General features: G+C 39.4%; 1 long non-coding RNA gene across 2 annotated transcripts; it reads left to right on the top strand.

The window, feature by feature from the left end:
- The first annotated feature begins 25,849 nt into the window (after positions 1 to 25,849).
- On the top strand, positions 25,850 to 134,415 carry LOC116444674. 2 transcript variants are annotated; one of them, XR_004240439.1, is made up of 5 exons: positions 25,850 to 26,107; positions 30,244 to 30,335; positions 34,529 to 34,683; positions 112,340 to 112,488; positions 133,745 to 134,415. It is a non-coding gene; the product is annotated as an uncharacterized LOC116444674 (long non-coding RNA). The 2 variants fall into 2 exon arrangements; XR_004240440.1 differs by lacking the exons at positions 112,340 to 112,488; positions 133,745 to 134,415 and adding exons at positions 98,548 to 98,616; positions 99,213 to 99,478.
- The last annotated feature ends 9,764 nt before the right edge of the window (positions 134,416 to 144,179 follow it).

Here is a 144,179-nt window from a genome sequence, read left to right as displayed (position 1 = left end):
TATTTGAGAATACTATACCACCTTTGAATTAAAGGTTTAGGATGTCATTTTTCCTCGGAGAATCCTGTACGCAAGCCAAGGTAAACTAAAGATCAGAAGTTGAGCTGCTACCTCAGTTTCTTTCTTAACTTCCCCACTGTGTTTTGCTGGGAACACACATCGTGGCTGGCAAGGAGCACAGCCTGTCACAGGCTGCTCATCACCACCTTGTTGAAAACAAGTTGCCTAATAAGATGACCTGAGGCTGTTTTTGGGGGGTGTATCCAGGTATCCTTTCAATGGCCTCAGCAACAGGACAGTCAGAGCCATGCCTGGGTCTTGATTTAACGCAGGGTCCAGACACAGCTGAGGTGTGCCCCAAGCCAGGAATTCAGAGCTTTTGTGCTTTGAGAGGCTAGGGGTACCGCAACATCCAATCACAAGAAAGTGATACAAGTGATGTGTTCTGCTACTCTGCTTCCATGGAGCCCTTGCCTGGTCTCCCAGTTATCTTTGTCCCTGCCACAGCTGAAGAGTTAAAACTTCAGTGCAGTGCCACAATGTTCTTGTGTTAATGGGAACATCAATCCAGCCACTGATCTTGAGTTACTCTCTTCTACCTATGAGAATGACATCTTGTTAAGTTTTAGTCTTAAATTATATTTCCCTCTTTTGCTGGTCTTTCCTCCACTCTATAACCTTTTCCACCCTTACGGCCCTTTCCCATGCTCTTCCTTGATATCTGCTATTGAACAGAAGACTTATGTGAGTCTATCATCCCCAACAGCATCTTTATGTCTAATTGACTCATGACTCTTTTTGGATCCCATCTTTTTCTCTGACCCATGACTGCCAACACCTTCTGTAATCAAAATATCTAATTCTGGAGCACAGATGATTTAAGAGTTGATTATGAAACAGAGCTTTTTAATCAAAATTATTACTTCAGACCCACTCCTTGTTACACAGGGCTGGAGTCCATCTGGAGGAATCATATTGTCACAGGTTTAAGGGAATAAACTGTCTTTGCTCCATGGTGGGAAAGTGTTTCCATGTATACGAGCTCTAAGGCATCCACAGCAATATTTATATCAGATTAGATGTGTTGCTGGGAAAAAAAAAATCAAATCAAGCCACCCAGAAAAATTCTCCACACTCTGTACTAGCTTAATATAGCGGCACTGGAGTTAGACATCATGTTAGGGGGTGCGTGGTTCTCACTTAACTCAGGTAAAACAGCTTCCTGCTGAACTCAAGCTTACTTAAGCAGTTATCAGAGTCTCATCTAGACCTGTCCCCTAAGGAAGGTGTGGCTTTACTTCTAACCTAAAGTGTGAAGTTCTGATACATATTGAATTCCACTTATGATCTCAGCCATTAAAATTTTGTTCAGCTCAATGAAAATCAATTCTACTCTTCATTTTCTGAAAATCCGTCATTTCTGTGTATACTCTCTAATGTGCTCAGAAACACCATAGCACTTCCCTGTGTATAAAGCTGTAAGATAATATAATCTCTTATAATCATGACCAATATGGCTTTTATGTTCTTGACACAATATATCAAAGAAGGAATAGAAGATAGAACATGATCCCTTTGAAAAGAAAGGTCTAAACTACATTTTGAATATTTCTTTCATAAAACTAGGAACAGGCTGATTCATATTCTGCTTCAGTAACTTCTCGTGAAGAAAATACATTTAAAAACTGATTAGTCTTTTTTCCTTCTCATATTTGTTTTTTCTGTCTGAGAAGCTTTAAAAATGAAATCCATAATGAAATTATTTTCTCTGTAAAGCTAAGAATTTTAAGCTAATTTTATCTTACCTACATGATCATTTCATCATAAGTATCTACCTGTTATGTTGTAATGGCCAGTCAGATTTAGTATATAAATTTTAATTCATGATTGCCTTTAGTAGACTTTTAAATAGCAATTATGTCAAAAGAATTTGTAAAATAGCTGTTTTTACAAATGTTAAAGCTATATCAGGGTTTTTTTGTTTGGTTGGTTGGTTGGTTTTTTTATTTTATTTTATTGTTAACCATGCTGCAGGGATTAAAAGTAATTTTGCATTCTAAAAAAGGCACAGCATTGGGTTTAAGTATGAAATGTTTTATTGCCTTCTGGTAGCAATAGGGGACTGCAACACCTGGGAGAACCTTGTAATGGGTTTTTAACATTTGTTAGCATTTCGCCCCTATTTTACCCCAGTGCTTGTGAAAAAAAGAAAATTAGGAGAAAAAAAAAGTCTCTGTTTCTGGGGGTAAATCAAGTCACATAGGGCCTAAAAGTGTTTAAAGTAAGGATTCAAGATTCAAACTGGTCACAGGAAAGTCATTGATTTGAAGTGGTTTGCAGGGTTTTACCAGTGTCTACCACACCAGGGACTACAGAAACCAAAGTGGCTTCTCCAAAGACTGTCCTTTCCCTGAGAAAAGTAAACACCAAATGTTTAGTTGCCAGTATTTCTGTATTGCCTGGGACACCAGCTTCTACAAATATGTTTATATTTAACTCTAGCAAGGGCTGCAGCAAGGGTAGCCCCATTCAGGGGAGATGACAGGGGCATGCAGCCAAGGGAGTGTAATTCCTCTCCCTAAAAGAGCCTTCGAGCCTCACAAGATGGGTTTCTTCTTTTATAGTGCCATCATTTTAATTAGCGTAAGCACTGAAATTATCTGATAGCAGTATTGTAATGACCTCAGCTAATGCACTGGTTTTAGCACTGCGTTTTAAATGAGACAATGAATCTAGATGTGGCATGAAAATATTCCAATAGGCATTTTTAAGTATTTCTGTATAGATGGAACTACAGCTATAGTAATTAAAATGTTCTTGTGAGCCACTAACATTCCACTCCTCCTACCCCTTACAAGACTATTTGGATTAGTGTTAGGTTTTACCACGGGGATTCTCGAGCATGTATTTCTGTCCAGACCAGAGCATGATCCACTTTTGTCTAGTTTAATCAGTCTCACAGGAGACCCCCGACCTGCTTGCCCAGAAAAGTGAGAAAATAGAAATTCACTTGATAGTCTTGTGACCTGGAGTCAGAAATCAAATAGCAGGATCTCTCAGGAGCACTAAAATTCACTTTCAAGAAGCCATGTATTTAGAGGCACCAGCCTAAGTTCCTATTAGAAGGTGAGACCTGAGACGAGTAACTCGTAAATAAAACAAATAAGGCTACTAGTATGCTGCCACTCCAAATTAATTGACTTCAGCTGTTGAAGGTATTTAATGGAGTTGCTTAGATTTGGGTTTGGAAGAGGGCAGAATTGTGCAGGCTGCTTATTGAGTACTGTGCTTTCTGTTTGTGTTACAGATGATCAGTAAATAGTGTGGCCACTTGCAGGCAGGTTGCAATATTCTCCTTTGATTTTCACCTCTCCCATTTAGTGGAAAAGACATATGACTTTTTAGCTTAATCATAAAATACTGCTTTTCAGGTAAGTGATACATGTCCAAAGTGTGTCTACTCATTGAATCAGCTATGTATCTAAAGAGACATCTGCTAACCAAAAGAAGAATAAGAAATATTTTGTCTTTTTCCCTGTGGGACAGCAAACATCAATCAGTAGATCTGCTCCAGAATAAACTGCAGTGATTTTTTTCTTGCAGAATTTAAAAGTAAAATTCCCATCCTCTTGATTTTATGGCAGTAAAGACATAGCACTGTTGAAACTAGGTAAGGTATTTATGGAGTAAGGCAATAATCTGAATAGGGGTGTCAGACTCTTACCATTGAAGACTAAATAATTAGAAGTGAGATCATAATGAAATTTTGTTCTGCCTACAGGTGGCTATTTTTTTCTGTAACCTTTTTGTTACATCTTAAGAATCAGATGTAAATAAAACAGGCAAAGGCATTAAGTTGCATTACAACTGCTTTTAACTTAAATGGTGTTCCCTGAATCTGAAATAACCACTGTTACTTACAACTTGACCTCTTTGATCTGGCAATAACCTAGCCCCTTAAGCTGGAAGGTAACATGGCCAATTATACTTCAGCACTGTTTTTACATGAGACTTGTCCTCCCTAATGCAGATTCAGTGAAACTGATAATGTTTGCTGTATTTTTTCTTTTGCAGAAGTAGACTTGCAAGGGATTCCATTTATGCTTTTTAAATCAAAGATGAAACATTATTCCTGATTCATTGACTAAACTTCCAGGACTTATCTCCAACTATTCTTCTCTTACCCGAGTTTTGCTCTTTGCTCTCCCATATGTGCAAAAATATACAGAAAAAAAGCTACACAATGAATTCAAATATTGCCTAAAGCAATCCGGGGCATGTTGAAAATGTGTGAGTGTGGTGCATTTATATTACAGTAAGTACAGATAAGTGCTTGTGATTTGAGTTCTACAGCAGATTTTTCCTTGCAGCCTGATGTGGTTATGTGCATTATGACAAGAAACCTTTCAGAAACTCAATCTTTCAATCACATTTCCTACCTCTTCCTACTTATCTGGGGCTTTCCTTTTTCTCCCACTTCTCATGGGACCATGGGACATTATTTCCCTAAGTTACTGCCTGTAAAAAAACCCAGAGATCTCCTTCCATTCTCTTTGCTGCAGCTCAGCTTCAGGGAATTTTCTCTCTCAAGGCTGTGTGAGCTGCCAGGTAGCTATTTTTTAGTTTTATCTTTGTTAAAAAGCTGACAAATAGGGCCGCCCAGCACCTTCTTTCCCCATACCCTGTTGAATGTCTGTGTCCCTTGATGCAGAGCATCGTATGAGGTAGTGCCAGAAGGTGCCCAGTTTGCATCTGCCTTCTGCTAGGATAAAATGTAGAAGTGGATGAAGACCCTCAAAACTACCAGTGGTAGCTGGGGGACCTCAGCAACCTTACCATTACCAAGTATGATCAGAGAGTTGCCGGGGTATCACTGGATGTGGTGCTTGCCTGTAGGCAACTTGGTTCTGCAGATGGGGACAGGAATGCTTCACTCTGCCAGTCCTCTGTGAAACACAGATGGAACCCAGGGAACAGGAAGGAAACCCTCCTGTTGTTCCGATCGTCTCCAAGGAGGCAAGATTTGTGTGGGAAGCATGCAGGACTCATTAGAGACAGCAAGGTAGTTTACCACTGAGAGCAGGAGAAAACTGGTGGCAGAAGAGAGCATTTTTGTGAGGAAGGGCACCAACACTCACTGTGGGAGGAATGTAAGTGGGAGTCCAGGCATGTTTGCTTTTTGCAGATTCTTGTTTTTGTTTGTGGAAGATATTAGGCTTTAAATAGAGATTAAATGAGGGGAAGACCCAAAAGGGTCTACAGATCAAGGAGTAAACAAAACACTTTCAGAAAGCTGCTTCTTTTTAGAAAGAGGAAGCAACAGTCAGTCTTCAAATACAGAGACTTTCTGTTTCTAAGGACAAGAATTTTGAATGCTATTGAACACTGGCCAGATCCCAAGATTTCAAAATTAAATATGGGGATTTGACACTTTCGAAAGTTGGTTTGTTTACAAAAGGAACCTGTGTTTTGTCTCCTACTCTTGAAAAGGAGAGAAAGGCTTCAATGAACTATTGTGACCAGCCACGCTTCAGAAAAAAATACACAATTCACGTCAGTGTTGACTGCTTCTTCATGTCTGTCTTTGGAGTGATTTCAACTGTGATTAAGATTTCCAATTATATTACAGCTGGAAGGATAAAACAGATCAATGAAAGCAGAATAAAACTGCAGAGCAACCTGAGGACAATAAAATAGCCAAGCCACAGGGAATGAGAAAGAAATTCACTAATAAAAATCTAAGCTGTTATGAAGTGCCTTTCAGTCCAGCTTCTCAGAGCAAAATGCACATTTCTATTGCTTTTAATCTGGAAGGAACTGAGGCACAAGGCACTGAAATGACAAAGTGAAAGGGCAAATGCAGAGAAACGTCTTGTAAACATGGAATATAAAGAGATGTCATTTGCCATGGAAAACTGTCAGAAGCCTCTTGGAAGGCAGTTTTCAGTGGTCAAATTGTATTTCGTAGTGGCTTTCATTTTTGACAGGAAAAAAATCTATGCTTTTCTGTATTTCTCTAGGAAGTAAAATTCTAGAGGGAAGAACAATAAATTTGGGCTAAATTGGAAACATTTAGCATTTATTTTGATTTCTGCTTCAGAATGTAGTATAAAAATAGGATAAATAAAAATTTCATTTTAAAAAAATGAAATTCTTTATTCAGAGAATACTTCAATATGACATTTTGACGTTATAATTCCTCCACTTTTTATTTCTTTTTTTCAAAATACTCACCAACATTCACACAGTTTAGCAAAGTATTTTTAGTTTTGTCAGAACTGCATCTTCTGATGGAAAATGGTTCCCTTAAAATTTTTTTCTGACTGTCTCAATTTCAGTCATGTGCCTATACTATCCTTCTGCTAATGCAGAGTTGTCCCCTGAAGTATATTTTACCAATGCTTTGTCCAGTCTTGCTATAAATGTCTCAGACAATGAGACTCCCACTGAAAGATTAGTCTACAGTCTAATAGATCTGTCAGAAAGATTTTCCTGAAACTCAGAGTATATTTTCCTTGTCTTAATTTGGGATGTCGTGGAGCAGCTCATGAAATGCAAGCATAGTAAATCACTTGAACCAGATGGTATTCATCGGGGGGTTCTGAAAGAAATAAAGTGCAAAAGAGGGAAGATACTGGCAATAAATCATTAAAAATAGCAGCTGTTCCTTTTATGAGGAAAAATCCAGCCTGTACTTAGAATAAAAAATTATTATTCTTTTTTAACTGAATAAAAGATCAATTTCAAGAATGGCAGCCTGATGAGGTTAATCTCAGCTTCAAGGAAATCTAGTAACAGTCAAACTACAGTCCAAGTATTAGATGATTATAATTTTAGACCAAACCATGGCACCTCCCACAGGGGTAAAAATGGATTCTCTGGTGTGAGAGAAATCTTTGAAAGAAAAACAGCCATAATTGTGTAGGAAATTTCATTCTAGAAAAAAAATTAATAACTAAATGGCTTTAACATTCTTGGGTTTTTAAAAAAGTTTCTGGAAAGGAGTCTCTAGAAGAGGGGTTCATTGGAGGGGGGAGTTTGCTATTACTGAGCTGGATAATGTAAATGAAGGCTCCCAATGCTAACATCTCGGGAGGCAGCAGGGAAGGAGTTTATCACACCAGGTGTCCAAACCTGCAGTAGTAATGTCTGTCATGATAAGATATTTATTTCACTTTAAAATGCAATGTGCTTGCATTACAATAGGCAGGGTGAAGGAAATGCACCGAGCAAATGGAGCACAAGCAAGTTAAGATTTGTGATGGTCCCTAGGACTGATGGCAACCCTTTTTTTTCTCCACAGCCTCCAAAAGAATCCTTTATCTCAGTCAGTAACCACAGGAAATTCAGTGCTCTACTTCGGATAAATTTTCCATCAGTGGAATTTAAATAACAAATAAACCTCTCCCTGTGAAGTTTATGTCAATTATCTCATAGGTAACTCAAAATGTTGCACAAGAAGGGCATATTTCTGTTTTCTTAAGAAGCATGTATTTGTATTAAAAAGCAGAAGCAAGACAAATTGGTATTTCCATACAGAGATGAGGAATTACATTTATTATTATTCAGATCTTATCTCCAATTATGTTAGAAATTTAGCAGGTATTCCTGTGGCTTGAATCACCTGTTAGGAAAATCTCCCTGATTAGTGTTGCATGAGCAAGTTATAGGAACAGAATTGTGAACAGAGATAGCAAAAGTGGTCAAATAAAGAGAAGCACAGAGAGCAAAAAGCTGCTGGGAGCCATGTAAAAAGGCAAGAAGGACTGACTGTTTTAAAAGAATTATTCTTTCATCTGAATGCCTTAGGCAAGGAAAAGTAAATTATTTCTTTTCTGCTGTGTCATTGTGGTGTCTACTTGGTTTGTTTGGATTTTCTCTCTGTAGCTCTCATTCATGGCAGCCCCATAATTCTGTCCTGCTAGATCCATGCCAGCAGGACCAGCCATCAAAGGTATCTGCAGAACTTCCTTCCTAACATTCACTTTGTCAATTGTAGGCATCACACATTCAGCCCTGACTCTGGCTGCTTACATTTCCCATCTGCATTTCCACTAGATAAAGTCTAAGTCCCCATAGAAAGTGCACTGGAACCCCTGTGTGGAAAGACTGATCTACAGTCTTCAGATATGTCTAGGAGGATATATCTGAAGGCCTGCTTTGCTCCTACTGAAAGGGCTTGGGGGAAAGGGATTCTTGCAAATACTGACTCCACCAAAGCTTTTCCTCAAGCAAACCTGGAAGGCTGCCCCAGAGCCAGTACCAGCACTGTTCCTATAGCACAAATTTTACTTGTGGTTATTTTGACTTCAAAACTGTCAGCAGAAAGAGTGGAGAACTCTGTCTAAGCATGTGAGGATTGCTACTGAAGCCTTTGGAAAAAATTTCATATCTGCTTAACTAGAAATGTATCTAAAGGTTTTTCTCACTACAAGCTCTGTATTGTACAACAGTGCTTTTTACTGTTCAAAACAATCATTAAAAGACAGATTCTTAAAACGTCACAAGTACTTTGGCACAGCACTGCAGTGTTTTACACCTGCCTGCCATTCCACAAAGTGACAGAGCTGCAGTCTTAAAGCGAAATGTAGTCAAGATCCTGTCCCTGCATTACCTTGGTTAAGGATTCCTCCACAAAGTAGCAATTTTAGGCAGCTCGCTGAGACACTCTTCCCTTCCCACTACTAGCTGATGCCCAAATGCAAATCTCTGTAAGTAAGAAATCCAAATTCCGGGCCATTTTCCACACAAATCTAAGTGTATTCTGCTTGGATTTAGTATTATTAGCACTGAAATCCATATGCAAGGGAACTGGACATGACAAAGAAGAGAATGTGTTCCATTTTTGTGATATCTCAACAAGATGGCTACATTTTAAGAACAAACAAAACAAGAAAAGGAAAAGGTCCCCAAGCAATGACAGTTTCTTTTGCTAAGTGTAACAATTCATGTGAATCACCTCAGACAGATGTGCTCTGTGGTCTTCCTGCAGCCCTAGTGCCATGATAATCCCAAGTGAGAGATGCACTGGGGTGCTCCTCATGCCACTCACATGCAGGTTTCTCTGTGGTCTGCAAGGGGATGCAGCCCCTACAAGGTTGGGAGGCAGTTATGGTTCACTCCTATTGCCAAGGCTGCAAAGTGCACTACAAAACAAGGATACAACCATTGCCATCCAGTTTGATCCTTACTTTTTTTCTCATAGCCTTCCAGCATTATGATTATGTGGCCTTCAGCAGAATCTGTTTGATATGCAATGGGCTCCCAGAATATCACCAAATTCCAAAGTAGCCTCTTTGAAAGAAAGCTATTTTTGGAAGACTATGAAACCACTCACTCAAAACCTTTGAGATTTCTCAAAATATATTTGTTTTGCTTTGAATTCCTCTCCTTTTGAGGTTTGCATTTTTACAGGATAATCCCTATACTGTGAGTGCTGCAGAAACCTCTGCTTTGCACTGTTGTAGGAGCTTAGGTTGTAAGAACTGCTATAGATATTCAGAATCTACCATAAAATTGCTTTTGTTTCATCTAATGATTTTTGGCATTAATTATGCTCTACTTGTCAGAGACGTTATCTGGAATTTCTACCAAGCTATCATAGAAAGTGGTAGACACATCAAACAATTGATAATCCGTGTTTTGGGGCATAAGATGGGTTCTTCCTGGTGTCTAGAGCCATGGTAGGCCATTGAAAATGATAGACCATCATGCTGCCAATTTTCATTTAGAGCTAAGTTGCTCATATTAGACTGTGTCACTGTCTTAGTAATTAGCGTAATTTTATTCTACTATTTTGCGAACATATTTCTACCATGATACAAAACCTGGTTAGTTCATATCTCTTTGAAGATTGCTCCCAGAGCTGTCCCATCATTTCCTTCCAGGAAAGAAAGCGTTGCCTTGCTCTGGGTGGCTTGGAGTACTGTGGTAATGAGGTCCCACCAGGGTGTGGTTCTTTCCCACTTAAAACAGGTTCTCAGACCAGAATTCTGCAGAGTTAAACGTACAATACACAAATGTGGTGAAGATATCACCACTTTCAAAGACACAGAAAAAAATCTTTCATTGGAAAAAAAAAATATAGACTTCCAATATAGGGATTATATCTTGTGAAAGGAAAACATTGTGCTTTTTTTGCCCCTTTTTGTAGATAAAACATTAGTGGATAAAATAGGGGATCGTATTCCTCTTTTGAAAAACTTACGACTTAGAGATTTGAAGAAAAATCAATGTGACATTTGAATACACTTTGAAGTTCTTTCACAGCTTGAAATTTCACAACTTTTGTCTCTCCCTTTTTTTATCAACCGTATTCATTACATTTCCATATAAAGCAGCTTCCTTGTTAAATACCACCTCTCTTCCTCTTGCTCTTTTCCTCTTGCTCACTCTCTCTTTTCCCATATTCCCCCCTCCTGCCACTTGCCCTCCAGGAGTACTGAACACTTTCTCTCAAAGGTAGCAACACACCATTCAATTAAAGCTCCAGCCTTTGTAAGGACAGATAATAACTTTGATCGCTGCATTTGTATAATTAAGGGAATCGCTGCATTTGTATAATTAAGGGACAGGCCTCTGGTTTAAAGGGGCTCCTCTCTCGCCTTTGAAACAGCGAGAGCGTGATGAGCTTGCTGCGGCAGCAGCGCGGTAGGAAAGTCCCCGTCTCCTTTGGTGTCACATCTATCTGCGTCCCCAGCCTGCTCGTCCCTGTCCCAGGGCCGGCGATTAGGCAGCCCCCCGCTGGCTGCAGATGGAGTGGAGCGGAGCGATAAGGGAAGCTGCCTTTCTGCCCCGCCTCAGATCGGCACAGGGAGAGCTCCTCTTCACAGGCAGCCCAAGTGTAAGCCGTTTAAACAAGCGTGCAGGAAATATTGGGGTAATTACCAAGCACAGGGAGGGGGTCTCCGGCTGTCAGCGGCATTGAGAATGGATTCGAAAACTCGCTCAGCAGATTAATCGATCCTTTTTCTGCAGCCCGTCTTTTGAATAATTCTCGCAGCAGCAGCACATAGCCAAAAGTTGGGAGAGTGCAGTGTGCCGAGGAGCGGCATCCTCATCCACAGACGTGCATATTTACTGGCATCTGCATCAGGCTTTCTTCTCCGCCAGAGCATTAAGAATTTTAGCGATAATTCATGCTTGGTAAATTTGTTTTCTGTAATAAGATCAAGCACACAAAGGGAGAACGAAGAGCAGTGCCGCCTGCGCTTCCTTATCAGCAGTGATGCCAGCTAAGTGCTCTGATCGCAGGAAGCTGCTCCGAGGTGCTCTCGCCTGCTACTTAATTCAGTTTACTTAGAGAAGAGTTCGCCGCAGTTTTAATTTTCAGTTTCGCACCAGCGAAGCGGCCGCCAGTTCAGTGGAGCAGTGGTGACCAGCGGGCCCCCACGGAGAGCGGCCAGGCTCCTCTCCATCCCGGCAGGCCACTCAAGTGGAACATCGGCCAAGTAGCAGCTTTGTTGCTGGGGAGATGAATACCAGCCTCTCGGTTCCGTCTGCCCTTGCCCTCACTCTTCCCAGCTGGTGGAGGAGGGAAACTGGCAGCGAAAATCTTGATGCTGTACCCACTTCTCACATTTGCCTGGCAGAGGATGCGCCAACAGGAGGGCAATGGTGCGCGGCGCATTTGGAGAGGTGCACGTGTGTCTCCTCTGTAGCTGCATTAGTACATCAGCAGGTATTCTGTGCCTGAAGCAGAGAGGGATGGGGCAGCAAGGAGAGCTTGCAAGAGTTGCTCTCCTGGGTGGCTAATATTACCTGCTCATTTAAGGAAAATAAATAACGTTCTGTGATTTAGATGCTGTGCTGCAGAGAGGATTTTAAAACTCTTCATTAGCACTGGCTTAGCAAGCTGAGATAGAGCAAGTGTCAAAAATGTCCTGACCTAATTTTGAATCCCGATATTTGCACAGAATGATCTAGTACCTTGGCAGTTTCTGTCAAGGCACTGTTCAATTCTGATTGCATTTAGTTGGCACACAGATTTCTATCATACTAAAATACAGTGAACAGAGCAATTAAAGTCCATTTCTATGATGGTTGTCAGCTTCTTCATACAGGACTTTTCTAGTATTGTAGAAGCTCTCTTAAAGCCCAAAACTGACAGGTTGCTGTGTGTTTTCCCTGTCTCCATTTTTTCCTGCCTTCACCAATGTTACTGGTACATCTGTGAGTGTCATATCCCTCACTCACAAAATACCAAGGGCCAGACTTTCGCAATTAAATTGCAAACATTTGTGCAAGGGAAATCGTGTGCTGAAATTATGTGGGTTTGAGAGACCAAAGATTCCCGTGACTCGCAGCCGGGCAGATGTCTGATCTGCCACCAATGTGTGCACTTCTCTTTTGCAGGCACAGGCACAGACATCCACATGGAAAGTCTGCAAGTGCTGGCTTACTCAGGGTCACACTACAAGGCCCTGTGATCTACATAATGCCCTCAGCAGCCCTCATTTCTTGTTTGGTGTTAAGTTTTCAAATGGAAAATTCCATATCATGTAAGCAGATAAGAAAATTGCTGGGACTTCTGTGACTACGTACTTGTACACCTCCATCCTTCTGTCCTATAAAATGGTGAGAAGCATATCTGGCTGATTTCACAGGGTCTCCCTCAAGTATTCTTACATGTTTTGATCCACAGGTCTTACATTCCTTCAGCCTTGGATGTCATGACAGAGTAGAATGAATCACAAATCTCATTTGACACTACAAATTTCACCTGTGTTTGCACTACAGTGCAAAACAGAAGGGTCCAGCTTCATCCCATTTAATTGCACTCCATTTTACATCCAGGTTTACCCTTATACCTCAGGGGCTGGGGTGCCTACAGAGCTAGAAATGACAGGTTATCTCTTTCCCTGCCCGTTTTTGGCCATACTTTGGTTGTTGATGAGTAGTAAAAGTAAGTATCTCCTCAGGCAGAAGGCTGAGGACCTGTCAGCCACTCCAGCTAGCTCTGGGGGTAGTGACAGTCACAGGACTTCACTTCCTAAGGCTGCCACAGACCAGGAAAGCACAGAGAAGTACTCTTAAATACACTAACCACTAACCTTATGGAGACATTTACAACAGGCCAGTGGAGAAAATTCCTTTAGCTGTGCGTTGTTAAAAATCCACTTGTATCCACACATTCCTAAACCCCAGAAAAGGGGCTGTAGTGTTGCTGTGCTGAGGGTCTGGATGCACCTGTACTGACGATGTTGCACGTGTGGGAGCCAATTTTGTTTTGAAAAGAACAGTGTATCTGCAGCTTGCACTCTGTCATAACATATGTGAAAATAATATCCTACTGCAAGTGTATGCAGCATAAAGGAAACCTTTGCTACAGTTCACATTCTTGAAATTACTCTCTAGCTCCTGAAACTCCTCCTTCTGAAGAGAAGAAACAAGGCTTGAAAGCACTCCAAAGAACCATGTTGACACCACAGCTGCTGTTGTTAATACCCTACTGTGCAGGGTAGCATCCTGAAAGAGACTGAAAGCCTCTGTCCATCTACTCATGCCAGATCCAAAGCAGGTGGCTGTTAGAGCTGTCTTTTTCTGGTTGCCAGGCTTTCTTTTGGGGATCCATCTTAGAGTCAAAGGTACTGTCCAGTGGGGCTTGCACCAAGTATTTACTCTATTTATATGTAGCTAATTAAGTGATAATCCTAAAGTATCAGGATACATGTGAAATAATAATTCTTGCTCACAAAGCACAAACTGAGCAAATTATTTGTTTGTTTCTTTTGTTTATGCCCATATGCTGTAAAACTGATGATTGAAAGTTTCTTAGTTCACCTTGGGATGTAACTCTGCTGTAAAAACTGGAGTTAAAGACAGAATAAGTTTGGTTGATGTGGGAAAAGCCCAGAGTTTTGGCTTCAGGGAAGCTGTCAAGCAAAAAATCTGTGTGTTGGACCCAGCTGTGACATCAGAAATATTTTTGAATTTCCTATCGATCGTAAATGCTGGAATGACCTCCCTGGTCAGAGGAGAGGTTCAGAGATTAGTGGTACACTTCGAATGGCACAGCATCTCTGCAGATGTGTGATGGTCTCCTGGTGCAGCTGCTTCAGAGCCCATTTTAGGAAGTGAACCAGGAGGATGTGCCCCACCATGGACTTTTCCCCAAACTGTTCTATGATGAGGAAGGAATACTGAACTGGGCTCCTGCATGCAAACATGTTTTGTTACAATGGTGTCTGCATGGAGAGGGTTGGTCTTTGTGCTCAAGCCATTAATATTGTCAGACCAGGTTAAATAAAATGAGGTTCTTAGTACTCCTTGCGTAAGCAAAACAAGTATAAAGTGTGCTAGGATACAACTAACTTAGATTCTCAAAGTTTTTTGTATAATCAGCAAGGCTGTAAAAGTGCTGCCTTTAAATTTTTAGCAACCTTTTGGTGCCTCTGTAGTCTCAGGTCCATTCCCAGGGTTAAATAAAGCCTAGTTCAAGATTCTCTACACTGTCTGTAATGGGATCACCAGCTGGAAGTGGTGCAGAAGGGCACTTTGAAAGGTGATAATTTGCAACTGCTTTGCATGGAAATAATTTTCCATTTCTTCTTCCTTTTCCCTTCTATGCTGTCTTCACTGTCTTGGAAGAAGTATCACTGAGGAAAGATCTGTCAGAGGTTTATTAAATCATGTGGGATCCTGTACTAGGTAAACCTTCGGGGATTCTGCACTAGATAAACTTTGTCTTGGATCCAACATAGTTCTTCTTGTGTTGAGCCTTTTTGTTTTAATCACTTTCTTGTGTTTTGCTTTAGAATACCCTATGACTGCAGCTGGGAAGTTTTGGTTGTATGAGAGTGCTTTTACAGGAAGACTACCTCCTGCAGTGATACAAATGTGGTGGGCTTTAGTTTTAAATTATGAATTATTGCAATTCCTTTGATCTATATTGACCATTTTAATGTACAAAAATAAGAGGAAATTTTTATTTCTGTTGGATCTCATGTGATGAATTCAAATGAGAGGAGTCCAAGTTCTTAAAACAGAAGAGCTAAGGCTATAAGGCCATTTAATTGCATGTTTTCCCTATTTCTTTTCCCTTTTATTTCTAAATAATTTATCAGTTGAATTTACTCTGTGTGAGAGCAAGAGGCACCCTTTCTCGAGCCACCTCCGAATTGTTATTGCTTTAGATCGAGTGCCGTAGAAAATAACCAATCCTGTGTGCGTGGCAACTATTTTAGAGACATCTCAATAAAAAGTGTATCGAAGGATAGACAAGATGGATGGGCCAACTGAGCAGAATCAAGCCTTTCAGTCTTTTGACATGGGACGTTCAGCTCACTGACAGTTGAAGTTGGAGCTATGTTGTGCAAATGAGTTTGCAGGATTGAGACCTTAGCCAACAAGCTGTGCAGAAAGTAGGAAAAAAATCAGTCTTCATTTTGATATAGTCCGATTAAAGGAAAATATGAAGCTGAATTTTTTCAAAAGGTAAAGGGAAAAGAAAAAAGGATGGGGAAGAATATAGCTGAAGAGAAAAAAAGCAGAAGAAATAAATTTAGCAATCAGAAAAAAACCCCGCAATTGAGCAAGGAGATGCATTTTATTTGTTAGTTTAAAAAGACTGATGCATATCTTTCTAACCTGAAGTTGGTAATCTTTTCCATTGTCGTAGTCTCTGTCTCTTGAATCATGCAATGTAAACCTGTTAGTTGACATTCAATGGCTTGTTTAAAAGGACACTCTCGGTTTTGTGGTCTCTTTGCAATGGCTCATACAAAACCACTGAGTTTTTGACAGATCCCTGGAACAGAAGGTCTGCTTCTTCAGTGTAAAGGATAGGCCTTTTGCCCTGATTTGTGTTTGAATGCTGCTGCCCATCGGTTCCTCTCTGCCCTCACCCCTGTCTCTCCTTGAATCATCTCCAGTTTCAATTTCAAATCTCTGTGACAGCTATTTCAGGTAAGCACTGCCTTCCAGTGTACTGCTGGCTCACTGCAGACAAAAACACAGGAGAAAAAAAAAAAGATAAGGAAAAGGGCAAGACTGTTTGAAAGGAATTTGACCATTACTTTTACTTGCAGTTGCCTTAAGGGTTATTTGTAACAGTAGTGCATATAACATTTTTAGGACATGTTAAGTCATCAGCAATGTCTTTAGATTTTATCACACAACTTGATGTGGAAGCCCTGTTCATGTGTTTTCCATGCTTGTAAACTGTAGACCATCTTGCTGCAAAACAGAGGGATATGGGTAGACAACCATCACATAAAAATCTTACAGAATACCTCTAGTGAAGTCCCAAGTCTTTGCCGTTTTACTTTCAGAAAAGTCTCACTGAGTTTTTCTATTGCCAGGAATGGCCAGTAGGTTCTGACAACAACTTTCCTGCAGGAAGGTTTCGCAAGGGTGGAATTGGAGACCTGACAGAACATCCCTTCTCCTCAGCATTTAAATTTAATCCAGTCCTTTTGTCTCTGCTGAAGACCACTTAATTGAAATCCATATTTTCAAAAGCTGGTTTGTTTGGGCTTTTTTGCCTGTCTCACAAGCACTGAGTTCCTATTTCTACTTGGTTTAAATAGGTGAAATAATGAGTGAATGCTGTTTAGGGATAGGGGAAAGCAATGGGGGCAACCACAGGAAGCTCTCCAACTTATTCTCAAATCTTCTGGCGTTGTATTTGATCTCTCTGAGGCTTGAAGTCTGCATCATTTTGCCATATCTCACACAAAATAATCCACAATAAGTCAAAACAAGTCAATTTCCCTTTATCTGAAGCACTAAAACCTAAAGATGCATCATCTTGGACACATCAGAAGACATCCCTCTGCTGTATAAAACCTACATCCTAGCAAAGGCTGTGATGAGGGGGCTCTGCAGTCCCCACACCTCTGCTTTTTATTTAGCAGAACCAGACATCCTAAAATGTCTGCTGTGGGCCAAATAGTAGTGGGTTCAAGCTTGAAAGGTATGCAGTTATGGCCTAGAAAATTATCTGGGTGAACACTAGCAATCTATCTCCTCATGTGAAAGCAAGATAATGATAATTAGACTGAACAGTGCATCCTTTCCACTCCACCAGCACCACCGAGTACTTAAATCAGTTGGGATCCTGATGTGCTGCTAAAGAGCTTAGTCTGCCCAGTTTATGCTTTTTATTCATAACTTGCACCTTTATGCAGAGGTGATAATTTCCTAATAAATAGCAAATCCAACCACATTATACCTGTCAGACAGTTGCAAATACCTAGAGACACTATTACACAAAAATGATTGTGTATTCTCCATTTTGGGAAAAAAACAGTGTGTGTCAGATTAATGAGGTTATGAGCAAGTGAGCAGAATAAACCAGTAAAATGTAATTAAGCCATTTAGCACTCCATAAAAACAGGAACACATAAAAAAGTAATGCGAACCACAGGGTGCAGTTACTTACCAGCCCCAGTGTGTCAGCAGGACTTAAAGGGGTTCTCTCCTTTTTTTTTTTTTCCACTTTCAAGGCAGAAAAATGTTCAAATCACTTTAAGCTTTTAAAGTTGTCCATCCATGTGCAATCCACATTGTATGTTATGCTCTCCCTCCCCACCTGTTTCCCCCCTTAATGTCTTCAGCAGAAGAATTTTTTAAGGAAATCACTTGATGTATTTTCACTCTTTCCAGCTGCAGACCTTCCCATCTTCTTCAGGATTTGTTACCATGTTCTCCCTTATGTAGCAGGAGGTGTAAACTCATTAGGATGCAAACACACCAACCAAAGTTGCTAGTCTGTGACATACTTTGTTTTTTTGCTTCTGTGTAAGTCATTTCATTAGAGATGCCTGGACAACTGAGCCCTAGGAAGCACAGAACTGCATCTAGGGAGACAGTGAGAGGGAGTTAATTTGTGTTTGTTTTAGGACTGAAATAGACTCTGAGAGATAACCCACAGCAGATGCAGTTCAGTGAAGATATTTTCATTGCAGAGAACAGACGTTTCAAATAGTTGTCTATCAAAGGTGGTAAAAGTAGATTTTCATTATGCATAAAGCCATTCTAAGTGCCACTATGCAAGAGGAAAGGGATCAAAGGGAGAGAGCTTAACATGCTTGCAGGGTGTGTTAGATTCCCTCTAGTGGCTGATCTTCCAGAAGTTAATAAATTACTATTGCCAGGAGCTAATACAAATATAGTCCCTCATTTAGCTGAAGTGGTAGATGTTCAGATCATGCTGATGATACCTGTGGGGGATTACAGTAAGGCATGGGAAGAGAAGAGGCAGGAGGGAGGAACCAGTGTGTTAGCCAAGAACTGCATCCAGAAAGGGAACTTCTGGAAGAGACAGAGGATATGATGTGCCAGCAGTGGCTTGATGTGACAGATCAATGGCTCATGTCCTACAGAAGCCTGGAGGTAGTGATGGCCTGAGGATTTACATGCTTCATGATAACAGAGAGCTAAAGGGGTGAACTTCAGTAAACCCAGAGAAATTCTTTGGCAGGTTCTCATAGGGAGGAATACAAACACAAGGAGGAGAGTTGGAAGTTTCTAGGGGACAAAACACAAAAAGCCAACCAGAAAAGATACATCCCAATGTGAATAAAATAGAGTGGTTGTAGTAAAACACCAAAATGCAACACCAGGAGCTACTCAGTGACATGAAAATCAAAGAGAAAACTTAAGCAGAAACAAGGTGCTGGAGGCTGTAAAATAATGCATGGCCATGCATAGACATGATCAGAAAGACTAATGAAGAAATGGAATTACAACTAGTGATGGACATAAGAAACAACATAATATTTCTATAAATATAGTTCCTTTGAGGAAGACAGAGGAAAACACAATCTCTCGCCTAATGGAGGCAGGAGTGGAAACATTCTGCTTGTTTCTTTTTTTAATGTTAAAAAATAACAAGCTTGTAATTGCACCTCTGATACGATTAACAGCAGTTAAAGAGAGGACAAGAACTCTCTCCAGATAGTCCCAGATCAAGTCAAATAACACTTAGATACAGTTAGTGTGCTTCAGTCCTTAGGCTGGCTGAAATGTACCCTTGGTGTATTTAAGAGATCAGGAGGAGCTGTTGCTGGGTAGTGATTAACACTCTGTAGGGACGGGTGAATTCCAGAGGAGTGCAAGAGGATGGACATAATTCTTACCTTTTTTAAAAAAGAGAAGGGGAATTAGAAACTAACAAGCTGATTTTCTGTTCCTTAAGGGAGTGTAAAGATCTTTCCAGCACTGAGAGGTTGCAGTGATAAGATACAGCAAACATGGATTTATCAAGAATAAATTGTATTGAAACAAGACCTTGATGAGCAGCATTGTACCTCCAGTGGGTACTGTGAGGAGGAAAAGGATGTGACATCAAGGCTTTGGGCCCATTCTCCTGTGTCATTCTTGTGAGCAGCCTAAGAAACTATGGCCCAGGTAAAACTACAATCAGGGTGATGCAAAACTGAAATCAATAACACGGTGTTCCAAAAAGATCAGTGCAAAGTGCTGTCTCTATTTAGGACTGAGAACCCTGTGCATAGATGGGAGCTGGGGATTAACAGGCTGCTCAGGTACATGGCAGAGGTGTGTGACTTGCAGCTTGTATCCTGCATTCTGGGGAATGTGCTCCAAATGTGTGTCACCAAGGCAATAGTGGCAGCCTCATGGGAAGCTTGTGCCTTCTGTGGGGCTGGCTCTTTTTAAAGTCTTGTTGCTCAGGTTTAAAGAAATGTGTAGGTTGGTGGGAGGTACGAGTATGTTGTGAAGAGAAAAAAGATAGTAAGGAGCATGGTTCTCCTCTAAAGTTTCAAATCCTTAGTTAAGGGGCAGAAAGTTTCCAAATTCTAGATTATGCTGATGTTTTGAATGTGTGGTTTCCCTTGCCTTCAACTTTTTACTTCTTTTTAGACTGTGAAAATTGAAAAGACCATTTTTTCATAAAATAGCCTGACCTCATACTAACACAGACCTTTCCTGAGGTAATTCCATCTTAGTTAACTAAAGAAACTCTTTTAGAGTAAGTTATTGATTGCATTTCCAAATTTAGGGGTCTAGCACAGATATTTCTTAAATTCTTTCAGTGATCAGTAAAAATATCAACTTAAATTCTACTCTGTTTCTGACTTTTACTTCTGGATATTGTTATATTATTTTATTATCAAAGTTTTCTTTCCTGTTACATAAAGACACAGTCCCTTAACATCTTTGATGAAGGAACTACACGGCTGTCCTGGAGTTTACAGCCTTGCTTTCCAACCCTGTAATGATCCTCACTGATTTGCTCTGAACCCTCTCCCGTATTTCAGCATAAACTCCCAAACATGAAGCTCTAGTGCCAAATCCAGATTTAATATAATTCCCTTCTGCCTGCCTGCAGACTGGATGCCTGCAGAAATTTTCCTCTTTATTCTTCCAGGGACTGTATTGACTCTTTTGGATGCGGCATCACACTGGCACTCATGTACTGTTGTTTATCCACTATCATTCCTAAATGCTTTCTAGAGATCCCTAAGTAAACTTCCCCTGCCTTGTAAGTGTGTCTTACAGTTTTTATTCCTGGATGTATTCCTTTACATGGAGCTGTGTTACAGCACTAAGGGTTTGCTCTTTTGTCTAACCTAGCACGTGATTTTCTTTTTTATCAGCCGTTTTTGAGGTTTAGATTGTGATTTTCTCTGGTCCTCCAGAGTGTTGATAAAGCTGCTGAACATATAAGGGCCAAAACCTGATCACTGTAGAGCTCTGATAAAAACTCAGTCTATCATTGATAATTCTCTAATTTGAATCCATTAAATATGTGCTGTGCTTGTTTACAATTGCTCAAAATTCTTGATCAAAGTCCCAGACCAGGTATCAGGTCATCTTGACTAGATGCTGTATATTGTTTTTGACTTTCTCAGAGGGTGGATGTATTGTTTTTGACTTTCTCAGAGGGTGGATGCCAGTGTTCAAATGATTCTGCTGTGTGACTGAACAAGTGCTAAACACTTGGGAGTCAAAAGCAGAAACTCTCAGAATACATGAGAAATGCTGTGTGTTGGGGGAGGGATCAATAATTACATTTTAGTGTTGCAGTACCGTGGTACGTAGTTCATCTTTGACTAGTTTCTGTGAAGATCAATGCGAGATTTAAGTGAATTAGTGTGCCTAAGTGTTCGCAATTCAATAGCTGTAAAATTATGATAGATACCTTAATATTACTGTATTGGCTTTCTAGAACATCCCACTGAGGTTTTGGTTGTTTTCTTTTCTTTTTTTTTTTTTTATCACTTTGCTTACATTCACAACCCAGTTCTGAGTCAGGTTTTGAATTTTCCTGACATAATTCTTGTGCCCTTTTATCTTCTAGTACTTCAGGAATTATCCTCAATAGCAAATTTATTTGAAGAATGTCATCAATATCCCACTAATATTTATGTAGTTTTCTGAAGAAATATTTTATTGTCTTCCTTGATCTATTTTTAGAACTTGAAAATTAAAATATTTAGTTACACTGCATTAATTTGCATGCCCTGATTTTTTTATTTATATGTATAAAATATCACCATGCACTGATCTAAGTGAACTCAGAAAAGGAAAGAATTGCTGATATTCTCACTTTGCAGACTGACCCATTTTTTTACTGATGTTTGAGGAGTTAAGGGCCATGAAGTTAACATATATTTTCTACTTCGAGTGTCAAAATGCAGACAATTAGGTTTATATTTGACTTTGGCATTAAGTCCTGAGTTTCAGAAAAGTGCTGAGCCTTTTCAGTTTCCTCTGAGTGCTGGCAAGTGCCTACCGAAGTGCATGCTGTCATCTGATAAGGACAATAAGGAGAGCATCAGCAGCATTCCTTTTTTTATTCCATCATATATAACATGCTTGTCAAACAAAATACAGCACGGTGAGGTAATGACTGCACTGCGTGAGCAAGTTTCCGAGCAGGAGGCAATACCCCTGGAGCAGTTATGCTGTTCCAGGACCTGAGCCAGCAGCTCTCCATGGCTCTGCTTGTGCCGTGCTGTGAGTAGCCAGCATGGGGGTCTGAAATCATCCCTGCTCTGCGCCATGCAGTCACGGCCTAGCGACAGCATTTGCAGCTTTTTCATGGGCTGCCCGAGCATTGTGTTGTCTCTCAGCTAAAGCAAGGCCCCTCGAGGCCCTGGGCAGGAGGAGGGTACCTTTATCAGGTGCCATCCGAGCAGGGGGACGGGGTTTGGTACCCCCTGCCTGGTGGAGGTCTGCGTGTTCCTTCGGCCAGGCGCAGGCACATAATGGCACAGCTCAAGTTCCGGATGGAGGCAAGGAAAGAGCATGCTGAGAAAAATAATTGAAAACGAAGCTGCATTTAAAAGTAATCAAATTACTCCTTGGGATTAAATTTTTAGAGCCAAATTTTAGCCCTCGTTCTATGGCGGTGCGTTGGCAGGACTGTGTAGCTTGGCCCAGCTCCATGCCTGGGGAGAGTTTACTACTTTTCTGAGTAAATAGAACATATGAAGCCAGATTCTCATTGCTTTTAAGCCTAAGTAAATGCACCCCTTTTTCAACTGAGTCCTCTCTGATTTATACATATGTCCATGAAAGAAAACAGAAAGAGAATAGCTCCACAGCTGCTAAACCCTTGCTGACTGCTCCCAGAGTGCTTAGGGAAAGCACTGGTAATGAAAGATAAGAAGGCATGATTACTTGGGGTCTGAGTACTTCTTCATAGATCTGGACCTCTCTTTCAGCTACAAAGTGACCATTAGGATGAGGAGTTTAATTCCACTGTGGCATCTAAGAAATGTAAAATTCCATTGTTCAAGGACTCCGCCCTTAAGAGCACCAGGGGGTTTATCCTAAACTGTTTGCCTTACTGCCTTTTGACACTTTATCAATGAGAGTAGTTACTAGTACACAAGAGTAGGAGGACGCTTTATAGCTCCTGTAAAGGAGAAGAAAAAATATGTTCAGAGGGCAGGTGTTATATCTCTGGTCTTCCAGACCACTGCAATTCCCAAGAGTCTAGTCATGGAGCTGCCAGCTTTTGGTGTTCAATGAAATTAAATATGTTGCTGAGTTGCACTGCCTGGGAGAAGATTTCAAAAGGAGCAAAACACTGCAGGTACCAACCATGAAGATGATTTTTTTGTGGCTTATGTCTCCAACAGGCACCTCAGTGATCCTGGATTCTTTTCTTTTCCTGGGGTGTGCACACATCTGCAACATGCATGGGTACGTAGCAAGGAAATTTGATTTGAGTGAGGAAATGTGATTCCCAGCTAACATCCCTGACACCTGCATGAGGAAGCACCTTGCTTGTACTCAGTGCACCATATGCACCCAGCCTACAGTTTTTGGGCAAGAGCTAAAAGCATGATACAGACTACTGCAGTGAGGTCTCTCAGCATGTGAGCTTGGGTGTCTCCCACAGGCTAAGGCAGCTGCTCTTAAGGAAAACGTGCTAATTTATGTATGTGTGTGTATATATACACACATATATTTGTGTGAACATTTAAGCTGAGCTCAATTTAATAGTTAAGCAAAGAGGGGTTAAACTGTTGGGAACAGCATATATGTAAATATATATATGTACGTATGTGTCTATATATATGTGTCTGTATGTGTGTATATATATATACATATATATATACACTGCAACTGGCTGTGACAAATACAGCAGCCTAAGCTCTGTGGCACCGAGGTGTTGCACTATAACATGTATCTGTCTTGCCTGGCTCTCATGCTGAGCCCCTCCACATGCTATTTGAAGATTTTTGTCATACATCCTACACTGTGCTCTGACAGTATCTGGGCACTACAGAGTGAGTTAAGAATGGACTGACACTTCGAACACTGTCCCTTGCTGTTAGCTTAGCACTGTTTCATGTGAAAAATATCTTCAGAATGGCTGTTTCTTTCTCAGATAACAGACCTGCCTACCCTTACAAGTGACAGCTCCATTCCTTCCACTTCAGAAAACAGAGGGCATCATTAAAATTTTGACATCCATATAGGAATACCACAAAAAGAAAACAATAAATGTAAATACCAAGGTCTGGTATATGTCAAGATTTTAATGGAACCAACACTGTCAAAGATTGCAGAACCAACCAATTGCTCAAGAAAAATGTCCTCACTTCTTTACCGTTCTGGTTCTTGAAAAATGGTAGACAGGTCTTAGAAGAATTAGATTTGTAGTGCCCCAGGGTGAGAGTCACCACATCTGTGCTCTTATTAGAGGACTTCTCTTCCTCCCCAGATGCATCCATCAAAAGTAGTAGAAAATAATTCATGTAATGCAATTGGATGTGCTGACTTCTTTGGAAACTTGGTTCAATATTCACTGAAATTAGAGGAATATTTTAATCAGGACCTTGGGTTTATTTTTGGTTTTGCAACATGTTCATAAGTGACAGGGCTAATCTTTTTTAAAAGTTGTTTCCAGAACACAAAAGAACTTTGAAGTAATAACCTTGAGATTGCACTAAATCCATGAGTAAATTATGACTAAATGCTTACATTTAGGGCTATAAGAATATCAAAGTTGCCCAATCAGATCAGACCCATTCAGGCTCGGAAAATGGCCACATGCATGACAAGAAATTATAAGCAATCATGTACTAGAAGAGTGCAACAATAGAGTAACTTTCTTCCTGCCCTTCTGTCAGAAAGAGCTCTTCACTTGAAGTATTTCTTTCTAGGTTCTGTTGCTCTTCTAATATAACCATGAAAGGTCTTATTGTCCACAAATGAATAAAGTACCTGATGCCCAATTCTGGCCTTTTCCCAAAAAACGGATACAAAGCAGATACACTGCTCAGCCTCTCTCTCATTAGTCTGATGGCAAAATTCCCATTATGTCTCCTGCCATTGGAAGAATTTTTTCTGTTGAGATTTAATTCACAAACTACATCACAAAGTCAACCAAAACACTTATATAGTTCCTAAAATTATATCAGACAAGAATTGGGAAAACCCACAAAAGTACAGAAAATTTAAAAAAAACCCATTTTTTAAATTTTCAAAATTGTCTCATTACATCTTCATCAATTTATTTTCTACACTGTTAAAAATCATCCAAAAAATGCTTCATTCCTAGTTAACCAAATAATAAATAAATCTTTAACAATTTTTTTTCCTTTGCCTTGCAGTCATATTTTTGGTCAATCCAAATTTTCCTTTAGACCAGCTTCTTGTTTTGGCCAATAAAGGGGAAATATCAGTTGTTCAAGCACGCCTTTCATCTGTAGCTGTAAAGGACTGAGATTAAGACTGCAGTATCCTAAATGCCAAAAATGGTTTCTATCTCTGATTACTAATTAAGTAGTCCCTTATCAAAGGACATCCATTCATAGGAGAAAGGAAATCTCATCATTTAAAGGGCCAGTAGTCATGAAATATAAATGAGAAGATAACAGTAATGCTATGTTCTCTTAGCATGCATCATATCCCACAGTGACTTTTTACTTATAAAACATTGAACTGATTGCATACTGTTTTGCTGTGTATCACTCACAAGGACTACTCTTGGGTAATGAAGTGTAATTAAGAGGAATCGTATCCATCTCTTCATTCAAAGGCAATGATTTCCTTTCCCATTAGTTACCCTCTGGAAATACAATGCTTTACAGACGTCATCTTTACCATTGATTTAATTGACTCAGCTGTCTTCAGATGTTAGAGCTGTGTACCAAGGACTATATCATTTAGATGCTTTTTCTTAGTTCAGAAGTTAAACAAATATAAACTATATTCCTTACCAATCATCAGGACAGATTATTAGATGCAGTGCTAAGCAGCCATCCCTGCCTTTGAAGAACACAAGGTATGTGCTCTTTTCTTTTTTTCTGTTTTTTCCTATGGGAAGTTTCCTTGCGTTTTAATTTGAATTTGCCAAATTAGGTAATCTCGTTACATTTTTTTTTTCTTTCTTGAATTTAACTATGTTTTAGAAGCTAATGAAATATTAGAAAGTCTTGGGGATATTGGTTTCTGACTCCTGAGAATCTGCAATATCAGTCTGTGATGTTGAGGTGAAGAGCAGAGAAACTGAAGGAACGTTGATGCTCTCTCAGGAGTGTGGCAACTTCTATACATGTGCTATTCCCTATGGCTGTCTTCTGACATCTCCCTGGTGGTAATAGTGGCATCCTTTACATCTCACTGGAAATTCACAGCCATATACTGAGAAATTCTGAAGCCCAGTAATGATATGAAGGTAAAACTCAGTGTAGAATTCTCTATGCTATATAGAGTAACCTAACATTTTTAAAACATGAGCTTATGAAATTGGACTTGCTGTGATTTCATAGAATCATGAAAACAGCTTGGGTTGGAAGGGACCTTAAAGATCATCTGGTTCCAATCTGCTTGCCATGGGCAGGGATGCCTTTCACTAGATCAGGTCTACTTCTTCTATTTTAATTTGACAATCCTTTATCTTGGCCTTCTATTATGGGAAGTACATTTGAGTGAAAGAGTTAATCACCTACTCTCTAAAATGCATATGGACAAAATACAAACTACAAGCTGAACAGTGTTTGGCCAGTGGGAAACATAGGGTAAACCTGTCTTTTTGGTGCTTTTTGCTTGCCAAGACCCCTGCAAACCTCAGGCCTGTAGTTTTCTGCCAGTCAGCACCGCCAGCACCATGTTAATGGTCATCAGATGTCAAGAATCACTTTCACCTTGGAAAATACTTGGAAGAAGAGGATGATGACTAAATAAAGGCTGACTCTTAGGGATAAATATGTAATTTACGATGTGGCACAGAAGGAGGATTACCTGTATAGCACTTCTCTGGGTATGTGTATGCACACACAGAGAGGAGAATCTGTTCTCCTTGTCACGGTGCACATTTGTAAATGTTGAAGACAGGGAACAGATGACTGTTTAACATGGCAAAGAACTATAAAAGCATTACTGCCTCTCCTTTCTTTTTCAGTCATTTAAATTTTTTTTTAATGAAGTATTGCAAACTGACTTCTGAAGTCATATGGTATTTTACATACCTACCAAGGGAAGAGATTACTTTTAAATATTGTATTTTAAAGCTCACAGGAGACCTCAGACAGTTTGTTATTCATTTCAACCTAATGCAAGCAATAACAAGCTTACTGGATTAGGTGCCTACTTTCTGAAATAGTTTGACTCTCTAATGTCCATTATTAATTGTTTTAATATATAGAATTCACTGCAATTTATTGTACATGTCTGAACATTCTTTAGGAAATCAGGAAATAGAGTTCCTGGACATTAAAAATGCCCTGGACAATGTATTTTATTACTTCTCAGCTATCTTCTGTTTTGAAAATATAAATTCAAGGAACTCTTAGAAAGGAGGGATCATTAAGAGGGCAGAAATATCAGGGTGGCAAAACAATAACATTCTTCAGCTGCTAATAGTCTCTGAACTGCTAGAAATGCTTCCCACCATCTGCATTTTAGCAACCAAGGTAATGCTATTGGTGTTTTGTATCCTCAGGATCCTCAGTAGTGTCATTAGTACAAACAAATCTCAGGAAAAGTTCTCTGGGTAGCAGAAGGAGCAGTCTGGGACCTGGCTGCTGCCACATCCCCCAGCTTGTGCAATGGGGATGCTGCCTTTGTGTGTCCCATTGTGCCCTGTTTGTTCATAGTGTCACATGCTGAAGCTGCACCAAGGCCTTGCTGGGTGCAGGAAGAGGTTTTTATCATTAGAGCTGACTGAGCAAAACAGAGAGACAAAGTCTGTGGAAGATAGGGAACATTTTACCTGCAGAATTTCCTCCTAATTATGGCAAATCAGAAAAGCACTTTGATTTGTTAACCATGGGGCTTTCTTGTGTCCAGGAGCTCTGGTTTTTCCTTGTGTCTAAACAACTCTTAGCACAGCACAATGATGGCTCAGCACTTGAGCTCTCACAAGCTACAGTGACAGAAGCAGAAATAAATAATAAATATAGCAGTGCTCACAGCTCCCAAACTATTGACACTTGCTGATTTTGGAAGCCAAATTAAAAACAATTTCTCACATTTCAAGCACAATAAAATATTGGGTTTGTAAAACTTAGGGAGATGTAAAACCCCTTGTTGACCTTTGTCCTTCTGGCACTGCTGAATTTAGTAGGCCTAATCTTGAGGCATCTGACTGGCTTAACCCTCCTGTTTTATTCTTCAAACACCACTGATTTACATGGTAGTTTGCCTTAGACAGGGCAGTTGGGCTTTGATATTTGATCCCCATGGGAGTGTTGATTAATAAAGCCTGAGAGGAAAAGTTATAACTGCAGAAAATGAGAGCAAGTGAGAGTCCTTTGTAAATGAGAGTCCTGGGATCTGCAATGATTTCAAATTACATTTCTGTGTATGGGGGGGTGTGTGTGTGTGAGTGTAGTCACTTTGGCACGTCACTTTGGCTTTGGCATGTCAATAGCTCTGAGCGCACTTTAGAAAAGATGCTCTGAACATTAATAATCTGTAGAGCTAAGCTATCTTGGCTCAGGTGATTGTATAAAAATAGCACCATCACCATGTTAGAAATGAAAAGAGGAAAAGAAAATAAACCTGCAAAAAAGGCAGGTAAAAGCAGGGGACTAAGGAAAACAAAAATTATAGATATTACACCCAAGAACTAAGAAGTTTCTCCCTGAAGGCACAATATCAAAAAATTACTTCCTTTAAAAGGCAAGATCCAAATTTGGGGCATCAAGAAATCTGAGAAGTAAGCTGTAGGCTTGACACTGGGGCCAGGCACCTGACCTCATTGCTGTGGGCTGTTCGAGAGCAAACAGAACTTTCTGCATTTTCTGTATTCCAATTCTGAAAGGGTCACTGTGTGCTCTAATAGCCCTGGCTACACAAAGCATCTGACACTTTTTCATATGACCCCACATGGCCTTTCTTAGTGTGGAAAAGACTATGAATCTACCAATTACTACTGAAAACTAATAATCAGTTGTGTTACATGCATGTAATAAGACCTCTACTAAAATTTATTGATCAGTGTTTGTTACAAAAACGCTATCAAAATTTCAATAATGTCTTTAGAAATGAATGTCTTGAGAATTGTGGTATGCTCAGATTTTGTTGGTGACCTTCACTGAACTGACTGTAATTTGGAAATACTGTGAAATCTATAAAGGCTACACTTTGCAACCAGCCAAATGTTGAATGTGGGTTATGATTTCCACTGCATGTGAATAGCTTAATATTTTTATTTTATTTTACCTCTGATTAGTTGTACATGGAACATTAAAGCTGGCTTTTTACAGTCAGTGTAGCTAGGGGTATTGAAATCAGAACATAGATCTCTCCTCTAAGTACAAATCAGAAGGACAGACACTTAATAGTTTTGAAACATATAGTTAGTGGGCCTATATTTTTTATTTATAGTTTTATGATTATATTTTATTTTTCAGTTTGTAGATATTACGAAAGGAATCTTCAGATGGTCCTTAATTATTTTGAATTTAGCTAATGAGATATGTTGCCGCAGTCCAAACTCTAGGCTCATAATAAACAAAAGCTAAAAGAAGGAAATATACCCATTCTTGTTTTTTTACTGAATGTTATGTAGAAATCTTTTTTGTTTTTTCTAATTTTGCAACCACTGAGAGGGTTGGTTTGGTTTTTTTTTTAATGGTTGTTCTGCATCTCCAAATTTCATTGCTGCTCTGTGCTGGGTTTTTGAGAGACCTCAGCTCTCATTCCCGCCAGAGCAATTGGTATGATTTGGCGAAAAAAAGGCAAAGTAGCTCAATGTAGGAAGAAAAGGCTGACCAGAGGTAATCAGCTGTCAAAGCCAAGCCCTCACGCAGCCACTCTGACTGGCTGGGCAGCATCAGTGTCGTGTTTGCCCTCACTATCCTGCAAGGCAGGGAAACAGGTCCATCTCATATTTCAGCTTAGGAGCTGAGGAGGGGAAAGGATCAGGGTGGGGCTGTGCTTCAGGCTGAGCGCCCATCCTGGATTCAGAGTTGCCCCTGTTCCCATTAGATGAGCCACAAGCTAGATCTGCAGTGGTCCCTGGACAAGGTGGGATGAAGTGCTGGCATGACAGACCCCAGGAGGAATACGTGATACATCAGTGCAGCCAGGGTCATCTCTAGTGCCACCACTGTGACTGAGGAATAGGGTCTTGGACCATGGGAGACAGATGGTTTGGAGGAGAGCAGGAATGATGCCTGAATCGGTGTTCCACTCCTGCTCCCAGGAAATGCCCACCCAGCAGATAAACTGAGTATCTTTCCCACGCTGCAGGGAGTGTCTGACAGAAACATTGGGTGATACGTGCTTAGGGCTGGTATCCTGTCTGCTGAACCACAGATCTTCTGTACTCACAGCACTGTAATTGCAATAATTTTCCTTTTCCAGTTCATTTAATGAAGATGGGAACTTGTGGACCATTCTTTATACTTCAGAAATGCTGCATCTCTCATGGACATAAGGCATTTGTGACCAGCCAGGTGAGTATGCCTCTAGCCAAAGCTGTCACTCAGAATTTAAGATAGATATCATATATGCACTGTATACTGCAATGCCTTTTTTTTTTTTTCAATGTATGTTTTAAATGGTACAAGGAAAACATGGAACCCTGTCAACAGTGCGGCCAATTCCATTTCACCGTAGCAGGTTTGCTTGTGGTTTGGTCACTGGCTGGGCTTCTCCTGACAGTTTACCACAGCTCTGAGGGGTTCTTGGCTGTGTTGTTTGTGCTGTTCCTGGGGATTCTATGGAAAAACAGATTAAGGAATACAACAGGGAGAAAAGGGTAGGGTTTTTGTTTCCTTTCATTCACTGTTGACACTCTCCAAGGGAAAACTGGCAAGAAAGGGATGTAGGTAACACAGGACTTGGCAGAAAGCCAACACACAGGAGGGCTGCAGGGGTTGAACATTAAGTCTTTTGTCCATTTCAAGTATCCCTATTTTATTCTGTGCAGTACAAGCTGTACAAGTCCTTATTTACATAGGCCACTTATGCAAGCTGGACCAGCAAAATTTCATGTTTTCTGTTGTTCACATCAGTCCTGATGTGCACTTCAGGATCTCATCTGTTATCCTTGCCACTGGAATTGCTCAGCGTATCTCAAAGTAGTTTGAGGACAGCTGCTCAGCTTCAGAGAAGACAGTGAATGTTAGATGTGATAGCCACTGCTCAGGTGTTACTGACTGACACTGGATTCACACCATGGTGCATGAACTGCAGTGGCAACAGTGACAGCAGTGGTCTGATCCCTGAAGTCACCATTCTATGTCATTTGTCCCATGTTTGGTGGCATTGCCAGGATCAGCACTCTTTAACCTCCCACCACCAGTCTTCCTTGTTCACTCTGCTTCTCCTGTGTGCATGTCTCCTTAATGCCCCACAACCTTCTGAATCCTTCAGGAGACACAGGACAGGTGCATGATTTTGTTTGTCCAAATGGCGACCACCTACCAGAGTGGGAACTTCCAAGTTTTTGGTAACTGGCTCAATTATTGTAGCACCTGCCTTTTACAGGAGTTGTCACATTCTCTCTCTGGGTTGCAAGTATGGGTAGTTCTCATCTAGGCAGGTAATATGAGTCATTCTTGGAGCTGGGTCTTTTCAAAGATTTTGAATTAAACTGTATTTCCTTTCAATCTCCCAAATAATAGAAACGAAGGATAATATATTGTTATGAATAAATTATCTTAGACACATATTTTGACTTAGACTTAAACAAGCTCTACTAATAATATAGGAATGGGGAGAATGGGGTTTGACATGAATTCCAGCAAGGTATTTATAGAACTGTTAGAACAGATTTTACAATAATTAAAACAGAGTATAGGTTATGTTAAAGTAAATGAAGTCAATTTAGTTCATCATCATTTTTAGTGCTGCAAATTAACATAACAATGACAACTGTGGTTGTCACTGACTTGAACAGCAGCAATTAATCATTGCAGTTAATCATTATTAACACATAATGCATAATGATCAATCATGCTTGACTCTAAGATCATAGTGGGCTTGTATTAAATACTATATAAAAGTATAAGGGCATTAATAACTGTCCAAACCCTAGGAAAATCAGGCCCCCATTTTCCATTTTGATGTAGTGTTATGAGCTATTTCTGTCATGTCTCTGAGTTTGTTAGGACTTGTTAAGTTTGAATTCATCTTGACAGGTAAGATTGCTGCATGTATGTGCAAATAGCATAAATGCCCCGTATTTGTCTAAGGTAGTTGTGCTACTGTTCTGACTGCTGAATCAGTCAGGCAAAACTCTTCTGCTCAGCATTGAACTGGTGCTTTGGCCTGGCAAGTCCCATCTAACTCTCTCCCCATGGCATACAGAACTTCATGAAAAGTAACCTGTGGTTTTTGAAATTACTCTCAGTTCCTCCTCAGCTGCTATGCTCAAAGTTGGTTGAGTAAGGGCTGGTTCCAAGGTGAGCACTGTGCTGTGGTTTATACCTACTTGCAGTACTGATGTCCAGGAGCACAAGAACCTCTGAAAAGTAGTTTTGCAGGCTGCCTGTATGGCTTTGCAGGCTGCAGATTACCTGTATTCTGAAAGGCCACGCTCTAGACCATGTTCAGGTTTAGGTTTTTTTAACAATCTCACTATTTGTATGCTCATTTACCTCTCTGTGAAGCAGAAAAACGGTGACATAAATTAAGTCCTTTGTCAAAAAGCTTTGGAGTACTACTTTTCAAGTTAAATGTGCCTGGACATTGTAATACATCTTCTTAGCATGAAGGCTAACCGGAGTGATGGTGTTTGTCTTCCCGAGTAACCTTTCCATGTGATGGAGCCCTGCTTTCCTGGGAGGGCTGAGCACCTGCCTGCCCATGGGATGTGCTGAGTGAATGCCTTGTTCTGCTTTGCTTCTATGCATGGCCTTTGCTTTACCTGCTAACCTGTCTTTTTCTCAACCCATGAGTTTTCTCAGGGTTACTTTCCTGATTCTCTCCCCGGTCCCAGTGTGGAGGGAGGGGGTGAATTTAGTTGCCAGTTGGGGTTATTATAGAATTATAGAATATCCTGTGCTGGAAGGGACCCACAAGGATCGTCGAGTCCAACTCCTGGCTCTGCACAGGATCTCCAAGAATGATCCCAGGTGCCTGAGTGCATTGTCCAAATCCTTCTTGAACTCTGTCAGGCTGGTGCTGTGACCACTTCCCCAAGGAGCCTGTTCCAGTGCCCAAACAACCCTCTGGGTGAAAAGCCTTTTCCTAATATCCACCCTCAACCCACCCTGATACAGCTTCATGCCATTCCCTCAAGTTAAAACATGACACCATGATTCAGACATATACTGCATCCCAAAACAAATCAATTTGGTTTATTTTCCCTTGAAGAGTGAAAATAAATATTTCAATTGAAATTAATTTAAAATATTTTAGTTTGCTCTAAGGAAAACAAGAGACAACACTGTGTGCATGTCCATAATGAACTTCAATAACAGTTCAAAATGAGTGTTATTACAGCATACAACAGTGCTCAAAGAAAGCCAAAAATTCAACACAAACAAAATAAAAGCATTAAAGTTTGAAAGCTGTATTATTTCTAGACAGAGGGTAAAGACCCACTGGAGAAGTTGCTAAGTGCCCTGGTACAGCAAAGGATGTTTGAAAGTGCTTTTTTCTTAACCAAACAAAATATTTCAAAAGGAGCAAGCCCCTTTTAAATTCCTCCATGAAATGAAAGTCTCTTCAAGGGTAGTTTGGCAGAATTAAACCATTAATTCATCAGATTTCAGCAGCGTCTGATCTCTGAATATTATGCAGACTGTTTTCTGCCTGAAGGACAAGCAAAGCCATGTGACTCCTGCGAGAGGGTAGAGCTTAGAGCAGCAGGTAAAATTGTGCTGTATTTGCTTCAAAACCAGCCAGGTAACAGGGCTCCATCCATTGTTATGTAATGGATTCAAAATTAGTTCTCTTGCCACAGTTGTATTTTCAATCCTTTTTTCAATCTTTTTTTCATCTTGCCAATAACTTTTTTCCTGAGTTTGAGGATCCCTCATGAAACTGTTATTTTTATGATGCTTCATTCCTTTTCCTCTGGGAAATCACACCTTGCTCTACCAAGGGCACAAGTTCACTTTTCAGCTTCAGTCCAGTCCTTGGCCATGTGTCTCTCCTGTCCTGCCAATGACACTGCTACTTCTGTGACTGCTGTGCTCAGAGAAGGTGCTACCAGTGCAAGTGATTTCTCTGTGTGCTGCAGCCATGCACAAATCCTGAAACACAAGACATGGAAGGACTGGGAATAAGATTCTGATGTGCACCTTTTTTCTGTGCTGCCTTTATCCCTCTGCACATTCTTACTGTTTAACTGTGCTAAAATGATTTATTACCTAAATCAAATTAGGAATGGATCCCATTTTGTCCTTCTATTTTTTGCTCAGAACGACACTTAGAACTGGAGGCAGGTGAGCAGAAAATACTTGAAAAAAATGTTGCTATTAAAAAAGTACTTTAAGTGTCTCTCTCCCTAAAAACTAATTATTCCAAAAGCTTTCAGCAAAAAAGTGGCTTGAAATAACTGAGATAAAAGAAGGTAATATTAAAAAAAAAGATATTAATAAAAGATTCTATTAGGAGTTTGGAAATTGCCTCCGTTGTGAGGTTTTGTTTTAAGGATTAAAAAAAAGCCCCTCAACTTCAACATTTAAATTTTCAGGTTCTGGCCTCTGAGGGAAGGATCACATGCTGAGTGCCTCAGCTTCCTGAAGAAAGTGTGGGAGGGGCAGGAAAAAGAGTTGAATTCAAAGCAGCTGAACTTCCAACTGGGAGATCTGCTATGGAGGGGATGAGGAAAAACCTGGTCAGTGGTGGGTAAGTACTCTGTTGGTTTGGAGCTTCACTCCGTGTTGCAGAGAGGCCCTTTTTATCCAGCTGGGGTCCAGAGCCTAAAGGATACCACCAGAACATGTTTTTTCATGCTTTGGTGATGAAGGACTGAGCAGGGTTCACTGCTGTGTTTGAGGAGAGCAGCAGCAAATGTGCCTTTAGAGGTGTGAGCCCCAGTGCTTGGGGCATTCTCAGTGAAGGGGAGAACAGGTCCCTACAGGTTGAAGTTGTCTGGTTTTGAATTGCAGTTTCTGACTGAGGGGCAAGTGGTCCCTGTAGGCCCTCTTTGCAATGCTAAATCTTTCATTGTACCCAGCTCTCTATCACTCATCTCTCACAGATTCAAGATGAAGAGGGCAGAGCCTCTTTCTAGGCTCATTTGTTTTCTGTCTGATTTATTTATATTGGTAACTCTTCTGTTGATGAACTATTATTACCAAGATACAAAGAGCAGAGTGAAGGACTCATCAAGATTGATGCTTTCAAGAATACTGGATTGTAAATAATAATGTATGTGTGTGTTTGCCTTGTCTAATGTGTTTGGTTAGAAAACTAGTTGGTTTCTGAAATGCAGTGAACCTGTACATTTTTCAGGATGCTCCTGTGAAGAAAAGTTGAGTGGAACTTTAAAAAAACCAGCCAAATTACTTTCTTCTAAAGAATTTCTTATTTTGTTTGTGGCCCTGAATATAATAATCAATTTATTTCCCTTCTGTTGTATTTTCCTTTGCAACCTGGTGAGTCTCATGAGCAGAACAATGGTGATTATTTTAGGAGCAGATTGTAAATGTAAAGTTGGGTTTTTTTACAATTGAAATAATAAAGCTCTGTAACATATGGTAGGTGAATATCCTAAATATATAGATAATAAAAATAAGAAACAAATCCAGAAATTTAAATTTTAATTATATATGATTTTTCATCTCCAAAAAGTCAGTGATTAACTTAGGAGTACACAAACCAATTAGTGTATATGAGAATGAGTGGCACTGACACATTGCAGGCACGAGGAATGTGTTATGTTATATTCTTCTATTCCTCATGCCATATAGGAGTGAATACAAATTATTTTAAATCCCAACAGTGGTAAATTAATGCATATTACTTGCATAAGAAGCTACAGGCATCTGTTTCAGTAAAATGCATATATCTATACACACAGCAGAATATGAATAGTTATTTTTCACTCTTTGTTAAAGTTTTGGTAAAAATCTTAGCTATGCAAAACTGAGAGGTCTTGATAGCCAAAGCTAGGAATGAGAACTGTAAAAAACATGTATTTCCTGTGTGTCCTTCTGCTTGGGTTACCAAAAGATAATATTTCCCAGATGCCAGCTTGCTGTGGGCTTTTTCAAAACTTAGACCTCACAGATATCCTGTGTAGTCTCAGCATTTCATTGCTCTTACAAGGAGATTGAATGATATGAAAATGTAGTCCAAGGGCTGGTCTTCAAAAATTCAGGTGCTTCTTATCTAGAGCCACTTGCCAGTCAATACTGATAAATATTTACTTGATAAGGTTCAGGTGCTTGGAGGAAAACTGTGTGAATAGTAAGTGAGCAGCATCAACAGGAAAACTTTGTTTTCCAGTATTCATGTTGGATGCACTTTCCCCCTGTCCTGAGGACCTCTCTCCCTTCTCTTCCCTGCAATTATAATTCAGTTATGACTCTCATGATATCTACTCTCACACACAGCAGTTTTGGGTTTTTGGTAGTTTGATTTTTTTACAGAGGTATGGTGGTTGCTAGTGACCTTCCTTTGCACCCTCTTTGTTGTCTTAGTCACAACTCCAGACCCCTGGCAGTTTTTGAGTGAGAGGGGCCTGCAATATCTATATAAAATTTGCAGTACAGCTTGACCTAGATTTTACTGTTATTATCATTTATGCAAACAGCCTTCCTTGCTGCTGAGTTCCTGCTTTGACAATGTGAGCTGAAAATCATCCATGGATGTAGCGCAGGAATGCTAAATTCCTCATGTTATTGCAGTGATGGGGAGGGGTGAAGGAAGCATAGATAGCACCTTTATTATTGAACCAAGGTGAAACGGTTGTGATGTTCTGTGCTGCTGGGTTCCTGTCAGGAACCAGCTGCTGGGGCGTCTCGGTGTCAGCATGAATTTGAGTCTGCAGCCTCCTGAGAATTGCTGTGACCTGGTGAGGGCAGTGTGGCTCAATGGGGGTACTGAGGAAACAGGTGGCAGAACTCCTCAAAAGCTTCCCTACATGGTTTTGCAACCCCATCTGGTTTGCAGCTCAGAGACTGGTGCTTAGACTTGGGATTCAGAGGCATGAATACACTCATTTGTTCCTTACCTGGAACCACAAAGAGACCACCATTGCTGTGCCTGGAGCTCTTTCCACACCCAAGCCCCATTTAAATTGCCATTTATTAGGTTATTTGAAGAGCAAGGCACTGTTACCTTACAAGTAATTATACCTTGGACATAGTTAAAGATAACCTCAGTTATCAGTCACCTGGGCTGATGAGGGTCTGTGAAGAATGATGAATCCTAAATACTCCTTTATTTCAAGGGAGCTGCTGGTTTTTGTTTACAAAAAACCAGCAATAATGAAAGGGTTTTGACATCTGCCATTGTTGCAGCATATGTTTCCAAGAACTTCTTGCTATACATGTTGTGAAAACAACTTGTTACGATAAAATATATTTCCTCCATTCAAATGCAATTTACGAGTACTCTTTAATTTGGTTGAATTCTTTGTGAGCCATTTTTCCATTTAACTCTTGTGATGCAATAATCTAAAAAATAAAAATAAAATCCCTTACATTCTTGTTACAGCTGAGAACAGGTTTAAAAACTGAAAGATCACATAATATCCATTAATTGATCCAATGAAGTTTTGAGCGAGATATCAGGGGTCTAAGGTTGGTTTATTCTATATGCCTAAATTTATGCACATTTATAGTTATATTTTGTCACATAATTTGTCGTTGTACACTACCACATTGTCCTTTTAGCCTAATTTACTATCCCTACTTTTAACACTGAGTGTTACTTTGTATAAATTGGTCTCATCCAGACCTTCCCAAACATCTTTTTCCTTCTGGGTCTCATTCTACTTAGAGAGTAGGGTTAGATGATTCGGTTCAGAAAAGCTTTTACAGACTAAAGAGATTAAAAATTTTTTGCTCAATTTCTGGTTGAATAGGCTTTTAATTTTGAAAGAATTTTGGAGATGGCAGAGCCTGCTGTACTGACAGGGTCTGAGGCTGCCGTCATCTACACAAGCAAAGGTGCACAAGGCAGCAGAGCAAAGTTTGGGTGAAGGTTTGTAAGCTCCTATTTCACCTGAATGTGTCATGCAATCCCATTAAAAATGATAATTATGGGCTGAATCTGAACCTTTTTTTACATCATTATGAGTCTTGTTCATAAATTATTCTCTTTACTCTGATAAGCTTCTCTACTTCCAAATTAAAGGAAGTACTATCAAGCACAGGAAAGAGTGGCAGAGCTGTTGCCTCATGCAAACAGCTAGATTCCTAAAATGTATTTATTACCAAAGGATTCAGACAGAAACTACTGAGACCTAAGGACCTGGGCACTCACCCTGTTTCTAAGTCCAGATACATCCAGAAAATGGAGTTTCTGAATCCAGATACATCCCGAAAACCTGCCCCAAGGCAGACCCATCGCTACCCTTGCCGACCTTCATGACCGCTCATCTGTGTGCTACCCCCTACGTTTTTTTGTTAGGATATTCTGAGGATGCTGGCACAGATCTTCAGCTCCCTTTCCTTTTCTAGACATTTCCATTGATAGCGAAATAAATCACCAAGAAAATGATACTGCAAATTTTCTCTTCTTCATCCTAAACATGTTTATCCTTGTATTTTCTCCTACATGACAATAGCTCCCAGAGTAACTATACCTAAACAAATTAAAAGAATATGAATATTCTTCATACTATAGTGAGTTTGGAAATAGGAAATTTTTGCTATAAGTATCCTCATTCCCAACTTTCTTTATTCTAATCTCTTGTGTATGCTGCTATACTACAGAAAACATTAAAGTAAATTTGGATAATAAGAAATTAATATGATCCATTTATGGGTCAAATAGTAAGTTTAGATGTTCTTTTTAAGCTCTTAATTGTTTTTTCCAAATCATGTTATGAGAAGACATAGCAGAGTACTTGTAATGGGCAGTTCTGCAAGATAGACTAAAAGCTTTCAGATAATTTATATACATTTTCCTTGGCAAAAAATATACATCACAGGTCAATTTTTTTTTTTAATTGGCTTTTTGGAACCCAATACCATACATGTGCCATAGCCAGACTTAAATGTTAATTGAAATTAATATGAAGAATAGGCCTTATTTTTAGATCCCAGGCAACAAAATCCTGATAGACATCATTTCACTTTGAGTGCAATTGTAAGACTCTCCAGTCCCACAGGTAATAAATAACAACTTGACAAGGCTCCACTTCATGCTATGGGTATTGAATCATTACAAAAATCAAGCTCTTAAATTTAATCTTTAATTTTCTTTCCTTTTTTTTGGTAACAGAATTTTGTTGATTTTGTTTCTAAACTCTGATTATGGAGTTCAGTGCGGCTCATTTGGCATTTCAGGGTTTGGAAGTTCTTATGTTTTATTTGTTTCCATAAAGATTGATATAGGAAGAGAAAATGCTACTCTCTCCTATACCCTATACATGTTAACTGATTATGTAGTTGAACTCTATGACCTATTTATCTTCCTGAAAGAAACAGAAATGACTTTGTCACAAGCTACAGAATATATGCAGGGCTGCACAGTTCTCAGTCTCTACTGCATTCTGAAGAGTGATATATTTTAGCGTCTAATATTTATGTTCATTTCAACTTGTATTCTCATTTTTCATCTGCAGTGCCCTTGGTGATGGTAGAAATTAGTTTTATTACAGCTTCCTCTAAAGGACATCCATGCTTGGAGGAAAAACAGGGAGGGGAAAAGTTATCCAGAGGCATGGGCTCCAAATTGATATGTCAGGGAGGTATATCCATGAATTTCCTGTTGAAGTATAGTGATCCATAATCCTCTCTTGTATTATAGACTTATAAATTACCTTCTTTTATGGTATGTCATTGAACTATACATGTCTTTGTATCAAAACTCTGGTTTCAAGCCTAGGATGGAACCATCAGTGTTGTGGAGGTCACTCTGGAGAAACAAAATAGATAGCAGTCTTGATAAGCAGAGACTTCCCTTCCCTCAGGCACGGGCATGGCCGTGGCTGCCTCAAGTCCCTGGGAAGTCTTGTGGCGGTATTTGTTCCTGTTCCGTGGGGCGAGGCTGGCACTGCCATCTGTCACTCTCTGCCTCAGGTTGCGCATTTTTGCCTTGTCTCACTTTTTCCCTCAACGTGGCCTCCCTCCAGGCTCCTGCAGCCGAAATCTTAGCAGTCAGGTGCTATTTTTCCTGTGTCTAGCCTGTGAGCCTGCATCTTCATAAAACCTCCAGCAGGCCCTTTTCTCCTCCCCACTTTTACAAGAGCGACATTTTGAGTAATTCAAGGTTCAGTATGTGCCAGGAAACAGATGAAATTATAAAGCATCCTTCTAATGCCATATAAAGTTGTGGTAAAGGTGTAATGAAGGAAAGAGTAATTAAAGGAAAAAAAAGTTCTGCATTGCATAATCTTTTACATTCAAAATGGCTAAAAAACCACATAAATTCTTCTATAGCTATAACATTTTTGTAACACAGGCCCTATTAATCTGACACTTGGTCAAATTGCCAAAAGCTATTAAATATATATGAAACTGTTTTGCAATATTTTGAAAAAAGTCTTGCCCTTTAGAACTCTTGTTGCAGAGATAATGACTTGGTGCTTGGTAAACATTTCATACATGTTTAAAACTTCTACAAGCTATTTTCTTCTGAGAAAGAACTTCTGAGTTTCAGTAGTGTCTCTATATCTCATAATGGAGAAGGAAAACAGACAGGAAGGCACAGTGTATAATCCAAAGCTATTTACGAGAAGGTGAGTGAGGGAGTGAAAGAAATCCCAGGACTTCCAAATACATGGAAAAAATGCAGGCTTGCAGTCAGTGTGCCTCTTTTGGCCACATGCGCCTGGACATGAATGGTGGCCATTTTGCATGGGAAAAAAAGCGCATTCCCCCAGTGTCTCAGGGTCAGGTGAGAGGGGCTCCAAGGGCAGCCAGAGTCCTAGGTGCTGGCAGCTTTGCTCTGGGAGAAATCCTGCGACATTTTAGGAGGCAGCACCCCACTGTCGGCCACATGCGCCTGGATGCGAACGGTGGCCATTTTCCATGGGGAAAAAAACCTCTTCCCCCCAGGGTGAAGAAAAATGTGATCTTCTGAAGTGTAAAACTTAAACCTGACTCCACTTCCCACTCGGGAGTTCAATGACTTTCCTAATTTGTTCTTTTCTACTGTGTGCAGGTAGGGAAACTAATACAAGTTTCCAGGAGTTGTGCTACTCTCACCTGTCTGCACAGAATGCAGGTCTCAACAACAATCTTCATCCTACAGAATCCCTCAGTAATAACTAAGCATTTTCTAAAATAATTGCAAGTCATGACTCCCCAAAAAGCGAGGGTACTAGATGAATAAAGTCACTGAATTAAATTTTTGCATCAGTTTTGTTTGTTGCCCTTCCCACCCCATCCCTCTCCCCATCCCAAGGGGTTTTGCAACCTGGATTATTTCAGTGTATGCCCCTGAAAGCTGCATTAATTCTATGAGGAGGAGGCAGTCTAGGTGAGATATAGATGCAGGACCAAGATGCAAAGGTGATAAAACCGAGGATATTTTAAGCCAGGTTTGCTGCTAAAGGACATTTCACACTGGAAGCTGCACAGTAAATCTCCAGAGCCTTTGTTCAATCTGTGTTGCATGTTATTTCCCCTCCTTTTCACTTAGCTATGCTGAATACATAAGGGTCACTTTGGAAGAAAAAAAATATTGGTATGTTTAATGTCACTGCTTTATTAGGGGAAAACTGACACAAAACTCTTGCATTTCAGTATATCAAAGGTAAGTTGTTTGCCCCTTCCAGTGCTGATTAGTAGGAAAGTCCAGAGGTGACCCTGTCTGGTCTCCAGGACTGTATGGTTTATCACTGGGTCCTTCAGCTCTGTCTAGGCTTTCTAAATCACAGTACTCAGAGAGAACTCAAGCAGGGTCTCTCAGTGGTGTTTCTCACAAACTGACTTCTTGCAAAACTACAATAGAATCCCAAAGACCAAGCAGTAGGCAAGAAACAAAAATGCTATTTTTAGCAATTCCCTGTGAAGAACTGAGGAGTTGCACTAAGGAGGAACCCACACAGCCAAGTGCTTGATGCAGTGCTTGAATAGGCAGCATCTTCTTTATTGCAGGGGAAAGTTCAGACTTGTGCTGTCAGGCTGCCTGGCAGAAGCTGTGTAAGGCAAAGGGGGTTCTCTGTTGGAGCAGCATGGGCTTGGGGTGCTGGTGAATTATTGAGGTACAGAGGTAAATTAGAAATACTGCTGGGAGGCCAGTGAGTGTTCCAGGCAGCTGTTTTCAGTACAGGCAGGACATGACTGACTGCAGGCTTATTTTCCAACTTCACATCACACTGTGAAATACTTTGTGTGTACCTCAGCTGTACTTGTTTCAGAAAATCCCAGGCAGGAAGGAGGATTGCAGTGCTTTGTGACTGCCGTAGCTTCTTCTGTGGCTACCCAGCTGCTGCAGGGAGGAGAGAAAGCTCTCGGGTGCTGCCCTGCCCTGCAGGCAGAGGCTCTGAGGAGGATGAGTTCAGCCAGGTGCCAGTGCAAAGGTCAGGCCTCAAAATTTCTGCACATACAGTAAAATCCTATCAGCAGCAGACCCTCCTTGTGCACTGCAGATGGTTCAGCTGTGAGTAGAGCCTCCCAAGCCCACTGGGAAGACTGGAGGGAAAGATACTGTCTTCTGTGAAGGTGTGCTGGAGTGTAGGCTGCAAGCCAGATCTAAAAACATGAACTGTAGTGGTTTAGGGCATGGCCTTCAGCAAAATGAAAATGAGATGTTCAGGAGAGAGCTGCGATACCACACATTGTATCTCTGATGGAAGAAAATTATGGTCCAGGGGACACACCTGACCATCTTCATCTTTATGTAACTGTTAATTTTTTTTTCAGATTGTATTTTTGCGTAATAGCGCTAACTAACTGTATTCTCTAAATTCAGCCAGACAAATTCTTGCCCAATATGAAATCGTGATGATGGGGGAGTTTAAGTTATGGTTGTTATACTTGTGCTTAGGGACTGTATTCTGAAATAAGTAATCTAAATGAGATACAGAAAGACCTCGTATAGGAAGGATCCAAAGTGGGCAAGGAGTAGAATGAAGATTGGGAATAGAAATGAACAGGAAGATGAGCAGGTAAAGCAGTCACTAGAAGGCAGCGTCATACAACTTTGGAGAGACGTGCAGCAAGGCAGAAGCAGAAAAAAAGAGATGTGGAAAGAATAAAGAACAGGGAAGGTATGGGAAAACAAGTATTGTCCATATAGCATGAGAAGAAGTAATCTAAGTCCAATATAAAATATGGCCTAGAAGAAAGCCAGATATCTAAGTGTATCAAAGTCATAACAAAGAATCATAAGAGAAGTGAGATATTGAAGAGAGCTGTAGGAAGTAAGACAATAAATAAACTGTAGAAACACTGTAGGGGTTTGAAAGATTTTTTTATGTCTTCTTCCTTATTAAGCCTCATCATTAACAGGAATACTGTTTGATCTTATTTATAGCATCAATATACTGCTGCTGTAAAATCTCTTCCAATACTGTATCATCAGCAGCAGCTGCAAGTAAATTTGAAAGCTTCAGCAGAGTAGTGCAAGGTAAAGCCATGATCAGCCATTGCTTTCTCTCATTTCCAGTGATGCTGATCCTTTGGAGTTCAGCGGATCAGTTCTCTGAGAAAAGCTGAGGGGTATCTGAGACTCTCCAGCACCTTCATTGGAAAAATGTGCAGAGTAGGCAGTCAGAGTAACAAGACGCCCATTATGGTAACGATTGATTCGGCAGAGAAGAGGAAAGCGAACTGCTAGGGAACCCACATTTGTTGATCAGTGCTGAAAATAATGGGATTAATACTATAAATTAAAAAAATAATCGTAAAAGAGGGCTATGGCTAATAACAGAAAGAGGAAAGGATAGAATGGGGGAGGGTAGGTGGGAACACTTCAAATAATGGGAATAAGGTGTGAAGGCAGAGAATAGATACCACATGTAAATGAACCTTTTGGAGTAAGATAAATACTGCCATACACTGATGTCAGTTTTGACAGTAATAGTGATTAGTGTGAGTTGATAATTGACAACAAGGAGCTACAGCCAGAGCAGAAACTGTCTGCCCGAAAGTCCTGTGACACTATTACTTAACTCAATTAGCTCGAATTACAGAGGTGTAGCTGAATAAGCAATATTATGAACTGTGACTCACATAAGCATTTCACTCTGGGAAGGTAATTCAGAATCTACTAACTAGAAGCTAATAGCCAGCAGGAGCACATGCACAATTTATGACTTTCATTTAAATGGGACTGCTTAACACAAAATAGCTACTTTAAAAATGAGAGTGCTTAAGTCTGTTTTAACACCTTTCTCAGCACTAGAGAAAAATCTGTGTTAAATCAAAACCATCTTTACAACCTGTAAAACTCTCGTGTTTTGCTATTAGTGTTGACAAAACTAGATGCAGCATCATCAACATAGATACTTCCTTATGTCAGAAAGGTGCCATTAGCTTTACTTCAAACATCAGCTAAGCTGTGGTTTGAAAGAGGTACTAAAAATATTTCTGAGTACACATTGTTTCATCTAACACCTGACATTGGCTACCAGGTTCAACTTTCCCACCACGTTGATTCAGGTGGTGTTTCTAGTGACTCTCACATCTATTACCTCAAGCAGAGTCAGGTCAGTTGAATCTAAAGGTGAAAATATTAATGTAGCAGTGAGAAGTTTCTCTGAAAAGCTCTTCAAAACTTACCCCAGAAGAAACAAATCCCTCAGTATTTATAATTGCCACCTCACATTCACCAGCTATACAAATCACGTTTCTTAAAGCAGGATACATTTTTCTCATCATGGCATCAACTGTCATGTATATCCAATCTGAGAAAGTCATTGCTTCTGTGGTGATCAAGGAATATGAGATCTCTTTATCGTCTCTTCAAATTCTTGCCTCCACATCCCCAGGACTTGGGGGAACTTGCATAGGGGCAGGCAGACTGTTGTTGGTTTGTGAGGTTTTCTGCTTTTAGCTCTCTTCTCATGGATTATTGCCTAAGCTTTCTTTCACTGTGTTTTGTGCGTGCCACGTGTGAAAAGATATTTTTGGGTTTATTCACGGTATAAACTGAGCCTTGAGCTTTCACAAACAGATGTGTGGAGCTGTACACAATGCTGAGAGAGAATCAGATTGTCCTTAGAACGCCTGCCAGATGTGGCATGCCCCAGCGCACACCATCCCATTGATCCCATTGACAGTACAGCCTGCTGTGTATTTCAGTAAGTCCAAATAGATGGCATTAGAGCACATAATATTTCCTGCAACCCACTTTCTCCTTGGTTTCCGCTCGTTGTGCTTAAAAATGTAATCCCTGCTTTGAATACACACCTGAAATGATGACAGCATAACCTTCTTGTTTTCATGTATGAAAGACCAATATTGTTAAACAAAACAAACCACAAAAACCTATTATGTCACAGGTGTGCTTCTCATTTAATAACTTCTCCACAAAGTCTCTCTTATAACAATTGCAGCTGATGTTGCATTATCTCATTTTGAAGTACTAGCTCAGAAACTATTTTCATCTAGTCTTTGTGCCACACTGATAGCTTAGCAATAAAACCAAAAAACAACAGGTTAAAAGTGCGTGGAAATCTTTAGTGGAATATAACATAACGTGTAGATCAAATCTAGGCTGATAAAAATTTCCAGAGCTGGGCATCTATACATATGTAATGATTCAGGCCTAAACTGATAATTTCTGTTGTTAAAAAATCACAAAAATGGATTTTGAGACCTATGTCTTAATGGCTACCCTGAGGTCTCTTTACTCGGTGTCTGGAACATTTTGACATCTGAGGAGAGACTTGTTTTTGCACTTTAAAGTTCCTCAGGTGCCTGAATTTGCTTCTCAGCATTGTCTCAGCAATTCTGACCAGACTCTGACTAGCAGCATCAAGGGTGTGTGCAAACAAGTTGGTGTTCAGACACCAGGCTTTGCCTTAGTCCCTGTGGAGCTCATTCTAATAGGAAGAGCCCAAGTGTGCTTGCTGATTTGATTGACTTAGGCTTCTGAACTGAGACTGGAATTAGGGATTGCCAGATCAGGGAGATAGAGATCCTAGTCCAATGTATCCCCTGAACAAGGATTTTAAACACCCATGTGTCACCTTCCAGGGTACTGACCTTGATGTTAAAATGATCTAAAAGTGTGTCTGTAAGATTGCTGGAAAAACCATGCTGTTGTGCAAAGAATGCATAAAGGAGGCAGAGTCTCTGCAGAGAAAGAGTTCTGCTCGCAGCCTGGTTTTGCTAACCTGGGAGGAAGGGAAGAGAACTGGGATACGTGCTGCTGTGATCCACTGCTCCAGTGGCTCAAATAACTCAGAGTAGCTCATGCATTTTTCAGTGTTGACTACCCTTGTTCTGCAGGTGATGAATTACAGACCTTTTAGCAGCTATGACACTCTCTCTAATTGTGTTTCCTCAAATTAGCTCAGAGCTCTGAGAAACTGGCATGCAGTGAGACAACCCAGTGGCAGTGTGGGATTTTCCTGCCCTTGCATAGTGTATAAATAAAAGCTCTTTTCTACAGTCCTTATGAACAGATAGCCAGCTCCTTGCCTAAAGCTGGTCAGAATAGATCCAATGACTTCGGTGAGACTGTGCATGTTCACATCAGCTGAGAATCTGGCCTGAAGTATTATTAAATTACATATTTCGGTTCTGTAAACAGCCCTGCCCTGCTGCGATGATGTGCCTGATTCATGGGGCCTGTTTTGCTGCGGAGGGCAGTTGATGGGCAAGATAACCAGTAGTGAGATCATTAAAACACAATTAGACAGAAGGAAGCCAGAAATTCAGCCGCGATCCTCCCTCCCCGTTTTGTGTCCCACCGTACGCTGGCAATTCCTGCGGACAGCTGGAGACGCACGAGGATGTTACCTCCTAGCTGCCGTGCCATACCTTCTCCAAGGAGAGCAGCAGCTGAAAAGCAGATTGTCTTCCTGAAAATGGGACATCCTGTCAGCAGGGAAAAGCAAACTGAACAAAAGTCTGGGTGAAAATAATGCAGTCATCCTCCAGCTCAAGGTGTGTTCAGACCAACTCTTCATTAATTCTTTTAGATAACTGGTCCAAATAAAAGCAAGCAATATGTGAAGCAGCAGGATATACCTGGATATTTATGGACTTCTGTTCATTCCTAAACCAAGGCTTTTCTCGTAGGTAGTGATTGGTTCTACTGTTCACAGCAGAAACATTGGAGCTTCTATGTAAAAGAAGTAAGTTAAAACATACCAGAATCTTTTCCCCAAGTGGTATTTCCCAGAACTATGTGATGGCAACATCTCTTTCCTAGACAGTGAACTGTCAGGGCCAAGCCCATTTTTGTATAGAAGGAATTGAAACTGTTTTCTCTAATATATGGTACTACCTTTATCTAAATTTAATGTCTCCAGTCCTTTCATCTCCAGTCAGTGCTAGAGGTCTTTCTGCACCTTTACAAATCTGCTTTCCCTTTTTACTACCTTGGGCAAGTGAGTATTGGCAGCTGCCTTTATCACCTCAGTGTTTGTGCTGTTTTCCAAATCGCCTATGAGTAGCTATCTGGCATAACTTGCTTTTCTTCAATAAAATTGTGCTAAAAAAGTATGCTGCATTGGCTGAGACCCTGCTCTGCCATCAGTAGTTTTCATGTTGACTTTAATGGGGCTAGGGCTGGACACATCGGGATTAGGTTTTTCCAGCACTTCCTTTATTTGATTTTTAGAAAGAAATTAACATAAATTTTAGTTCTTCTCTTCCTTTTTTGTTTTTTTTCATGTCTATAAAGTCTTAAACAAGAATGAATCAGGTTTAAGAGAATGTAACACACTCGGGGCCTTCACCATGGTTAATATTTTCTTGTGCTGTTCTGCCTTGCAATACATTATTATGGATAGTTTGCAAAATTTCATCATCTTGCCTTTAAGGTAGGCAATGTTTCACTTTTTGCAGTTAGATGATGGCAAGCACTGGTAAAAGTACTGGAGAATTATCTAGCAGAAATATGAAGTCATTTATACTGTGTAAACTGAACTTACCAAGGTCTGAAATTCCTCTTTGTAGTAATGCTTAGCACTTATATGGAGTCTTACATCTTCAACAAAGAGTGCAAACATTCACTAATTAAATCTTCACACTCTATAGGTAACCTGGAGCTGCCATTCTTAGTTTACACGTGAGATGCTAAGTTAATATCCCATCTCATATCAGCTACGGGCTCTTTGCATCTCTCTGAGGGGAAAGCTAAAGATTCTGGACTTTTTTTTTTATTCACACTACCTGCTTTCAAAATTGTCAAAGTCTAAATTCTGTCGCTTCTTCTCACCTCATCACAAGCTGTAAATAAAGACTTTACATGTTTAGCCATTTTTGGAAACTCGCTATTTCTTTTTATAAAATAGGAAGTATGAAATAGAATATGTAACTCAAAGAAAGTGTAGGAGCTTCAGCTAGAAGAGATGTAACAGTCTGTGAAAATGTTACTTTTAATTTTTAATTTAGAAAATGCATAATGACCCACTTTGAAATACAGCTACATGTAGCTGATCACTTGATCCTTCCTTTAGGCCTTATTTTGGCAACAACCAGAATTTCACAAGTATTTTCCAAATATTCTTTTCCTTTGTAATAATTAAAAATTTTAATTAAAATTAGTTTCAAAGCTATTCTAGATAAAGTTTCCTACTCTTACTACCAATTAATCTAATATTAACTGCTTTTATATAACTTTCCTGTGCATTTATGATTTGAAGTGTCCAAAGTCTACAAGTAGCTCTTCAGTATGCCAGGAGCCCTCTTAATATCAATCAACACTGCATATGTTTTAAAGCTGCAATTTTAGTGCTTCTTTAGACATTTCTATGTTCATGTTTTCTGGCAATAAGATGGCATGTATTAGTGTGATGAAGAGGAAGGCAGAGTAAGAATAACTAATAATTATTGCCAATGGACTCTATATCTGAGGAGAAGGGTGTAGCAGGGGTAGTCATCTCTAACGTGAGCTCTTTCTTTTTCAAATGGAAAAGACCAGTGTCTGAAGTGGTGCCCCAGACATTATTTCAGGGTGAACACACACAATCTAACTCACAAAATGTGCACATGAACTCAGGTTTTCGGAATTGGTTTCTCAATTAGGGCGGCTGCTCAGAGAATGCATAACCTTACTCTTCAGGACCAATTAGTGGACTTTGTTGATGAAGGCTGCTTTCATTTTTATACACTGCTTCAAGCACTTCATGTGTGAAGGACAGGGATAGGTATCCAAATACCTCACTGTCCCATCTGTCCTGTCTGTTCTGCATCCTACCCAAGAACCTGCTTTCCGTTTCTTTACAAAACTGCAACATGTTGTTGTCAAAGCCATCATTTTCCTGTTACCCAAAATGTATCATGTTTTAGGATCTGATACTTAATTTTGTCTATACTTGTGTTTCAAGCTGGTTTTTCTCAGTTTTATTTCTTGTCATCCATTAGACCATGGTGGTTACAGATAGCTGTGCATTCCTTACGGTGCTGCTACTGGTGGTAGAGGTGACCTGACATGCTGTTCTCCATCCTTCTCATCCCAAGAAGTGCTGAGTTTTTCTCCCATTCAGTGGCTGCCATTTTCTTCATGGTGTTTGGCATTTGCCTTGCAATCTCCAAATGAGCCAGTGAGGTCTTCTTGGGTGCCTAGACACTTCTGATAAAACAAGCATGTTTTTGACAGGTAAAATCACTGTCTGTCCTGTGAGTGCTTCACTGACCCAAATGACAGCCTCTCCATACACACATCTGGGTTGTAGCTGTTGTACGATGCAGGAGATGTCAGCAGGAATGCTGGGTGGGAATGAGGCAGACATTTCTGATTAGTCCAACATTTTGAAAATTTCACAGTAGTTCTTTACTTCTGTTTGTGTTGCCATGGTCACACACACACTCTTGATGTATTTAATGTTACCTTCATCTTAAACTGGTCCTTGCCAAAGGCAGCATAGAAATACATATGGTTCAAATTTTGCATGGTTGGTGATCTTGATATCCTAAATATTGACAAACATTTCAAAGGAATGTTTGAACTTAAGAAGGGTTGCCATTCTTAAGTTCTTCCATAATGCTTTTATATTGTTCACTGTTGTAGCACTGACTGTTGTGAGAGTTCGCTGTCACTCAAGATTATGCAATTTTTTAGAAACTATCCCAGTTCCAGACAAACCAAGTCACTTTTCAGTGCTGCTGGACTGCTGCAGGTTGAGGAGTCTTTAAAGCCCAGGTCAAATGTGCAGCTTAAGTAAAGCAAAGTGGCTTTGGTTGCAGTTGAAGAGACCCAATACCAGTTTGCTAGTAGGAGGTTGGGCTGTGATCTGAAACCTGCTAATGCAGTTCCAGTGAGAAGATACTTGAGAGGTAAATGAAGTGACACTCAGATAAGTAAATACAACTGAGGTTATTTGTAAATGAGATTTGACATATCTCAGGGGGTCAGGGGCTGAATATGTGGGCTGGGTGATGGGCTTGGGTATTTGTGCACCTTCCTTCAAAGAAACAATCCTGGTGCATGCACTCTGTACATAGTATCCAATTACTTATGCCTAAATATATGGAATTCAATTGTCCTTGGGAGTCTGATTTGTGCCTAGCACAAAGCCATGACTGACAGGGTACCTGGAAAGGGAGAACATTGCAATAGGAAGGGGAAGATGGTGAAGCTGTTAAGCCAGTAGGCTTCTGGGTTCTTACATTCTTCCTGAAAGCTTTTCAGGATTTGTGATTTACAGAGAAGGGGCTAATTTAAGGTCTTTATAAAGTTTCCTGAAAGTCAAATAGGTCCTTTCACAGTACAGCCATTCTATCTTTAGGGGCGGTGATATACTTCTTCCCACTCTTTGCAGATCTATGAAACTGAGGTGAAAACCATATTTTGTAAAAGGATGTCTATCCTACATCTTTCATATACCTTGACTGGATTCTTGGCTAAGCCTGTGTGGAGTAATTTTCTAAATTACTGCTCAAAGCTTATACAACCTGACAGAAAATGTGTGGAGAAGGGAAAAAAAACCTATTTAGTTTCTTTTTTCTGTCCACAGACCTCTGCTAAAAATATCAAATGAATGTAGTACAGTCTTTTTACTGTCTGACAAGAAGTCATCTTTGAATTCACTTCACTAAAGTTTTAGTGATGAATTGTACTATTGGAAAAACAAATATTTAAAATCAGAAAACCACGTATGCATTATTTGAATGTGAAAACTACTTCTTTTGATGTGCAAGTTACTACCACCTGGAACTTCAGCACAGTCTTTTAAAAGTAAGATATATTAATAAAATTGCTAAATATCTTTAAAATCTGGTCACATGCTTAGAAACTGAATATGGGTTTAAAGTTTTCTGCTAATAATTTGGAGTTGTTAATGCATAATACAGAGCTGTTGTTGTGCAGAGAACAGATTTTAATGTGTCTTGCTTGCATGGAGAGAGAAACACTTTTCCCACCTAGTCTTCTGAAATCAATTTCACATTTCTAAAACAAACTGATGTACTTTTTATTCCTGGAGCATACACAGACACTAAAAATTCAACAATGTCTTTTCTGGCAAGACAGGAGCGTATTGGTCAGAAAAAGAGTTTAAAACCTTCAACCTATAGCTTTCAACCTGCAACTTAACAGCTCTCTTCTGGTGCAAGGCCAGGGTATTTGATTCTCTCCCAGTGACCATAGGAGTTGAAAGGTTGGCCCTGCTTCCTTTGTGTGATTTCAGATCCGTGTCAGACTTCAAATCAAGCTTCACAGCCAGTACAGCCAAAAAAGGCTTTTCATCACAACACTGGAGAGAAAAGTAGTGCTCCAATGAGATCAAAACTTTAAAAGTCATCCCTGTGTGGTCTGGGTGCAGTAGCCAAGCAATCCTGGCCAGATCTCCAGCATTGCAGTCCATTATTCTCAGCAAATGATTTCCTGCTGACAAGATGCCCCTTTGCTTCTCTGTGTGTTGTAAACAATTGCTAGTTAATATAGAGATTAATTACTGCCTCTTTATTTTTGGGCATCCATGGGTATAAAAGACCAACTGCATACTTGCAAAGATACTCTCATTAGTGTCACCTTAGTATTATTGATCATTCTGACATCAGTCTTCTGTAATCTTTGATCCCACACGCCTGGGGTACATCAGGTTGATAAACCTAAGTTGAAAGTATTCCACCAGCACAGAGTCTTATTTTTCCAGATGAGATTTTTAAAAACTTGTGACTGAAAAGTTCTTCATCCTGCCTAGCTTTCTGTAAAACTGGGTCCCAAGAGTCTTACTTGACTTCCACAGATGCAATAGATTCACATGTTCAAACATAATTGGAGCACTGCTAAAGATGACTAAGTATTGGAAATAATTAAAAATTTCTCATACAGTACTGGAATCATTACTTTTTATTTCCATGGAAACTTTTTAATGGATAGTAATTGAGATTGGCTGGCTGACAGAGACAGCAAACAGTCTGTTACTGCAATACATCAGCAGTCTTATTCTTGATACTTGCAGGCATTGTTTAAGTATTTACAGTAGAATTACTTTGCAAAACTGTAATCTGAGGCTGATGAGTATAGCAAGTTTGGGTGGCTGTAGACTACAATTTTTTCCAAGGTTAACTGTACTAAGTTTATAGTGCACCTGATTACTCTTTGATTATTCAGCATGGACTTGGTTTACAAAAGAAATATTAAAAACCAGGCAGTCCAGTGGCCAGTCCCTGATTGTTTGCAGAAAGATAGAATGATCTGCAGGGAAAAAGGAATTGTGGCCTCATAAAAACAGCAGGTCTATTACACGAACCGCACGTGTTTCCTGGCTTACGCATTCTGTGAAAATTCAACGGCTGGTATTGGCACTATGGTTATAGAGGGACTCCTGAGGTTCATTTCTCTGAAAAATTTTAAATCAAAAATTTGGACTTGTGACCTATAATTTGCATTAGACTTTTCTGTTATGTTTATTGTGATCCTGCCCCTCTGCTCAGCCCTAGTGAGGCACATCTGGAGTGCTGTGTCCAGTCTGGGCTCCTCAGGACAAGAGAGACCTGGAGACCTGGAGCAGGTCCAGTGGAGGGTGACAAAAATAAGTAAGGGACTGGAGCATTTTTCTTATGAGGACAGGCTGAGGGAGCTGGGCCTTTTCAGCCTCCAGAAGAGGTGACTCAGAGGCAACCCTATCAATGTCTATGTAAAATGCAATGTAAAAATGTAAATGTATGTTGCTGATAATGCATAAGTTTTATGATATTGTAAACAGTTCTTAAAAAGTCAAAGAACAAACTACCTATGGGACTCTCCTTTTTTTCTGACTGATAAAATTTCTAGAAGATAGAAAAGATTCTTCTCCTGACACTTTGTAAGGTCTGGATTTAGGATTACTCTGCCCTGGACATACGCTGGAGAATGTCAACATCCCATCCTCAGGCTGCATGAAACTCCCAGCAGGAGCATAGCTCTTTGCTGTAGGGACTGCTCCTTTCTTTATCGGCATCTGACTTAATGAACAGCAGGCAGGGTTTTATGGAATACTCAATTTGTAAGGAAAAAAACATTTTGAAAAGGAATCTAAATTACAGACTGGATCATTTTTACCCTGGTTTCCTCAGAATTCTGAATCTCTGGATGACCCCATTCTGCTTTTGATCTGCTCCTCTGCCTCCCCAGTGCAATGCCTCTGCTTCCTCAGAAGCAGATCCCTGGCTGTACGCAACTACACGATATGTGACAACATAAACCAGTTGGAGAATTCCCCAGCAGTGAAATCCACCTCAAACACCTCCTTCCTCCTGCATAGCTTTAGGGGACTCCTGATGCCCCAGGTAGCTGTGCAAACATACAGGGTTCTAGTTATGGAGCTAATTAACAATTATATATACGTGCATATTTCCTTTTTATAGCCACTGCCATTTGGCTGACTGGCTGCTTGTGTATCCTATCTTTGCAGTAAGGAGGAAAAAAATAAAGGAAGGGAAAGGAGAAGAGGGACTCAAGGGTCCTTTGTATGGAATATTGCACTACTAGTAAAGTAACATGACTAAGTGGTGGGATCTCTAGCAGTCCCTCAGTATCCACTACAGTAAAGATTTCATTGTTTTTAAGTTCTTAATTAGTTTCTTAGCATTTTTTAACTTGTAAAATCTTATTGGTGATTTTGAATTCAAAGTATATGTATAGTCAGAATACTAGATATTGTGCTATTATTTAATCCTTTTTTCTACTTAGAGTATCTGCTTAAAATATGTTTTTATATTTTTCTAGTTTCAAAATCAGTATAGGTATGGAAAATCAATATAAGTATGGCATATGCCTTTGTCTAGTGTGTAATAGAGCTGGCTGAAGGACTACAGTCCCTTTTCAAAATCTTAGAGATTTTAAAATTTGTTTTCCTTTCTTTTTTTCTCAATTTTTAAACTAAAATTACTTCTGGGATTTTAGAGAAAAAAACCATTACTTTAAAGGTCAGTTTGAATGCTTTCCTAATAGTTATGAAAAAAAACCAAAACAAAACAGAAAATAAGTCAGCCCACAATTGATCTACTTCTGCAATATGTAACCAGTAGTAAGCAGCTCCTCTCAGATAATAAGCTGTGGTTCATCCAATATATTTTATGACTCAAAAGTCTGTAAGGACCCAAATAGATTTCATCTGTGAGCCTATTCTGCAACATGACATATTATTCCTCTAATTTATTTTCTCATTAAATAACTAAGGGAGACTCTTGTGATTTTCAGTGTTGATGCATGATTGAGTAAAACTGTGCACTGTTTTTAAAAGATACAAGTTAAAAAAAGAAAAAGAAAAAAACAACTTGGCTGGGAGGCATAATGTACTACCATTTGATTAAGAAGATATTTTGACCTTTTCCTTTCACCCTTTGCACTTTCATTTGATTTTTTTTTTGCTTTAAATTATTTTATTCTCAGCTATGGCAAATGGTCCTCTTGAAGACTTTTGACTTTTAAAAAATTTGTTTACAGACCTTCAAACAGATTTTTAGTGAGGGAGAAAATAGTAGCTGTATCCTATCAACTCTCACCTGAGCCATTCTTCCCTCAACGACTGTGATTTTCTGTATGAAATTTTAAGTGACATATTTGCAGTAGCTGCACAGTGACAGCAATACTGCCTGTTCCTGAACAGAAGAAAAGAGCTTCCATTGAGTTTCTACTTCTCCTTGCCTTCTTACCTCTGCAAAGCAGAGACAATTCACAAGTAAAATCCATCAGCATATTTTATTGGAGGAAGTGAAGGACACAAGACTTGTATGTTTAATATCAGAGACAAAAAGAGCCTCTCTGATTTCTACCTCAGCCTTCAGGCTGTATATGTGAGCCATTAAGAGCTATACATTTTTAAATCCCCTGAGCCTTCATTAGTCTGATGCCGTAGAATGCAGAGAGGAAATTTGGATTTCTTTTTAAAAATTATTTTCTTAATGCTCAACTGGAAAAGCACAGTATAAAGAAACATGACTAAACACCGTATAGAATCACAGAATCATAGAATCAATTGGGTTGGAAGAAACTTTAAAGACTGTCTAGTTTCAACCTCCCTGCCACAGGCAGGGACACCTTTCACTAGACCAGGTTGCTCAAAGCCTATCCAACCTGGCTTTGAACACTTCCAGGGATGGGGAATCCACAATGTCTCTCGAAAACCTGTTCCACTGTCTCGCCACACGCACAGTAAAGAATTTCTTCCTAATAGCTCACCTAAATCTACCCTCTTTCAGTTGAAGCCATCACTTGTTAGAGGATGTTTTGTCTGTTCTGAGAGGAAAAGTATGGGCAGTGGAGTATCTACGGGAAGGTTTAAGGGCGTTTTTCTAAAAATACTTTGTGGGGACTATATGTGTCTAATGTTATTATATATTGATTTTAGATAAAGATCAAGGTATAATGACTCACAATTTTATAGCCTGCCGTAAGAAGAAGAAAAGCTTGATGTGCTTGAAGTAGTTGTGTTGCTAAGGTTATATTGTATGGTTCTAATCCAGCTGAGTGATGATCAAGGAAGTAATAACCTGTTATTATCCATCAGATAGGAGTCCCTTGCCAACCAGAGACAGAAATCATAATTCAAAAAGGTTGCCATGTGAGAATTTAGTTTCTGGAATCTAAATAGGCACAAACCAAATCAATAAGTTGTTGGTATCACTGTCTATGAAGAGCCACCTTGAATCCAAATTCTTTGGATTTTTTCCTATGCCCAGCAATAAGATGTATCTCTTATCTGGGGTCAGTTTTATGTGCTGTCTGTTGTCTATGGATTATGGACTTGAAGATTTTAATGAAAAATAATAGGAACTTGTGTTCATGGGCAAAAGCTAAGATTAAAGCAGTCCAATGAAGAACTAATTTATTTGAAGTGCAGAAAATTTTATATGGCTGACTTTCATCCTTCTTGCCATTAAACACCAAATCTGCACCATAAGGACACGTTGGGTTCTGATCAGGAAGCAGAGAGGGAGTTACCTCCACAAAGTCCCCAAGACCTTGGGTATGGCAAATGGTCACGAAGGTCTCTCATGATACTGTGTGTTACTCTTTCTTAAGAAAATGGCGTGTTCTGATTTCACAATGAATAAAACCTTTCATCTTTTCTCCTACAATGTTATCTGGAGACTCAGGATAAAGAGAGGGATCTGCTACTAGCTCTAGGCATGTTGGGTGCCAAGGGTAAAGCTGTATTTATAGGACCTCCTGGAGTGCAAAGGCCAAAGTTTGAGGGAAATAGAGTGGGCACAACTCAAAATATCCAGGAAAATGAAATGTTAGAACAGACATATTGTAGGATTTGTCTTTTCTAACAAGCAAACTTATCTGTGTGGACTAAACAAGGTTAGTCTGGTAAGATCACCTGGTGCTTCAAAGAAACAATCAGGAGAAGCCTATCTACAGGCCAGTGATGAGTTTAGCTCATTTTGTGGTTTTAAGTTGCTTGCCTGAATGCCAATAAGGAAAACAAAAACAAAACCCAAGCACCGCAAGTAAGGCAGATCTGCACCTCTGTAGGCGCGTGTCTTTGCAGCAGTCTAGCGTAGATACTGCAGCAGATTTGCTTCTTGAGCACCTGCCATTCCTGCCAGCCTTGTGCTGGAGATAGCAAGAACAGCTGGAATAACAGGGATGTGGCCTTCTCCCCTCCATCTGTTGTACTGATTCCTAGACCCGTTAAATCTTCCTCTGCTGCTGGGTCTGATGCTTCATGGTTTGTGTATCTTTTGTAGTCCCTTACTGTGACTGTTGGCTGTGAGTGCCAACCTTCCTGTTTATTAGGTAAGGAATTTACCTAAGGAACTTTTAAATAAGAAGCATAATTTCTTCTAGTCTTTGCTTAAGTACAGGTTTTCCCTTTCTCTTGAACTTTATGTTCTGTTGACCAAGACTAAGAAAGACGTAGGGATTTTGGTTGCAAGCCTATACCTCACTGGCTCTAATGCTGTTTCAAGCACTCAGTGTCTCTAGGATAAGTTGTGTTTTGCATGTATAATTTCTGTAACTTTACTGAACCCAAAGTGTTTGTGGCTTTGAAAAGCAGCTGCTTCTGGTTAGTTTAGTAATTCTCTCTCAAAGTGCAAACAGATTGTGGAGGTATATTCTCCAGTTCATCCCAAATATTGTTTTGTTTCTCCTTGCCACTGTGGCTGATCAGACAATGATAAATTGCAAGAGAGTTAGGGAAGATCTGTATTTTAGACTGGTATTTTTCTGTTCACCTGAATGAACTTGCCAAACATGGATAGGCCCCTTTTACCTGTGTGTGTCTATGGCACTAATGCTTTGAAGTAAGCAGACTTCCATCGAGCATGAATACAGTCCTGCTGGTTTCCCTCCCTGTGTGAATGTGCCTGTGTGAGAGAATATTTATTTATAATTATGCTTGTATCTGTAACAAAAACACTTATTTAAATGAGAGGAAAGGGAATGAGTGACAGTAGGTGTTCAGCCCATGGGGTGAGTGACCAGAAAAAGGCAAGTGGCTCAGCAGCCCCGCTGAGCTGGCTCCTGCAGAGCGTGTGCTGCCAGGCAGTGCTGCCTGCGGCTGCTTGCTGGGGGCCACTGATCCATTGGATGAACAAGGCTCGAATCAAAGACCGGGAGACAAGCCATGTCCTTTCCCTTTCCACTCCTTTGCTATCCATTAACCCCCACAGACTTTCCTCTAACAAAAATGCAGACATACACACACACAACCATCTGTCCTTCTCGCTGTGTTTTATTTCCAAGATGACTGATGAGGGAAAGAAACCTCTTCCGAGATGTTCACTGATAACATATCAGATAAGACACAAAAATAAGCTCACTGTATATATTTCGGGATTTGCTTTTTCTGTAATAGGCGGCCTTTCCTGTCGTGAAACAAACTAGCAAAGAAATAGGCAGGTACCGCTTTAGCTGCGATGCTAACTATGAGTGACTTTTAGTGCAAGAACGTTATGGAACTTGAGGTAGAAAATGCTGCTTCAGAGGAAGGTAACTCTGATGGATTATGGTATAACAGAGCTATGTAACACTTTGAACACAGGTCTAAGTGACCTTAGGCTCATGTATTGGCCTCTATTTGCTCAATGATAAAGAAAATGCACTGCTCATACTTAATGTACTTTTCTGCCATGCATCTGAAAATATTAACAAAGAAAACCATTGTATAAATGATCTAATGGCATCTCTGTTTAGGTTTTGAGCTGCATGGCATTCCTGGTGAGGAATATTAACTTTAGTGCTGTGCAAGAGAAAGAATGCCTAAATCCAGTGCAACTCCCTGTTACCTCAAATTTTCAGAGGTGTTTGAGCCTGGAAGTGTCTTTTAAAATCAATTTTAAATGTTAACAGATTTTTTATGATCAATATTATCAGAACTATGACAAATACATCACTAACATTAAGCACAGGAGTGAGGATAAAGAACTTGATTTTGCTAAAATCATGTCAATTGGAGTGGACTGTGCTACAGAGCTGGTATTTATTATACCTGTTTCACAAAAAACCAAAGAAGTGGGGGCTTGAAAATTTTACTCATAGAACAGAAATTTGGCACATCTAAGGGCAGGATAAGATTGCATTGACTGCTGGCATTTTCTCTTGTGAAGGAGAGCAATGAAAATTAGTATAGGCGGGCTGTTAAATTAAGGTTAATGATTACTCAGAATATGCTATGCTGGTTTTTGTTGATTGTATTTCACATGACACAGATCTGGTGAAGGTTAGGTTTCAGGGTCAGAGACAATAACTTTTCTCCAGAGAGTTTTGTAATATTCAGACTGTGACTCAAAGCCAGACTCCTCATTACACAGACCTGACATAGAACTCCCAGGCTGAAATTGGAGCATGTGAAAGGGACTTGCATCTGTGCTTCTGCTCTGCAGTGCTCAACCCTTCATGGAGAAAAAGGGGCAAAAAACCTTAAGTTATCAGCAGAAATGCAAGTGCTGTGTAACATATGGTTCTGTGGGAGACTCCCTTAGTAACAATCCAGATTTCAAAAATGATATTTGCTTCTGGCAAGGAGTTCAAAAACTCTAGTGTCTCTCAGTTACTGTAACACTGGCTTTGGCCATGACTTTCAAGGGCTTTGAGGGACTTTCTAAGCTGTGTCAGGATCCCAAAAAGGCAAAAATAATTAGTTCATAACCTTCAAACTAAGCTACTTCCTTATATTCCAAGATTTCTTTCAACTTGGAAGAGTGTGATCATAGCAAAGTTACTATCTTTAGGTTTCTTGGGGATTTCCTGACTAGAGAGAGGGATCTTTGCCTTCCACGTTTAAGTGATTTGAAGTAGTTGCATGAAAATAACAGGAAATTACTGTTTTGGTAAACATCTACAGTTTTCAGAAAATTTGAATCAGTTACTGAATTGATAGCAGGACATATCTGAAGAGAAATGCAAATTATATTTCGTTACAGTGGGGATACTGCAACACGTGTATCAGACAATGAGGCCCATGGAAAGAAATATATATGGGCCGATTCTTGGTAGATATTTTCAGAGATGTTTATTTCTCCAGCCGCATGGCCGGGGCTCTGCCGAGGAACTGCCACAATCACGGGACCCGAGGGTCCTTGCCCGTGCAGGGAACACAAAACAACCAATGGGGAACGAGGCTGGCCAGGGGCAGGGAAACCCCGTGTCTCCCCACCAGGGCCCCTCTCCCAGGACCACATGGCAGGGGGGGGAGGGCCCCAACATTTCACCCATTTATTTTTAACAAAAAGAGATGTAAAACCTAACATTGAAAACAACTGGATAAACATAACAAGAACATGTTTAAACATATTTAAAACAAAACAAGCCACCCTCCTGAGTCTTTAAATGTCCAAACAGATTCTGTGGAACATCTTAAGGCTGACAGAAGGGAGACAGGACTCTCTGGGCATGCTTTGTGAGGAAACTGAGGCAGGAGAGGGTTTTTGTACCTGTTGGAATTCTAAACAACAATAGTTAATTTCTTCCCTCCCCCTCTTCATCCCCCACTCGGCATTGGAAAGGGATTTTTGGGGAAACAATTGGCAAAGGCATGGTTTTGTGAGGGAAACCATGGGAGAATAAATGGATTGGGAATACACTGGGGATAATAGGATATAGGGTAAAAGGGAAAGGTGGGATTAGGAAAGAGAGACTGTAGGGGCTGCTTGTAATGGGAATATTGTCTAACATGACTACCATTTTTAGCATATATACTGCCTTTCACAGAAACACCATCAGGCCCAGTGACCTCTGCTGCTTGTAAACCTTTCCTTCCTTGGATTATTTTAAACTCTACTATTTCTCCATTTCCTAAGCTTGGGATGTATTTTTCAGGGTTATTCTTTTTAATAGCAGTTCTATGAATGAATATGTCTTCCTGGTTGTCACAGCTTGTTATAAAACCATAATTTTGTTTAACATTATACCATTTTACTATTCCTAAAACCTTAGCTATGATGATTTTTTTTCCTTTTTCCAAGTGGCTGCTGTTTTCTGTCTTGCTGCATTTTCGCTTTCGCTCGCTCCCGTGTTGGAACTGCCAGGGCTGCTGGGGCCGTCGGGGCTGCTCGTGCCTGCGCGCTCTTCCCAGGGTCGCGTTCAGGGCCGTGCAGGCTGGGCCGGGCTGTGCCGCTCAGCAAACTGCGCGCCGCCTCGTCTGCTCTCAGCTGCGCTGCCGCTGCCTGGGGCCGCACCCACGTCTCGGCCGGGCCCCCGAGCGACAACCCCCCGCCCCCCGTGCCCTGCTCCTGCGCGTGTTTCGGCTGGGCGCGGCCCCGCTCCACCGCCGCTGCCTGTGCGCCGCCCCTCTCACGGGGCTCGCTCCACCACGCGCTGTGCAGGGCCGGGTGGGCACCGCTGGGTCGCGCCGCTCCCACCGCACCTCGCTCCGCTGCCAACACTGCAGCTCGCGCCGCTCCGCCCACGTGCGGGAACTGCCTCGCTGCTGCTCGGAGGGCGCTCGGTCCATGTGGCCTGGGTTGTCGCACGGTCCCTGAGCCAGGCTTCCCTTCACCAAGACACAGCTGACATTGCTCAACAGTCTTGGTAATTAAATAATATTAATGAAAATATTCTTCCATCGGCATATATTTTGACTCAGAAATTAACTGTGTCCAAACAGTCTTCCAAAAGTCTTTGGTAAGAATTAAATCCCAAGAAATGTAGAAAAAGTTCTTAAACAACCATGCCAGGAAGTGTTTCAGTTCCTTTTGAGCTTGAATTAAACTAAAATTTACAAATCGTTGTTCAAGAATCTTTTCAAGTTTAAGATAAATGTCCATATGCAGCTCTGAGAGCCAAGAGTCTTTTCACGGTTCCTCCATAGTTTAGAGATGGAATAGCAAAACAAAAACAAGAAGAGGAATCTGGAGTTTACTCCCAAATCAGTCGCTGTCCTTAGGGATTGGGGATTGTTCTGCTCGCAGTTCTCTACCATTTGTTACAGTGGAGGTACTGCAACACGATGTATCAAACAACAAGGCCCGTGGAAAAGAAATATATGGACAGATTCTTGGTAGATATTTTCAGAGATGTTTATTTCCCCAGCCGCATGGCTGATGATGCCAAGGAAAACTGCCACAATCACGGGACCTGAGGGTCCTTGCCCCTGCAGGGGAACACAAAACAACCAGCGGGGAACGAGGTTGACCAGGGCTAGGGAAACCCCATGTCTCCCCCCCAGGGCGCCTCTCCCAGGACCACATGGCAGGGGGGAGGAACCCCAACAATATTTCACTTGCAATATGATGTTTAATTATACTGCTTATCTTTCTTGAAATATTTAACAGCAATGGATGATACGCAATGTCCAGTAGAAAGGAAAATTGATCCAGGGAATACTGATTATATCCACTTTAATAAAATGTTAAATGCTACTGTAATGTGCCACATCAAGGAGGCACTGGCTCAATGTGCCCGATCCCAGCACCGACTGCTCTTAATTTTCTGGCATGACCTTGGAAACACTGCAAATTTCTCATATTCCCTGCATCACTAAGAACAGAAAGGTAATTGTACCTTGCTCTGCAGTGTTTACATCCACCTCTAGCAGCACTGCTGGGGAGGAGCAAGTCAGTTCAGGCTGGTTTCCAAAGTTGCACTGGAGTAGCAGGATGCATTTTCATTTTTAAGACACACTTACTAGAGTATTACTTGGATAACAAATTGACTTAACTCAATTGCCATTAATGGGTGCCAGTGCGTGTAAGTCATACTTGCATGGAAAAAAAGAACATGAAACCAAATAGTTGTCTAGCTGTGACAGCTGAAAAGCAATTGATTTCTTTGTCCAGTGGCCTTTTGGCCTCTCACTTTTCTCTTTCTGGAGAACACTTGTTGACTGGGGCAGCTGTGATGGAGAAGCCTGTGTGCAGTAGCCTGGGAGGGAAGGAGCATCCCCCTCCTCTCTGAGGTTCAGCCCATGGTTGGTTGATGAGCCTGAACAAATCACATTACCTACCAAAGCCCCACAACTTCTCCCTAAAATTTAGAGGCAATAATGCTTTTCTGCCCTAACTGGGAAACAACAAATCCATATTTCATTACCAAGAAGTGCTTAAGGACCTGTTTCATGCAGTAAGGGAGGCACATCTGCATGTAGTAGAGGGTACTTTCCTGTCAGTATTCATCCATAACTGCTTCTTTGCCTCTTTTTTCCCCAGAACTGGGCAGACTATTCTACAATGGTTTAGACTGAGAAAAACAAATTTTGTAGCAACTTTATGGTTCAGTTAAAGGTGCATCCTTGTACCCGTCTCTGAGAAGAGAGGCAGTCGTTTATGTCACTCATATCTCTTTAATATGCCAACAAACTATGCTACAGGTTTTACTTTTTCACTTCATCCTTGTACTTCAGAAGTGAGTTTGAAATGCTTTCTCCAAGAAAAATGTAAGCTCATTTCACTAGATGGCCATGTATATTACTGACAGGTGTCAAAAGTGCAGTTCACTGGCCAAATAGGCTCCTACATATCTCTAGTGAAGAATTTTTACTGTTCTCTGGCTTGTATCCTTTTGTCCACTGCATTGAGACAAAGATAACCATCAATTTAGTGTGTAAAGCCTTGGTTTTCCACCTCTGGGATAATGGCTCACATCCAACTTGACCCTCTTAAGTGCAGTCACTGAAACAGATGGATATGAGGCTTGGGTGGGCATAAATCTGACCAGTTATGAGGATGGTTTGTAGCAATTTGAACTCACTGGACAGAGAAGGTAAAATATACATGAGTAATGGGAACCACATTGAGCACATCATTCTGAGGAACACCAATACGTGCTGGGGAAGAAGGAGGAATAAAAAGGTGTTTAGAAAACTCACTAATTGGGCTGGCACATGTTTTCAGAGGAACATGGAGTGGTGGCCAGGTAACAGGGCTTCCTGTTATGCACTGCAGCATCTGAAGTCAAAGGGGATTGTGCTGAGCCTCCATAATCTTCTCTGTATGATGCTTCTGATTATCACAGTGTGGAGTTCTGATTAATTTAACTTTAATGTGCTTGAAAAAGAGAAAAAGGAATTCAGAACTGAGATACAGGGAGCAAAAGAGATCTGTGTTATACTTGTGGCTCTGGAGATAGCTGTTGGTTTTCACCCTGAAAATTTTGTAGGGAATGTTCAAAGCCTGAGCAGTAGTGGTCTTGATAACAGAGTTCTCCTTGGATATGTAGAATTATTGCTATTTACTCCATAACTCATCTACAAGTTCCTTATGACCTTTCATGGGCTTTAGTCAAAAATAAAGTTGTACAATCTGAGCAGTTTAGGGTCTTTTTTTATTTTTGTATAGGCCCATTAGAGACACTTCTGCAAGTTTTTAAAACTGCAAGTTCATGTTCTGTGATCTTTGAGAAGTGCTGCTGACCTTATATGGGGGGGTGGGGGTGGAAATTTTTATTTAAATACCTTCAAACTCCTACTCCCGGCCTCAGGTAGCATTTTAGCTTTTGTTTGGGGTGGAGTAGAGATTGTTTGTTTGTTTGTTGGGGGTTTTTTTGCCACAGATAGTTTTTATTTCCCACCCCACCACCCTGAATTACCGCAACTAACATACTTGGGTTTCAGCTCTGTAGCCTTTAATTGCTGGTGTTAGCCATTCTCTTCTTTTTTTATATTTTTGATCCCACATCTGCACTTTTCTCTTTAAAATGTCTTTTGAATGCTGGTATAATTAGATCAGTAGCTACCAGGTGAGGAAAGTTGAAACAGCCATTTAATCAAGCTGAAAAAACCCTGGCTTCACGAGGGGCTATGTGGTGTGCTGGTTTTTTTCCTTTTCCTTTTTTTTTTTTTTTTCCCTCAGATATTTCTCAGAGGCACCCTAAGGATATTATTTTGTTTTTTAATGGTAGAAAAAAAAATGTTTCTATTCTCATTATTTGTGTACAGACATATTTCTTGTCTGTTGTTTTATATATCAACCTCTATAGGCCCACTTCGAGAAATTTATGAGCACTATCCCAAAGAGCACTAGTTGGATTATTAAAATTAATAATCTACAGTTTGAGGTCTTTTAAGAATAGGTTTTGTTTCCCTCTAACCTCACTTGTATGTGCAAGGAAGTAAAGTTTTCTGAAATTCATTCTTAGTTAAGAGTAAACAAACAACCAAGTGAACACACTGCAGGCAATGTGCTGCAATTAATATGGGAGCTGTCAGGGGGGTATATTATAATAAGATGAACTGACAGTGCTGTTCAAAGGCTGAACCTAAATTTTCTACTCCAAGGAGAAAATTATATTTATGCTGATTATAACTTGCTTTTCAATGACAGGCTTCTTTTATGAGAGATAAATTTATTTTGTGTTGTGAGTAGATGAGGAAGAAAATTGTTCCTTAGAACTTTAAACTACAATGGCTGAAACATTAGGGAAAAATAGAAAGCTCACAACAAACACCAAACAGCTGCTTCTCCTGTATATTTAATATGTACAGCTCTATTAGATTGGTTTATTAATCCATCTGCAGGTATCCAGAAACAGGGGCCAGATGGCTCAGGAGATGAATAACAGCATAAAAAGGTTTGCAAGTAGCTATCTACTGCAGGTCAGAATTATCCATATGATGTTGCCTTCAGGTGTCTATTCAGTAACCAGCAGGGATGGCTCTGGAGGGACGGTCTCACTCCTGTGCCTTGTCCTGTACCACCGAAACTGCTCCAAGATTTTTCTCCCATCTGAAGAGAAAAACAGAGCACTAGAAATAGTGACAGGCAATCAGGCAAGTGCTGCCTACACATCGGTGATGATGCTCCCTGGTAGGATGCTGCAGGATGTTTTATTTTGGGATGAAGCGCAGCAGGTGACTCCATAGGTGGCAGTGGATGCGCGTTCACAGCTGTCTCCTGGGCTCTGAAACGTGCACACAGCAGGCTTCCAAAAAGTGGCATCAAGGTCTGTGCTGGAAATCTGCCAAGGGATTGCATGTTTTGTACACGCTGTAATACACGCATTTGTGCACACTGTAATTTAATAGTCTCCATTTTTAAACTTACGTGATCAAATCTGGTCTTGAATTGTAAATTGAGGTGCATTCTTTTAGCTGGGTTCTCTGAAAACGTAGGCAACAAATATTTGGAAAAAAATAGTGCCAGGCTTTGTGCCTGGTTCTCTGCATTTGTTTTCTAAAAGTTTAGAAATGGTTTGCTGTTTTGAATTTATGATTATGGAAACTAGTATTATTAGGTAACAGCAAAAAAAATGAGAAGGCATGGTACCACAGTATTAATAAAGCTGGTATAAAATGAGTTATACAGATGCAATACAAATATGATCCTGCTTTCTGTATTTAATGGGACTATAAAGAACCGTGGTAAGATTCATCATATGGCCAAACCTCCAAAAACTCTGTTTCATGGTCAAGCATGCTGCAGGTGTATTTCTCCAGACACCCTACCTGTATGTGGGTATTACCTTATCACTCAGAGTAATATGACACAGTCATAATACAATATATGAATTGTATCAGATCACTCCTGTCAGTTCTGGTTTCAGGCATCAGAAGTGAAATGAATTTGTCCTGCCTCTTGGGCCCCACAAAGGTAATAATTTACCTTTAATCCTTCAAACTGCTTTTGGAATTAAGGGAGTGGTACTACCTGGATTATAGGCTTGCATTGGAGGCCTGTTCTGATGTCAGCTAGGCCAGGCATACCACATAACTCAGAGGACAAATGATGCATATGTGTGTAAAGGGATTAACTACAGCATGAATACAGACTATGAATGACTTTGCACCCAGATGAAGGGGGATGCTGCCTGACACTGGTCCATTTTAAGTCTGGAGGTGTGCTTAGAAGAGCTGTTGAGGGTGGTCTAGGGAGATATCCGTGACACCAAGATAAGTGATTCTTTGATATCTCTGTCTCTTGTAACACTCTGAGGGTATTTGTACCTTGTATCTCGCTTTGTAATAAGTCACTCTGATGACTATTTAGTGCAACCATGTCCTGTTGCTGTACTTCAAATAATCGCTTGGTCTTCTTGCTTTTCAGGGTATCAGTTGAAACTTAAATTCCTCATCCCCAAATGCTAATGGATATGGCTGCCAAAATAAACAGAGAGTCCCTTAAAATAAATTATTATTTTGGGATTTATTTAATACTGGTTCTTTGTGTGATTTTTGGGTTTTTTTAATTATTATTTGTTTATTAGGCTCTTCCTCATGCTTTGTTCTTGCTAGTCTGGTAGATTATACCAAAAATAGAAAATCCTGAGATTTCAAATAGAAGCAGGGACAGGGCTGGATTCAGAGCCACAGCTGCATGTATGTAATTCTTGAGAATGATTCTGTTGAAGCACGTCAGCTTTGTGTCTGTGTGTTTCTCATCTCATGTACATTAGTGAAGTCAATGATGTTAAAATGCAGAAATAAAGGCCAGATATTTAAATGGTTTAAATAGATTCAACTTCATAGCTTCCCTGGACCCATAGTACTTTGCATTTGCTGAGGATTTGACTCGGTATACTATGTCCAAATATCTGTAAAAATAAAACCTGTAGAAACAATAAAAAATTAAGACCCCTGTTACATAATTAACTGTAAATCTTAATTCTTCAATGAAATAAGATAATTTGACATGGAAATACAACTTTAATACTGTAGATGAAAAGAATGGTTATTAATATTGTTGTTAATATGACGAAACAGTACAAACTATTGAGTGAAACATGAGCTGAAGGACTTGGGGATGTAAAAGCAGTTAGCGTTCAAGTCCAAAATTACATCCTTCATGAATTCAGGTGGAAGAATCAGATTTGAGGTGTTAAATCTGAACACAACAAGAATTCGTTTCTACTATCCAGTGACTTTAACTTGATCTGCTCTAGCAGATAATTAATTATCATATCTAAAAACAACCCCCCCTATTTTATTTATTTATTTATTTATGCTTTCAGGCTGTCATCTACCTTAGATAAAATAAGAGAAAGTAGAGCAAGAAGGTTCTTGGCTAAAATTGAGTATATTTGCCTTTACAAGGCAAGAATCTAATCAAATGCTTTGCTAGCAGCTCCATAAATACAATTTCATAAATCAATACTTAATTCATTTTATAATTGCTGCATCTATCCTTCATTCATCCTAGGTGTCCTACCTATAGGGAGCTCTGAAGCTGCCTGTTTGGTGTTCCCTGGATGGCTGCAGATGGTCACTCTTTTCTCATCTGTTAGCTCCTTTATTTTCTATTGAGTGTTTTTTTATGGAGACTCTGTTACGTCCTTTAACTTCCCCCCTCTGTTCTCTCTCAGAACTACTTATCTTCATCACACATCTCTTTCAACCTGTCCCAAAATTCACTCTTGCTTTTTGCTGTATATCTCCTCACTGTTCACACATGGGTAATGCTTCATTCTTCCAATCATGTGTTACTCCGTCACTTTTAGTGCATGGGAATAAAAAAGGCTTTTCACGGTGCCTGCTGTCAAGTGCATTTAAGGAACTGTATTCGTGGCAGAGAGTAAAAGCTATGGCTGGGGGCAATTAAATGCACTAGTGAAGCAGAGGAGTTTCCTGACTGCAGGGTCCACATGAGCATAATCTGTCCAAGAGCTGAGAAAGTCTTATCCTTCACTGAGGCCACGGGGAGCTGAAAGTCTCTGAACGCTTTGCAGGAGCACGTAATGAAATTTATGGAGAAGCCAAAGAATATCTCATAAGGATGACTTTATGAAACGTTACTCTTGCCTTGTAGTGGCCCACAGGTTTTATGATGCTGCCTTGTTCAAGGTAACACCATTGTCAACATAGTAAGAGCCTTGGCAGCGCATCACTTAAGAGATAAAAATGGAAAATGCTCTAGTGAGATCTAGATTTTGCTGGTTTCTCTCATGCCTTACTACAGCAGTGGCCCTGCTCTACTCTTCTGTGATGAATAAAAGCAAACACCACATAACCATGGCAGTAGGAGTGTTGTAAATGTACACAGCTGTGCTAATAATCCTGCCCTTTTTTTTAGTGCATGGGTTGAGGTGGTTAGTTGTTACGCAAATAGCTGGAATGGCATCTGACAGTCTGATTCTATAGTATGAATTTGTTAATAAGCGAATTGGAGTGCATATTAAAAAAGATTCTTAAGGTATTTACACATGTACAATAGAAGATTTTCAATGCTTTATCTACTTGGCTGCAATAAAGAAAATCAATGAAAAAATGCCATCTACTAAGCATTAGTGCTTGAAGAGATTTTATTGCAGTAAAGATTTTTCAAGAAGAAAAGCTTAAACTGGTAGACTTGGGGCATTTTGTAATTTTTTTTGTCGTAACTGGCTTCAGATGTGTTTCAGTTAATTTAAGAGTTTCACTTAGGTTTTCCTCTCCCCATCTACTTCTGTGTTCACCAAGCAAAAAATTCATGTACTAACCTGGAAGAATATTGTAATCCTTACATTGAAATCTTGAAAATGTAGAGAAGCAAATATAAGAGAGGTTTCAAAGATATGCAGCATGCTTCTAGTAAGTGTGGATCAAGTGCAGTAGAACTGTTTCAAAATTGACTAGCTCCAAAACAGCAAAATCCTGCTCTATCTTCCTTCCAAAAAACTTGCTTAGATTATTTCATGTGAACGAAATGAATCTGGAACACCAGCTTCGTCCAAAAATCATGCTGTTCTGCTTTCTTCATTCACATCTCTCAATTTGCCTTGCTGACCAACACTGGGCAGATTTAGTGTCCAGTGCATTTCTGTACTCAAAAATATTAAATCTCATGATACACTCTATATCCAAAGGTGCTGTGCCACTGTACTTCTTCTGGTGGTCAGAACAGCGGTTTCTAACATCATTAATTCCTCAATTCCTGCTCACTTGGCCATCCACACCAATGAGAAAGGTGTCCTACATTCATATCCTCTCCTGCATATAGGGAGAGTTCAGACCTGTTGTGCACAGACACAGATATTTAGAGTTGACTCCTGACTTGCAAACTGGGTGAGTTTGATCCCTAACTGCAAAAATTGTTAGAACAAGATGGTCCTCAAAAAACAGTTAATATGATAGTTCGGAAGGATAAATATGCTGCTGATTTAAAAAATGACAGCAAAAGTTTTGCTAAGTGGAAAGGTAGCTCATACTCATATGGAAAGTTTTGCTAACTGAATTTGCTGCTGAATGTTCTCAGATGACCTTATATACTGACTTAGCTCCCCAGTCCAGCCTGCCTGAAATTTGTATCAGTGTTTCTGTTGCCTTTCTAGAAGCGTGTATATTGTGTGTATGTTTGGACCTGCATGGCCACACTCAGTGAATGTGATTTTTTTTCTTTAGTGAAATGGGGCAGGACTTGAAGGAACATCTTCAAAATGAGGTTGGATTAATCATCCCAACCAAAAAGTTGCATTTCTAAGAGATGATTCCATGCCTGATGGATTCCTATTCAGTGCAGCTTATGTATGTAATATTCAGATCAGAATTATACTCCAGGAAAGAATAGTGAAACATCATGATTGTATTGAGGTGGAACAGTTGTAATACAACTAACTACGCTGCTTAAATATTAATTTTTATGAAAGACATTCATTATACTCTTCATCTGGTAAATTGTTCTCACTTAAGACTCATTCCAGTGTTCAATCTCTGATAGAATATTGGAAAAAAATCATAAAATATTTAAATGCTCTCATTAAGTTTTGGGCAGCTTGTATTGACAGTGAATCCCACACTTCATTTACAATCGAGCTTACAATTGCCACTTAGACATAGCTGCAAGTCCTCTGAGTCTTTGCTACTAAGAGTTAAAATGAGAATTACTATGAGAGAACAAACTGAAAACAAAAAGGCCCTTGACTGGCCTACCGTTTTTGAGACCAGCACTGAACCTCTCTCCTAATTTATTGGGCAGATAACAACAGCTAGATGCTCTGTATGGCATCCAGCATTGTGTACAAGACCATCCAGCACATAATATGTAAGACCAGATAAAAATGGCATGAAATGGTATCCTTGTACATTACAGCATTTTAATCTCTTATCTTGTGCTTTGTTCTGTCTTGTTCAGTGCAGCTTCTGCCAACTCATAGTAAAAAACTAAACAGGTACATCTGCACTTATTAACCACCTGTTGTTCAATGTGTGCCTGTCCTAAGGCTCAATTGCAGTGCTAGCAGTGTTGTTGCTATGAAGCTGTCTTAGACCTCCTCCTCCCCAGCAAAAAAAGCTTTCATTTGGCAGGGAGAGTCTCACAGATACCTTGATCACTTTTGTCTTCGTGCTGGTACCTTCTTTGTAAGAACAACACGTTCTTTGAAGAAAAACTGAAAAAAATACATGTATATTACTGGACAGAGGCTCTGAGGCTGCCTTTCAGACAGCCTTTTCAAAACTGAATTCCTTTCTGAATATTTTGAGGAAGGCTGAGTTTTTTTAGCTACATCTGCCCCTGCATTCTCTGTAAAGTCTTCCAGGAATATTCTAAATGCAGAGGACAACCATGATTGCCAGCCACATTAGAGATACATCCTTGGACCCTGTCTAATAGCTTAAAGCACAGATGGTGAGTTTCAACAATTTTTCTGTGAATTTATAATGAGGAAAAAAGTTTTAAATGAGTATAACTTATATAATGACTTTGACTTCAGCCTTCTCTGTCCTCCTTCTGCATGTCACACATCCTGGAATATAGGTTTTTCAGGGTGAGGCATTGTATTTTCACCAGTATTTGCCTAATGCTTTGGCCAACAGTGTCTTATTGTCCTGAAGGTATAGGTATGGCTGTAATGTAAAAATGAATAATAATTTAAGCCTCTGAGAAGGTAAGAAGTTGTTTTCCCCTTCCTAAGGTAACAAGAGCAAGGAATGGTCACAGCTGCTTTAGCTGTATCTGTAGTCAGATAAATGGAGATGTAGGAACCACTCGGGTTTTAGTAGCCATGGGGAATTCAGTGACAGAAAAAACTTCATCGATTGAAGCTTTCTATTCAGAATTTCTCAGTGATGCTTTAGGACCCATCTTAACATGTGTAAACTTAAAATTCTCTCTGTCATGAACAAAATGACAGGGAAAGGATACTTATTCTGTAATGATGGAAATGCTCAAGAACATTCTGGACAGTACCAAGTACAACATGGTGTTAGACCCTTTCTGGAACTCGAAAGAACTATTGCAATACAAATAACAGGAATACTCTGCTGGGAACTTCACTGTGAGGTGATATTGACAGGGAATTTCCCAGAAAAAGCTGTTGCAGAGTAAAATATGATGGGACCCTACTATCAGAAATACTTCTAGCAGGATGAGTGAACAGATTAGGACCAGGTGCTTGAGCGATGCCCTAAGTTTTGAATCATGCTGTCCACTGAAACTGAAACATGGCAGGATTCTCTGGAAGGGAGGAAGGATTAGCACAGAGGTGATGGAACATGAGGCTTTGGACATTTGCACTGGAGTGTGATGAACAAACATAACTCATTATTTTGTCCTGAAACCAAGGGTTGCTTTTTTCCTTTCACAGATTTTTTATCAAGTGCTTTTACAAGCTGCCCTTGTGATTTTTTTTCCTCCCCCACTGAGGTCTTTTTCTTTCTTTATACTCATCACTTACAAATGGGAATGCATTGCTTATCAAGTGTAGCTTACATGCTAATTAGTTAACCCCCAAATTCCAGATTGATGAACCTGGTATCATTTCAACAGGGAATATTCGATGTTTCTACCCAGTCTTTGTGGCAACAGCTGCATCTAACAAAACAGTTATAATAATAAAGCATTCCCTGCTTGATGCTTTTGCAACATTGACTTATTCAGCAGCAATCATGAAGGATTATTCAAAGCACAGACCAATGAGCAGCACCAAGACCAATGCCTTCACAAATGCAGGGTAATCAATGATGTCTATTTTCTGAACAAGAATATTTTCAGTTGTACTGCAGGCAGAATTCCCTCTGGTTGAATAAGCTGCTGAAGTGGAAAATTTTATTTAACAGCATTTGGTAAGAGTCTTGCAAGTCTCCAGTGAGTCATTAGGAGTGCTAGAAAGAGTCCACTTTAGCTGAGAGTTGAATTTTGAGTCCTTCCTAGGTGAATATTGTTTTGAGAGGTTGCAGTAACCTAACCCTGCTGTATTCTCTAACACCCTTCCTGCCCATCCACACAGAGCAGCAATGTGAGTCTCAAGTAGGGACTCCTGGGTAAAATTGCCCAGCTTTCTAAAATTCACCAGCTGTGTCTAAAAACTAAAATACCAGGATATTTAAATATGACAGAAATTGGGTTTATTCTGTTAAATAAGTGTTTACCAGAAGCCCCTACACTTCACTGATTATCTGCAAGATCAAATGTTTCAGCCAGACCAAACATGGTTTGGTAAGGGCCATGTTGACCAGTGATCCAGGAAGCTACTGAGGGCTAATACCAATTTTACCTGTGTTTTTCATTTATCTTTCCAGGACCATGAGCATTACATACATACATACATCAAGAGCAAAAGGTTGCTGGATGATTTCCTGTCATGCTTCCTATTGCTTCACTGAGGTCTGTCCAAGCATGTCAGCTATTATCAGAAAATGCCAACTGACTAAACTTGGCCTTACCCAGCCCAAACACATGCACAGGACAAGAATTTCCTTAGGAAATGGGAAACAAGTTTTCAAGTTCTCCTGCTACTTGATTGAGCATAAGCTTTCAAGGCACTCCTGTGAGTGGCTGAAAAAGAAGCAGGTGTCTCCTTTTGGGGACTTCCCACCCTGCATAAAGCAGCTGTTATTTGTCTCCCTTGGTGCAAACTTCTGCTGATCCAAACCACTGGCTGAACTTACTGAAATCCTAGGCAGTCTGTCCTTCTGTCTGATTCTTTCACTCATGTTTGGGGGGTGGAGGGAGAATAAGAAGATCTTACTGTGAATATTTTGATTGTGTCTTGACATTGGAGGTGAGAAAATATATATAAAGTACAGGTGGGAAGGGAACACAGTTTCTGAAAAACTGTATTTCCAGTACAAGTTTCACTTGGTTGTCTGGGTGAACTAATATAGTCTCTTTCTGGTCAAATTAGAAATCTATGGCTAACCTGTTGCCAACACTTTTATAACGTTTGGGGAGATATGACATCATTGAAAAGATGAGCAAAGGCATCCTACAGCTTTTACATCAACTCAACTTGATGGCCCCTCTCTGGGTCCAGCTGTATCCTGTCACGGGAAGAGAGAGCAGCACGACAGCTCTGTCCTTTCTTCTCTTCCTTCAATGTCAGGCTCTGCATTAGCTGACATGGGCTGGGGCCAGAGCTCCCAGCCTGAGCTCCCCTGAGACAACTCTGCACTCACACCAGCCCCCAGGGCCAGAAGACAAATGAGAGCACCTCAGGAGGAACCTGACTGAGTAATAACAGAGCCAGCTGGAAAGGTTAAAGGCCATCCACCATTTGCAATGCAGTAGGTCTCCTGTACAGTACAGCCACTAAAAAAAAGCAAAACTTGTGACATTTAGCCTATTATTTTGAGTTGCCAGGATGCTTTAATTGAAGCAGAGCAGGCAAAGTCAATTCAAAATATTATAAATGTTTTGTCTGCAGAGGAGACATCCGGACAGCATGCTCTCCTCTCCTGAAGGGATACCCGAGCTAGCTCTCAGAGCTAGTTCAGCTACTGCGAGTAATAGAACCAGACTAGCGTGGCACTCTGCCCAGACTAATTTATCTGTCTTCCTGAAGGCAGGAAGTCTGACAGGTCTGCTTTATTCAGTGCCTTGTCACTAATGAGTGCTGTGTAACCAGAGCCTCTGAAGAGCACAGTAATCAGTTTAAAACAGCTCTTGCAAGAACTCCTTGAAGTTGAGTTCTCAGCCCTGTTAATGATTCCAGATGAGAGTCCATCTATGTAGACTGGCTGTCTAGAGCAGGCTTGCCTGAGCACTACAGAAGCACAACACGAGGTAGAAGCCAGGTCTCTGTGGCTGGAAGCAGACACACCATCTTCAGGTCTGAAACACCAGGGCTGACCCACCTGTGCACCTACTAAAAACCAAAGCTAAAACATCAAGGATTTGAGAGAGTGCTCAACCTGTGCTTGGAAAATCCTGCCTGCTGTCTGTAATGACCCTGTTTCAGCTATTACTGCATTTTAAATTCCTCAGCATGCTGTTGAGTCAAGCCATCAGTGAGAGGGCAGCAGAGATGTTAAGCCTTATGGTCTGGCCCTGGCACTTTGCTTTGACATTTTTATCAGTTTTTCACTTCTTTTGTCTGTTTAATCTATTTCATTTTCCAAAGCCATCATCTGTCTACCAGCCTTATTTTCTTTCCAGGCATTATTACTATTTTTTTTTTTTTTGAGGTGTTATTGACAGGTATGATGCAGGCAAACTGATATCTAATGCAATAATAAATCAGCTACAGCTGAATCCCATATTTCTGATATAATCATATTGGAAGAAAGTATTGTGTTATACACATGAGACCCTAATGAAGTCAACAGCTCCTCATGTGTAAAACCAGCAGAATTTGATCCACTGAGTTCAGCTGGATCTGGCAGCTCTCCAGATTTTCTGAGCTGAACTATTTTTGTTTCGGACTTCACAGTTGCCAGTAGGAGCCATAACATTCAACATCAGAGCAGAACTTCCCAGAGATAGTCCTCTCTAGAGGCAATTAAAATAACATAACCTCCAGACATATAATATCAACAACTGTATTTACATTTATCGCTTGAGGGGATATTAGTTTACTGTGCATTATATTGTAACATTCAAAATAATACTTATCATAGCCTGAACCAATTCTTTGCTCAAAGCCACTTGTAAAAGTCAATGGAAGCATGAATTAACCTCCTAACTCTATTCTAATGGTTCAGAAACCTCTATGTCCTTTCTTGAGCTCTTTCCTTTAAACTGCAATTTTAGTTTGTGCTGCTTACCCCACTTTTTTTCCTGTTTTCATATTAAACTCAGAAAGAACAAATTGGATTATCTAATCTTCCCCTTCAAACTCTGCTATGCCCTTTCCAGAAGATGGTGACTCATAATTCCCTCCTTCCTTTCATGTTCTTTTCCAACCTGGCATCTCCATCCATGGCAACCAGGCTATGCCTTCTTCAGAGAAGAGTTTGAGATTTTTTTTGTCCCTAAACCATAAAAGCAACTCTAAGACAAGAGGTTTTTTGCTTCCCTAAATGCCTGATTAGTTCATCTGCTCTGATCACATCTCAAGTGCTCCAACATGCTTTTCAATGGTTTTGATAAAGTATATCTTAAATAAGCAGCATCTTGCTGAAGATGGCATTTACCTTACCAACAGCTACTTCATTAATTGCTTTCACATCTAATCTCAGATGTGAAAATATACACTTAATTTTCTATGATGCCACAAAACTTTGTTAAAGTGATATGATTTTCATAATAATTTTGGCTATGCATTCTTTGCAGGTTACTACCTGCTCATATTATTTGTACATGGTATCTTCAAATTTATTTTGACTCAATTCAGTAGGATAGCATGATAGATCCTTTCAGTCCCTAGCCTGAAGGTTTTCTAATAACAAGGATGTACAAGCACTGCACAAGTATAAATAACAATGTCAACAGTATCTTTAATTTATACAGAAGGAATAGCAACTATCGTTTCAGTGGCTTTTTTACTGCATACGTATTCTCATGCTTGCACCTGCTAAAATAGGTATTGAGAATGTGGAGCTTCTGAGTAGTGTGAGATACTGGAAATGCAGAAAATTATTTTAAAACAAACGAGCAGACAAAACCCAATCAAAGAATAGTCAATATACTAAAACATAAGCAAAAGCAATGAGAAATAAATTGCCAGGAAACCAAAGAAAATTCCACTAAAGTTAGATATTTTGTCTTGTAACATGCCAGGGAATCTGGGAAAGTGGTTTTGTCCAAGATACATATTAAGCCTTGATTATACAGTAAATCCAACACTAGTAGAAGATGGAAAAGTGCATCAGCACTACTCCTACTTGCTGAAACACATGTGGGCTCAGTACTTCAAAATGTGTAACCCACCAGCTCTGAAGGACATGCCACCAGAGAGCTGCTTTTGGAACTAATACCCTGGCCTTGGAGAAGAACATACTAACACATACTTTATTTTGTAGGTCTTTCTCAGAATCCTTTTCCTGCCATTATGTAAATAAGATGCTAATCAAGAGGTGTGCAGGGAAAACATATTCTGACACGTTGGCACATGGCATTTTCAAGCAGTACACAGCACATTTATCATTATGTTAATGTGAGATCCCAGAGGCAGCACTGCCTTTAAGGCGTACTTGAGCATGCCAAAGTTTTCCCTTTCGTAGGAGGCAAAACAGAAGATAGATTTTTCATTCATGAGAATGTGAAGATTCCCTGAGTTATGCACAGCAGTCAGAAACCCTAAAATAAAATAATATTTTGCATTTGTGCAGAATTTTTTTTTCCTTTTCAAAACATGAGCAGTTTACTATCTGCATTATTTTCACCCTTTTAGAGATGGCATAACTGAGGCAGAGTTTAATGCACCATTTTTTCAATAATGCTGGCCAGCATTTTGGCTGCTAGGGATGTTAAACACCAATAGTTTCCTTGTCCTTTTCTTTTGTAACTTACACCTGAAAAGAAGGTTATCTAGATAAAGCAAACGAACACAAAATCAGAGAGAACTCCTAAAGTATTTGCCCAAACCACTTCATCAAGGTCATACAGCAAGTCAGTGTGAGGGCTGGGAAAATATTCATGACTCCTATTTTTCAGCTCATTCCAACCCTCAGGTCAGATAATACTCCAAAAGCTTAAAAGATGTTCAAAATGTCATATGAATTTTCTTCAAGAAAGGATGCAAATCTGAAGGATGTGGCTTACGGTAAGGAACAGCTTTTTCCTGTGAGCTTTAGGTGGTGAGGTTTAGCTATATTCCTGTATCTGTAAATGTTCTCAAACTTTCAGGTATCCCAAGTTCAATTTGAAAATATGATTGATAATGACTTAGCCTGTATCTCCTTGTGCTTCTTCTACTTCTTAACAAAAAGTAAGGCACAGAAATAACAATGAAAATATACAAATTTATGGTAAAGGAAACCATTTCAATACAGAAACTCAATTATTTGGAGGCTGAACCCATTTCCCTCCTGCCAAAATTGAATATACATAACATGCATAAATGCACCAAGAATCATGTTAACACCAGTTAGCTGTCTTAGCTTTTTTCTCTCTTTATTAGAAGGCTACTCCAGAAAATGAGGTGTCACTCATCAAACGTAGACTCCACATATCTGCAAATTATTAGCTATTCTCAAATCATTCAGCCAAAAGCAAACAAACCCCCTCCAACAAAGAACAAGCACTTTGTTCCTTCACCTCCAGTGAGAAATTGCACAACAGGTTCAGAGGACATACTGGAGAAAAGTGTGTGTTCTGTTTCTGACCAAATACCCTGAACCTCTTCAAGATGCAGTTTGCTTCTGTTACAAGTCACTGCTCTGCCTTCTCTCACGTTGTTTAGCAATAGTGGGCTCAAGTATCAGAAATATGTTCTGGATTGTCATGGATGATTACTTATCCATCTGGACCAACTTATAAATTATGTCATTTTGCTGAGAATATAAACAGTGGTGAAGACATGCCAGTTAAGGATTTAAGATGTCCTAAACGACAATTAAATTCAAAGTCAGTAAAAACCTAAAAACTATAAGAGAAATCAGGTCTTTTTGGTTCTTGATTCCTTTAACACTTTAACCTCCATGTGATTGTTTAAAGTAGGTTTAATCATGGATCATTTATATGTACAGGGTTCAGTTAGGAGCTTTCCCCACAGTACAATAAAACTGCACAAAACCAAAATGCTTCTGGTCAGCAGTGCTAAAATTTGTAAATTTTACTTGTTTTCATGTGATCATGAAAACTATTTTGCTTCATCCTACATTGCTTTGCTTTGCTTTAATCTTATCTATATGCATTAAAGTAGACATCAATGGCTTAGCATGGCAAACTTGTCACAGTTAACCAGCAAAATCTATATCTGAGAATGCAACATTCACCAACAACTTTGGCTTGGCTTTCTCTTAGTTGCCAGGAATGGGATGAGGAAAAGCTAAACTGACATTCAACCCTTCTAAAATCAAACATAAAAGGGCACTCTGTTTTAAGAGGTTTATGAGAAATAATGTAAGCATTTGAGCAGTGGGACACCTTAAAACTGTACAAATACAGGGGTATCTATTAAAAAAAAAAAAAAAGAAAGCACAACAAAGTAATTGAAAGCATAAAATAAATGGAGGATTGTTAGTTGGATAGAAAGCTCACTAACTAAACAATACAGCAACTGTGAATCTCTTTCATTAGTTGTGTTCTTTACTAAAATGAGGTAATTTGTAACAGCACTGCTGCCCCAGAGCAAGTTTTGAGCCTTGATTTGCTCTTGGTATTAATGGGCTCAAGCTGAAAGCTCTGAGTCTGTATTCCAGGTGCTTCATAGTCTACCTTCAGTTTATTTACCTTCATGGCAATCAGGTGAAACAAGCAATTATTTTCCCATTTTCCATAATCCTCTTATTTGCCAGCCCTTGAGCCAGTAAATTATTATAAAATTAATTAAAAAATAATGTAAAATCTAACTGTCATTTGATAAAGCAAAGTAAGGTTCTTGGGAAGGCAAAACACACATTTTCCTAGACAGTACTTTCTTTGGAAGCCCTGCAGCAGGCATTTTACAGGACTGAATGAGGCTCTGCCACGCACACCAGCAAACAGAGAAGGCTGAACACCTGCTGCTGGCTCTGACGGTGCTCAAGTTGCTGTTGTGTCAAGAGAGAAACCTCACCTTATTTTCCCTAGACCTTGTCACAATGCTCAAACTGAACTTGAGTAGAGCTTAGAGTACATGGCATCCTCACAAGTGTTCAGTTGAAGAGCCTTTAAATGCCTGCTTCCCAAGTTGTAAAACTACCAAGCAGAGGCTTTTCCTGAATTGATGAACAATAAGCCTGTCCCTATCTACCTGCACAGGTGAATGCCCAGCTTCACCAGCCCCAGCTGGAAGGTATCACCCACCCAGCCCAAAGGAGCGAACAACAATGGAGCTTCAGGCATCAGGGAAAAATTCACACTTCTTTCTTCTTTATTGCATTGAATTGTAGATTTCACCCTATTTACGGATGCATAACTAAATCTAAATAATTCAGAAAATGCAAGTTGAGCTCAGAAAAAGTTGTCATGAGTTCTCTCTTTATGTTGCATTACCAGCTGCAGGCCCTGACAAGGAAGGAGGAGAGTGAGGTAGGAGAGCACAGAGAACACAGCCACTGACACAGCAACATGAGCATGCCCATGAGCAAACCACTGCCTAAATGGGCAAGGTAGATATGGGGGGAAAGGGGAGGCCAGCACAGGGAGCAGAGCTGAAGGTTAACAACAGAGCCAGGATCCCAAGCCCTGACTGCCACAATGCTCAGACTGGGGCACACCGCTGCCAGAGTCCTTGGCACAAGTAGCTTTAGGGCTGGCAGTGGTGTCTCTGTCACCCACTGTGACGCTTTGTCTCAGGGCACGGGGGTTAATTGCTGGGAATGTCAAATGAGAAGGGTTAATGATGAGCTGAAAGGAATTTCAGTATTGCTACTGAACCCTCTGATTACTTGGGTAGCACTGTGGGAGTAAAAAACTCTAATGCTATCATCATTTTCTTCCAGGCGGTTAATTCTTTTATATATATTTATATATTTTTCTGTATAAATACATGCACACAGACACATTTTCTAATTCCAACAATGCTGGGACATGAAATAAGAAGCCTAGCACTTCTTGTCAGTGCTAACCTGCCAAGATGCTACATCAGCAGCACTGGAAGTGAAGAGCTCCCTGAATCAGTTTTACCTCTTTGTTATGGTTCCCTCAATAGTCAATCTCCCGTCCTATTATCCAAAACTTTTATACATTTATAACATGGCTGATACTTCTAGGTCGTGTATGTCTAGAAATTTTCTGAATTTTCAGCACTTTTAAGGATTATTTTGTGACATGTTCTTATAAATAATAATTTTTGTTCTTATTGCAGCTCCAGTGCCTCCTCTTCATCTGAACTGTTATTTGAGTGCTAGTGAGATAACTGGGTGTATCAACTATTCCTACAGACATTTTTATGCAAGTAGTGATTCACTCTTTCAACATCATTGCTTTAAATATAGCTAAAGAAACAAAACATTTTTCAAGGAAACTTCTAGAACTGTGAATAATATCACAAAGGTGTCTTTCTGTGTGCACCACAAATAGCCAAGTGTAGATACTCATCATCTAATTCAAAATCCATGTGGTTTTCTCTCATATTAAATACCATTAATGTTTTGCTACAGAATGAGAAAATCCCTTTTTGCTTTAGCTATTCTACTGCAATTAGAAAACTGTATTTTTTTTTCATTTTAACATTACTGCATTTCTCAGATTTAACTTACTGCTATGTAATTGCCCTACATTTAAAAATAGAATGACATTCAATCCCAGAACATATCACAGAGGAGTCTTAGCCAGCAGGAGATATCTATTTAATCACTACTTTGCATTGTTACAGCAACAGCAGGAGAACTATAGGAAGAATTGCCTTAAAAATTAAACCATGCAGGATGTTAGGACTGCCAAATAATGGATTTCTAAAGAAAAAAAGAAAACTGACACTCAAAACCAAATCTGTTCTGTTTGTTTGTGATGATAATGCCTTCCCATGATCATACAAATGACATTTAGGTATTTCATTAAAATCAGGATACCCCGATCATGGAGACTCAGATAATTTTCTAACTCCTTAAGACAGATGTTTAACTTACCTGCAGTGTTCTCAGGCTGTAGCCCAGTGTTGCAATGCCCTGAACACACACTGTCCTCACAGTCACCATCCACCTCACATGGTCACTAATGTGACGTTCCTAGTCCGGCAGTGGTTCTAAATGCATGGCCAGAGGACTGGATAAAAACACAGGATAAAAATCCCAGTATTTTAAAACAGAAGTAATATTATTCATTAGCCTACAGTGGCTACCCTCTATCTTAAATAATACATATTCCTAAAGCTGCTGGTTTTTCTTTGTTAAAATGGCAATAATTTTGTTACTAGAAAGTCATCAAGTAGCGTATTTATCATTTACACTGTTTATTAGCAGATGAGTGTAATCCCTGGGTCAACCTATGTGTGGCTGTAATACTCCAAAACTCCATGGTCTAGGATCAAGTAGAGCAGGCAGCACAGCTGCCGACGTAAACCAGCATCCCTCAGTGCTTGTGCACTACCGGTACCAGAATTGATTCTTTCCAAGAGCAAAATTTAAGATCCATGATCCATGATGTGCTGGGCATTTGCTTAGAAGAGGACTGCATCAACCCTTACAACCTCATTAACCACCAGGGAATTGTACTTCTGTCTACACGATGGTTATCCCTGCACAGCACAGGGAAGGAAAGGAAAGTCATCCTAAAACAAAGAGCCATGGTGAGGGTCTCCTACTGCAATAGGTACTATATACTGCTTAAAATGGACTAATGAGTTCATTCATAATATAAATTAACCATTATTAATAATCATAGAATCATTAAGGTTGGAAAAGACCTCCAAGAATATCAAGTCCAACCTTTGATTGAACACCACCACATTAAATAGACCATGACACTAAGTGCCCTGTCCAGTTTTTTCTTGAACACTTCCAGGGATTGTGACTTCATCACTTCCCTGAGCAGCCTGTTCCAGTGGCTGACAACCCTTTCAGTGAATAAATTCTTCCTGATGTCCAGCCTGGACTTCCCCTGGCGAAGGCAGCTTAAGAATTGGCAGCCTGAGGCAATTTTGTCTCATCTTGTCACTACTTGCTTGGCAGAAGAGATTAACCCACATCTTGCTAGAACCTCCTTTCAGAGTTGTAGAGAGGGATAAGGACACCAGGCTAAACAATCCCAACTCTCTCAGCCACTCCTCACAGGAGTTCCCTCTAGACCCTTCTCAAGCTCCGTTACCCTCTCTGCACTCGCTCCAGCACTTACATGTCCTTCTTGCAGTGAGGGGCCCAAACCTTGACACAGCACTTGAGGTGCAGCCTCACCAGTGCTGAGTACAGGGGGACAATCCCTGTCCTGGTCCTGCTGGCCACACTATTCCTGACACAAGCCAGGATGCCACTGGTCTTCTGGGCCACCTGGGCACACACTGACTCATGTTCAGCCACTGTTGACCAGCATCCCAGGCCCTTTTCCACTGGGCAGCTTCCCAGCTACTCTGCCTGGGGTTGTTGTGACCCAAGGGCGGTGACTCAGCACTTGGTCGTGTTGAACCTCATTCCATTGGTCTCAGCCCATGGATCCAGCCTGTCCAGATCCATCTGCAGAGCCTTCCTGCCCTCCAGCAGATTGACATTCCCACCCAACTTGCTGTCATCTGCAAACTTACTGAGGCTACACTTGATCCCCTCACCTAGATCAACAAAGATATCAAACAGGACTGTCCCCAGTACCGAGCCTTGGGGAACCTTATTAGTGACCAGCCACCAACTGGATGTAGTGCCATTCACCACCAGTAATAAAATCCATGGTATTTCTGCATGCCATTGCATTACATTGTCTAGCCAAGACTGCACAGCATCGCTATAACTGCACCTCCCAATCTGCCTAAAGATGGGGGTCTGGTCCTCTTCTTGCATTTAATTGTCTTCTGAAAATTATGCTTTTATTTTTCACATTTGAAAACTGTATGTTTTTTTATTTCATCCTAGAGCTGGTATTGCCTTTCCTTCACGCACACACACACCCCCCACCCTCATCCCCTTCACCCAACAGAAAACTTTGCAAATAGAAAGATACTGTGGTTTATAGTTACAGACCTTTTGCTCTGACAGCATTATTAAACAAAGGGTTTGTTACTTTGGCTGTAATTCCACTGGTTAATTGGAGGATTTGCCCTTTTTTTAATTTAAGCATTCACGTCCTCATTTGCAGTGAGTGGCTGGAAACTTTTTGTTGAAACAATTTCTGTGTGAGAAACACCATTGAACTAAAACCATTTTCCTAAATATATAATACCTTTGTTTAACAGCATTGTTTTATGGGGAAAAAAAGTATTTTCAACACTTCCAGACATTCATTTGTTTGGCTCCTTTGGAGTATGGATTCTAAACAATTAGGAGTAGTGCTCCATTATGTAAATTGTAAGGATAGAGTGGAGGAAAAAGGTTTACTAGAAATTTTAGCACTGTCAGTAAATGGACTGTGGCTGTGACACTTTATTTCAGATGTTCTTGCCTTTATGAGAAAATAATAAATGCATGTGCTCCCTTTGTTTTCAGGAAATGTAATTTATGGATGTCTTATAATAGAGGTGAAAAAGTACTCAGCGATGCACAGATTTAATTCCTATCTACTTGTATTCAGGAGAGTTTTCTGCAGCATGTGCTGCTTCTTACAAATCTCCTGTAGCATAGCCGTGCATTCAAGTCACCAAAGGCTTGGATCTCGGTTTTGCTCTAAAATCCGCATTGTACACCACGACTTTTAAGTCTTTGAGGCTGTGCCTGCAAAACAGCTGGGCAGTCTTAAGGAGGTTTAAGGGCTTTAGATTTAATACTGGACTATATATCCCAGTGGACTTGGGAGTGACAAATGCTGAGCACCGACAGTCCCATGGAGCATTCTGCTGGCACTTACTCTGAAGCTCCACACTCCAGGCTTTTTCTTATCTCCCACCCTATAGCCAGTAAGGTACTTGAGAAAGGGAATTTTTGGCATTGAAGAGAACTTGAAAATACCATTTTACCTCCTCTGACACCTTCTGAAAAAAAAAGGATAAGTCTTTCCTAAATTTGACACAAAGCCAAAGCCTTAGCCTTCTTGATGCTGTCAGTGAGTGGAGAGGCAGGGGAAAAGCTCGTATTGATTACAGAAGGTTAAACCCAAAGGGACTGTGAAAACGCGAGTTTTCACACAGATTTAAGAAAAATTGTTGTGCTTCAGAGATTCTAGAATGTTGGTTTGAAGTTATAAGCCGTGGCTAATGGCTTTAGTAACATAGCTATGTAAATTTGGAGCTGCAGAAGTTACTCAATGTGTATGATCTAGATGTACACAGGAAAGTATATCCTGTGTGCCCTACTCTATTCATAAGACTCCCTCCTTTTTTCAGTTGATTAGATACAAGAGATCAAAAAAAAAATCCTCTTATAAAAACCTGGACAGCCTCCCTGTGGAAACAAAGCGGTTTGATATTGTGTTTGTTTACACACACCCCCCTTTTATCTATGATATGGTTGCAGTATATATTTTGCCACTCAAAGTTTGTGCACACAACTTTTTATCTAGTAGTGTCTGGAAAAGCTACGTTAAAAGTACTACACACTTCTGAAGTTCTTTTCAATGTTTTCCAAGAGGACATGTAAAAAATGTTCTTGTCTTATACTGGAAGTGATCCCTATCAGTTCTACTTCATAAAATTCCTAGAGCTTTCATTTTCATGCACCTTCACATTCTTCACAAGCAGTGGTATTGATATGCCATATAACAACCTCTCTCCAGGATAACTGCCGCAAATAAGTACTACTAAAAATATCACCAAGATTGATCCTTTTTCTCCTGCCCAGTTATCAATGTTCAAATGATTAGATAGTGCCCCTGGGCACAAATATGAATAACAAAAAGAGGCCTTTGAGAAGCAGCATAGAACACTCTGGACAAGCACCAAATTTTGCAGAGAGTTGGACAAACCTTAACCAAAATTATATGTGTTAAATCACTCTCTCCTATGTGAAAAGAGTGCAAGATCATAATATCTATGGTCCTCTAGTCTACCCATGGTTTTCCATGACCAGTTTGTAATGAAATTGGTTTATTGCTACGTGAGAAAACAAGAGGTGGGTTCTGACACAGACTCCACTGGCACCACTATGAATGTGTTTGCTTCAAGGCTACACAGTTTCATTACACTTTAGATGAGCTGGTCTAACCTGTAATAACAGATCAATAGGTCTACGTGCATTAGCCTTGATGTGGCAGTTTATGTGATCCGGTGTACCTACACGCACCGGTGCTTTGTGTGTCTCTGACACGTTCTTCTCACTGCACATGTATGCATGCAAATAATTCCAAGAAGCACCCAGAATTTTTTTTTTTTTTTTTGCAGTTTACAAGTCCTCAGTGCCCAGAAAGCTAAGAATACATTTTCCAGCAATACCATTTACTCCCTGTTGAGTATAGTCTGCTGGTGGAAAAAAAGAAACATTCAGTCTTGATGTATAGATTTCAAGGGACTGCATGAACATGTGACAGCGCTTACCAGACATGTATATTTACATTGTCATAGAATCACAGAATGGTTTGGATTGGAAGCGAACTGAAGGGTCATCTAATTCCAACTCCCTGCTGCCACGGGCAGGGACGCCTTCCAGTGGACCAGGCTGCTCAGCGTCCCATCCAATCAGGCCTTGAACACTTTGAGGGTTGGAGTATCTAAAACTTTTCTGGGCAACGTTTTCCAGAATCTCACCACCTGCACAGTAAGGAATTTCTTCCTAATATCCAATCTAAACCTGCCTTCTTAAGTTTAAAGCCATTGCCCCTTGTTCTATCACTGCACACTCTTGTAAAAAGTCCCTCTCCAACTTTCTTGTAGGCCCGTTTATATACTGAAAGGCCGTGATAAGGTCTCCCCAGACTTCTCCAGTGTGAACAACCTCAGCTGTCTCGGGCTTTCCTCATAGGAATGGTGTTCCATCCGCATAATTATCTTCTTCTACATATATATTTATAAACAACAGCAGGAACAGAAAAAAACAGAATACATGCAGCCCTGTTTCCTGGTGTGATAACTTTTATAAGCTTGGGACTAAACTAAGATTATTATGAGCATTTCCATTGCATTCTCTTGACTGGGCTTTTCAGATGTGTGGAGAAGTCAGCTGAACTACCCCATATCTAAAAAAATGTCAGAGAAGAAGAGAAATACCCTGGACAGCAGCTAAGAGTTGAGTTACATCCGACAATGCTTTGGTAATGCTGAATACCAACTTGTTTCTAACAGCAGCTTTACTCAACCACATGCACCAACAACAGATTCCACCTCCTCAAAACACCACACTGGGTACCTGACTTCTACCCTCCAAGAAAAAGACTTGTGCTTTCCATTCAACCAAATGCCCTCAAGTCCAAGACAGCCTAATGCCTTTCTTTTTCTGTAGCAGATGCAACAGGCATCTTGTCATGCCCTTCTTCAAGAAGGGAAGGAATTTCCACCAGAAACTTGAGTTGGATGCACACTGGGTCTTTGGGTGTAGAGGGATCAGAGAGCAGAGGCTGGGAGAATAGAGTGGGGAGAAACTTCCCAGGGAGAAGTGCAAGGCTTATGGAGTTTTTTTCTCTGAAGAGGGGGAATACAACAGCAATGCTTTGAGGAGAGAAGAGTATATAGGATTAGTGGATTTAGAGTAAAGCAACAGAAGCAAAAACTGTGGAGATGCACCTTTGCTTAAAATATTAGCAGGACCTTGCTTTGGCTTACACTTCCTTTATTAAGTATTGCCTTTCAGAAAGGAGATGCAGCAGTTTGATAACTTTGGTTTAGTAATAGATGATATAGCACCAATAAAAAGGTAGTGGTGGGGGAAGCCCATTCCTCCCAAATTCCTAATAGCTAATGAAAACTGTGACAGTCATTACCACCATAGGGGTTGTGATTACATCTGTTGATACAAGATTTTTATTGGCCCACAGTCAAATGCCATCTTTGCAAACAGCTCACAGCAATACTGCCCCTGGGGGGTCATTTTGGAGCCACTGACTTAGGTGGCACTGTTTGGTTTACTGTTTTCTCGTGAATGTTCCCAGACATTTTGGTGCCTGCCTAAGTACGGGGCTCGCCAAGAGCAGCCAATACAGGTCATAAAACACTGTAAATAGAGAATTTCCATTTCAGCTGTGCCTCTGTCCTGAATTCAGGATGGCTGCCTCTGAAGCACTATACTTAAGGGTGCCTATGATTCACAAGAAGTTTCCAGCCCATACAGTACCTGCAGCTTTTATCTCTTTGGCTTTGATCTCCTCTGTATTCTCTTAAATATAATTAAACCTGTCACATCATTTCCCTGTCTTCTGGATTTCTCCCTGAAAGAAAACATTTATGCACAAATTAGGAATTTTAAACAAAGACAGTTCCAAAGAGCAATAAAATATATTTGGGACATTTCAGCTCCACCTCATATATCATTTGCTGACAAATGTAGTGCATTCCATTCTGACAAGCTCCTGAACCAGAACATTTTATTTCATTTTTTCTGGTACAGTGTATTTTACTGCAATTTTTATTAATCTCCACCATTGGTAACCTGGAATCTTCTTGTGACGTGAATTTGACAACACTGGCATAAAACAAAGCGCAAGTCTCACTGACAAACTGCATAAACTTCATCTTGCAGTTTGACACATTGATTTAACTAATGCAAAAGATTTTTAAGGAAAAAAATTCCTTGAAATTTTCAACAAATTTGTGCATTGTTCAGAGTTTTAACATAGGCCAAAGCTGCGTTTGCCCCCTTAAACTGCATCTAAGCTCAGTGTCTAAGGAGATATGAAGTGCACAGTATTTCTATGAACCATTCATTTTATTCCTTACTGTGTATGTGGTGTTGCACAGCAGAAAGAAACAAAAACCAAAAAATTTTTCAAAGCTGTTTCGCATTTTCCTGTTAAAATCTGAATTCAGCCCTCCAGATTGTTGTATCTTCAGCAAGAATTCTCCACTTTCTATTGGTAATATCTTTCCTAGCATCTCTAATAGCAATATTCCTTTACATTCCAAGTAGTTACGGGTTTATCCTCACAATGCTCCTTCCCATCCCATAGCAGCAAAATTATTACCACCCTACATATGAAGACCTGAGGCACAAAGTGATTACATGATTACCCACTGTAGAAACAGAATTTTGAAGCATAGCAAATTGTTATCCCATGTTGAAGGAATGCTTTAACACTGACACCATAATCCTGTGCAATAAGAAGAAAAATTAAAAATAGCATGTTAAGAGGGACACCCAGTATGATTAACTCAAGTGGACGTAACGGATTACCTGAAAGAGTGATGAGTTACATGAAAGGCTACAGAAACTACTAAATGCACTGTGCTGAATTTCATTAGAAGTGTCCTTGAGTTACAGGAAGTGATGGCTCCTTCGGAAAGGCAGGAGCTTGTGGTTAACACCCATAACAGATGAATCACAAAATGGGCGGTACTTTGTCTTGCTAGATCATGTGAATTTCTCTAAACTCCATCTAAACAGGGTGTTGCCAACTCAGTAGCCCTGTCCAAGTGACCTGAGCCAGGTGAGGGCAGCCAGGATGAGGTAGAGTTGCTGTGCCCCTGCACTTTGGGTGGGATTGCATTAGTTCTTGTGTTTCCCAGGACCTCTGGGGCAGTTGCACACATGCAAGAGCTTTGCAATGATCCTGAATGCAGCTCTCACTTAATACCAGCCAAGTGACAAGTCTAGAAACCAGAGATCCTGGATTTAATTAGTTTATCCATAAGAAGATTAAAAAATGATCCGTTTGGTTTTAAGAATACTTAGAGGGGAAAAAAAAATGAACACCAGGTATTTCCTCAAGCTAACAAAAGAAGACACTGCAAGATGTTGCTGGTATATGGGAAGCTACAGGAGCTACATAAATTTCAGAGGCTTGAATTGATGTGATTTTTTTGACCTTTAATGCAAGTCCCATGATATAAGGATTTTTCATAAAGCCTCCAACTGCTGTAATTATTTCATTCCTAGCATCAGTGTTTCCACAAAAAAATGTAAAATTGTTTTCTATTCCTCAGTGGCTCCACACAAAATACATTTAAACTGTGAACACTGAAGTCTAAAGTGCAGAACAAGAATGAAAAAAAATCCACAACTGTTTTATGTATGACATTGACAATGGGGCTATTAAGCTAGGAATTAAATGCACAATAGTTTTAAGTGAATATGAGAGGCACTTAGCAACAGATTGTACAGATGTGTTGCCCCATTACATGGAGTCTTTAATTTGCATGAATATCTGGAATGGAATAAAAGAAGTTCATTCGGTTTCTTGGATATGAAAATATTAAAGGTACTTTGGCTTGTGCTGTACAAAAAGTGGAATTAGATGCCTGCCATGGTTCTTCCCCAACTTTAAAAAATACCCACAGAATATGATTCCCAGCCCCGTATCCCGTTTGCAATGCATCCTGGAGAGATGCTCTGTCAGCCTCATGCTGCAAATACCCTGCAAGAGCTGTCTCGTACATTCTCAGGGGATTTGTCATCTTTCAGCCGCAGATCTTTGATACTGCTACTTAAAAAAACCTTTAAAAAAAAAAAGGAAAACAACAGTAGATGCTCAGAATGAAGGGATGAATAAAAAAAAAGCCCAGCACCTTGAGAATGTGTGACTACTCTGAGTCTGTGTTTTACACAGAAGGCTAGATGACTGAGCACACAGCAGTCTTGAAGACAGCACATTCTCTGTTGGGGGAAAAATAGAAAAAAGACACATAATCCAGTTCTGTTAGCATACATCCTCTGAGGGTTTTTTTGGTCCTATCAGACACTATCTGATGTAACAAGTTTTGTCACCAGCTTGGTGTGACAGCACAACATGACTCAAGAGAATCTCAAAGGAACTGACTGTTTCAGGTGTGTTTTGTTTAAAACCACAATATTTTCCCAGGTTCCAGTCTTCAAAATAGTGCCAGGCTGGAGCAGACTCATATTGCTAGAAGACACAGATACTTTTGCTGAGCTGACAAGAAGCTATTCCTTCTAGACATGCTCTGTAAAGCATATGGGGCTGTCAGGTGTCTCATTAAATTAACTGAAATGCTGAGCTAGCAACATAGGTTATTATTTATAGAGCCCTACAATTTCAGATGTATACAGAAGATAGTGCCAAACATGTAGGACTATCCATACTTCTCAATTTGAACACTGAACATATTCATTTTAGAGAGAGAATGGAAAAGGCAAAGTATGATGAATGGAGAAGAAAAGGAGGTGAACCAGTTGTGAACGCCGCCTTAAGGCTCTACTTTGAGAGCACTGTCCATTCATTACATCAATAAATTGCCTGATTTATCCCATCTAAACCAAAATTTTCTTTCCCTGTGTCCTTGTACTGCACTTGGTCCATTGCTGACATCTTGCACTATGCCAGCTGAACCAACTCACTAATTACCAAGGACTCATTTGAAGAGAAGAAGCTTGAGCCACACATAGTTCCTCATTCCCACAGAAAAGCCTTCAAGGCATGCTGCAGAAATAGAGGAGAAAGTTAAAAGGATACAGAGAAATATTATCAGTTATGGCCTGTGATTTATTTGGGTAAAGATAATACCAATTATTCAGTTTTCCAAAGTTGGCCACTGTATTTCTAATTATTGTACAAAAAAGGGGAGATACCACATAGGAGGTAGGTGGGAGAACATGATTTTCAACTTGCCAGTTGTAGAAGGTTTAAGGTTATTTACCAGGTCAGGAAGAATGAAAATAATTGACATTTATCCCTTCAAACAAATAAGATCTAAACATAGCCCTCTTTCTTCAGTAGCTCAGCATGACTTAGGAAGGGCAGAAGCCCTCTGCAGTGGCTGAGGTATGATGTAGACCTACACATTGACAGAAATATCAAAAAAGCTTCGCAGCCTACTTCAGATCACACAAAAAAATGAGATGAAATGCTGTCTTCAGAGAAATAGGTTCAAAAGCTATATCACTTGACCATTTTCTACTTGACTTATAGCTACAAAACACCTTCAAAAGATTGTGAGCAACAGCGTGACAAATAAACAGTGAGAGACATAGAGTAAGGGAAAGAAAAAATGGAATAAAAGTTGCAAAGTTGAAAACATAATATAAATTGAATAATCCTGGCAGTCAGTAATGTTTACAACTGTGGCATTCCCTGAAAGCTGTGAAGACTTAAGGGACATAATTGGAAAAAAAAATTAAAAATATAAAAAGCCCTACAATTAGGAGAGCCAAATTTTGTTTGAAAAATTCTCCCATCTCCCTCTACCACCTCTAAAGCTGGCTGAAGAAATCTGGTATTTTTATAGCTGGCCAAAAGTTGGTAGGAAAGCTTCACTCAATTCACTTGAATATTTTTAACTTTACAGGCATTGGAAGAGTTTGCAGGACTTCTCTACTTCTAATGAATCAGTGCAGTTGGCATAATAGTCAATGTGTTCCACTGAAGTTCTAAAAATAAACCAGAATAAAAATGGGTGTGACAAAAAGGGTCTTGGAAAGCCACTGAGACACGTTCAATGTGACTGTTCAAAAACAGATAAGCGAGAAGAGCAGGGACCTAAACCAGTCCATAGGCTACATGCTTCAGCTAGGTCTGCTATCTTTGCATACTTGTCTCTTGACTGGGCCCAGGTATGGCTTATCCTACGTCTTTATTTCTAAATAAAGGAATATCTAAATCAAACAAGTCCTCTGTCTCCTGTTGCCCTCAATACCTGAGCATCCACCCACTGCACATGAGAAGCCTTTCAAGAACCACTCTGTGTACTGACATCACTTGCATTGGTAATAAAGAGAAAATACTCTTTGTGCAGGTGGCACAGTGTCACATACAGTGTAAAGGCAGCTGTGGCTTATTACATTAGGTGGCTTTTTCTCAAAGGTCTTGAGAACAAACTGTGGGTCTTATTTGTCAGGAGAGCTCCAGATGTTAGCAAGGCAGACCCATAATTTTTTATGGGCTTGGCGTGTTATTTCTGCTTTCACTGATTAACGAGATAGTGCCCCTTATAGCAGGTCAAAAATTGGATTCTGTAAAAGAGGACATTAGAGGTTTACAGCTTTTTTGGGAAAAGAAAGAAAAATCAAAAGCAAGCAAGTGCATGACACAGTGGGCATTGACCAGCTCTTTTGGAACTTTGGCATTATTGCACCAAGGAACAAACAATCATTTCTTGAAGAGTACTGATATTCTGGTCTACAAGGCAGACGCATGCAGGGTGTTTTCATCCTTGAGAGTTTATTCTCACTGAATCTTGCATGTAAACCTAGTAAAGGTCCCACTCTCTGTAATGTCCTTGGGAAATAGCAATGAGTATTTTGGACCAAACCACTACACATGAAGAGTTTCTCAGGAGCGAGCTGACTTTAGGCGCCCCTCCATCACTTCTGAGAAAGGACCACTTCAGTGCATTGGTAGTAGCATAACAAGATTAAGAACCTCTTGAAACCAGCTACATTACACAGTACATCACAGCTACTGACAAGGCACATTACCTAGGTGATATCCATCTGATCTTTCACTGCAGTGATGGCACTTTGGTGAGCTGTTAAGGTAGGAATTGCTCTTTTCATCTGCCATAGTCCAGCAGTTCTGCAGAAATATTTGGTCTTAACTAAATGATATGATGGTCAAATATGCTTTATTTTTAATCACTGTTTGGATGATTTATTTTGTGTACATTCCATCTAATGGGCAAGTACTTCCAAGAGTAAACATATTAAGCAGCTCTTGAAAAACCTATACGAAACAAGATTTTAAATCTGCTTGCAGTGCATTAATCAAGTGGCAGAGTAAGCAAATATTGATATGTAATTTAATCTTACAAACTGTCCACAAATAAAGACATATAGATCCAGACAGAGGGTTTCCATATCTGTCCCTGGGTCCATAAACAAGCATAAGCCCCACTGTGTTGTAAGGCAGGGAACATGAGTTTAGGAATATGCTGCTTAATCATCTGAACTAGAGAGTGCAAAAATATATCAATAATAGCTTTTAATTAAATGTGGCATCACTGGGATGGAGCAAAGCAGACACTAATGCCAAAAGCAGCCTCTTGATCAGCACAATGTATTTGTGCATGATGGCTGAACACATTTTTAGACAGGTTGATAAGATTTGGAGTGGGCTTTAGGGCATGACTGTAAACAGCAGGGTGTTGCCAATCTGCACACAGAGCTCAGCAGTGTTAGAAAAATTAACTGCAATAAGTAACTGCAAGGAATGTGCTGTACTGCAGGGCAGAGAAACATCAACCTCTACTGAGGCGTGGATAAAAAGCTTGAAGGTGTCCTACTCCTGCCTAAAGGGAGCCATTGCTTTAATGATACACCCGGGCTCCAAGTGACCCTGGAATAGACCTGTCTCTTCCACATCCGAGCTCCCACAGCTCTGCCATGCCAAACGCTGCACAGGTACAAATCCCTCCAGATGGTTTGTGTGAAACCCTGTTTAAAAGTGCAGCTCCTGACAACAGACATCTCTGCAGCAGAGAGTCCCCTGCAATGTCTATAGAGACCACACTGGAGCAGATGCCCACACTGCTGATCCATGCTGGAGCAGGGGAGTATTCCCTAACAAGGAAAAGCCCATGCTGGAACAGATTTATCCTGAGGGAGTGCTGTCCATGGAGGACCCACACCAGAGCAGAGGAACTGTGTGAGAAGGAAGAATCAAAAAGGAGCTACCAGGGGCTGATGACAACTGCCCATTGTCCATCCCCCTGTGCTGTTGGGTAGGGGACAGTACAAGAGTGGTATCAGAGGAGTGAAACTGAGCCTAAAAGAAGCCCTGATTTGTGGAGAATCCTAATTTTTGGTTTGCTTAAACTCATGCCTTGAACTGGAACACATAGAACAGGCATGCTCTTCTGCCTGGGCAGTGCATTTGTCTGATGCTCACATAGGCAAACCACTCCTACGTACAATTCACAAGCCTCTGAACTCCTGCCTTTTCTGGATCTCAATCAATAAATGGCACACAGAGACTTCTGATGTTTACTTAAAATAATTTGATTTAAATACCCATTAAACTATTGCAAAGGTCAAGACCAAGGTTTGTAAATCTAGGCACAGAGAGTGCATGTGCAGAACACGAAGAGGAAATTGAGCTACAAGGAATAAATTCACAATGCAATAATGAGAGTTTAAACAGTTGATATGAGTATGATTGATGAGCTTTATCACAGAAAAATTGCAGAAGCTCTCTGGTTTCTTCTAGAAAAGTATTATGGGTATCAAAACCTCAGAATTTATTATTCTGATAAGTACCACATGTGAATTACTTCAAGCATCTTTTAGCATAGTGACAAGAGCGTTCCTATCAGGACAACATGCCTTTCAAAGACTCAAAAAGCATTTAGTTTCCTTCATTAGAAGTAAACTGTATATACACAAATATAAAATATTGAAATAGCAGTACTGGGTATGAGTTCAAATAAAACACACTCTTCCTTTTCATAGGCCACATACAGATGAGGAAAATATCTTTTGCTTAAACTGTTTTTGATATTTCTATATTATAAAGTCCCAAATCTAATAATGTTTTTTTCATAGAATTACTAGTTTCTGCAGGAAACAGTATATGTGTTTGTCTTTCCAGACAATGCATTTTCTGTCAAGTGTATCCACCAGGCCATAAGAGAATTGTCTCTGTAATCCATGCCAAGCAATGTTTTTCTCTACCAGAAGAATGCTTTTCTCTACCAGACTCCACAGCAAACGAAAAGCTTCCTGTGTCTAACTTCTGAGCTGTTGCATTCACACATTGCTGTGATTTTTGCTGGCACATGCTCTATCTGTCCCATGGAGCTGCTCACCAGTGCTGCTTTGGCAATTCTGTGCAGGTGCAAGGCCAAGAAGTCACCTTCCGCATACAAAGATTTAAATAATTTCAGGAACTGTTGGTTCCTGAGTGACTGGAAAGGGGCACAAGAAGGCAAAGCTGGCTGCATAGACCCTTGAATAAATTAGAAGAGCCTTAGGGCACCTAGAGGCAGTTCAAGAAGAAGGAGCTACCCACACTTTGTCCCTTGCACTGATGCCCTGTAAAATTTAGAGCCTAGAATGCAGTACTCTTTGGAAAGAGAAGTCTTAAAATGTCACAGCTCACAACACGAGACACACATTTAAAACTGTTCCCTAATTGCACCGTGTCTGTCTGCTGCCTCCCTTCCTTACACTTCCCAGTGAAGCAGTGATTTCCTGTGAAGAAGCGTGCACCAGGCATGCTTCATGAGAGGCTGGGCTCTGCCTCGTGCTCATGGACTCAGGGGATCAAAGCAGGTACACAGTGGCCTGCAAGTGACGCCTTGCGATGCCGCGCTCTGCCCAAAGCTGTGCGTGTCACTAGACGCTGTACAGAGCATGTGTTTGCTGCAATGCAGCATGAACCAAGGTCCCGTGCTTAAAAATGGGAGTTGTAAAAAATTGTAAACATAGGCTCTACAAACTGTGAGCCACAGATGAAGGCTTCCTAAAGTCCTTCAAAAAAAAATGCAGTGCCTTGTTCCAAAGATAGAAGATGATACAGCTCTGGCAGAAACAAGGAGAGCAACAGGGAAAGCAGGCTTCTGAGAACGTCAAAGCATCTTTCCCATCAGTTCTGAATTTACATATTTTTACAGTGTTGCAATTCACAGAGAATAGCTGAATTTCCTGATTCTCCTTCATGGTGTAAGGCATTTTTGTAAGGATTTCTGATCACAGTTTGCCCCATCAGTTTCATTTAAGGTTAATAGGGTATGTAGTGTGGGAGCTGTACCTATCCAATCTACCATGATTCTTTAGGCTGTGAGATAAACGCACTGAATTATTGCCCATTGAAAGGGATCACCATGCAGCGACAGAGGAAATGGCAAGGCAGCAGAAATCAGGAAGGATTTAAAGTAGGTAGATCTGAAGGGTGAAAGGTTGCACCTGGCTTCTGGTATTTCCAGACTACTGTTTTAAAATGTGTGTGGCTTGTTCATAATTAGAAGTTTGAGATGTCAGTTTTGATTTTTGCTTGTTTTGATGATTGCCAACTATACCGAACATGTTTTTCACATGGAAAACAAAAAAGAATGATCATTAGTGGCTCATGCGCTGGCACTGGATGTCATTAAATAATTAGCATTTTCCAGTCTGCAGAGCTGCAGCATTGATTTCTCTGTCATTCTAGGTACAGTAAGAAAATCTCAGTGATTTATGGATTGTATCATAGGTAGTGAGTTTACAGCAAAGCATTTTCTAGATTCACTCCACTGATAACGTGTACCTTAGATGATACAACTGCATCAGTTCATTAACTGCCAGTACCTTCCAAACACACCAAGTCTTCTTTCACAGGTTGTTATGGTCTTTTGTGACAAAGAGTTATAAGCCCAAATGAAATAAAATTTGAGGTCCATTTTTGTCCCAGATCCGAATTAACTTTCTTCTTGTTTTTTTAAAGAAATATCTTAATGAATTTTCTAGTTTTGTTCTCTGATATTACTCCATTCAAGGATGATAATTTAGGCCCCTATTCTTCATGTATTTCACTCTAAAGTGGGTTTAACCTGATTCCTAATGAACTTTGTTATTTTTACCATATTAGGAAATGAAATGGCAATTTCTAAAAGAAACTGATGGGTTTTAGTTCCTACAAGCTACAGATGTTAATTGGGATCCAGGCTATGTTAGGTTTTTTGGTAGGCTTTTTTTTATCTCAGCATCTAGGACTTAAAGGTAAGGTTGTTAACTTCTTTTAATTAGAAAATTGGCTTTACATTCTCTGACATTTACTTCAAATTTTTCCACACAACTCAGTGGAAATTAATTTGGAAACAATACAAAGTAAGGTGTCCCTCTCTGGTTGCATCTGCTTGTGATTGTTCTGTTTTTAAAGAAGGAAATATTAACTGCCTGTCTCTGTAGATGCCCCTCTTATTTTGACGTGACTCTCTGATCTGCCCTTGCCTTCCCAGTGCCCCTACTCCACAGCTGTGTGGTCACCTCACCATGCAGTTTCTCAGGAGGGCAACATTCCCTGTCCTGTGCAGGGAACCCCACAGCAGCACTCACCAGCTGACAAACAGCACAAGCATTAATTGCTGTCTGCATCCCTTTGTGTGCCAAATCTAGGTGCTTTCTGTCTCTGAAGAAAATTGCATACTAAGTCAATAAGCTCAGGGAAAATGGCTGTAAAAATACAATTCTTTAAGTGGAAGGAAAGTAAATTGCCTATACTGCTCAGGTAGTTTTGGATTTGTTGCCTGTTTCCATATGAGAGATTTCCTTCCCAATAACTTAAGTCTCAGAAATTATTGTTAGTCAGTGTAGGCTTAAAAGTCTGATGCATTAATCTTTATATATGTTCCTTTCTATTGCCTCTTGCTTTATTTATGGAAATCATTTTGCTGGAGTAATACCATAAGCTATACAACTTGTTTTCATGAGGAACTGAAGTTGTAAAAAATAACTCAAAATAAAACTAGACATGAAATATCATTTGAAAAGCACCACATAACAATTACAAAAATTTATTACTTGCAGTAAATATTGCTCCAGTTTCTATGTAGGTGAGGCTTTTTAATACTGCTACAAGCCACTATTTATACCTCTTCTTTATCATCCAGGAGTTTAAAACCTCTCAAGTGCCTCCTCCTTACTTTGAGGATTCACAGGCCACCTTGTATCTTTTAGCACATTGCCCATCTAAACAATAGATTTACAACTCTGAAAATAAACTCAGACTACACGCAAGAGCTTTACCTACAACACAGATAGTGGCGCTGGTTTTGGATACAAAAGAAAAACTCAGTTTGTTGCAAAAGTAAAGTAACTAAATCTCACCTGAATAGCAGTAAAATATAATATGAAAGCACATTATTTACCTCTGGTATCTCATCAGTGGTTCTCAAACTGGTTTGATTTTTTAGACTCTCGGTGTGCTCCAAGCTCATATACCAGCAAGCCAGACACTCAGCTTGGAAGAAACTACCAGAGGAGTAAGTACTGTAGATGTCACAGTATTTGCAGCACCTGGTCCATGAACTAAAGGAGAATAATGAAATAAGATAATTGAACGTGTGCAAATAAACTGAGCTTGATTTGCATCTGTAGCTCTGAAGCTGGGTATGCAAATATCAATCTTTATGCACTAATGTTGCACCTGCAGGAATAATCAGAAACACTGTTCCTGGTGTGAAATACTTTGCCTATATATGAAAGTAAAATTTTAATTAAAAAAAAATTACAACAAAACACACCCACCTGTAAAACCTGTGAAGATCTTGATGCTCAGGTACTGAGGAGATGGGGAGGGAGTTAAGAAATTGTGATTTAGTTGGCATCTGAAAGCCTCCATCTAAACTTTTCTCATTATCTGTCATCCTGGGAAGTATCTCCAAGCCTCTTATTCTGTTCCCACCCATGTTGCTGCAATCACAAAAGGTAACTATTGCTGTAACCCTGTGGGCACCATGTGTGTCTCCCAGTGGTGCTGCATGCACAGGGTGTATGATGTCAAAAATGTATCAGGGTATTCTTCAGAAATTTCAGGATTTAAATATTCTCATAGTAAGAGAATAATTTGATCTGTTAGATTCACAGATGTTGAAGGATTTGTACACCTGCTGGATTTACGCCCACTGACATCCTCATCATCCATCTTTCATGCTCACAGTAAGAACTATATGTGAACTCTGTGGTGTAAACAATGCTCCCTCATCCCTGCCAGCCACACTAAAATGGCAGATGCTATTCCCAGAATCTCTGCACTAGACTTCCAATTAAAAGACTATTTGCACCAGTGAAACTCTGCAAAACTGGTATTTTCTGATTTTGTTTTGAAATTAATGCAAAAAAGTACAGAATAAATAAGTTATATAAATTGCTGTAAAAGTGACTCAAATCTGATCCATTCCCAGCATTTATGAACAGGATTACAAACAGCTTCATTTTTTATTTTTCACAAACAAGTTTAAGCTTTGTTGTGATTGATCAGAGCTGTGTTTCACTGACCCAAATCCCTGTCTAAACATGCTTCTCTCTAGTGGTAGATAGCAATATCAACATTCAAATTAATTAGTTTACAAAACACCATGTAAAAAGCTCAGAATACTTCTAGACCTATTTTCAAATGGGTTTATAATTTCAATGCTGGTAAAATAATTATGCTTTTTACTCTTCAGTAACCCTGCTGAATATTTTCGTAGAATCAGAGGATATCCTGGGTTGGCAAGGACTCACAAGGATCACCAAAGTCCAGCCCCTGGTCCTGTACAGGACACCAAAAAAATCATACCATGTGCCTGAGAGCATTGTCCACACACTTCTTGAACTCTCTCAGGCTTGGGACTATGACCACACCCCTGGGGAGCCTGTTCCAGTTCCTGTGGTTAGTTTAGTCTTCAGGTAAAAATCTTTAACCTTTACATAAGCCTATTAGCCTAAGTAAATGCCATGAAATTGTAACTAAATACCTGACAGGTCCCCCAGAAAGATGTGGAAGGTCCATATTTGCAGTATTTTAAGAACAGGTGAAACAATGATGGACAACACACTGCCTTTGCAGGAGTTGAACTGAACTTGGTATTGCTCCCTTAGCTTGCAGACTGATAGTGGTCTGTGATTATTAAAGGCTGTTTATAAAATAATCAGAATAATAAGAAGACACAACAAATGGAATATTCCTACTTCCACAAGCACCAAATACTTTAAATGAAGGAAGATGCAAGTAAGAAATGCGTGCTCCCAGGCCAGTTATCTTTCTAAATGAGCTTTAGAAAATCTCTAGATGAAAGTGTGACAAGTCTGAAGTTAAAACAGCAGTTCCTATACTCCCACATGAGAACTATGAGCCTTAAGCACACCAGTCCAGGTATGAAGAAACATCTTTCAAAGATTAATCCTGAAGTATACACAGGACCTGTAGGGTAGGAGTTTGCATTTTATTTAAGCCATAAAAGGAAAGAGCAGTAAGTATTTCTCAATGCATGTGGCTGCTCACAGATCTTCACCTTGCCAGTGGCACCTGACAGACTCAACAGAGAGAGCACTTGGGCTGGACAAATGAATGTCTCCTAGTGCAACACACTTAAATGTAAAACTGCCAGCAAGGAACACAATCCTGCAGCTGGGTTAAATCCTCTCCTGTATCTTGTTCACTATAAACCACGACACAGTCTCTCTCCAGACCCATCACATCTGCACTCTTTCTCTGTGCCCAGTATTCAGCAGACTCTGTCTACAATGTTGAAGAAAACCTGTTTCCTCCAAGTGCTTGGTGCCCTGGCCCAGGAATCCAATATACAACAGCTTGCAAACTACCTGGCAGTCACTGAGTACATGCATGTCTTCATATGGATTCTGAACAGGCAGCATTTTAACACGATCCCATAAAAATACAAGTAGAAGATTTGATGTTTAAAATTCTCTACTGAATATTGCTTTGTTCATTTTTCAGTGTTGCCTGCTATCAAAATTGCTACAATTTTGGTTTGGTTTGTACAGCTTTTAGCGGGATAGGGCTCTGTTGCATCATGAGGATCAATGCCTACGTGTCCTACTCATGTAAATGCTAATTAATAACTTGAAGAGTTTGTGCTCTTTGCATCTTTGCAGTGCATTTGGGCTGTACAAACATTTTTACTAATGCTGGCAGCTGGCAAAATACTGGTAAATAATGAATAATACAACTTAGTTAATAACAGAAAACCAAACACATTGATTTTATTATAAATCAGCTGTTGGTACTTGCAGAGAGCAATATCTTTCTCCATATTGCTAATTACTTCAAAACATCAAAAGCTTTTGAGCACTCTAAATTTCATAGCTTAATTACTCAAATGGAGAGAGATTTGCATTTCAGGTAGACAGAGCCATCAGAATTAGACTGCTATTATCACTTTATTTTGACACCTAATTACAAATAAGTACTTTAGGTCAGATTCTTGATTGCATCCAAGATCTGCTGACACAGCAGAAGGGCAGTAAAATAAGGAAGAAGTCAGCTTAAAGTCATCTTTAAGAGCTCCCACATCTCGGCATAATTTAAAGTTTTAGCTATGCCTGCAATAGCCTTCAGAAAACAATTATTCTAAGCAAAGACTTTGGCATTTCAGCACTTAAGCCACTCCATCTTCTCACCATGCACTTCTCTGAATTAGGGCTTTTTACTTGGTTTGTGTGGCAACCTGAAACTTCTGGTGGTGAGGGGGCTACGGGGGCAAGCACTGTGAGAAGATGCCAGAAGGTCCTGAGAGTCCGGCAGAGCCAATGCCAGTGGATTCCAAGATGGACCTGCCACAGGCCAAGGCCAAGTCTATCAGCAATGGTGGTGGTGCCTCTGGGATAATGTATTTAGGAAGAAAAAAAAAAGAAGTTATTGCATGTTGCAGCCAGAGAAGAGAGGAGTGAGAATATGTGATAGGAACCATAGAGACATCAAGGTCGGTGCAGAAGGAGAGGGAAGAGGTGCTCCAGGTGCTGGAACTGAGATTCTCCTGCAGCCTGGAGGACTCCACACCAGAGCAGGTGGCTGCCTGGAGGAGGCAGTGACCATGTGGGAAGCCCACACTGGCGCAGATAGGACCCAGGGGGACCCATGGAGAGAGGAGCCCACGCTGTAGCAGGTTTGCTAGCAGGACTTGTGACCCCAAGGGGGACACACACTGGGGCAGCCTGTGCCTGAAAAATTGCACCCCATGGAAAGGGACCCACACTGGAGCAGTTCATGAACTGTAGCTCATGGAAAGGACTCACATTAGAGAAGTCCATGGAGAACTGTCTCCTGTGAGAGGGACCCCATATTGGAGCAGGGGAAGGACTCCTCTCCCTTAGGAGGGAGCAGAAACAATGTGATGAGCTGACCATAACCCCCATTCCCCATCTCCTTGCACCACTAGGGGAGAAGAGGTAGAGAACTGGGACTAAAGGTAGGCCTGGGATGGAGGGAGGAAAGACAGAAGATGTTTTTAAGATTTGGGTTTACTTCTCATTATTCTACTCTGATTTGATTGACAATAAATTCATTTAATTTTCCCCAAGCTGAGTTTATTTTGCCCATGCTGGTAACTGGTAAGTGATCTCTCTCTCTGTCCTTAGCTCAACCCAAGGTCAGCCCACCACAGGCTTGTCCCAGTCCCAGGCTTGTGCCACTACCCAACCACCCTGCCCAGTGCATGTACAAGATGTGCTAAGAAGGAAGCAGATATGGGGCAAGAAATGTTTTTTCTGGGGCAGTTATATCAGGTAAGCGCAGTACAACAGTGTTAAAGCATATATCCCACCTTATGGTTTTTGTTTTTAACATGGGGAGTCGGTATAATGTCCTATGCAGCCAAATTGCCTTTAAAATCGAGCCCACCCATTGTGTTTAGAGGCGCTGCCTTTTAAGGATTAGCTACAATTTCATTTGCATGCTGAAAATTTACAGCCACATCCACAGCATGCAAAGTTGCTTCATCTCTCTCTTTAGATGGCAATAACTAGAGCCAGTGGTTAAGCAATGGAAGTTCATTCAAAAGTAACATCTGTTTGTACTTCAGATTTCAAATCACATTGTTGCTTTTGCTTTTCATCAACACTTTAGCTAAGACGAGCAGTGGCATTTTGCATAATATTCAAGAATTTGCTTATGCAAAACACAGAATAATTACTTTTAAGATTTTGAAGAAAAATCTCATAAGAGCTTGCATTTTCTACATTCTCATCTAGATATAAAATGTATAAATCTGATTTCTTCCACTCGTCTCTGTCTGAGCTTTTGTTAGATGACATGTGCTGCTTTGCACATGAAAAGCATTATTTTTGCAAAACTAGCCTCCTTCAGTTCTTTTGCTCTGTGGTACACTGGTTTCATTGACTTCTACATGATGCCATTGATCAAATGATCCGTGCTCGTGTGATAATTAGATACTACAGACTGCTGACTGAAAGACAACTTTTGAGATTGTTACTGGATAACTCACTCACAAGTCCTTATGGCCCAGACAACATAGACTGATATAATGGCAGAGAGTTTAAAACAGTTGTGAAAATTATATCAGCTGGAGGTCAGGATAGCAATTTCTCATATTTACCGAAATACTCAGATTAGAGCAGTGGAGATGCTCAAAGTACAATGCAGGTGAAGGTGGTTCAGAGGAAATTTATACCTGTAACCTGCCATGGTGACCTGCATGATCCCCCATGCATCTTTGTTCATGTTCTTTGAAGTCCTTCTTAAGGGAAATGCTAACACAAGGAAGGACAAATCTATAAAGGGAGAAAATAAAATTTAAATTATAACAATTTTTAAAAGTTCTTCAGGCTTCAACCAAGATTTCCAAAGGTGACCAGTGAATTTATGTTTCTCATCAGCAACACAGGAAAAGGTCCTGATCTTCAGAAAAGTGCTGAACCATCTAGAATATTTAATATACTACTGAACAGCCTTGGAGAGCTTGGCCACTCTTCGCACAAAGAAAAACTTGAAATATCGATTTCATTTGAGTGATGCACTCTTCTTGTTGAGATTTTTTTGCTTGTTTGTTTGTTTCATGAAACATCGACAGGCTGCGGCATAGGTGGGTGGTGTGGAGCTTTCTTTGCTCATGTGGGGACATTCCAGCTGCCTGTAGGACTGTGGCATGGTGCAGACTGGGACTCCGTGTTTTTTCTTATCGTTAGGTCACTGTCCTTGTAGAAACCTGCAGTGTACTCTGGCTGAGTAGTGGAGGAGGGTGTCACGTCCCCATCCAGAGCTGAGGCTGTCAAAACCAGGGGAACAAGAACCAGCAGACACCTTACACCCTGAGCAGCCCCTGCCTCCCTGTGCAGGACTCTCCTAGCATCGGGTCAAGGATGTCCATCCCACATCTCCCTGACAGCCAGGTGACATCTGCCCTGGGCCAGTTATGTTCCCAGTTCCCTGTGGCACAGCCATGATATGACCAGAGCTAGTGCCAGAAGCTGGTAGCTGCCCTCTCTAACGTGGCTGTGCCATCATAAGGGCTGTCGGTGCTGCATCGGTGTGACACAGCTGTTTTCTTTACCACTTGAGTGAGAAGAAGCAAAAATAAAAATTTAAGAAAACAATAAAAAAGACATTTTAAAAAGGGAAGAATTACACCCAATAATGGCAATGCTGAGCCTGCAGGTTAAATGGCCAGAGCAGCAATTTAAAGAGCAGCAGCTCAGCAATGGCTAAAAGGGAATTAAAAACAATAGGTCCTACTCACTGCCCAATATTAATGATTTCCGTGGTAATTTCTGTTGAGATTTGTGGACTTGAAGGCTTAATTCAGGGAGAAAAATGCATTTTGAGTAGACTGAAGGTAATATTTCACATCTTTGGAGCTTGAGACATGTCCAATGCCAAACTCTGCATCCACAAGTGGCTGAGAATGCTGAGGAGGTTTGGGCATTGACTGCTGGACTCACATCTGTTTTTCTTGGAATTGAACAAAAAGATTTGAATGACCAGGAATGACTTTGTGCTACAGACTTCTCTTTGTCACTAAAACAAAATAGATAAACTAGTTTTCTTCTGCTTGACTCACTGTAAACTATCACACCGTTCTGAATTGACAGGACAAGGGGCAATGGGCACAAACTGAAGCACAGGATGTTTGAATCTTTCCAAGGATGGAGCATCTACCCCATTTCAGAGGTCCACTCTGAGCAGCAGGAAACTCTTGCTTTCAGGATGACCTGACAGGTTACCCAGGGAGGCTGTGGAAATTCCACTTTTGGAGATATTCAAAGTCTGCATAGAAATGGCCCTGTAAAACGTGTATATTTTGCTCTGCTCTGCAGAACCATGCTTAAGAGTGATCTACAGAGTGCAGATATTCTCTTCCCTATTTTTTTTTTCTTATATTGGGGTGTGGCTTTGAGCTAGTAGGGATTTTGTAGTTTTCTTTACAAGATTGCATCATCAAGAACTGGCTAATGAGAACTCAAGAAGTGTGGAAAACATCTCTTCCCTCAGAGAATTATGCAAGGTTTGTGAAATTGTCCTTTCATTTTGAAAATCTTGGGTCAAACCCTGCTCTGCTCAGAAGAATTTGGTGCAAGAACTGGCTAGATAGACTGCTGAGCCTCTTTTTCTCATTCTATATGAAAAAAAGAAGTATATTTAGTAAAAAAAAAAAAAAAAAACTAAAAATCAAAATTACATTCATACTCACTGCAATTAAAAACGAAACCCCAAGCAGTCTTTATGTTGTTGAGTGATGTCAGGGAAGCAAACAAAACCCAGAGAAGGGTCTTTGGGCGTAAAAAGAATTTCAAATACTTTTGTTATCATGTCCCCTTCTGTTCTGACTGTCTCACGTTGCCTTTTCAGAGGAAGAGCTCAGCGCAGAAACTGGTGCTTAATTAGGTTTAATTTTTGCTTTGCTCTTTCAGGTCACCTTTAAAAGCTGAGAGCCATGGCTTTTCACCAGGTATGCCAGAAGGTGCTGGAAGCAGTGCTCTGTGCAGTCTGTTGCAGATCCTTCCTCACAGTCAGGGATTGCACAGCTCTGTCTCCACTCCCACATCCCCGGGGATCCCTCAAGGACGGGCGGTCTATTTTTCTCTTTATAGTGTCCATATCCATCCTAATTAGTTTGAACCAGGCTATAAGGATTAACGAGATCCCTTCAGTAAGAGGCTTTGCAGAAAGGGTGACCTCCCACCCTCCCAAGTTGTATGTTTGTGAGCTCAGTTGCTCATTTGGAGCACAGATATTTGGAGCACTGTACGTGGTAGACCTGCATTCAGAAATAGCACAGGAGACTACTATAGTATTTTCCCTTTAATCTCTAGAAACCAGACACTGAATTTTTCCCTTACAAAATTTTATGTCAGTATAAATGCCACCAAAGTTGACCAAAAAAATTCCAATATTTATAGGCCTGACAGGAGATAACAGGTCCCCGAATGTACCCTCTCTGGACTTCAAGGTTTTGATGTGCTGCTTCTAATTCTCAAATTATCTGGCCTCCTCATTTCCCTGTCTAGGTTACCATATTTCACATGGTGCTATTAATCATATAAACACTATTGACTTTTTCCTGTTGTAATCGTTGATTTCAGCCTATCTCCTGGAACTTTTGATTGCTTTTATAAAATTGCTATGTTGCTATGACAGAAACTAGATTTTTTTTTTTTAATAGGATAACAAAACATGAATGCAGAGAACTTGGAAGCTGTAGGTCTGCAAAGATTTCCAGTGACAACACTTTGGGAAAATTGATAAAGCCACAAGTGATGCAGTGTTGTTGGAACCTGATAAGGATTAAATGTGAAGACAAAAAAAAAAAGCACAAAGTGGGTTTGTTAAACAGAACATAGGCACAGTTCACAAAAAAGGTGAGGTTAGAGAGGCCATCAAAACCAGGGCCCTGAATTGAGTTCAGACTTCTGCATCCCACCATGATTTCCCCTTAGTGCTAAGTCAATGGGATTTTACCTTGGCTGTTTTAGAAGTTTCCCATAACAAAACTGCTGAGTTTTCACTATGCAGCTGATATCCTGGCTATTCTGCAGAATAAATCTCCTCAGGACAGATTTTGCTTTCCCTTACCAGTCAGGATAATTCCAGTCTTCAGCAAAATGAGCCTGGATTGACACCAGTGCTAATCAGAACACAACTATCCTGCCTGAAGGGAGCAGCTTTCAGGAAAAGTTCTTATGTTTGTAACAATTTCTATTTTGGATTGCCATTCTGTTTTACCAATTATTAAAAGAAACAAAAATTATTAGTCCTTTTATTGTTTTTGAAGCTTCTACTCCTAATTCTGCCACCATTATTAAACAAGTCCTCCTTCTGCTCTTTAGTAACTCATGTTACAGGTGTATTCTTCCTGCCTACTTTTGATTAAATAATGCTCAAGTTGAAGCCTACTGAAGACAGAAAATCTCTCTCTGACAAAGTATATAAAAGTTTAATTACTACAAAATACTGCACATACTGTGCAAGTTTCCGCTGTATTTCCCAGTGCTCTTCTTTCACCCCCACCACAGTGGGCTGTAACCACATTTGTCTCTAATACCAGACATAATTGTATGTTAGTTTATCTACATTTTAGCTGTCCTCTCCCAAATCTCATCTAATCTTTTAATTTCAGTTCTGTGATGAGGAGCCCTAAACTGCACACATTTGTGATTGCATTCTTACCAAGACTGCCAGAAAGTTGTTACTTGGAAAGAAGCAAGAGTTATTTATTTCAGTCACTCATTCTTATCCTTAGCAGGTCAAGCTAAGCTGCACTAGGGACATTTACTTCTGTAGAAGGCTTAGCTAAATGTGGAAACTCATATACCATATTACATCTGTATCACAGGTATTAGTCCCCAGTACACTAAGGATGACAGAGCTAGAGAATGTTATTTCTTTATAAGACAACTCATTCTTTTTTTTATATATATCTTTGTGTTATTTTTGCAATATTGCTGTAGAGTCTTTTAACCGTTTCACTCACCATACTTCCCACTAAATTCACCCCACTGCCATCATCCACTAGCATTTCTTCCAAACTGACACAGGTGAAGGAATGAGTAACACAGATTACTCAGCTTTTAAATACTAATTCTCTTAAACCAATCTAAACCAGCCAGTCACCCCATGTCACTTCTAAAAGGTTACACCAATCTGATGCTGTACTCCATACTTGAAACCTCTCTCCTGGTTGCTGTCACACCATCATGCCAGCTTAAAAGTGATCAAGCTACATTTGTCCTATTTTACAGAGACAGCGTTGAGAAACACACTTTTTTGCTTATTCAAAAATATCATCCATTTCAGAAGAATCCAGAAAAAAAAAGCCTTCTTGAAATGATGCTTAAGCCACAGAATGCCATAGAAACCATGTCTGAAGGGTTAAAGGGATAGTATTAAGAAATATATGCTCTTGTTTTCTTATTATCCAGACAATATTAAAACACAAAACATATATGGCTGCTATACACTGGACAACAACAACAGCAACAATCACAGCAAATGGTCATTTCTTTGAGAAAGTCATTGCAAACCCCTCCTTTGAGCTGTCTCTCACACTTGACCCAAACTGCCCCATAGCTGTTGCAGCCAGCCTGGGGGTAGTCAGCAAAACCCCACTGAGGGCCCTGGCATAAGTGCAGAACAGCAGGAGAATTCTGCTACTTAAAAATATAGAGTTGTGTCCTGGCAGCCTCTTACATACTGTAAGAAACTTTTACACCTTATAGCTTTGGTGTTGCAACAAATTTGCCGGAGGTTTGCAGTTACCTCTGTCGTGGTATGATATCACTGCTTGTCCTCTTCGAGACAAGGTAACAATGAAAGACCTGTATGGAGGTCTTCAAAATTCTGGTGAAAATGGGAAATGCTGTCCCTGAGGAAAAGCCACCCTGGAGTTAATAACCCTGGGTTTCACTTTCAGAAAAAAAAAAAAAAATAGAAATCATAACTCTACCTTTCATTCCCATTGCTTGATTTTATATTTCATTTTATTTTAAATGTGTGGTTATAATTTTTATTTTAACTGTAAGCTGCCATATTACATATATACCTATTTGTGCTGCAATGTAATAGAGCTGTGGTGTGACACAGCTGATTGAAATCAAATACACCACAAATTTAAAATGTCTGCATTTACTGTGACAGTTCAGGTGTCTGAATTATGCAGAAGAAATAACAGAAATTATAAACTGCATTTTAAATGCCATGATAGTCTTAACCACAGAAAGTGTCTGATCCATAAATGAGTAAAACTCCACGACTTAAATGTGAATTCCATATGGTTTTATTTCTTAAAAATCTAGTACTGATTTCAGCGAATTCAAATGTCTATTGGCTTTAATGTCTCTGATCAGAGACTTCCTTGAGTATTTCAAAATGTAAGAAATATAAACACAGGCTCTGCCAAGGCTGAAAACTGGGCTCAGTCCCCACACTTATTTTCTGCTGTATACCGTGTCCACATAATTTTTTCCCTTAATATGAAAAAGGCTTCAAATATGTATCCAACAATTTTGAGATACATACATTTTGCAATGCAAACCATATTACTTCCTATGTCAGACTTAATGCTAAATTAATATCAGGGAATAAAAGCCAACAAAAAAAACCCCAACAAAACAATCAAACAAAACCCAAACCAAACAAAACCCAAACAAACAACAACCAAAAAAAAAAACCCACCACCACCAAGAAAAAAAGAAAAAGCTGCAAAAATCAAAACTACAAGAAAGATTAGTAGCCCCGATACTTAGTATAACTTTGTGTTAAAAGATTTCTTGAGACGATGCCGGACACATAAGACTTCTTAACCACCATAAATCTAACATTAATTTCAATCCATGGACCATCAAAGGGGAAAGACAAGATAACATCTCTGTAAACAACCACTCACTCCAAGTAATGTAAAATTCAGCAAACATTTATATTCCTGAAGCCATGGAGTTGTTCAAACTAATCCTGACCTTTCAAATTCCTGTGCAACCATAGCAAAACCTAAGAAAACATGCACATGTCCTCTGATACCAGGCTTTGCTGCAAGTTCAAGGGTCTTCATAACCCAATTTGACTTTGTGCCTTGAACCTTTGTTTTCCTCCATGTAAGGCACCCCTAGATCTGACTCAGAAGACCTAGGAAAATCCCAATGCTCCAGTTTCTGCGGAGCTTATGCCTATCAGTGCTGATCATAAGTTCTTGAGCTGGGTTTGAGACCAGGGCCCTTACAAGTGAGAAATCACATGGGAGATCTTATTCTCACAGTTCAAGGAGATAAATGAAGTATCAAATTTAGAAACTATTGTGTATTTCCCATCTGGAAACCTACCTTTCCTTTGCCCATAAAACTACACAGTAACCAAAATAACATTCCAAACTCCAGTGAGAGAGACTCTCATCACAACAGAAGTCTTCTTTCTGTAACATGACCAGAAATCCACCTTAATAACACCAGGCATTTTCATCAGAGTGACGCATTCAACTGAAAGAATTAAACAAGAGTAGCAGCCAACCACAGTTCAAATTGTTCATGCAGGCTTGTTAGAAGTAGTGAAAAGTGAAGCCATGGGAAGAAGCATCTATTCTTTTTTAATTATGTGAAAACAAAAGATGTAAAACAACCTACTGCATTTCCAGATCTTTGGGGGTTGAGTGGAAGGCCACCCACTCCTGCTCTAATTGCTCAAAAAGGAATTTCCTCCTTATTCATTTGCATCTCTTTCTGTCCAATTTTTTCAGTGAGATGATTTAGCACCAGTGTCCACTGAATAAAAAAAGCCTGATTAATGTGCAGCAGCTGACATTATAGCATATACATTCACGTTAGTGATGGAAGAGCCTCATGTAATTGGATCAGAAATTGGATAAAATAATGAAAAATTTAACACAGCCTTTGTCTTTATACATTACAGTGGCATGGCTGTGAGGTCAGGAAAAGGGAGAAAACTAGGGGAGTTTTAAATGCTTTCTGGTAAAAATTTGTTTAAGGCATGCCCATGATTAAAACAAATGTGGTATCCCACTGCGACACAGAGGTACAAGAGAGGGAATAATAAATTGGTGGCATTGACAAGGTGTCATTTGTTATCTGCTTTAAAATGTCAGGTCATGTCATTGCACTGAAATATTTTCTCTCTTGATGTATGTCTTACAAAGCAAGTTCAATGTTTGGCACTTTTCGATTTCAATAAAAGAAAACAGCTTTTAATCTGGAAAGCATAGTAACCATCAGGAAAATAAGGTCAATTCAAGGCTCCTATTTGAACACTTTTTCACAAGCCTCTTGAAAAAGCCTACTCTAAGTGGCCTTGTTCATCATAGAGCCCTATTCTTACTCACAGAGCCCTGTCTGGTTTTCTGCCCATTTTTTTTTTTTTCCTCTTTTTTTAAAAAAAAAAAAGTATATTTCTGTGATTTCAGTACCAAAAAGTAAAAAAGAGAGAAATTTTAATTTCTTTAGAACTTGAGTCTTGTGATAAATTGATCAACTTTTTGATCACAGAAATTATTAAGGGAATGTTTCCCAGGCTGACATTAATTATGTGCTGGAAATACATGATGGGGAATTTAAATAAGTTATGGCATTATATTCATGACAAAATCCATTAAATAAACCAGACATCTTATAGGAGAAGAGAGCAGTTATTATGTTTGTATTTTTTGCATTAATGGAGAATAAACCTTTTTTTCCCATAAATCTATCAGAAACATGGAAAATGAAAAAGTGGGGGAATGGACTGATAATGATAGAACACAATGCAACTACAAATTAAGTCACAAATTTAACTCACAGGATGCATTTGCTCAGGTGAAAGGTTATGGTAAAAAACCTGAAGATTTCTTCTATGAAGTGTTCACAAGCACAATTCCTAAAGAACCTGACCATTAGTTACTTGTTGAACCTACTCTCCAAGGAGTACTTTATGTTATTGTTTGGGAAGCATGCCTAAAATAAAATGAGAGGCAGTAGCAGCAAGTTAAAACCTAACTAATTTGATGTTTTTCTGGGTAGGTGTAGACCAAAGCACCCTGGATCCTGACTTGCCTAGTCCACAAAAAGGAGAGTAGGGGAGGTAAAGGAGAGAATGCAGCATTTGTTCTTAGGGGCAGATTTGGGGAAGTAGATGGCTCTGTTTTCCTGAGGCTATTGGAGTGTCAGGGCAGTACTAACTGAGAAAGCATCTAGAAAGCGCTATTGCATTTATGTGCAAGTCTGCTTTTGCAATGTTTTTCTTACCTCATTTTTTGTTTGCATTCCCCTCAGATTCAGAGCAGCATCCTTGCACAAAGCTTTGAACCTAATTTCATGGACTCAGCAGCAAAGTTTGCACTGGTAAAGAGAGCGCAAAACGGACAGACTATGAAGATCCCTGGCTTGGCAGGACAGGCATGGAACAAAGTGGAAAAACAAAGGTGAAAAGGTTTTTCTAGCTCGTTCTCAAACCAGTTTTTACTAGATCCTGCTTCTCTAAGCTATTTTTTTTTTCTCCATCTCTGTGATACATTCAGCTCCTCAGTGCTCAGGTGAATCCTAAAACCAGTTTCTTCCAAATGATGTCATTTAATATCTCTGACCTACTTTATCTTCACCAGTTCTTTAGTATTTATCCAGAGGAAAATTTGGAAATACAACAAGTAGCACCACAGAAATTAAGATCCTAGCATTGTAACTAGGCTTTATTCTGCTTCCTCTGTACATCAGTAGCAGCACACAATGGCTCTAATTAAATCAGCAGCTACTCTTTTTTTTCCTGTCATCCTAGTATATATCAGATCCTGGTGCACTAAGCCTCTGTTTCTCCAGTTCAACCATATCTCAGCACCAGTAATATTCAAACAATCTCTCCTTATCACCTCTGGATATATCCCCCAGAATTTCAAGAGGTAAATATACCGGTGGAAGAGGTGAGGAGGAACAGGGTGAAATTGTACACCAAAAAAAACCCAAAACAACTATACCAGGTGTGTATTAAAAAATAATATCAAGCAATTTGGCCTTGTTTTTTGGGCACTAATTGCTTTCACTGTTAATGACTGATTTGTACTGCATGATACTGTAAAGCCTAACTTCTGCTCAGCACCTCATGGAGCAAGTTCCCTGACATTTTTCACCTTTCTGTAGTCCAGCTAGGAAGTTTTACATCACCTTGAGCTGAATGCCTTGCAGACACTAGAGAAAGCAAGCACCTTCAGTTATGAGGCAGTGTTTCACTCCAGCTATTACAGCACAATTGTTTAGACTAGTGGAGTAATAAATGGCCCAATTGTCCACAAGGGACCAGGGATTGTCAGGCAGGGAGGATTACTGCTGTTGTCTGTGGTTTATTAGCTAGCATTTTGATTCAATGCCTGATACAGTCCCATAATTAAATTTAATTTGTGTGCAAGCTTGTAAGAGAGAGACAGGGAAAATATTCATGCATTGTGCAGGTGATAGGGAGAGATATTTTCTCTGCATACAGACTGGTTCCAGTGATAGATTCAGGAAGTTTCTAGGGTGGTAGCACAGCAGAGAAACTTGAAACTGAAAAACACCCTGATCTCTAGGGTTAAGAATCTATTACAGTGCCTGAAAAAAAAAATTGAAAATATGTGCATAGTCACCTAGAACTAGCTACTGGGAAATACTAAACATACAGGTGCTTGGGAAATCTCCCTTCTCCAGAGCTTAGGCACCTGCCTTAAGGATGTCAGGGAAATGCCTTCATTCTCTTTAGGATTCCAATATGGTAATCCATTCCTAAAAGTATTAATATACTCTTTGAACAATTCTCCTCCTAGAGGAAAAGGAGTTGCTTCTATCTCTCAGTTATTATTGCAATAATCTAGAAATTGAAGGTACATAATTTTTGGCTTGGTTTTGTTTTGGGTTTTTTTTTATGCATCATCATATTTATGTAAGACCTCTGTCATTTAAGTGATGGGATGCTAACACTAAGTTTTACCACCAGATATATTTCATCAGTTTTATTCCACTTACTAGATTAAGTGCAAGTTTTGCCACAAGCAGTGTTAGCAAGATCTTAGCACTCCTAAACACAACGCACCAGGAAACATCTTTTACACTAAGTAAAGCAACATTAGGATGGTTTGTTTTATATTTCAATCTGGGAATATTTGGCATTATTATTGAAACAGTGAATGCCACATCATTATGACCTGTTCTCATTTTAGCAGCAGGAAATAAGTATTTGGCTTTCACTGCCTGAGAGGAAGCTGTGGCAGAGGGAGCTGCCTCCATAGATGTTCCACATGTACCACAACTTCCGAAACACCCAGACATATGCTCGGACTATCATTGCTAATAACTCCTTTGACATTAGAGGCTGTAAGATGCAGCTTCTCCACTGCTGTAGTCATCTGTTGCATGCCTATAAACTCTCTGCTTAATAAGAGTCCACTCACAAATTAGAGATCATTCAGACTTTCCTGGAGCGTTTTCTGACAGACAAATCATAAAAACTAAACCAATTACAATTTACTGATGTGCAGCTATAGCAGTGGACGTTATTACCTTCCTTTAGATTTATTACGAGGCCAATAGCAGGAATGCTGGGCAGCAGACTGAATTGTGCAGCCTTCACAGCATACATGTCTTATCTATTTCCCCATCACTGATCACACTATGTCCTAGGGCATGTTCTCAGTGATTCTTCAGGTTGTTGTCAGATATTATCAATTTAAGTGTTTCACAAGCAAAAATATTCCAAATTATTTCTTTCATTCAGTATTTTTTAAAGAAGATTATTAAGAAAGGGAGGTGGTTAGCTGTTGAGTATACTGGAGATACATGACTGATGTAATAAAGGGGCTTGGGCTTTAAAGATTATGGTGATACACAAAACTTGTTCCCCTCCAACTGATTTCAGCTGAACAACATTTTGTAACATCTAAAACACCTCCCTTTTTAAAAAACTTTTCTAAATTTCATTTTAAAAAACTTTCTAGGACTTGAAATTAACCAGTGGTCTATGCATCTGGTGGATGCCAATTACTCTTTCCTAGATTTTTTTTTTTTTTTAAATCATTAATAAGAATGAAAGTAACTATCTATGAAAATTGTCCATAAGGAATAAAAATTGTTTGGAAAGAGAATCATTGAACACTGGGTGAGATTAAAAATGATAGGTTTTTATTTTTAAAAGGAAACACATTTCTTTTATATAAAATTAGATTAAATACTTTGTTGAGTCCAAACCCAAGTATTTAAATTTGTATTTGGGCTCTCAGCACTATTGAAGTTATATATTAGTAACTGGAAAATTATTTTGAAACATCTTAGAGATTTCATTTGAAATTGGCTTAAATTAAGCACTTTGCCTTTTCCTAAATTTATGTTTTCTGAAGAAGTAATTTGGAAATCTAAGTGAAATTCCCCACAAAATCCTAACCTCCTGGAATCCTAAAACTAAACATATAAAACTGTGGCTAACTGGTTGCAAATATTTTCTTTTAGCTTTTCTTTAATTATAACAGTATGGTATCTAAATATTGAAAATACTAAAAGTATTTAAATATTGAAAACATTAGATATTTAAAAAGCAGGAAGCAAACACGTATTTGAAAACAAGTACATCTAATTTCATGATCTTACTAGCATAGTTCCTAAAAGCAACAGAAAAAAATAGTATTTGAACAAATGTGAGATATCTGGTTTTTTGAAACTCCTACTGTCAAAGTTCTGAAAAAATTAAAAAAATTCACCTCAATTTGCCACTGGAAACTGGTTATAAAATAAAAACACTGACAGGTGGAAGTAAACAGAGAATTTTTGTACCCTTTCTCTTTTAGTCTGGATTTCACAGACAGTAGTCATATTCTGGTCATTAAAACAAAAATTATTTTACAAGAAAATAGCAAAGTTTTGTTGATGATAATCATATACACAACATTTTAATTGTTAGAAGAAGCCTTTTTATGCAAATAGTTCTTGACATTGATAGAAAAGCATGGAGCTACAACGCACACAAGGGAAAAGTTTTGTAATAGACTTCTAGCATCATACTTGAAAGTTTCAGCCTTAAAGCATACAAAAGGTACATTATTTGTACTGAAAATGCTTAATTATGCTTTTACTTTGGAGCACCATCCTTTGATAAAACAAATTCTCTTAAAACGCAGCACTGTTTATCAAGATACTGGTATTGACACAGATAAAAATTTGCACATTTTATTATTATTATTATTATTGGCCGTGTCCAGTACGTGAATGTACTCACCCTGCCATTCCCATGTTTGCATCTATTTCAGACAGAGAACTTGATTGGTGGGGGTTGGTGGCCCTCTCTCCCCTGATTTCCCTCCTGACAGAGCTCACTGCAGAGGAGCTGAGAGGAAGATGACCCCTCTTAACCAAATTGCAACGTGATAGTGACATGAGAGCAGTCCAGGGAGCATTCACAGGCAAAGGGAGGCAGCTCTCAGTGAGCAAAACTCAACATATTCGGAACACGAGGTCCCAACAGGGAGCAGAAAGCATGCCAGAAGGAAATGCTATAAAAAGAGGTCCAAAAAAATCTCCTCTTATTGGATCCAAAGCAAGTACCAAAAGATTCTGATAAACTTTCACACCTAACTCATTGTGCTGGTTTTTTCTGGGATGGTTAATTTTCTTCACAGTATCTGGTATGAGAATGCATTTTGGAGTTGTGCTGGAAACAGCGTTGATAACACAGGGATGTTTTCCTTATTGCTGAGCAGGCCTTGCACAGAGTCTCAAGGCCTTTTCTACTCCTCATCCCACCCCACCAGTGAGGAGGCTGATTGTGCACAAAGAGTTTGGGGGGGACAGAGCCAGGACAGCTGACAACATATAAATCTGGGGGAAGAAGGAGAAAGGGGGGAATGTTCAGTTTGCCTTCCCAAGTCACTGTGTTCACTGATGGAGCCCTGCTGTCCTGGGGTTGGCATGGGAAGCCCTTGTTTTGCTTTCCTTGTGTGCACAGGTTTTCCTTTTCCTAAACTGCCTTTATCTCAACCCACGAGTTTTCTCACTGTTACTCTTCTGGTTCTCTCCCCCATCCCAACAAGGCAGGAGTGAGCATGCAGCTGTGCAGGGATTAGTTTCTGGCTGGGGCTAAAAAAAACACCCAGCAAGATCCAAATACATCCTTAAAGTAAATTTAAGGTAAATTACTTTCTATTTTCCCTCATCCTCTTCAGTTACTGATAATCAAGACCAAAACCAGATATATTTCATAATTTCATTTTTCAAAACTGAAGCCTACTCCTGAGCAACTTTGGTGTTTTCTGAGAATAAAGTTCACTTCTGTCAATCACTGTAAGGCAAAACTGTTGTTTAGGAATAACGTCACAAAGAGCTCTTGAGCTGTACAACATAGGAAATCTCTTACTAGTTATATGTTATTTTTAAATTTTTTTTTATTTAATTACACTTTTCGTTAAAATAAAGTATAGGCCTTGGAAGTGAATCCTTCTGACTTTCATTAGGGCCTGACTGAACGGCACAGATTATACCCATCCATAAATTCCTCAAACTTTTTATAAGGATACAAAGGACTAATTTTAATCTCATACTAAAATAAATATTCACAAATAATAGTACTGAATCAAGTGAAGGGTAACTTGGTCCCAATGACACTCTTGGAAATCTAGAACCACTCTATTAATTTCAATAACATTTTTGCAGTTTAACATTAACACCAAAAAGGTGAGAATAGGGACCACTGGAGCATAAAAGGTGTCTCACTGCTTAAAAGGTGTCTCACAAGTGATTAAAGTTCCACAAACACTGGTTTTCCTCCAGAATAATTCCACAGGGTGACATTAAAAAGTCTTATTTTGTACAAGTCTTTGTATTACTGTCTGATGGCAGCCAGCAGATCACAGCAGGGGAGTGGCAATTTATAAGGAAATGCAGAGGACTGGCAGCAGAAGTGGTTGCACTTCAGTGGATCTCCAAGTGGCCATTGTTGTTGCATAAATAGCACAAAAAGGCAACAAAGAGCAAATTTGCTGGTGAGGGACAAGTACACTACAGACTCCAGAAACTTTGGAACAAAGTGGTATCAGGAGCTTCCCCACACGGTCACCTGTAACCAAACATGGTGTGTTTCAGCAAAACCCTCAGCCCACAAACTCAACGAGAACTGCCCCGTTGGAAAAAGCAACAAAAACCCAAAAAGCATTCACTTTTGCTGGCCTGGCTAGCAAATATGAGCATCTATTAAGGAAGGTTGTTGAGATGGAAACCTGTGCAGCCAGAACTGGGGCAGGCTGCAAAGTGCCTGTGAAAGAACTGAAGAAGCAAGCAGCCATCCCAGAGAGAATGACACAGAGCATGAAAGCCATTCCAGGTAGTATCAAAAGGCTGGAGAACAATATCCAAGAGGCATAATCATGAATGAATTTTTAGAGGTGGAGAAGCCCAACCAAAAGCTAACTGAATTATTGCTCCCTACTGGCAGCAATATCCTACATATCCCAATGTCATGATGAAAACTGGTGGTGTGATGCGTAAAGAAAATTTTCTGCTCGAAGATGGAAAATTTGAAGTACAGCCGCTCAAGTCCCAAAATTGATAATAAGGTCTAACTATACCAAAATCACTCACATGAAGCACTGGGAGACCTCTTTATGCTGCTGAACTAGTATTTCATGGTACACCATGCAGGACCACTGTTCATCTGGTTAGGAATATCCTTGCTCCTTGCCCTTTAACGACATGTATAAAAACACACATAAAATACTACCAAGTCAAACCACCTTAAAATCCAGCACTTTACATGAAAGCTAACAAACATCCTTCGGCAAATTTTTATTTCTGGGGAGCAAGAATACAGAAGAATGGTACTTCAGAGGTCCACAGCTCCTCCAGATATCATTCCAAGACGTGCCAATGGTCATGTACAAACAGCTCAGATCCAAGGGAAAGAAGAAAGGAGCTGAACTGATTCTTGTGCAAAGGGACAGGTCAAGACAGATGCAACACCACTGTGTCCTATGGCCTGAGCACTTGGGCTAGTCTGACATAGGCAGGTACAGTGCGAGCTGATATCTACAGCCCATTCACATGGACACCACATAATTTTGTTATCCAGATATTTGTAACATGAGAGATCCAGAAACTGATTTGCACGTACAACGTATGGCAGATGGCACGTGTAAGTGCTTCCTGAGCAAGACGTCATGAAAAATTACAAGCCAAAAAACCTCAGGAAATGCTATCAATCAGATCACACTAGCCAGAATTTTAAAATGACATTTCAAATTTGGCCCTCACATAACTGCAAGAAGTGGCTAATTTTTCCTTGTAAACATACTTATAAAATTCAAGACAGTTGGCAAGCAAAGTGCCTACTTATTCAAGAGAGCTGTCTTCCTATATGGAGAGCACGAAGACTATTCACAGTTTTGCAAGCTTGTCTTGTAAGACTTCATATTTCTGTTTATAAACCAGCCCTAAACTATCTGGGATTATAAATAAAAGTGTGACAGGAAGAGGACCTCCGTGAATGATCCCTATTAGGGAAGTATGCCCTCTGAAAAATATGAGAAATTATTCATCTGCAATGTCAATCCTATATTTCCAGTTTGCTTCACAAAGGTACTCTGCAAGGCAAGATATAGCAGCTACAGCAGTATCTTCCTATTTTCTGACAACCATCTGTATATGTCTTTCCATTCCAGTACTATAATATTTTGATTTTAGATATCTGTACATAAAATCTTTTACTGACTACATGGAATATCACTTTAGAATGGTTTGGGCAACACTAGCATCCCCCACACAGTTTCTCTTAACAGTTTCTGAGTTTCTGATTTTTTGATTTCTTTTTCATCATATATTGGAATGAAAACTAAACCTTTACAGTATTCAGAAATCAGAACCACAACTTCTCTGTTTCTATTGAATGTCAGAGTCCTTTGGTTCAGGGCTTCCCTCTCCCACTTTTTGTCATTTATATAAGTGGCCAGAAGTGAGCAGAGAGAAAATTAAAGCACACAGAGGCTAACAAATCTCCAGATATTACTGGAAAGTCAAGTGTGCAGCCAGGTGAAATAATGGATTTCTTAACTAAAGTTAACATCACTTTAATCACTAAACAGTGATGTTCCTCCCAAGACCCACACAAAGCAAAAAGCTGTGACAACAAAGTCTAGCTGAAATATTGTCCATATTTCCATGACAAAGCACTAAGTAATGCCTGCAAAGCCAAACAAACTGTTTTCATGCAGGGATATACACTGTCTCATTTATCCTTACCTAACATCTGCGTCTGAGAAGAAAAATCAGACTTCATGAAAAGCTTACTTCCATAAGTAACTTAAAGCAAAACAAATTAGGAAATTAATGTTAACAACAGTGCAGTCTTAACTAATAGAAAAAACTAAAGGGTGCTAAAGGGAGCAAATGACAATGAAACTTTCACGTAATTTACCAATGGATAAGAAAAAATAGCAATTCCCACTTAAATGTTTTCTTTTGGAAGAAAAATTGTGCAATCCAAGCCTAGCTTTTTTTTGCCTATGTATCCTTAACTTCGACATCTGTCAAAGAAAATACAGTTTTATTCAGGCTGCAGCCTAGTTTTTTCAGTCTGTTTACTCTTTTCTTTATTGAAAATTTTATTAGAAAAATATTTAGCATTTACAGGTTGTGGCTATACATCAAATCCATGACTCCAACTAGGAAGGACAAATCCTGGTACAGAAACCAAAGCAGCTTTACTGAAAGTGCCTTACATGGAGCATTCTGGTATACACCAGCATTTCTTTGTTATGCCAGATTTTTTTTTCATTTTGCCCAAAATCCATTAACTCAGAGAGAAGCTGTAGGGCTGCTTATAGTAAAATTTGTCACCTTGAGAATTACTTCATTTCAATGGAAGGGGCGGGGCAGGGAAAACTTACTTGAAACTAGAATTCAGAGGGAAAATTGCAAATTAGCTCCTGGCTGTCAAAATGCTGCAGTCTTTAAAGATGAAATAAGTAAACAGTTTCAGAGGCAAGAAAAAAAGATCATAAGAAAATCTGCCATTTTACTTTCTTTTTTTTCCCCCCTGTTCAGTCATTCATATACAGTTCTGCTTATAATCTTCCTTTTCAGTAAGGACAGATTGTCCTTTTAAAAAAGGATACTTCCTCCTACACTACCACCAGGAAGATAATATTGTATGTACTCATCCTGAAAAGAAGGAGGCTTTTTTAGGAGCTCAAAATAAACCAGAGAACTGAAAAAGATGAAATTAGGTTTCATTCAGCTTTTCTTTGCTTTTTCTTTTTAAATTAATCTTCCAATTTTCTTTTTATTATTTATTTTTATTTTTCACTGCCAGCAGAAACTCAGAGAAAAAGGAAAACCAAGCAGATTTCTCTAACATCAAGAGAGGGTCAAATAAAGGACATGGTGCACCTTGTCAAAGGCACCTGTGCTCAGCAGCCTGAAAAAAAATGAGCCAATATCACTTGGAAAATGATTTCTTTCCTGGATTTAGCAAAAATCCTTTGGCTTTTGCTGCTGCTGTGGCTGTTGTGAATCAGCAATAGTGCCATGCTTCTTTTTTCTGCTTTTTGGTTGGTTTTATTTTCTTCCTTCATGAGGAGCTTTTGAAACAAAAGACACAATCTCTCTCTGCTGCAGCACTGTGGAAAAGGTTAACCAATTCTAAGCACAGTGGTTATCCTTTCAAAGGGTTTTTCTAACAGAAACAGATTTTTTTTTTAAACCTGAAAAACCTAGGGAAAAAATAAGGGAAAAAAAGGGCCCCACATTTGTACATGGAAAACCCTAAAACTAGGAATTTTTCATCAACATCTCAATCTCACTCATCTGAACCAAATCAAAGAATACGAAATGAGATTTATTTTCCTTGGATAAACCCACGTGTGCACTTCTAAAAATACTTTAAATGGCAGAAAACAACTGTTCCACTACATCCTCACATTCACTGATGACTCTGCACACTTAGACACACTAGCACACATATCCTATTTTTTCTCCATAGTATAAACTAGTGAAATTTAAGCAGTGTCATCCGACAAACTTCAGGCCAGCACAGGAGCTGGCTACACTAGCACAAGTTTTAATTTGGCACCTCATACTCAGAGAGTCTCTGCATTAATAATGCAACTTAGTCTTGCCATGACTGGACCAGCTTTTTTCCTCCTCATTGTTTTTATCATCTCAAATTCCCGTGCTTGTTTCAGATGTCTCTGTACCTGACCTTCACTCAAGTTGTTTCATAGGGCACCATCAAAATGTACCTCCAAAACAGCTGAAGCATACAGCTTTTTTTAATACATACAATGATGATTTCTTTCCCTCCAGAGAAACTTAACCTGTCTAACCTCCAATTCCTTATATTGGTTCTGTAAAATAGAAATATCTGTAAAACCAAGTGAAAACAATAGTATTTTCCTTCTCTATCAACAAAACCAGAAATTTGCCACCATTAAGTACTACCATTTGCTCAGGCTACTTTTTCACATCTTTTACTGATGCTTGGGAAGTTACTGCAATCAAAAAAGGGCACCTCAGAGCAGCTCCCACGCTGCTCCAGCATCCCAAGGTGCTCTCAGCTCCCATCTTGCAGAGATGATACAAAGAGAGAACACTTCTGCAGAGGGCAGAGGCAGGAGCCTTTGTCCAAGGTCCTAATGCCTCTGAAGAAGCTTTAATTTGGGAGAGGAAATGGCAGAGTCCATGAAGTTCCCTCCATTCATGCTCATATGACACAGTAATTCTCACTTCATCTGCATAAACTCACCAGCACTGCAACTGAGTTCTTACAAAACAAGGAGTAAGTGAGGTCTCCATATAAGAAAAGAATCAAATTCCTTCCCAGCTGTCAGGTGATTACTGAAAAAGGGAAAGTTTTTAAACCAGCTGCAAGCCTAAGCAGGATTTACCTGGTAATACCAATGTATCAGAGCTTATTCAGAAAACCAAAGGTAAGTACTGTCTGCTAAGAATATTATCACCTCCACAATATGCCAGCACTACTTGCTATTCACAGACCAACAGTTTCTTTCCTTTTTTTTTTTTCAGCACTCATTTTTTAAAATCCCATACCAAATTTAACACATGCATTTTTTTCATCCAAGTATGAGGATGAAGTTTACTAATAGCTGCACACCAGGCTGTTAAATTAGGACATGCTTCTCAGAGAGAAGAACTGAACATTATTTCCTCATCATTTGTAGCAGGTTCTGCTATGCTGTGTATTTTCAGGTTAGAATATGAAATCCCATCTTGATTTCTGGATCTGTAAATTGATCAATAAGATTTTTAGATTAATGTCACTGCTGGTTTTTAGTAAGAGTTGAATTTCACTCCCTCACAATGACATACAAGAGCATGTCACAGAGTCTCACAGAATGATTGGGGTTGGAAGGGGCCTCTGGAGATCACCTAGTCCCACCTGCTGCTAAAGCAGGTTCAACTGCAGCAGGTAGCACAGGTTGTGTCCAGGTGGGTTTTGAATATTTCCAGAGAAGAAGACTCCACAACCTCTCTGGGCAGACTGTTTAACTGCTCTGTCACCCCTGAAGTAAAGCTTTTCCTCATATTCAGATGGAGCTTCCTGTGTTCCAGTTTGTGCTCATTGTCCCTTGTCCTGGGCACCACTAAAAAGAGTCTGGCCCCATCCCCTTGACAGTCACCCTTGTATGCATTGATAAGATCCCCTCTGTCTTCTCTTCTCCAGGCTGAACAGGCCCAGCTCCCTCAGCCTTTCCCCGTGAGAGATGCTCCAGTCCCCTCACCACCCTTGTGGCCTCTGCTGGACATGCCCAAGGAGCTCCATGTCTCTCTTGTGCTGAGGAGCCCAGACCTGGACACAGCACTCCAGATGCTGTTCCACCAAGCAGAGTAGAGGGGCAGGATCACCTGCCTCAACCTGCTGGCCACACTATTCCTCATGCACCCCAGGACACCAGTGGCCTTCTTGGCCACAAAGAAACTGCTGGCTCAGGGACAGCTTGTTGTCCACCAGGACCCACAGGTCCTTCTCCTCAGAGCTGCTCTCCAGCAGGTTGGCCCCGATCTGTGCTGGAGCCTGAGTGGTTCTTCCTGGATGTGCTGAACCCTGAATTTGCCTTTGTTGAACTTCATTAAGTTCCTCAGCTACCGGAGAAGTTATTTTTTTCTTCATCCTTTTTTTTTTTTTAACTTTTCATTTGCCTACTTTATCATAAAACAGAAGCCATTGACACACCAAAGATCATCCATAGCAGAGTATTTCATCCAGGCCTGTAAGAAGGACGGTAGGACTGGCCAAAGGCAGCCAGCCACCCAGTGATCAAAAACTGCAGCATGACTTAAAGTAGAAAGGTCATTGTTTTGAGCTCTCCTCTCGCCAAATAAAACTTCAGTTCCCAGCTTCCCAGCTAGATGCCTGCTTTTCTTCTCTAGTTAGGCTTCCTCTATTATAAAATTCAATTGAACTGAGTCAGCTTCCATCATTCTCAAGACATAATTCAGACAGCCTTCTCCTGCTCTGACACTGAGACCCCATAGAACTTCATTTCCAGTGTGTAGATTTTTCTGACTGAGAACCCAAGAAACAAAGTTTTGTGACAATTCAGAATATTTTTTATTACTGTGGACTATGTCATAATTGCTGGAAAGAAAACTTATGACATATTCAATCACTTCATATTTACCACTACATTTTTTTTTCAGTTATTAAATTTCACACTGAAGTACATAAAAGTTTCTTCACAGAAATTCCCCAGATAAAAATAATTTCATGAGGAAAATACCATTTCTCACTTTTCCACCTCTGTAGAAGATTCTGAAGGAACAAGTCACCAAATATTTTCAGTAATATTTTTTTCATTTAGAGTGAGATACATAGCAATACAGGGGAAAACCAGAAAAATAGAATACCAATATTTGCCTTCAATGTTTTCTGCTCCAACTGAACAAATAATTTGGTGTTGTCTCTGATACTTTGTGCAGAATCCAAATTAGACCACTCTGTTTATTGACCACTTGACTATTTGAATGAAGCCAGAGAACAATCTGCATGCTGTAACACTCATCTTCCTGTATGGGTTTAATCAGCACTGAAATATCTGAATTACTTTTGCATTATGTTTGCTAACTGAATTTATCTCCTGAAAATATAATTTTTGTCCATTAAATACCTCATTCATTGTAAATCAAGAATACTCATGTGTTTTATCCTGATGTTATTTCAATTTACACCAGTAAAAAAACAGCAGAATTTAGCTAACTAATGGCTGAACAGGTCTGCTACTGCATTTGGTGTTACTGAAGGCTTGATAGTGAAGTGTCTTCCTAAAGAAAATTATATGAGCTATGCTTTGCACATTTCACATAGGAGTGCTGACACTTCCTCAGGTCTGCTTCCAGTGTGAATTGTTGGACAGCCACAGGTCATTAGCAGAGGCCATTCACTGGGCACAATTTTACTCAGGCTTGAAAGGCCTTTAGATATGCTTTGTGTGTTAATTTCATTAGCTTTATGCATAAAGCCTTAGAAATTTTATTACTGACCTGGAAAAATATAAATACAAATTGCAAAACTCAGGGGGTTTACACGTCCAAGCAGGTAGAGCAAGCTGCTAATTTAACTAACCATATACTAACATTGTTTCATTTTTGGAAGTGTTTTATCTCTTGTTTCCCAGAACTTTCACTATTCTTTGTATTGAGAGGGCAGCTACTCATTGTTGTTACCTACTAATTAAGACTGAATGTCTGATATTATAAGGGTTCAACTGAAACAAGCTGAAATGAGCTCTCTGGGCTGTCAACCCTCTTGAAACCACAAATTAGTGAGATGCACATCGCATGAAGCTCTCCAGAGGGTCAACTTTTAAGTAAATAAAAGCAAATACACTGTGGAAAAAATAATAGTAAAAGAGACAAAGTGGATTTCTCTTAAAGAGACTACTATTTTCCTACTGACATAAAGACTTGCATAATGTCTTCAGAATGTTTTTAAAGATTCTGCTTTTTAAAAGGTCACCAATTCAATGATATATACATGTGCACATGCCCCCACATACATATAAGTATTTAGACACACAGTTTTAGATTACTTATATCTGTAAAACCTGCTTTGTGTGAAATTGTTTCAGATTGTTTATACAGTGTGGAATAAAACTTTCCAGTTTGCTAATGGGGATAAAAAACTAGCCAAAACCACAATGTATTTCCTTCTCCTCTCCACCTAACTGAAGGCAGGAAGTAATTTTTTACATTCAGATATTTTCAGTCAGATTTTTCTCCCTTAATTTAGGAGAAAGCGAGTATCATAAGCATCTCCTGGAAACTTAGAGCGCCCAGGTTTACTTATGATTCTTCTTGGTGTGCATTACAAAGAAGAACTGGCACAGTTTTAAGCAACCCATCTATTTTGTAGGACTCACCACCTACCACCTGTAATCTACATAACAGAGCATGTCATTTGATATGTGCATTGCTCCTCCCCACATTCATTTCCAGTGTGTCACAGCTCACCTGTTTAGCAATAGCAATTCATCACTGACAAACAGCACAATGAAACTGCTCGCTGTGCCTTGTGACGGGAGCCAAACCAAACCAAAAGAAAAAGTCTTGCTCTTACATTTTGGACTAGACACAGACCCATGTAATACCATCACAAATTCAATTAACTTTGCACTGTGATTATTAATGACAGAACAGTGTAATGAGTCAGAATGAAGATAAAATTCCTGTGGCTAAGTGAGTCTTGATGCTGAAATTTCTTTACCAAATTAAAGAACTTCTTCCCCAGGCATTTGGGAGTCTCATTAAAAGCCAATTTAAGCCAATGAGAATCTTCCCTTTGACAGGCATGAGTTTGAATTAGGTCCTCATTGCATTAAAATTGAAACATGTAGGGGTCAATTTTTAGGAAAAACAATTTCTTAGTACTGGCTTGGTATTGTCTGTATCTGTTCATGCACACAGCACAGATCTGTGAGTTCATATCAAGTAACTATACACAAATGCATATAGAGAAATCTCACTACATACATACATGTAATAATCCCATCTGAAGATATAAACAGTGACAGTAGATACTTTTAAAAAGGCCTCAGAGTTCTCTCAAAGCTTCTTAGCTCATAGGTATACTATGAACCATATGCCTTATCCCTTCTTCTGTCTTATTATTAAGAATCACATGAATTTTGCACTTTAATTCCCCACCCAGAGCTGTATAAATTAATCCAGAGTTTACAGCTACATTAAGGACATGGCTGCCTAAATCCAAACTAATTCTGGCGCACTGTGATGCTCTAATAACAAAGCTGCTTTTCAAATTCAACTGTCAAGTATCACCTAGACCTCTATAATCCTAGACATTTTTGGCTTTTATATTGAAACTTTACAGGTGCCAGAGTACTTGTGGCTTCCCCAATGACTATTTATCATTTCGTGGGAGGCTAGAAAGGATGCAGCCACCTTCTCTTTGTGCAACTACTAAACTTTTCTTTGCAAAACACGTGTGTGTTTGTGCATATCTATCATATGTAGATATATACTTACATATATATATATATGTAAAATAAAATTGAATTTTAAGACAGCGTGCAAGACTGCATAGGACTATTTAGCCTGAATTAAACCTTAATTTGGAGGCTCCTTGATTCAAGACCCCGCTCTAAGTGTTGCTACACACAAAAAAATAAAAATCACTCAGATGTTAAACCAGGAATAAAAGTCTTTTTCGCACATGTTTCAGTAGTTACAGACCAGGATTATCCAATAGATTGGAGGCATTGTCCTTCTTTGTCTTATTTACCCTTAATTGAGGGGAGCAGATTCAAACCAAAATTAGCATCATTCCCATTCCTACCCCCATGCCAGTACCCTACTGGAAATTATGCAAAGGCTTCTAAGGAGAGAAGATCAAGCATGCAACAAATTACCAGAGGAAGTGATGACAAAACGATAAATTCAGACAAGATCCAATATCTTTCTGTAAGACAATCTTTAGCAAAAAAACCCCAATACTTTTTGGAGGGAGTCAAGTTAGCTGCATGAAAAACATAACTGGCTACCTGAAAGAAGCAAAAGTGACCCACTCAGCCCCAGAAGTACCTTTTGCTGTTATGTTGTATGACCTTTAGCAGGTAGCATGTGTGTTTACCTAGATGCAGTCAAATCTGTATTGTTTCTAAAATCACTTTCTATCTTTATTGCAAAACCCTTTCAAAAATCCCAATAACTAGATGAGTTTTTCTGGACTGTATCCTGCAGATAATCAAACCAGATGATCTCATAGGTCCCCTTTGGTTTAAAATTTCATGCACTGGCTCTTACTTTTATCTGCCAAAGCCATTTTTTATGCTCTGAGGATTTTTCCAAAGATAGATGAAAGCTGGACATTTGTTATCTAGCTGTTTCCTTACAAATGGCATGGCCAACTTCCTGCTTCCATGCATGACGTTACAAATGGAAATACCAACTGATCAGAGAAAGGCATCTGAAAAAAGAGACACATTTCCAATATTCTGAGATTATCTTCGGAAGTTCATTTAAACTGGAGGTGCTTCTGGTTTAGCTATATATCTCCTCCTAATGGCAAGCAAACAGCTAAAACCTCTTCCCTCAAGCTGACAATATGCTCTTGCTTCCCCAGATATAAGACAACTATTTGACTGAAGCCAGTAGACTCTAGTCTGCTATTGAAATTATAGTCAAAGACAGATCGACACCAGCTTTGTCTCATAAAAGAGATTTTTACAGCTCCCTTGGAGCCAAGTCCATTATATATATTTCACATTTGCACTAAAATTCATAGCCCTTGGAAGAGTTTGGATTCAGTCATCATCCTAAGTATTTGGATCTGACTTGGAATAGCTGAAAGAGAATATGCTAGCACTTTGGTGCTGCAAATAAAAGAGTAAAAGAATACAAGAGTAAAAGAACCTTCTCCTCTTTTTCCTTTCTTTCTAAAATTATTCTCCAACCTTACAATGCACATCTTACTTGAATATTATCATATATTATAACTGAAACTTGAGAAATGTTAGTAAATTCTATTCAAGGTATCCATAAATCTTCTGAAAATTAGAAATAAAAATCCACAGAAGTAACTACTTGATTCATTTTTTCTACCAGTTACAGAAAGCAGTGAATAGAGAGGAGCCCGATAGAAACTTCAATCTGCCAAATGACTCTTGCTGGGTTACTTGAAAATAATGTAGTGCTCTCAATACAAAGATTCTGACATAACAATATTAAGATGAGAAAAACAACAAAAAAAGTAAAAAAACCCGAAACAAAACAAAAGCAAAAAACCAACCAACCAAAGAAACCCCACCTCATTTCAACCAAGAGACCAAGGTGATCCAAAGTTCTGTTCCCGAGGTTGATAAGAGTTAAATTTTGCCTGTTAGAAGCATATCCACATTCCAAACATATTTTCATACTTCACTTTTTTTTCAGTCCACTTGCATTATGATTAAAAATCAAATGCAATGTGATAAATAACTCATTAAAATCTTGCCGTAAACAAGATCCACCTGGATCAGAAAGTTTTCTGCAGATACAACATGGGTTGAAGAATTTTCCTGTCTCCAGTGTTCTGTCAGGGTATGTGCATGACCAAATGCACAACTTTCTGGTTTGGGTTAGGGCTACAGAAACACCATAAATCCAGAACCTTTTGAATCTAAATGCTACAGTTTAAAGCATAGCTTTGGAAGTCAAAGCTGTATCATTTTACCTCAGGGGTTGTTGCCACATAAGCTTTCTTTATCTGAACAGAAACAGAAAAGCTTCAGATTTATAAAAAGCTTGCAGCCTGTTCTGTGAAGATTTCTAACCCAATTTTGTAGCTCTAACATATCATGAGATTATACTCAACTCTTCATGGCAGACAAGAGGAAACCTGTAGTCCCTTTAAGACCTTGGGGATGAAGAAGGGCATCCTGATTAAAGTATATATTTTCTGGCTTCTGAAAGTATTTGAAAGGCAAGGAAAAGGCTCCTAGACCTAGCTAAATATTAGATAATTTTCCTAACGCTTAGGTGCTTATCTAAAAACAAACTGGCAAAATAGCCATTACAAGCCATTTGGTTTCTTCTTGGGAAGGACTAAGACACTAGTGCAGCCTAGACTAATACAACCATTTGAGAATGAACAAGCTGAACACCACACTACCAGGCTGTGTTGCTTACATTATGACTTTTCAAATAAACCAGTTCTAAACCAGCATATACACCACATATAGAAAAGTGGTTTGAGTCAGTTGCTGCTCACCCTCTATAATGTGCACCTGTAGAAAAGAAAAGGTAAAAAGTATAATAGTGAAAAGAAAAATGACAGTGGTAGCAGGCAAATAAGAGAGTCAGAAGGGTGAGATGTACTTTAGTGGCATTGATGAGACAGAAGAACACAGAAGCTGAATGACCAGAACCAAATCCAACCCAGAGCCATCAGAGATGCGGGAGCTTTTTGTTTTTATTTCTGTTTATAGGGTGAGCTGTCTGCCAGGTACCTCTCCTGTCCCTTCCTGGTTCAGTGTTGCCCTCCTCCTGTGGTCCTTGGAGACCTCATGTGAAAATACTGTGAAGAGTGTGATAGAACACTCTGAACATCTCTCTCTCTCTCTCTCAGTATTTCTGTCTGTTGGGACTCTCACAGAGGTTTGATTTCCAAATATCTTCTAAACCAAGAGATGCAGCCTGCTTTTAACCAGGCAGGTCAACTACAATAAAGCACGCACAGTGCTATAAAAAATGTGGACCTTTTAAAATTATTCCTTGTTAAATAATTAATAAAATTTTAATATTTAATTGCACCTTTTTTTTTTTTAAGAATTTAACAGAAAATTACAGAAATTATAATCGTCTACCTAGCAGCAAGAATGTGTTAATTTTCTTAGCAGGTATATCCCACTAATGGAATATTTTCACAGCATTACCATATCAGCATGTTAATACCATTTGCAGAATTCAATAAGAGTTAATGAGAACAATAATTATTTGAGAGTGAATGTTGCTTTGGGCTTTATTATTCCTTTCTCGTAACGTGGAGTTCTTAGTTTTGGACTCTATGTAATGGTAAACTGACTACCTCACCAAGTAATTGAATTTCTCTTATTACACACACACACACAACCCCCATAAAGGGCATGTGATGCAGCCAGGACTCAGACAATGCTTTTCTCATCCTTGCTGGATCATTCAAATTCATTGTGGGAATAAGTCAGATCCTACTTACAAAAACACTACTGAAACTCAGCTCAGTGTCCACAAATACTGGTAGATATTTTTCATTTTCAAGGGGGTTTTGTAATCAAGATTATTTGCCCCATTGACCACATATTCAAGCAGACCAAAGGCTTACAGAATTAATTAGAAAAAATAATCCTATTAACTCTTGAACTTAATAATAAACTGGTACAGCATTAACATTTTGGTCATTAAACTTATTTAATTAAATTTAATTGAGCTCTCAGATTATTATGGCTACAGTAAACTAACTACCCACATTGCCTTGTCCCTCCTTCCATCCCCATCCAGGAGACAAGACAAGAAAGAGGTAAAAGAGGAGGGAGGGATGCAGGAAGGAAGGCAGGAAGGCAGGCAGATTTTGTCAGAGGTAGAGTGATTCAAAAAGTGGTTCAAAAGCACCTCATATCAGAGCTGGGCTTCATGAAATCAGAGAATGAAATCTCTTCAAGCAAAGAGGAAAACCTCTTAGGACCATTTCCCTAATCTCTCGAATGAACTGGGAGTGTTAAATCCTAATTTCTGTCATACACTGTTTTGTCACTAACATGGAATTATTTGTGTTTAGGGTACCTTCACACTCCTTGTGTCAAACAAATAATATAACATTAAATCAGTGAAGAAACTAGTCAAGAAATACTGTTTGGACAATTGTATAAAATATTAGCCAGATGCTTTTTTTTTTTTAAGAGTTTCCTCTCTGTGTGTTTGAAATGGGCCTAGTTTTACCTTTTGAAAAATCTGCAACACACAGAGTTATAAATTATAATTAAAAGTGCAAAAGCCTGTCCATTCTGAAATACAATTTCATTATAAAGTATCATTAAGTCAGTATTCACTTTTGCCAAAACTGTGTATATGCCCTAAGGAAACTATATTTAAAGGCAGAGATCTATATATCTTAGTGCTGAGTTATGACTTCCAAGTAGAACTACATAGAAAGGGAAAACTCTGTATGTTTGTAGTTTCACCTTGACTCTGCCAGAAAGACAACCTGGGCTTCATTTCCTTCCTGGGTTAATTCTTCACACAAAAAAAGAAAATTATTTACTAACACTAGTTACGTAGTCTGAGCTTTCCACTTTCCAACCAGGAGCTTGGCAGGGATGTTGCCAGCAGCAGCACCTATATACTTTCCACAAAAACAAGATGCTTCACAAGAAAATGCCAGTTCAACTAAATTCAAGTGTCTGCTTTACACATTTGCCATCAAAAAATATCTGGGAAATAAAAAATATTTTGATTTAGACATGCGACGGCAGCGTTTCACAGCAGTTACAGACAAATTACCCCATGTCTTCAGTCCTCTAAGGAAAGACAGCAATATCTTCTGAAACATCTAAATTGGGGGGCATAAATGATACAGATAAATGGAGTCATGAGGCACAAAAATAAGAATCCTCTGACATACCAAGACAGCAATACCAAATACAAATACTGAAGATTAATACCAAAAAATTAAGGTTTGATTTTCCACCATAAATTCAGACATTTCCAAGGAGAGAAAAGCCCAGCTTTCAAACAGTTCAAATCATCAAAATTTATAATGCTTAAAATGGATCCCAGCAGATCTTTGTGCAAGAAGCTCCACTTGACTTTTCACCTTGCCCAAGTGTCTAAAGAATAATTGAAAATGTCTCTCAGAGGCTTTGTAGTAAAATATACATTTAATACTCAGATTTCTTTGTTGTAATTCATTCGAAGTCCATAAATACCATAACTTCTGTTATTTCAAACTCCACTGATCCACTTCAATGTTTTTAAGAAGTTAAGATTTAGACTAGAAGTTTTCTAATAGTAAGTTCTTAATATAGAGTTGTGGCTGCAATTTCTATCAGAAGCTTAACATTTTCTCTCAATTTCAAGATATTTAGAAATACCAGATCATAAGCAGTAAGGTATATTTAGCAATTGAGAAAGACTTAAAATTGGAAGAATTAAAGTTTGAATCTCCCTTTTAGACTGAACAATTTATCATAACATTTTACTTGCTGCTAGGTATCGTTGTCAAAAATGTCAGAGAGGTGTGGATTCAAAGGCTGTCACCCTAATGCAAATAACCTGACTGACTGAAAGCTTCATCATTCTAGTGAAAAGGCAAAGAAAGATTATAATCTTTGCAATTAGTAAATAAAATTTATACAGAAAAGGGGACAAAGACTTTTGTTTTTAATATACTTACCCCTTGAAAAACCCTCAATCATTAATAGACAACAACTAATTCAAACATTTCTATTACCTGTAGAAAACTGCACCATCACAAAACAATCTGGAATGTCTATATACATGTCAGCAGATTCAATGAAGCTCACTAATTCCTCCCATAACGGAAGCCAAAAACTTGCATTAGAAGTAAAAAGTCTTGGTTTCAAACTGATGAATACTGTTCTACTACAAAAGCAAGTGTAAGCCTTTTCCTGACTGAAATCAGTTTTCATATTAGATATTTATGTGAATGACTTGTTCCCATTCTTCCTTTCTCTTTAGGGTACCAGTGTGACTAGGGTGGGAAAAAACAGTGGAGAATCACCAAAGTGCTACTTGAAACCAACGTACAGAGTGAACCAAAATTTCACACTTGTAAATATTTATAAGATAGGATTTCCCATTATATGTTCAGCATTGAATGGTGCATGTTGTTCTTATTAATGTTTCATAAACATTTGTACAGAAAACAATATGCTTAACTTTTCTTCTAAGTATTAAGTAGAATTATAGCAGCATCTGCTTTCAACAGTTGAGTGCACAAGCTATTCATGCCCTGTCGTAAATTCCATGATGCATTAAGATGCCATTAAATGTACCTTCTGTGGTTGTCTGCTCATTTACATACCTTGTAAATCATCGTGTAAAAATCAAGTGAACTAGGGAGTAATCACCTGCACTCTTCCCTTCTGCCACAAAATCCAGAGCCATCCACATCTTCCTCCATCAGGATCATCACCATTAAACATAGAATCAATTATGTCAATGATAAGAAACTTAATTGCTAAAGGCAATTTGAGCTATGTTTTTTTTAACAAGTCCATTTTCCATAAAAAAATTTGAAAGCCAAGCAGGATAGGCAAGCCAGGATACATAAACATAGTTGGTGGGCCCTTTCTCCTCAAGGATCCTCAGCTGGGAGTCTTACGTAAAATAAATAAACAAATAAACAAATAAAAAACCCTTGAGAAATAAAATAGAAGCCTGTCTCTTAATGGTCTTTCCTCCTCACACACAATCTTTAGCATGATTTCTATACTGCCTCTGTACTTGAGCAAAACAGAAGAATATCTCAGCTTTTGCTGAACTAGAACATACTGGAGAAGAACATTTCTTTTTTTATTATTATTTTTTTATTTCATTAAATTTCCAAGTACTGTTTTTTCCCCATGCTTACTGGTTTAGTTTCTCCAAGCCAGTTTTTAAGGAGATATCTGGAAAAGGTTTACTTTTATGAAAACATCCAAGCATTTTCCTGGCTGGCAGGATAGTTTTGTCAGTGTTGCAGCTGTACCTCCACTGACTGCAGACTCTCTCACCACTCTGGTGATTGAGTCTCTAATGGTCAGGAGCTTGGAAATGGGCATCTGCACCTGGGTACCAGAGATGGCAAAGTAATGTGCTTCTGGCAGGATATCTACTATGTTTCATTGTTTCCCCTCCAACATTTAAACATTTCAGTCCCTATAAATTAGATCAGCTTTCTCTGAATGTAACTATTACTTCCACGCATTTCTTATGAGTTTTGCTCTTTCTAAGAAGCCAGACAAAAATGTTTACCCTATAGGAACATTGCCCAGTATCTTTATTGAGTCGGAGTGTCCTTGAAAGGGAACAAGCCTGGTGAACTGCAAGGTCTGAAGTCAGCAACAAGGGAAGGCTGGAAAGGAGCTCTGGAGGGAGGGAGAAAGGGAAGGAGAGAGAATGGTAAACACTTCTGAGGGCACATATGCATCCAAGGTGAACTGCAAGACTGCCAGAGGTAACTAATTTATTTCATTTTGAGTCTGTCAACTTCCACTGGAAAAATATTTTTTAAACTCCAAGAAAATGAAATAATCCTTGATTTTAGTGTCAGGCTTTCACCTAGCACACACTACTCCCTTGCTAGGAGAATGCAGCCCATGGGACTTCTTAGCATCCTTTTCAAAGCAACAGCTTCTGAAAATAATCAGATCACAGTTTGTTTCCCTCAGAAGGAGAATAAAAAAAAAGGGAGGGGGGAAGATAATAAATAATATGAACTTTCTTGCATTTAGTGACAAACGTTATGAAAAAAGCACAACGCTTTGTAAGTGATGCTTTCTCCTTGCCTGTCATCTGTGTTTATACCATATCTATCAGTCTTTGCAACCCTCAGTCCTTGAACTCCTTCTGCAGGCAATAAAGAGAAGCATCTACCATGTGCTTCATTACCAAACACCAAGACTCTTCCTTTAGCCTTTCAAGAAATAGTGGGGGAGGAGGAATTGTCTTCTGGCAATTAGAGGATATAGATGTTGGATCTGGGGTGATAGGTCTGCTATAAACTTATGTGTACAGAGAAGAGACCTCACAGGTGGAAGAGGAACAGTTCTGAAAACTGAGCACACCATTGTCTAACAATTTTTGATGGAGAGCCCCTTTCAAGCCAGCTCTTCAAACAGGACGAGGTCAGGTTTGAGTGGATCAGGCACCCTGAAAAGCCCAGGCAGACAATAGAAACCCCACTTTTACAGATATCTCTTGGCATATCAGATGAAAATTTTTCAGTTCTATTAGTAAAACATTAATGATGAAAACTGTCAGCCTTGCACTAAAACAATGGGATCACAGGTAGCAGTGGCAAGCCAACAGCTTTGGGTGCCGCCACAGTCACAAGAGGAACAACTGCTATTCCCTCTGAGCTGCCACATAGTTCTGGGTGGACAAGACAGATGGAGAAGCTTATTCTCCCACAGATGATGCTGGGTCACTGTCTCCATGAGGGAAAACCCTATCCTGGCCAGCTGGCTGCCTCTGTGCTGCTGCTCACCCTCATCCCCCACACACTTATCTTCTAGAAACAGAGGCCACTGCTGTGCTGCTGAGAATGTAGCTTGGGAAAAGCTGTTGTCATTATAAATACTTAAACCCTTTTCACATCTTCTTATTCCATTTTTACCAACCTCTCTAAACAGTTTACAGTTCAGCCAGCACTGCCAAAGCTTTCCTGCTATTTTTTCAGCGATTTCTGCTACTGAACCTCTTTATTTTCTCATTTAGGAAAATATTGAGGTTGCCTGTTGACCCCCTTGCTTTTTAACTCTGGAACCAGTGTTTGCATTGGAAGAAACTCTTTGTGATGCTGAGTGAAAGCAGAGCACTGAAGGCACTGAAAAATTAGAGCATACCTTTGTTATTTAGAGACTGTGTGGCCAATTCAGCCCCTCCTGTCACGACATCATCTCCATCCACTTGGCGTTGCAGGCTCTTACTGCAGTCAGACAGCTCAGAATATTTAAAAGTAGGTTTGCATCCTAATTTAAATTCTACAAACAAGCCTGTCTCCATTGAGAAGTTCTTCAGTTTCACTGTTCTAGGAAGCAATTCTCCCTTTCTTATGCTGTAAGCATCTCCAAATATTCATTCATAAGAAGATTAACAATAATCTCAGTATCAGTCAGACTAGATGTTTTTCGTTCTTGCTGAAAAGCTACACCCTTGCCAGTGCTTACACGTGCTGAGTTCAGTCCTTTTCAGTCAAAGGCTACAAAGACACAGCAATCTGCCTGTGTGGCTTCATTTCCAGCAAACTGATCCCAGAAATTATCACATTACGTTTCCAGCTCTCTAAAAAAACTTGCCAATGTGCGTAAATAATTTTAAAATGTAAGAACAATGCTCGAGTCATCTTTTTTTTTCCACCAGCACAGTCTGACCATGGTCCATGACTCATGCTCCCATGTACTACCACTGCATAAAAAAGTGATGATTCCTCCAAACAGCTGGAAAATGTAACTGAATGCAGAATCACAGCCTAATACTTAACATCTAAAAATCTACTAATTCATAAATGCAAATTTATATACATATCTGCATATACATGTGTCTCTCTTGATCTTTCTAACTTCAGAGATTCTTTTTGGTACTGCATGGGTACTCTGGCCTACATGGGTAATTAAAGATATAATTGTTCCTTACTTCTGAGTTTTTCCTCCAAGAATACTAACATATGTTTTGCAACGGGCATATTATATGGCATAACAAAAGAAGATGTCATCACCTTTTATTTCCTTGACAAGGAAGCTAAAAAAATTACACAAAGAATGACTGAAACAAACTAGTTCAAATTTGAAAACAAACCAGAATTCTTTAACTAAACCAAAACTTTAATTTCATGCCTAGTTTTCCCAGGAGGATTTTGAGTAAACACAAAACTTCCATTGCTTTTGTATTTTTAAAGTTTTTTCCTACTCCCAGTCAGCTTGATTCTCATAATAGGAAAGGGAAAAACCTCCTAGAAACAAGAGAGATTCTGTGTGCTTGTAAAGTTATATTCTTGAGGGAAATGGAACTTTCTCACAAACATTTTCACCTCTTCAAAAGGAATAATGTTTTGTCAAGAAAAGAGGCAGACAAGTGTTATAAAAGGTACTTTAAGCATATCTCAGTCATATTTATGACTCTGAAATGTGTGCTATTTCAGTACTTCCTGCTCTGTTACATTATTCAGCTGCCAACTGTCCTGTATTTCATATCCTTTACAGACATTTAACATAAAGTACACTTCATTCTGGCATTGAATATTCCTTTTTTACTTTCAGATTCACATATCATCTCTATTTCTTCCCAAATCATCCAGGTACTTGCCCAATGCAAGTAGCTACAATGTTTAAGAGAGGAGCTACTAATTTACTTTGCCCATCACTGGATTCACTTAATACCATGGCTTTGCTACACATTTTCCATGGGAAGTCCCCACTAAACATTATGTAAAAACAGTAGATATTCCATATAATGCTTCTCTGCAATTCTTTAGTGTCCTTTTTTTATTTATTTTGTTTCTTTTCTTTCCCTCTATTCCTTTCAAGCCTCTTACCATTTCCAGTTCTCTCCTTCATGGCTTTTATGGTCCTCATGTCAACATGGCTTAACAGGACTGACATGTGGACCCTGGGAGCTGCTGTCCACTTCTACAGATAGCCACAGCCAAGCAGAATGTGTTTTAAAAAACCAAAAAATTAAAATATCTCTCTCAGCATCCTAGAGTGTCTTCCTGTTCCTCTGTCCTTTCCTTTTATGCCACTAGTCTGTAACCAAAATAAGAAAACATCCTCGTTACAGGATATGCAACAATGCTCTGACCGTAAGTTAAGCTACAGAAGCTGTCTTGGGTTTGACTAGACAACTTCTGTTCCTATCAGACTTGTTTTGTTTATGGCATAAACACAGAGGGTCAAATCTGTCATTTTAATATGGAAAGCTATTTTGCACAGCACACAGACACGCAAACACTTATGGTATAAAATAAATGTTGTAGCTATATGCAGCTTTACTCTCAAGGCAAACACATCTCTCAAGAGATTACATTCTCAAGCAGTGCACTGTTGTGGTCTGAAATAAAACAGTGTACATCTTGTATAATACTGACAGGGTAGCACTCACTTCAGAAGTAACTAATGTTGGAATAATAATAATAATAATAATAATTTGCAAAATGCTGGCTGCCATTCAAAACTCTCCTGAAAGCACTCAAACTGCTTGATTGAATAAACAAACAAACTGCTTGTTTCTTCCCTCTGCTTCCCTCTCTCTGCCAAAAACACAAACCAGACAGACACATTTCTAACTGATGTCATTCTGATATAGCCATTTGAATTTTACCAGTTCCAGAGCCTATTTCAGAAAATCTATGTATTCTATTAAAGAAATACTGTTTATTGTGGTATGGCTTATGCTAAACCGTTCCCCTACTAGAACCTGAGTTAAACATTAATACCAGATTCTTACTGTAGTCTGAATACGAGTAATATTTATTATTCCTCCAGAAATTCAAAGCGAATAAAGCCTTGTTTCAAATCACACTTTTCATTGATTTCAACTATAATTCTTGAACCTGACAACTGTGTGAGCAGTCTTTCTGCACCTGCTCCAAAATATTTTAGGAAAATTCTGTTGTGAAACCCTATATTGGTGCCCTGTTAGGGAGATGTAATGAAAATAAAACTTGAAAAGTGCAGGAGAGATAAATTGGAAATAATAAATGGACCAAAAGAAAGCTCATGTATCATTCAATTAGAGTACAAACCTTGGGTTGATGGCTGCTGAGATAGCAAGCAACTACAGCATAGTCTGGAATCTACCAGGAAAATGCCTTTCACTGTACCTAGCTCTAAATTCTTGTAGGCTGAAAAAAGCAGAGGAGAGAAGAAAACCAGCTACAAAGCCTACTGGGAATGAATGCATCTGATACTTCAAAATGCATGTGTTTCTATTTTCCAAATTATATCTTTAACACAGAGCTGGCTTCCACCTCCTGTCAGCAAATGTTTTCTGTATTTTAAATTGAGAGGCAGTCTGTGTGAGAGAGAATGACATTTTACTGGAGCATCAAGTTTCTACAGCTCTAACTAAATTTAGATCATCTCTGTTATTTTCAATTGTAGCTGGCCAGATAGCCCTAACAGAAAGATGTTAGAATAGTATACTAATGTCTTGGCCACCAAGTTCATCATGGCTTCATATACCCACATAGAAACCACAAAGCTTCAATACGTTAGAAAACTTCTATGTTAAGTCAAATGTTTTCAAAAGACCTATTTAAAATAACTCAGCTGGATTAAGATCCTGCTTTTTAACCAATGGATTCTCAATTTACATCTACCTGCACTTATTTATCAGAGTACTGACATGTGCAATATTAACAGGTACAGCAGCACCAGTTTGATCCATTCAGCCCAAATATTCCTGGAAGCGCTCGTGTCTGGAAATGTCATCCACCAAACCCTGCTCAGCTGCCACCTGCTCTGAGTGACACTTAAGTTCATGAGATGTCCCCACCAATCTTGCTCCCCTCTATGCCCCACACAGCTTCAAGAGATTCAAAGAGGTTTAAAAGTGGACTTAAGAAGTACTGGTCTTTTCTTCAGAAACTTTTTCAAAATTATTTTTCATCTGGCTTTAGCAATAACAGAAATAGTCCACGGGTAAGGGAACAAAATATTGATGACCTAGGGTTATGTTTGTTTTGTGTGTAGATGTTCAGAGTTTTCCCAATTATATGTTGGCTTTAATTATGCCATCCATCCTCAGCTGACAGGCTCTAGTAATTTATCAAGATATTTCAATAGATGATGTATTCTGCTGGATATCATAGTCACCTACATATTCAACTGATGCAATTTGAAGACATTAATGATTTCAAAAACAATTTTATACATATTTAGTATTTAAATGTAGAACCTAAGCTGCATATTAGGGTTATCACATTAAACCATGATCTTATCTGCTTCAATTTGGAGGAATTTAAAAAGAAAACCAAAAAGAATCTCCACCTACATACTAGAGATTGAGTGAAATTCAGTATTTTCCAATATTTGCTGACAATCTAGGAAAAGACCACATGGTTTAGAAGCAAAAAAAAGCAAAACAACCCATTCACAATAAGAGTTTGTGAGTAATTATATAGGCTATTCCTTAATGCAAACAAAACAAAAAAATGCTTCCTTAACTATGTATTCAGAAAGAGCAATTAAGAATGTAATGGTACATCCCAAACAAAACAGAAATACTGCAATTTTTTACAGATTCTTGCACTCCAGAGTCCTGATGTTCCATTATTCACATTCTGGTTGAAGTCTGTAACAGCTTTGGAGATGGATTTCATTAATGTGATCTTCATTACTTCACTTCTCCTTCTAAGCCCTCCCTGCTCATTAGCTCTGAGACAGCCAGGGTTTGTTAATGGTCCAGCAGTCATACAGTAGATCAATAACCCAATAGAGGCAAAAACTTTAAGTGCAGGGGGAGAGGACAGAAAGAAGGAGAAAAACATTTCAAAATTTACATTGTTCCTCCCCTGGTAACAGATGTGAATCAAATTCTACCAATGTGAACTGGGAGTTCTGGATCAGGCCCTAAAGCCTACACAAAAATCAAGTTGGATTAGATGAGTATTTCAGTTCTAAATCCTGGTGTTCATTTTAACCCTGCTCAGCAGCTGGCAGCAATCCTGGTAGTTTCTAAGGTTGGATAAATGCAAGCTCCCGTAAAAATCTGGTTCGAGGCCATGATCAATCATGAAGTGTTGTATACTACAAGACCTTGTTTAGTACCAACTGTTTTCACAAGGAATCCTTTCTGCTGAGGAACTTGGATGAAAGGTCTTTTTTTTTTATGATTTCAGTGGGAATTAGGTGTGCCAAATGATCTGACAGCCTGCATCACAGTGCCTGCTAAGCTGCAGGATAATACCACAGATATGAAGATAATAGCCCACAACAGTGTACATTAGCTTATTTTTCTGATCTGATAGGCATCCAACAAGCAGTTATCAGTCAGGAAAATGGTAGAGGGTTAAACCCTTAAATATCTCCTAGGTCAAGAAACGCTATCTTTCCTGCAATACAGAATACTTTGATTGCATGCAACCAGCCTCATGAAGATGAATGCAACTGTAGTACAATTTTGGTATCTTTCACCTCCCTGGGTCAGAAAATGTTAGTGTGATTTGGGCATATTTGTTATATTTGTTGTCCTTTCCAGCCACAAATATCAGAAGAAACCCCATGAGCCTCTAAGTAAATGCAGGGAACTCTCCTGCAGCAGCCAGCTTTAATGAGGAATTGCAACACCAGACAGTGTATTTCAAAGGCAAAAAATCCAGCAGCTTTCTGAAAAACAACACCCTCATCCCATTCTCAACAGTGCTACAGCCTGACATGTATCATCTGGCTTTTAAGTTTTTCTGGAAGGATACCATTTGACCTAACCCACTGGAGGTAAATCATTATATGATTTAATGGGCACAAGCGCTTGTTAAAAGCTTTGCCTGAGCAGCCAGTTTTACATCCACAGCAAACACATCCCATGCTATTCTAAATATTCATTTTTCCACATATTGCTTGCTATAAGTTCCCTGTTGTTTTTGACTTAATTACCTTTCTGCGAGCATCATGCAGTTTTGGAAAAAAAAAATAAAAAGACATTAGAGTTAGATCACCCTCCTGGTGTGGGATTTTTCCCCATCATATGGTTTACTACAGCTTTGCTGTATCCATCACCCAGGGTGGTGGGCTTCTCATTGGCCCCTGTGCACAGAGGCTGCTCCTGTCAAAGGGAACTTTCCTTCCTTAATCCATACAATTCTATCCTCTTCAGCTTCCTCCTCTGAACTTCTCTCTGAACACTTACAGATTCACCTAAGGGCAGTAGCTCACACTCTGCTTAAGTGATTTATTTTTCTTCCAACAGATCTAGATTTTCATGGGATTGTTAAAGCCAGCTTGGTTTTCATCAGGACTAATAACTTTCAAATAGTATTTTCTAAAAAATGCATTTGCCGACTCTTTAAAGCCATGTATAATTAGAAATATTTCTTCTTTCAATATACATAGGATTTTTTATTATTCCTTTATTTCTGGAGGAAATGTGCATTAATTATTAATTTAAAAATAAAATTGGGATTTCTCTACTATAAAGAACTGCAAAAAACTGTTGGGTTCTTGGTTATTAAATATGTTTTTATTATTGATATTGTATTAATTTTCCTGGCTTGGTGGCAGCTGGATGCATGCCAATGATAAAAATGCATTCTGTTTTTAATATCCACATAATTTACATTTTATTTTGAATTTATTACTCATTAATGAACCCAAGTATATAAAGTAAATAAAGCATTCCATAAAACAAGACAAAACCTAATTGCATAGAAAAGGAAGTGGTAATGTAAGACAAAAAGAAATCATTCAAATTATACTAATTCTACCAATGATTTTAAAAAAATAATACCACAGGGCTATTCTACACTGTGTTTCCATTCAAAGAAATTACATGCCACAGAACAGAGTAACATTGCAATGAATGAGCTCCTCTGTGTTTTGGGACAAAGAAACTGACTTCGTGCTTTGTTTTGAAAAGCCTTCAGAAATCTACTTGTTAAAATTCATATCCTTTGCAATTCCCAGTGAGAATGGTTAATCTCTCGTATCAAGTTCAGGCATGCAAAAAACCCCCAAAACAACCACAAAAGAAGAATTTAATTTACTTTGCTTTATTCCTCTAACTTCAGATCAGTGCTGAATAGTTGCACATTATGTAAATCAGAACATTTAAAAGTAACATTGGGCTTTTTGTTGGACTGATACAGAGTTTTCCAAGATTCACGTTCCACTGAGCACTTAACATCTCTCATCCATAAAACTGGAATGTTAAAAATTGAAAGAAATACTGAAATCTGGAATGAGGAAAGACTGTAAATTGGCAAACAGAATTGTCATATGAAATAGAGAAGGTCATTTATTATCTCTCTGCCGCAGATGACCCATCTGCACAGTGAGGACACCCAACTACTTCAGCACAGCTCTGCAAGGCTTTCCATTTATAAGCCTTTTCAAGGTCCCTAAGTATAGGTTTATAAGGAAAACTTCACTACTAAGTCTTTAAGAGGCCAGACTCTGAACATACTAAGCAATAATAGATCAGTTGTGAATACTGCTATGTTTCTTAATAAAGAAAGAAAGCTTTCTTCAAACTGTCACTGTTTATGATTTATCACTGATCTTTAGAAACTGCTTGTGTGTCCTGAAATTCAATTTAAGAAGCAATACTTTAAAAGGCAGCCATGAGAGCAGCAAGGGGACTTTAAACTGACAAAACATCTATTTTCTTGGAAGTCATTAGATGTTTATCTGCCTATCACATGTCTATCTGAAAATTCCTTTGTTATTTTCCATCAAGCATTGTTCAGTTACACTGT

Source organism: Corvus moneduloides, chromosome 5, assembly GCF_009650955.1.
Source record: "Corvus moneduloides isolate bCorMon1 chromosome 5, bCorMon1.pri, whole genome shotgun sequence".
Taxonomy (NCBI): Eukaryota; Metazoa; Chordata; class Aves; order Passeriformes; family Corvidae; genus Corvus; species Corvus moneduloides.
The sequence above is the reverse complement of the archived record's forward strand: the minus strand, read 5'-3'. Positions and strand labels throughout refer to the sequence as shown.